Raw genomic sequence first — 123,685 nt, 5'->3', positions numbered from 1 at the left:
TGCCAATGGAAATTTTCACTTGCGTTGCGTTTTTTTTTTCTTCTATTTTTAAGCCAAACAGGAACTGAGATTTGCTTTGTTAAAGGGGCCGCGGCGTGTTAATAAAACTAGCTGAATTTTGTTTGTTTTATTAACGGCTTATGGTGTCCAATTATGACTTATTATAAGTCATCATGTCCATTCAGTTTATCTTAACCACTTCAGCCCCGGAAGATTTGGCTGCTCAATGACCAGAGCATTTTTTGCGATTCAGCACTGCATCGCTTTAACTGACAATTGTGCAGTCGTGCGACGTTGTGCCCAAACAAAATTGACGTCCTTTTTTCCCCCCACAAATAGAGCTTTCTTTTGGTGGTATTTGATCATCTCTGCATTTGTTTTTTTTTTTTTGCGCTATAAACAAAAAAAAATAGAGACAATTTAAAAAAAAAAAAAAAATACAATATTTTCGACCGCTGCTCTCTGTGTCCATTCAGACATGGAGCCGCAGTTTGTTTTGTTTCGTTAGTTATTTACATAAATTGGTTTAGTTAAATTCGTTTAATCCGTTTTCGGATTTCGTTTATTCATATCGATTCAAAGAGTTTTCCCATTTTCAAAGAGAATAAAATATAATAGAAAATAAAAAAGGCATAGAAAATAATCTAACAGAAAATAAAAGAATAGAATATCATAAAACAGAAGAAAAAAGGATAGAAATAAAAGAATGGAATAGAATAAAAAAATATAATTAAATAGAAAGATTATAACCATCTTCTGAAATTCGACTAGAATTGAAAAACAATAGAATAGAAATAATAATTTTCCAAAAATTCGAATAGAATCAAATTCAAATTTGAATAGAATAGAAAATAACACCAGTACTGAAAAAAAAAAAAAAAAAAAAAAAGAATACATAAGAATAGGAAGATGGTTATATTCATTCTATTCTACTTTCTATTCAAATTGATTCTATTAGAATTTTGGAAAATGGTTACATTCTTTCTATTCTATTGTTTTGCCATTTGATTATTCTATTCTATTAAAATGTATTCTATTTGAAATTCAAATTTTGGAAGATGGTTATAGTCCCGTTTTTTTTCTTCTTATACTATTCTGTTATTTTCTATTCGAATCTATTTTCTTTTCTATTATAGTCTATTCTATTCCATTCTTTTGTATTTAAAGTGTATTCTATTTGAAATTTGAATACCAGAAAATGCTTATATTCTATAATATTTGTTTCTATTATATTCTAGTGTATTCCGTTCTTTTTATTTTCTATTCTATTTTGTTCCGTTTTACTCTATATTATATTCTTTTAGTTTGTTATATTCTTTTCTATTCAATTTTTTTTTCTACTCTTTTCCTTTATTTTCCATTCTTTTTTATTCTCTTTGAAAACGATTTGAATTTGAATGTCGTCCGAAATGTTTTTATTATTCGTTTAACCACTTTACCCCCTTCCTGACCAAGCTGTTTTGCAGGATGGCACTGCGTCGCTTTAACTGACAATTGCGCCGTCGTGCGAAGCTGTACCCAAACAAAATTGACATCCTTTTTTTTCCCACAAATAGAGCTTTCTTTTGGTGGTATTTAATCACCCCTGCGGATTTTATCTTTTGCGCTATAAACAAAAAAAGACACACAATTTTGAAAAAAAATATTTTTTTTACTTTTTGCTATAATAAATATCTCCCAAAAACATAAAAAAAAAAAAACAACACCACAAAATTTCTTCCTCAGTTTAGGCCAATATGTATTCTTCTACATATTTTTGGTAAAATGGCAATAAGCGAATATTGATTGGTTTGCACAAAAGTTAATCGCGTGTACAAAATAGGTTTATGGCATTTTTCTTTATTTTTTGTGATTATTCTGTTCCCTCAGCATGTTCTAACTGTGGGGGGGGGGGGGGGGGAGTGGGCTCACTAGAACATGAAGAGATCACTGGGAGCAGTAGATCCCTGTCATATTGCTAGGCAGAACGGGGAAATGCCTTGTTTACATCTCCCCATTCTGCCTCTCTATGCCACAATCGCAGACCACCAGCAGACATCGAGTCTACGTGACCTGCTGCACGCGCCCGCTAGCCGCGGATGACAGCACGACGTACGGGTATGTGGTTTTGCGCACCCGTGCCATTCTGCCAACGTATATCGGCGTGAGCTCGTTGGCAAATGGTTAAATTCAGTACTATTGTAATTTGGATACATCCGAATTTCCGAAAAACTAATTTCAAGTCCGAACGAAACGAACCACACACGTCTATTGTTAAGCCCCTTTATAAACTACACACAATCCCCTCTGTTAGATAGTTGGACTGGTAAGAGCTGACAGGCAGGGAGGAGAGCAGAGCTGCGGATGATGGCGGCACATAAACTGACCACGGTGTCAGGGCTCAGCAGGCTTGATATACCGTGGTCAGTTTACAGAGGGGAGGGTATAGCCAGGCAGGATCAGCAAGAGTTTTTAGGTTATACAGGGGGGGGGGGGGGCAAAATGACACAGCACAAGCACTGTGCTATTATTCCTGCTTTAAAAGGAACAGGACCCAAATGTTTTTTTGGGGGTAAAAAACGCTTTAAATACATAGAATTAAAGCTTTAAAGTCAAATTTTTTTTGGAGGGGGCATGGCTATGTGTTTCCAGGCGGTAACGCCTCTTCCTCAAGCCTCTTGCTACTGACAGATTTGCTCTGCATTGCCTAGGCCAGTGATGGCGAACCTTGGCACCCCAGATGTTTTGGAACTACATTTCCCATGATGCTCAACAACACTGCAGAGTGTATGAGCATCATGGGAAATGTAGTTCCAAAACACCTGGGGTGCCAAGGTTCCCCATCACTGGCCCAGGCTTTCATGGATGACAGCTACAGAGCATATGACTTAGATTGTTAGCTCTAATGATCAGGACCCTCCAATTCCTCTTGTACCAAATTGTAATGTAACTAATGTCTGCCTTAATTTTGTTAAGGGCTGCGCAAACTGATGGCGCTCTATAAATCCTGTATTATAATAATAATAATAATAATAATAATAATATGCGCTTATAAATTCTACTGCAAGTGGCTAATTTTTATTAATGATCGATCTTATTTACTGCACTTTGATGCGCCCTCTTGTGTCTCTTTGCATTACTACAGAGACTCATGTATGTTGAGGAGCTGCACTAGTCTAAGCCAGCTGAGTCAACCCATGACCTACTGCACAGATGTTAAACTGGCGGCCCTACAGCTGTTGCAAAACTACAAGTCCCATGAGGCACTGCAAGGCTGCAAGTTACAATCATGACTCCCACAGGCAGGGGCATGATGGGGTTTGTAGTTCCGCAACAGCTGGAGGGCCATCAGTTTGACACCCCTGATCTACAACATGTGATTGGCTTATCTGCATGTTTATTAACAAATTACCTTATTTTCTGCACTTAGATGCGCCCTCAAGTCTCTTTGCAGTTCAGGAAAGGAGTCTATACACAAATATAGATTTTTAATTCAGATACATTTTATTTAGCAAAAAAAAAAAAAATTATCACATCACTTCCTTGTGGATGACTTAGACTCTCATCATCCCCTATGATTCTACAATACCTCTCAGTAGCTAGCGGAATTTATGCCAGCAGACATTGCACAGTATTGACGATTCTGTTTGTTGATCTATAGTAGGGATATGCAATTAGCGGACCTCCAGCTGTTGAAGAACTACAAGTCCCATGAGGCATAGCAAGACTGACAGCCACAAGCATGTCAGCCAGAGAGGCATGATGGGACTTGTAGTTTTGCAACAGCTGGAAGTCCGCTAATTGCATATCCCTGATCTACAGAAATCAGTGGGAGGAAGAATCAATCTGTACATGTTACAGTCATTAAAAATATGGAACATCAAAATTTCAAAATGTAAAAAAGGGTTGCATCAACTATACTTCCAGGCAAATATAACAAGATTGGGTTCAGACCTGTGCGCTGGGGTTTGGCCGCAGCACAGGCGCAGCACTATTGTCGCTGCGTTTTGCATGCGGCTCTCATTCTACTACACTGTGCGTTTTCTGAAATCGCATCAAAGATTTTGACACGCATTCATGAAAACACAGGGTCTAATAGAAGTGAAGGGGAGCCGCCTATAAAATGTGGATAAATAGCGCTGCACCAACGCTGCGACCAAACCTCAGCTCACTGCTATAAACCCTCACTAACGTGTTTATGTATACACAATGTAATAGAGATCCCAGTATATGCAGGAGCTCTCCGATACACACACTACAGTCCATATAAAGCCATCAGTCAGGATGACGACTCTTACAGTCCAAGTCCTCGGAGTGACAGGACAAAAAAGGCGAAGCAGAAGGTTTTATTTACAAAGCGGAGGTGATATATAAATCCCGACAGCAGCTTAGACCGCTGTTCCTCTCTCCAAGTTCTGTTTGATCTCGGCTGTGTATTTCCCATAAAACCTCTCCGCTTTCTTGTTGAATTTGGCGTTCCTTTCGTTGATGTAGTCGATGTCGGCGTCGTCGTTATAGGCGCGTCTCCGACTGTATTTCTCTCGCTTCGCAATCCTATGACACAAAACAAATATATGTAGACTATATGACCAGAAGCATGGACATGGGGAGTTAAAGCTGAGCTATAAACAAAAGGTCCTGCTGGTTCGTAAAAAAAAAAAAAAAAAAAAAAAAAAAAAAAAAAAAAAAAAAGAGAAAACGAATGCAGTCATCACATCTAAAGAATTGGCAAGCTGCAACATAATATGTTTGCTTTTGGGTTTAACCGCTTCAGCCCCAGAAGATTTTACCCCCTTTCTGACCAGAGCACTTTTTGCGATTCGGCACTGCGTTGCTTTAACATGACAATTGCGCAGTCGTGCGACGTTGCACCCAAACAAAATTGAAGCCTTTTTTTTTTACCACAAATAGAGCTCTCTTTTTGTTGGTATTTGATCACCTCTGCGCTTATTTTTTGAGCTATAAGCAAAAGAGCGCCAATTTTTTTTGCTATAATAATCACCCGAAATTTTTATAATATATTCCTCAGTTTAGGCCGATATGTATTCTACTTTTTTTTATAACCAAAAATATTGCAATAAGTGTATATTGATTGGTTTGCGCAAAAGTTATAGCGTCTACAAAATAGGGGATAGATTTATGGCATTTTTATTATAAATTTGTTTTGTTTTTTTACTAGTAATGGCGGCGATCTGCGATTTTTAATCGGGACTGCGACATTATGGCGGACAACAGTGATCAGTGCTATAAAAATGCATTGATTACTGTATAAATGTCACTGGCAAGGAAGGGGTTAACCACTAAGGGGCGATCAAGGGGTTGTGTTCCCTAGTGTGTGCTCTAACTAAAGGGGGGCGGGGGAGACTGTGTAGGGGAGATGACAGATCGCTGTTCATACTCTTCTCCCCTCAGAGAACCGGAAACTGTGTGTTTACACACACACAGATCCCGGTTCGCCATGTGTCAGCAGCGATCGCGGTAGCCCGGCAGTGATCGTGACCGCCGGGCTCTCTCATCGGCTCAGGGAAGGCGAACAGCAGGCACGCATGCGCCCCTAGTGGCCACAGGGAAAAATCGACATAACAACGGCATTTCACCCAGCCGTGCCATTCTGCTGCAGTACAATTGCGGTGGCTGGTCAGCAAGTGGTTAATACCGCTTTTCACATTTTTTGGGGGAGGGGAAGGAGCTTAGACGCAGTGTAGTGATCCATCTATCCATCCAGCTAGCCGGGATCACCAGCTGGGAGCTGACCGATTTTATTTCCTAGCATCCCCGTGACCAGGCTCTAGGTAAATTCTTCTCACACCTAGAGTACAGCGATAACAGATCCACAATAATAATCATCCTCACAACTGCTTCTCAGCTCACCTCAACCACACATAGCAAATATCAAAACAGAAGAAAACACAATGGGGTTTATTTACTAAAGCTGGAGCGTGCAAAATCAGGCTCACTTCTGCATAGAAACTAATCAGCTTCCAGGTTTTATTACCAAAGCTTAATTGAATAAGCTCAGGTAAGCAGCCGATTGGCCACCATGCACAGCTGCACCAGTTGGAGCGCACAAGTTTTAGTAAATCTACCCCATAGATCTTATGGATAGAAACTCATCAGAAGGGGGAAATCAGCTGGACTGCCAGTGTACCTGGGATTGCTTTAACTAACCACTTGTCTGTTAACGTCCACTGGTGAAAATAATTGTTTGATCCCCTGCAGATTTTGTAAGGTTACCCACTTACAAAGAAATGAAGGGTCTATAGTTTTTATCACAGGTGTATTTGAAATGAGAGACAGAATATCAACCAATCCAGAAAAAAAAAAAAAACAATATAAATGTTAAAAACTGAGCTGCAGTTCAGTGAGTAAAATAAGTATTTGATCCACTACCAACCAACAATAATTCGGACTCCCGCAGACTGGCTACAGTAGGTGCTCATGTGGTACGCCAGGGATATGCAATTAGTGGACCTCCAGCTGTTGCAAAACGACCATCATGCCTCTGCCTCTGGGTGTGATGCTTGTGGCTGTCAGAGTCTCGCTATGCCTCATGGGACTTGTAGTTCCGCAACAGCTGGAGGTCCGCTAATTGCATATGCCTGTGGTACGCAGATAAGTCCTTTCAATGTAAGAAGGTGCTTCTAAGAACCACTCTGTTATGTGTATAAAAGACACCTGTCCACAGAATCTCTTTCTTTCATTCAAACCTCACCATCATGGACCAGACCAAAGAGCTGTCAAAGGACGTCAGGGACAAGAATGTAGACCTGCACATGGTTGGAATGGGCTACAAGACCATCAGCAAGAAGCTTGGAGAGAAGGAGACAACTGCTTGATGGTTCTTTTGTATTTCTTCCATTTGCGAATAATCACTCACTCAATCGTCCTCTGACTGGAGCTCCATGCAAGATGGGGTGAGGATGATCATGAGAAAAGTGAGGGATCAGCCCAGAACTACACAGGAGGGGCTTGTGAATGATCTCAAGGCAGCTGGGACCACAGTCACCAGACAAACCATTGGTAACACAATACGCCGCCATGGACTGAAATCCTGCAGCACCCGCAAGGTCCCACTCCTCAAGAAGGAGGGGGACCTTGCGGGTGCTGCAGGATTTCAATCCAAGACGGCGTATTGTGCTACCAATGAAGATTGCAAATGAACAGCTAAATGATTCCGAGAAAGTTCTGTGGTCAAATGAGACAAAAGTTTAGCTCTTTGGCGTTATCTTGACTCGCAGTGTTTGGAGGAAGAAAAAAGCTGACCAAGACCCTAACAACACCATCCCTACAGTCAAGCATGGAAGTGGAAACATGATGCTTTGGGGCCGTTTCTCTGCTAAAGGGTACAGGGCAACTTTGCTGCATTGAGGGGCCAATGGATGGGGCCATGTATTGTAAAATCTTGGATGAGAACCTTCTTCCCTCAGCCAGAACACTGAAGATGGGTCATGGATGGGTCTTTCCAGCATGACGATGACCCAAAACGTACCGCCAATGCAACAAAGGAGTGACTCAGGAAGAAGTAAATTAAGGTCAAGGAGTGGCCTAACCAGCCTCTAGACCTTAATCTTATAGAAACTTTGTGGAGGGCTGAAGCTTGGAGTTGCCAAGCAACAGCCAAGAAACCTTAAGGATTTAGAGAAGACCTGTAAAGAAGAGAGGACCAAAATCCCTCCTGAGATGTGTGCAAACCTGGTAACCAACTACAAGAAACGTCTTACACCTCTGTGCTTGCCAACAAGGGTTTCTCCACCAAGTCATGCTTTGCTTTGGGGTTCAAATACTTATTTTACTCACTGAACTGCTACTCAATTTATAACATTTGTATCATGTGTTTTTTTTCTGGATTTTTGGTTGATATTCTGTCTCCATCATAAAAATGATAGACCCTTCATTTCTTTGCAAGTGGGCAAACTTATAAAATCTGCAGGGGATCAAATAATTATTTTCCCCACTGTATTTTTTATAAACGGGTACACAAGTGGATAAATCAACCTCACTGCTGCTACTAAAAGCTTGATAACAGCTTTAAGAGCTAGCACTGGGCTTTCTGATAAAAGTGATCCAGGGAGCTCTCACTTTTATTTATACAAAGTGCAGCCGAGGGTACAGCTATTCAGTTATTCCAGCATGACCTGTGCTGGAATAGCTGTATTGGAGAGCAGGGGAGGCATTGAGGGGGTCTAATAGGCTTGACATGTTTGATTTCTACTTACTTGATGCAATCCAATTATTATTATTTTTTATTATAAAAAATGGGTATTATATTTGTTTGCACCTAAATTAATATCAGTGATTTTTTTTCTGAAAATATGCATTTAATAAATAGCTGTGCAAATATCATGTGACATACAAAAACCTGCAAATGCCACCATTTTATTGTCCAGGGCCTCTGCTTTCAAAAACAATGCAGATTTTAAGAGGTGTACAAAAAAGTACAAAAAAAAATTAAATAAAAATCCCCTGGGAGATAATAAAAATACATGGGTATTGATCTGGCCTGTAGCTTTTTTCTCAGTTCTCATTAACAAGAATGCTCCGCCTTTGGCTGCATACTAAAGAGTCACAAGTAATAAGAGTATAGCTCAACAACAGGCAGATCCGCTATTAGTGGACATTAAAGGGGTTAAAAGTTCTTACTGTTTCTCCAGGTCCGTTACCATTCTGTCTACTCCATCCTTGGATGGGACGTGCGTTCCATGGTACAGGCTGTCCGACGTAGGGAAGAAGTTTTCACCTCTAGAATCCATCAAATGACAGAAAAGTTATAAGAAAAAAAGGCATGACTGGTGTTCCTACTAAGAGCAGAGTGGGATTCTAGTTAGCATTGCTTACCCTGTGTATGTCAGAGAAGGGCACCTTTACTAATAGGAAATCTATTAAACAGAAATAGGAAAGTCCCCAGTTATTTGAAGGAACCATCCCCTTTTCCACCAATCCTAGCTTCACTACCTGAAGGAGTCATCCCTGTCCTCCCTGTCCTCCCGATCCTAGCTTCACTACCTGAAGGAGTCATCCCTGTCCTCCCGATCCTAGCTTCACTACCTGAAGGAGTCATCCCTGTCCTCCCGATCCTAGCTTCACTACCTGAAGGAGTCATCCCTGTCCTCCCGATCTTTGCTTCACTACCTGAAGGAGTCATCCCTGTCCTCCCGATCTTTGCTTCACTACCTGAAGGAGTCATCCCTGTCCTCCCGATCTTTGCTTCACTACCTGAAGGAGTCATCCCTGTCCTCCCGATCTTTGCTTCACTACCTGAAGGAGTCATCCCTGTCCTCCCGATCTTTGCTTCACTACCTGAAGGAGTCATCCCTGTCCTCCCGATCTTTGCTTCACTACCTGAAGGAGTCATCCCTGTCCTCCCGATCTTTGCTTCACTACCTGAAGGAGTCATCCCTGTCCTCCCGATCTTTGCTTCACTACCTGAAGGAGTCATCCCTGTCCTCCGGATCCTTGCTTCACTACCTGAAGGAGTCATCCCCTGTCCTCCGGATCCTTGCTTCACTACCTGAAGGTGTCATCCTTGTCCTCCCGATCCTTGCTACACTACCTGAAGGAGTAGTGTAGTGTAGTCCTCCCGATCCTTGCTTCACTACCTGAAGGTTCCATCCCTATCTTTCCGATCCTTGCTATACTACCTGAAGGTGTCATCCCTGTTGCCCACCGCCCCCTCGTTGATCTCTGCTTCACTACCTGAAGCTCCATATTGTACAGTTCACAGAGCCTGCCGTTTCCCTGGATGGAATTGTTCAAATCTCTAGCTAGGTTATCCTGTTACTGATTTTAGTTCTAAAGTTTTTTGGTATGAATGTGTCTGAATAGTCCGACATAAAAGAAAACCACTAGAGGGAGAACATAAGAACATAAAAACCTAGAAAAGCATGTCTTGAAATTGTTAAATTCACCTTGAAAATCACTTTTAGGTTATCCTGACAGTGAAATGTGTTTTCATTTTAAAATGAAAAAAGTGACACTATAGGGCATGTTTAGAAAGAGGATGTCACTTACCGTTTCTCCCGTTCCTGTTCATACTCATCCATGTCAGGTTTGATCTGTCTGGTCAGTCTCTGGTATTGCCGGAGATGAGCGGCCGCAAAATCTGCAAGGTACAAGCAGTGCAGGTCATCTGGTGCCCAGGGCGAAAATGGCAAACTATGCACCCCTATCCCGCGTGACACTCACCCCCTACCCCGTATAGAAAGAGTCAATTTCTTTAAAACCAGAAAAACAGCTTCTGCAACAACCCCCCGGGATTGGTATCAGTTTCTGCAACAACCACCCCCCCCCCCGGGTGCCAGTTTGTGCAACAACCCCCCAGCACTGGTGCCAGTTTCTGCAACAACTCCCAGCACAGGTGCCGGTTTCTACAATAATAATCTCTAGTATTAACACCCAGCATTGGTGTCAGTGGCAGCAATAATAATGATGTCCGTGGCATTATTTTTTTACTCCCCTTTGTAGGTAGCCTCCTAAAATGGAATTCCAGCCTAAAACTTAACTAGCCTCCTCCCCCTCCTAACACCTATACTGACAAGCCTGTGGAGGAAAAAAAAAAAAAAAAAAAAAAAGGGAGGGGGGGGGGGGTTGAGCGAAGGAGGAAGTGTATATATTTACCTACTTTCAGACAGCTTCGGTCCAGTCACTTGATCTTCCCTGTCTCAGCCAGCGGTGGCTGCAGGGGAGAGGAAAGAGCGCTCTACAATGGCTGGTAAAGCCCAAGTGGTGACATCACCTATAGGCTTTCATGTCCCAGCCATTGACAGCGCTCTCACCCTCTCCCCTGCATATGCCGCTAGCTCACACAAGGGAGATCACGTGACCGGACCCACCTAAAAATAAGTTAGTCGGCATAGGTATTAGGAGGGGAAGGGGGCATTTTTAAGGCTAGTTAGGTTTATGCTGGAGTTCTTCTTTAATCTTTCTGCATTAACAGTTAGGGTGGCAGACCAAATTCAACATCCCTCCCCATTAGTGATCAGTGGCAGTGTTATCAGCCCCTTTGTGCTGCATTAGAGGACAGTGGCAGTGTTTTTTAACTCATGCTACAGTCCAACGACATTGCAGCAGCCCACTGGCACGCTCCTCCGCAATAGCACACTACGTCTGCAGTACATGCCCCTTCTCCATTTGTCTCACTCTCTTGTTCCCGTCAGGCGTCCAATCGGAGTGCCTGTGCTTTCAGTCAATCAGGTGATAGTTATTATACCCGCGTCTCCCGATTGGCTGAGAGTTGGTTTAGTGTTAGAAAAGCAAATGCTCTGCGCTCGCAGTTTACCTTTTTTGAAGCCTATTAGAGCCTCTAATCAAGTGCTAAAAAATAAAATAAAATTAAAAAAAAACACCCCTGCCACTGGAATTCAGGTGCCCTGCGTCCGAAAAAGGGGCCGGACGTCTGACTAGGGGGTGGCTACAGCGGCCATGGATAGATTCCTGCCCTCTATCCATTCTACACAGAGAGGGTGGTGTGGCGGGGCACCCCGCCACTGACCGGGGGAAGACACACACACACACACACACAGAGGGGGCCAGGGCCAAACACTGAAGGTTATATTGTGGATATGAAAACTTGCAGGGAACTCAGCTTCAACACATTAGTAGACTTGGTGTGTGTGTGTGTGTGTGTGTGTGTGTGTGTGTGTGTGTGTGTGTGTGTGTGTGTGTGTGTGTGTGTGTGTGTGTGTGTGTGTGTGTGTGTGTGTGTGTTGGAGTTCAGCTGTAATAAACTGTCTTTCTGAAATCTAAACCCGCTTTAACATCCAATTTCCTTTTACAGATATGTAAAACAAAAGCCACACGTGTACAAAGAAGATCAAGGTAAAGTGGAAGTGTCCCATCATATGGCAGACAAATGTTTCCTTCATAAATAAACATATTCCAAAATGAGCAGTAAGCTGGACAACCAGCTAATGTGACATTACAGAAAACACACATGTAAAGGATTGAATCCCAGAGCAGCCCTACAAATTCCTTACTGACCACAGGACAATCAAGATATTTGCTTTGTCACTGATGTGGAAAGCGATGACAGACCGCGCAGACCGGCTTTTATTCTTCTTCGGGACCCCGTCACTTGTCTGTGTTCTGCTTCAGATGATCAGCTCACCACATGAATAGATGGAGATGAGTTATGTGCCATATGGATGGGATTATACCGCACAGAGAAACCCAACAAATAGAAGAAGACTTGAGGAAACACAAGTCAGCCGAGGTTCCACTGCCCCTTCTCATCACCTGCAACTGGCTCCAACCACACCTACACTTGACATTCGTATTTAGAGTGAGCATGTCAGCTTTGTAAAGGTGTAGAAACAAAAAGTGATGTTTTTTCGCTATTCAGCACTGCGCTACTTTAACTGGCAAACGCAACACTGTACCCGAATTAAAATTATATATATATATATATAAATTTTATCTAAAATACACAGCCATATACAAAACATACCTTACGTTGTTAGGGCCCTTTCACACGGACATGCCCATGTACGGGCTCCGCTTTGCTCAGCAGAGGATCGCTCTGTCGATCTCTGCTGAGCAGGCAGATGACAGGTCCATCTCTGCACACTGTGCGGGGATGAACCTGTCAGAGCGCCACTCTCCTCTACAGGGGGAATCGGAAGAAGACGGACTGTAGTGTACATTTTCATCCAATCCGATCTGTCAGACGGATGGAATAGTAGAGTTTCCATCTGGCACACTTTAGCAGATCGGATGTCAGTGGACATGTCACCAGTGACATCCAACGCTCCATAGACCTGTATGGAGCGTCCGTAAAAAAAAAAAAAAAAACTGACAGGCAGACCTGAACAGTCCTTAGGGGCCTTAGTGAAGATGCCAGAGCCTGGACCTGAAGCAGACTGAAGAATTGGCTCGGATGAGGACAGCACTGGATCCCTGGAAAGGTAAGTGTCCTTATATTCAAAGCCAGCAGCAAAAAAAAGGAAGGATTCTGAAAATGATCAATGGTAAAAACGATGGTGCTGAAACACGATATGCCAAATAATCTATGCCAAAATTCAACAGGAAAGTGTCTACAATGAACACAGCAATAAAGCAATCCCCCTCAGAACTACACGAGCTGGTGGGAGGAGCCTGAACCCAATTGTGGTAATAAATTAATATACCTGAAAAGCCCAAATCTGGATGCTTTCTCTTCTTCTTCCTCTCCCATCTGTCTGCCTCCTCTGCACTAATATCCAGTAACTTCGCCCGATGATAATCAACACCTTTCTCAGCACATTCCTATGAAAGAGAAGAGCAGAAAGGTCAAGATCCTTAAATGTACTACTATGTGAGATTACAGCCCCTCACCATCAGGTTCTGTGCAACTTCCTCCTCTCTCTGCAAACTAGAGAATACTGTAGCTGCTGACTTTTTTTTTTTTTTTAAACAGAGGACACTCACCTGTCCAGGAATCCAGCGCTGTCCTCACCCGGGCCGGTTATTTGCTGGTCTTTGGGTCCCCGGCGCAGCCATCCCATGGCTCAGCTGTTTTAGCTACTCCCTCCTCCCCTCTGCAGCAGCTGCTCACTGACACGGGGGAGGTGGAGCTGCTGAATCCCATGACCAGACCAGATTAAAATTAGGAAAGTACACACATCTTTTTTTATACAGGTTAGGCAGGATAGGTACTGCAGGAGCAGCGGAGGGTGGAACATTAAACCGAGATTGAGTTAAGACTTCCACTTTAAAGCAAACCTGTTCTTTTGCCCTGAATGACCAAAGTTTTAAGTGTTACTAAAACCACAACAGTAAAATCAGTCTGTATATGCAGTAAAGCATGCTTGTTATACTCACTGTGGAGCCTAAGGGGTTACATTTCTATGCATTGTGTAAAAATGCTATTTGATCCTGTCTTCTCTGATCCTCCCCTCCCTGCACTGTCCCCCTGGACAAGTCTGGATAAAACAGAGACAGGAGTCAGGCTGCACATGCTCAGTTTGGTGTGTAGCACTAGAGGTTTTTATTTTTTTTAATCTTGGGAGAGTGCATGTGATCAGCACAGGGCCAATCAGCACTGTCCAGACAGAGGGTCAGGAGCCCTGCAGCCTCTTCGGACAGCTTATTGCAGTATGAAAACTCCCCCTACAAGCTTCACCAGGAACTGATAGAAAGAACTGCTATATACTGCTGATGAGAAAAGTTTATATTTACTAAAATAATTGCATTTCCATGTTTTGTGTACTGTGGGAGACCAGATATAGTGACTGCAGGGTTCTGGGTTTAGTAACACTTTTAATTCACTGTAAATGGCAAAAACAAACAAGGGAGCCGATACCAAGACACGAGCCAATACCTGGAATCCAAGAACATCCAAAGAACCATTTATAAAACTAACATTTGCTGTGTGGATGTCAACCACTTTGGGTCTCACACCCATTTATCCCTTAAAGACCAGAGCAATTTTCAAAATTTCTGCTATGAGGCGGTTTATTCGGCGATAACTTTTTCATTACTTAAGGGCCAGTTCACACCACATGTGTGTGCGTGCCAGTACATTTTTTTTTCTGCATCAAAAATGCATGGAAAGTAGGTTTTAGCATTTCCAATGGCATAGTTCACACCAGTGCTTTCAGTTCCAGTGTGTTCAAAGTTCCAAAAAAAAATAAAAAATGTAAAAAAGCAGAACATGCTGCATTTTTTTCTGCACTTGCCTGTACTGGAAAGCTGTAAAAAGCATAAAAAACGCACTGGAATGCACCGGAAAAGAACATGTGCACACAAAAAATAAAAAATAAAAACGCACTGGAACACACGTCCTTGGTTAAGAAGTAAAGAGGGGGGGAAAAAAAAATGCACTGAACTGCAGCAAAAACGCACTGGAACGTGCCAAAAACATGAATGCCGAAAAGCATCTGGAAGGCATCCGGACTGCGTTTCTATGGTGTGAACCTTAAAGAGGAAGTAAACCCTTACCAACGACTTTGACCTACAGGTAAGCCTAGATTAAGGCTTACCTGTAGGTCCAAGAAATATCTCCTAAACCTATATGGTTTAGGAGATATTTGCCCGAAAACGGGCACCGCTGTCTACGGCGCATGCGCCGTAGACAGCGGCGCGCAGGCGCACTAAACGCGGCAGTTCCAAGAATGGAGCTGCCGCATTTGTCGACTCCCGTGCGCATGCGCAGGAGTGACGTCATCGCGGCTTTGCCGAATGACAGCGGCGGAGCTGCGAGACGCCACTCCCGTGCGCATGCGTGGGAGTGACGTCATCGCGGCTTTGCCGAATGACAGCGGCGGAGCTGCGAGACGCCACTCCCGTGCGCATGCGCGGGAGTGACGTCATCGCGGCTTCGCCGCTGTCATTCGGCGGAGCTGCGAGACGCCACAAGCAAGATGGATGCGGCGGACTACAGGGGACAGCGGCGACTTCGCTGGCTCCTGTGTCAGGTAAGTGACACATAATGGGCTACTATGAGATGCATAGTAGTCCATTATGCTTTACCTTTGCAGGGAAAAAAAGGGGAAGTAAACTCATCAGGGTTTACTTCCTCTTTAAGGGATTGCAAAATCAAGTTGTTGTTTTTTTTAATCTTAATGCATTCTATTAAAAACCCTTCTGTGTGCAGCATCCCCCCCCCCCCCCCCCCCAACACTTACCTGAGGTCCCTCTCTGTCCATCGATGTGCACAAGTGTCTCAGCTGACCGAGATTCTCCCTCCTGATTGGCTGAGACACAGCAGCGGCGCCACTGGCTGCCACAGCTGTCAAAGTCCACAAGCCAATCAGGAGAGAAAAAAGGGGTGGGGTCAGGTCAGGGCTCCGTGTGTGATTGGACATAGGGAGCTATGACTTGGCTCGGGTGCCCCCATAGCAAGCTGCTTGCTGTGGGGGCACTCAACAGGAGGGAGAGGCCAGGATTACAGAAGAGGGACCCGAGTAGAGAAAGATCCAGGCCGCTTTGTGCAAATCCACTGCAACAGAGCAGCTAAGTATAACATGTTTTTTTTTTTTTTTTTTCCTATAAAAATAACAGAAGAAGAGACGTTACAATCACTTTAAGATAACAACGTAATACATTGTTTTTTTTAAAGGACAAACAATGCTCTTTTTTTGTGAATATTGACCCGCAACAATATATTTTTTTTTTTTCCTGCGATCTTTAGACAATTAACGTAATAAAACTAAAACAGAAAGCATTTTTTTTTTCTTTAACAGTGTTACTGCACATAAATAGCATGTATTTTATTCTGCAATTTGTCCTGTTTAAAACACTAAAATTATGATTTTGCTACAAAGCATTGCAAAGTTATTTACAAATGAAATCGTTTTTTTTTTTTTCCTTTCATTTTTGTGCTTTTTCAGTCTGACAAATTTAAATATGTAAAAGGGTCTAAAAAATAATGAACAAAGCAAACAAAAACAGAAAAAAAAAAAAAGTTTAACTACTAGTTAATAAAATAGAAAAAAATAAAAATAAAAAAATCACCAGGAAAATTATAATTCAATGGAGAAGGAAAATATGGAGTTAATTAGTGCTGACTAGAGTAAACTAAGGGGTTAATAAGGGGTTCAACAGAGGAACATTTAATAGGAAAAAAAAAAAAATTTGCTTGTCAAGGTTGCTTTAACAGTCTTCATCTGCAGATCGAAGTTCATCCCGATCTGTAGAAAGTTACAATTGATACAATGTTTCAATGTAACATTCTGTATTGTTCTGTGTGTTGTTGATAAACATTTCCAGACTGTTTTTTTTGTTTTACAGCGCCCGCTCTTCAATGCAGCTGCGATTAATTAGAGATGAATTGCCTTGTACTGGGATAGGGAGGGATCCCGGCAGCAGGGCAGGAGGACTGGACCTACTAGAGACGCCCCCTATATACAATGATGTCATGTTTTTGGGCAAGGAGAGGGGGAGAAACTGGCTTCCGGCTGCTGCAGAGAGCCGCACAGAGCATCGTTCTGCAAGTTCTCTCCTCGCCGCTCCCTTGTTCTGATCCCCCTACTGTCCGGGACCCCCTAAAGAACAACTGGTGGTGCCCCCAAATCGGCAGCCCTGACTAATGTCTTTAATACGAAGATGCTTTGTGTCTCATAATGTGTGATAAAGAAAATGGGATTGTTGGTTTACCTATAAAATCCTTTTTCTTGGGAGTACATAATGGGACACAGTGTCCCCGCCCCTCTTCCTTTATGGTTCAGGGCGTGCTACAAAATCAGAATCCCTGTTCAACAGAGAGGGGTTATCACCTGAAGGTGGCAGCATAACCCCCTATGTTATGGATATGAAGATGCTGTGTCCTGTGATAAACTCCAAGAAAAGGATTTTACAAGTTAAAACCAAAACATCCCATTTCTATACACAGACCCCAAAGTAGAAAAGATTTTTTGGCCTTACCTTTTTCTTCTCCTCCTCCTTCAGCTCCCACTCCAGACGCACTTTGCGGGCTTCCCAGTTACTTGGTAGCTTGTGACGTTTGTCTTCTTCCACCACTTCCTGATGATTTAACTTTCGAGCTTCATTCTGCAAAATAACAAAATTTGTTAGTCTTATGAATCTCAGGAGTGCGAATATAACATTTTAAAGGATAGCGGGAGAGACAAACGAGCTACCTTGCCTACGGCCTATTATGCCTTAAAGCGGAGTTCCACCCAAAAGTGGAACTTCTGCTTTAAGTGCTCCTCGCCCCTTACATGCCCCATTTGGGGGGTACCTACTTTTGAGAGGGACTTCCTGTCCCACTTCCTCATTCAGTCTTCAGGCCACCTAGGCGGTCCCTCCCTCTAGGCAATCTTCTGGGGACACATCACAGGTCCCAGAAGATGCCTGTTCACTCTGAAGATGCCTGTTCACTCTGAAGTCACAAGCTGTCACGGCCAGGTGCCCAGAGTTCCAATGACGGCGCCATGGAGAAGAGGGGGAGAGGAGCGGGGCTCCATGTGGCTGCATCGCTGGACCATGGGACAGGTGAGTGGCTGTTTATTATAAGTCAGCAGCTATACTTTTTGTATCTGCTGACTTTTAATAAACTAAAAATAGCCTGGAACTCTGCTTTAAGCTGGGCATAATAATGCTGAATCAGCCGAGATTTGAGTGGATGGCCCTGTAAGCACCACCAGGTGCCACGGCTGCTTGAATACAATAGAGATTCTTCCATCCAAGCTGTTAGAAAAGATGAGGGAATTACGTGTTTTTTTTTTCCCCTCTGTTTCTTGTGGTTGGGATTCAAGTTATCTGTGCCCAGCCTTAAAAGGATTGTAAAGATTCCCTTTTTCTTTCGTTAAAGTGATATTAAAGGTTCAATAAGAAAATAAAAAACGCACACAAACATGTCATACCTGCCTGCTCTCTCTGTGTAATAGTTTTGCACAGAGCAGCCCTGATCCTCTCTCTCTTGGGTCCCCCGGCGGAGGTCCTGCCTCCTCCCTATTTAAGGGGGGGGGGGGCTGTGAGAGAGCTGCACATAAAATATCTGGCTGGAGACATGGGGGGGGTGGGTTCAGGGTGGTGCTTCGATGTGCAGTGCCTTTGGGGGCCCAGAAATAAAGCCTGGGGGGGGGGGGGTTAAAAAGGAAGGTTAAACTACTGGGGAAGGTTAAAAAGGAGAAGTTTTTTCCTCTAGCTTCCCTGAGCGGAGAGATGCTGCCTGTCAGTCAGCAGCTCTCCTGTGACCCAGAGGAGAAGCCCAGCCTAAAAATCTCAGGCTGGACTTCTCCTTTAACACTTGCAGACTGGATCATAGCCGAAAGACAGCTACAGCGCAGTCGTGTTTTTCTGGGTGGACGTCCTCCCAGAATCTTGCGCGCCCCCGGGGCACACTCCTGCAAACATCCGTGACCGTCGTAGCGGCTGTTTACCACACGATCGCTCTTTCAAATGATGGAGCGATCACTTGTAAACAAATTGGCGTCACTTCATGACGCCGGTTCCTCTCTCCCCTCTCTGTACTGATCGGTACAGTGCAAGGGGAGAGGGGGAGAGATTGCAGCAGCGCTGTGGGCTGGATGTGTAGTGCCCACAATGCTGCTCAGTGACAATACTCTGCAGTACTCTGCCCATACTGTGCATTACTTTGCCAATACTCTGCAACACGGTGCAATACTCTGGCAATAAATTTTAACAGAAACAAAGACGTTTTTTTTTTTTGTTTTTTTTTTTTTTTTTACTGAATTTTCAGTCTTTGATTTATAGCGCAAAAAATTAAAAACCCAGCGGAGATTAAATACCACCAAAAGAAAGCTCTATTTGTTTGAAAAAAGGGACAAAAATGTCATATAGGTACAGTGTTGCATGACTGAGTAATTGTCATTCAAAGTGTGAGAGCACCGAAAGCTGAAAATTGGTCTGGTTAGGAAGGGGGTTTAAGTGCCCAGTGGTCAAGTGGTTAAGCAATGATATTACATTTCTGGTAAGAGGTCCACTTTCAGATTTGCCGTAAGGAACAAAAGTCACCACCGGGGTGTATGAGGTGGTTTCAGACTGAACAGCATAATAAATCAAACACCCAACAACCCCCAATATGACGGCCATTTCCATTCAAAACCATAGCTGGAATGTTGTGTTCGGAGGACAGCTTCAGGGCTCTGTGATTATGAGGTCTCCCCATAGGGTGGAAGTCTCTCTTACTCTTTTCAGGTGGAGCTCTCTGAACTTCCTCAGTCGGTCTTCTCTTTTAAGTGTGGCCAGACCTTCCGCCGAAGTGGAGGACGAGTCTTCCTCTGAGGATTCCTGGAGGACAAAGACAAAGGGGAGGTGAGTGACCGTACAACCTGTCCATGCCGTGACATCGAGACAGATCCAGACACAAGCCGCCCCCCCAACTCTTTGCGCCCGCCACCAATCCCCCTGACCCAACTCTGTACGTCCGCCGTTAACCCCCCCCCCCCATTCTGTGCGTCCACTGCCAACCCCCCACCCAACTCTATGCGTCCAACCCTGTGCGTCCGCCGTCAATCCTTCCCCACCCAACCCTGTGCGTCCGCCGTCAATCCTCCCCCACCCAACCCTGTGTGTCGCCATCAATCCTTCCCCACCCAACTCTGTGCGTCCACTGCCAAACCCCCCACCCAACCCTGTGCGTCCAACCCTGTGCGTCCGCCGTCAATCCTCCCCCACCCAACCCTGTGCGTCCGCCTTCAATTCTCCCCCACCCAACCCTGTTCATCCGCCGTCAATCCTCCCCCACCCAACCCTGTGCATCCGCCGTCAATCCTCCCCCACCCAACCCTGTGCGTCCGCCGTCAATCCTCCCCCACCCAACCCTGTGCGTCCGCCGTCAATCCTCCCCCACCCAACCCTGTGCGTCCGCCGTCAATCCTCCCCCACCCAACCCTGTGCGTCCGCCATCAATCCCCACACCCAACTCTGTGCTACTTTATGGTAGTACTTACAAGCCCCATCATCCCCTCCGCCCTCTACTGTAGTACTACAAGTCCCATCACCCCCTCTACGATAGTACTACAAGTCCCATCATCCCCCTCTACGATAGTACTACAAGTCCCATCATCCCCCTCTACGATAGTACTACGAGTCCCATCATCCCCCTCTACGATAGTACTACGAGTCCCATCATCCCCCTCTACGATAGTACTACGAGTCCCATCACCCCCCTCCGGTAGTACTACGAGTCCCATCACCCCCCTCCGGTAGTACTACGAGTCCCATCACCCCCCTCCGGTAGTACTACGAGTCCCATCACCCCCCTCCGGTAGTACTACGAGTCCCCATCACCCCCTCCGGTAGTACTACGAGTCCCATCACCCCCTCCGGTAGTACTACGAGTCCCATCACCCCCCTCCGGTAGTACTACGAGTCCCATCACCCCCCTCCGGTAGTACTACGAGTCCCATCACCCCCCTCCGGTAGTACTACGAGTCCCATCACCCCCCTCCGGTAGTACTACGAGTCCCATCACCCCCCTCCGGTAGTACTACGAGTCCCATCACCCCCTCCGGTAGTACTACGAGTCCCATCACCCCCCTCCGGTAGTACTACGAGTCCCATCACCCCCCTCCGGTAGTACTACGAGTCCCATCACCCCCCTCCGGTAGTACTACGAGTCCCATCACCCCCCTCCGGTAGTACTACGAGTCCCATCACCCCCTCCGGTAGTACTACGAGTCCCATCACCCCCCTCCGGTAGTACTACGAGTCCCATCACCCCCCCTCCGGTAGTACTACGAGTCCCATCACCCCCCTCCGGTAGTACTACGAGTCCCATCACCCCCTCCGGTAGTACTACGAGTCCCATCACCCCCCTCCGGTAGTACTACGAGTCCCATCACCCCCCTCCGGTAGTACTACGAGTCCCATCACCCCCCTCCGGTATGTACTACGAGTCCCATCACCCCTCTCCGGTAGTACTACAAGTCCCATCACCCCCCTCTGGTAGTACTACAAGTCCCATCATCCCCTCCGCCCTCTATTGAAGTACTACAAGTCCCATCATCCCCCTCCGCCCTCTATTGAAGTACTACAAGTCCCATCATCCCCTCCACACTCTATGGTAGTACTACAAGTTCCATCATCCCCCTCCACCCTCTATAGTACTACTAAAAGCCCCATCACCCCACTCCACCCTCTATTGTACTACTACAAGTCCCATCATCCCCTCCGCACTCTATTGTAGTACTACAAGTTCCATCACCCTCACAATGTGTTCCCCCAGCCCCCTATACATCGCCTACTCTCTTATTTCTCCTCTATGTGATGTATTTACCCTCCTGGACGTTCCGGCCTCCATATCACCCAGATCTACTTCCGCCCTCACACGGCTCCTTCCCGGACTCCACATGACGTGCTTCCTGCGGGTTGACCCGCCCCTCACCACCTGACCCTCCCGTATCCAGGCAACACATAAAGCCAAGATGGCGGACATGGTGAGTGCTGGAGGATTGGGACAGGCTTCGTGTAATGTAGAGTGCAGAAGGAGGAGGTGGTTGTTCTGGCGGTGTCTGTAATGGCATGTTCCTGGAGATCGTACAAGAGGATTTTTATTTTAGTTATGGATGGGGGGGGGGTGTGCATGTCTGTTTTGGATGTGTGGGGGGGGGGGGGGGGGGTGCATGTCTGTTTTGGATGTGTGGGGGGGGGGTGCATGTCTGTTTTGGATGTGTGTGTGTGGGGGGGGGGGGGGGTGCATGTCTGTTTTGGATGTGTGTGGGGGGGGGGGGGGTGCATGTCTGTTTTGGATGTGTGGGGGGGGGGGTGCATGTCTGTTTTGGATGTGTGTGTGTGTGTGGGGGGGGGGTGCATGTCTGTTTTGGATGTGTGTGGGGGGGGGGGTGCATGTCTGTTTTGGATGTGTGGGGGGGGGGGTGCATGTCTGTTTTGGATGTGTGTGTGGGGGGGGGTGCATGTCTGTTTTGGATGTGTGTGTGGGGGGGGGTGCATGTCTGTTTTGGATGTGTGTGTGGGGGGGGGGTGCATGTCTGTTTTGGATGTGTGTGGGGGGGGGGGTGCATGTCTGTTTTGGATGTGTGTGGGGGGGGGGGGTGCATGTCTGTTTTGGATGTGTGGGGGGGGGGGGTGCATGTCTGTTTTGGATGTGTGGGGGGGGGGTGCATGTCTGTTTTGGATGTGTGTGTGGGGGGGGGTGCATGTCTGTTTTGGATGTGTGGGGGGGGGGGTGCATGTCTGTTTTGGATGTGTGGGGGGGGGTGCATGTCTGTTTTGGATGTGTGTGGGGGGGGGGGGTGCATGTCTGTTTTGGATGTGTGTGTGGGGGGGGGGTGCATGTCTGTTTTGGATGTGTGTGTGTGGGGGGGGGGGGGTGCATGTCTGTTTTGGATGTGTGTGTGGGGGGGGGTGCATGTCTGTTTTGGATGTGTGTGGGGGGGGGGTGCATGTCTGTTTTGGATGTGTGGGGGGGGGGGGTGCATGTCTGTTTTGGATGTGTGTGGGGGGGGGGGGTGCATGTCTGTTTTGGATGTGTGTGGGGGGGGGGGGGTGCATGTCTGTTTTGGATGTGTGTGGGGGGGGGGGGTGCATGTCTGTGTGTGGGGGGAGGGGTTACAGGTCAGTACAAACCTACAAGTGTTGTCACTTCACACTCCTCAGTACGTTTGTTTTTTTCCTTTACCACTTTTGTATTACATATATCAGAAAATTCACACAATGAGTGATTAAATAAATGTGAGTATAAAAAAAGCAGCAATTTTCATGTGAGATACACGCAATACAAACAATAAATTGTGCTAAAATAAAAAAAATATGAAAAGGATTGACTAAGGATAAGTCTGTGTTCATAAGCACTTTAAAGGAGAGTAATATAACCCTCCGTGCTTCACTCTTCACTGGAATATTTGTGGAATTTTAAGAAAAGCCTCCACCTCGAAAAATGTCCGCTTACCAGATCCTTAGGACCTCCTGTGACGGAAGGTCTTGAACGCTTGTGGCTTTATACCCAGCCACTATATATAGGGTTGCCACCTTTTCTTCAAGTCAAACCCGAACTCTTTAGCGGCACACAGCATTTTTTTTTTTTTTTATAGTATAAACTATAAATATATTTCGCTATTAAAAAACAATTCTAATCATATAAAGTTAACAAGGGTCCCCCTTTACATCAGAGTTCACAGAATTCCCCTTTTAAATCTGAACTCGCAGAGTTCCCTTACACTGTAAGGGGGACTCTGCAGACTCTGATGTAAGGGAGAACTCTGGGGATTCTAACATAAGGGATCCTCTGGGAACCCTGATGTAAGGGGGAACACTGAGAACTCCGATGTACGGGAGGACACTGATGTAAGGGGGAACACTGAGAACTCTGATGTACAGGAGGACTTTTATGTAAGGGGGAACACTGGGGCCTCTGGTGTAAAGGGGAACTCTGATGTAAGGGGTGCTCTGAGAACCCTGATTTACCTTAGTGTACTCACTCAGAGGCAGGAGATAGAAGGGGGAGACTTCAGTTACAGACAGGGATGGATGGTGAGCTCACTCACCCCTTGGCAGTCAGCACCTCTCATCCAGATATATCTGAGGCTGCTGGACTTCAAATTACTGGCCACCGTGTTCCTTTTCTGAGGCCCAGCGCTGGGGATTGGAGTGTGGGCATACACAGAGGGGTAGGGGCAGGAGGAAGGGGTGCAGATCGAGCCCTCTCTCCTCTCCCATCCATGTGTGTTTGGGGTGGGGGGGGGGGGGATTGTTAGTACTGGCTTTGGGCAGTGTGAAAGAGTGTAACAGATACTCTCAGCTTAGACAACCACAGCCAGCAACTGACAACTGAAGCCATAGTCCAGTTTGAATCATGTGTCCGGGTCTCAGGCAGTCGGAAACCCAGACGCATGATTCCAAACCCGAACTGTCCGGGTGAATCCTGGACAGGTGGCAACCCTAACTATATATGTGTTAGCAGCGGCTTGGGTGACATAGTTGCCTCTGGTAACCTGGAGATGATGATGATGGTGGTGATGATGGTGGTGAAGGCTTGGGAGCTCGATTCCCCTGGACGATCGAAGCCCCAGGCTGGGTATAAATATAGCCACAAGCGTTCAAGACCTTCTGTAACAGGAGGTCCCAGGGATCTGGCGGACGTTTTTTCGAGGTGGAGGCTTTTCTTGAAATTACACAGCCCCCTATACATCACCGATATAACCCTCTGTGTGAAGCATGGAGGGTTATATTGGACATCACTTTATGGACTTTCCTCTCCTTCAAAGTGCTTATGAACACAGACTTATTTTTAATATGTTTTAATTTTAGCGCAATTTATATATGTGATTCTGCACTTTTTCCTAGGATTGCTCACAGCGGAAGCCAATTAGAGGGTGACAGGCAATGGATGTCCACCGGAACCTACCGATTATCTGGCAGAGATAAAGAACAGAGCTGTCTGCCTATGTAAACAAGGGGGGAAGGGATGGATTTTGTGTCCCTGCAAAGCAGGGAATAAAGTCCGGAACTTCCCTTAGTAAAAACAGTACACACAAAAACATAGGCTAGGCACACAGTTAACTCTTTGATCGCCCCTGATGTTTAACCTAGTCCCAGCCAGTGTGATTAGTACAGTGACAGTGCATAGTTTTAGCGCGGATCACTCTATTTGTGTCACTGGTTCCCACAAAGCGTCAGTTAGTGTTAAGCCCCATACACACTATCGGACTTTCTGCTGATTTTTGTCTTCAGATTTACCAAAACCATGTAGCGCAAGGGCCTGTCTGATTCCATACAAATTCAAACTATGAGGTTTGACCTCATATTATATAGTTTTGGTAAATCTGAAGGAAAAAAATCAGCAGAAACTCTAATAGTGTGTATGGGGCTTCAGATTGGCCGCCACAATATTGTAGCTCCTTTATAAGTCGCTGATCGCTGCCATTAGTAGAATAAATAAATATTCCAGTATATATCCCATAGTTTGTAGACACTATAGCTTGTGCGCAAACCAATCATTATACACTTATTGGGGGGTTGGATGTATTTTATAACAGAAAGAGATATAGATAAATATATATATATATATAATATATATTTTGTCAACATTTATGGTCTTTTTTGTTTCTAGCGCAAAAAAAAAAATCATGAAATGATCAAATACCACCAAAAGAAAGTTCTATTTGTGGCAAAAAAATGGCATAGATGTTATTTGGGTACAGTGTTGTACGACTGACATTGTCAAAGTAACGCAGTGCTATAACGCAAACAAGTCGGGGGGGGGGGGGGTAAAACTTCTGGAGGTCAAATGGATATACTCACTCCAAACGTTGTTTTCAAAATTTTCACTATACTCTTATTTACTTACGTAAAACCAAGGTCCGTCTTTTACAAGTAAGTATTAAAACAAAAAAAAAATAAAGATTTTGGCGCAGTAGATGGTGTGAAATCGAAAATAAATTGCGCTTATGATAAACAAAAACAAAAATACGGCAGGTTGGCTCCCCTGTGCGAGCCGCCGTAGCTATACGTCGGCTCTTTAAGACACTGTAGGAGGCGCACGCCCACAGCGTGTCCCCAGAGCCGATGCACCTCCCGGGCACCTGCGATTGCTCGTGACAGAGCGAGAACCAGGATCCGTGTGTGTGTGTGTAAGCACACAAATCCCAGTTCTGTCAGGGGAGAGGAGAGAGATCATGTGTTCCTACCAAGTAGGAACAGCGATCGGGTCTCCTCCTCTAGTCAACCACATTCACCCCACAGTTAGAACACACACACAGGGAACACATTTAACCCCTTGATCGCCCCCTAGTGTTAACCCCTTCTAAGCCAGTAACATTTATACAGTAATCGGTGGCTATTTATAGCTCTGATCGCTGTATAAATGTCACCAATCCCAAAAAAGTGTCAAAAGTGTCCGATTTTGTCTGCCGCAATGTCGCAGTCCCGATAAAAAAACGCAGATCACCGCCATTACTAGTAAAATAACTTTTGTGCAAACCAATCAGTATAGGCTTTTTGCAATTTTTTTTTTTTATTTTTTTTACCAAAAATGTGTAGAAGAATACATATCGGCCCAAACTGATGAAGAATTTTTTTGGGGATATTTATTGTAGCAAAAAGTACAAAATATTGTGTTTTTTTTTTTTTTTATTATTATTATTTATTTATTTTTTTTCAAAATTGTCACTCTTTTTTATTTATTATATTTTTTTTTTTTTGTTTATACCACCGAAAGAAATCTCTATTTGTGGGGAAAAAAGGGCATACATTTTTTGTTTGGAAACAACCTCGCATGAAAGCGCAATTGTCAGTTAAAGCGACGCAGTGCCGTATCGCAAAAAAATGGCCTGGTCTGGAAGGGGGGGGGAAATCTTCCAGGGGGTGAAGTGGTTAAAGAGGTCCACTCAACAGAAACTTCAAGCCACCACCAGGGGAAAACATCAGGTTTCTTTTACTCCAACCGTGACATCAGGTCATATACCCCAAATGAGAGACAAACGCCACAATAGCGTAGAACCCTTTTTACCAGGATTTAATGAAGGTAAAGCACTTACATGAAAAGACGATTAAAACCGCGTGTACCGGACACAGTGGTTTCAGAGGTAGATTCTCCAAACGCGATGACAAGAAATTACGCTTTGCTCAACCGGTTTCGTCGCTAATCAGGCTTCTTCCGAAGTATGGGGCAGGCCACCTCATAAATAGGCATGATCCATGCCAGGAAGGGCAGTTGGGTGGAAGATGGAGATGGGGTGCTGAGGAGGCAGTGGGTGGCCTTTGAGGAGGCCCCCTAGTCCGTGGTGGGGTGACTTCAGGCCTGGAGCTTGGGTGTTGGTAGATTCCCCATAAAACAAACAGAGGAAAGATAAAAAAAATTATAATAAAAAAAAAAAACCACATGGAGGAAACCGTTAATGCAGGTACGGGAGCAAGGAGAGGACAGCAGGAGCAGGTCAGCACATCCGGAAGATCTCCTGAGAGTCAGCTAGGTGGGCTGGTGAGTGTGAATCTGGAGGACAGTGGAAGTTAGCCTGGAGGGCTAATGAAAGGGGCAGCTGCAGTCAGGTGGGTTGGCAATGCCTGAAGAGGTGGTGGGAAAGTGCAAGCTGTGTTGACATGTGCACTGCCAAAAAAATGTGTTCGTTTTCGTTTCATTCAGGTTTTTTTTGGGTCATTCGTTATCGCAATTTGTAAATTTTGTAAATTTGTAAATTTGTAAATTCGTAAATTTCGTACATTCGTAAATTTCGTATATTTGTACATTTGTAAATTTCGTACATTCGTAAATTCGTACATTGTACAAATTTACGAAGGTGCGAATGTACGAATGTAAAAATGTACAAATTTACGATTCTTACATTCGTAAATTTGTACATTCGTAAATTTGGAAATGGGAAAACCTGAAAATTCAAAAATCTGAAATGGTAACTAACTATTAAATTCTAGGTATTGTAATTTCCTTTCAAATGTGGCTGTTAGTGAACGTAACGAATACGAATTTATCCGAAGTTACGACTGTTGAAATAACGAATGCCACATTTAATGGCACATTTAAACAAATGGAATGGAACAAATTAATAATAATGATAAACTTTTTTTATTGTTATTTATTATTATTAATTATTACGTTCCATTCATTTGGATACGGCATTTGTTATTTCAGATAATTTGTAACTTCGGATAAATTTGAATTTGTTACGTTCACTAACAGCTACATTTGAAAGGAAATTACAATACCTATAATTTAATAGTTAGTAATCGTTAAGCTGTTATTTTTTAGATTTCCAAAGTTATGAATTTGTGAATGTACGAATTTACAAATTTATGAATATTTGGAAAAAATCGTTAAACAGGTTTTCGTTAATTCGGATATTTTCAAATTAACGAATTTGTCAAAATTTGTTAAAAAAATAATTTGTAACGGAACGAATTGCACATGTCTAGAGCTGTGTCACCTTATCTGTTCTCCAAATATAGGGGCTGCAAGTCCCTGCCTGCAATGGGCCTTTGCTACAAAACCCCAACCGGGTGACATAGCTGAGTTCTGCAAGCACTAGTGTGCTGGAGGAAGAAGAGAGGCGTTGTATATAGGAGACGTTGTCCCCGAAGTTTGTTTTAAGTCACGTGGCCATCCCATAAACTCCTATCCCTATCCAAGTTTATTACCCTCAATAAAACAAAAAAAATGTCATCATAGACTGTTCTCTGACTCTGAAGTGACTGTTGAAATTCAGTACGCCTGGCTGTGCAGGGTGGGGAATCCCTGTTTATTTGCGGCTCCTAAGGGGATGCGCTACATTTGTATGTCAAGCCCAGACAACGCGTTTCAAAGAAATGTTTGTCAAGCCTAGACAATGTATTTCCAAAGAAATCTCCTTTGTCGCGCCCTGGACGATGTGTTTTTGGGAAAGCTTGGCTTGGCAAAAGAGATTTCTCTGAAACGCATTGCCTGGTGAACCTTAGACGCTTCTTCTCTAGCATCAACGTCTGAATGCGATATGGACATGGCAAGCTGTTGCCAATCTATTTACTTATCTGCATCCTGGTCCACACCGACTCTTAAAAGTGGTCCTTCCAGAGTGTTTTGCCATTACCACCAACCATAGATGCAGACAGAATCTGGGATATGGGTCCTCCAGATGGAATCCACTCCATATCTAATTGTAAGTGCTTATGACAGCCGGCCTCCTTGTACACCATCTACTGTGCCAGGTTCTTGTATCTTTTAGGAATTCATATCCCGGTCCTGCTTTTTACCATGGGCTGCTGGTTGGAGATGTATTTTCTCATGAAAAGCAACAGTACAGTAGAACCTTGGATTATGAGCATAATCCGTTCCAGGTGAATGCTTGTAATCCAAAGCACTCGCATATCAAAGTGAGTTTCCCCATAGAAGTCAATGGAAACAAAGATAATTAGTTCCGCATTGACTTTTATTGCATGCAATGCTGCATGTGACCAGAAGTGTGGGGGGGGGGGGCGCCGGAGAGCCTCGGAAATACTCTGGGACAGCTTGGCTGAACCCAGAAAGGCTCAAACACTCGGGAACGGAGTATTTCAGAGTTTTTCCGAGTGATTCTGAGTATTTCCAAACAGCTCCAAATGGCTCCGAACCATTCCTGAGTGTTAGTGGCGCCCCCACACCTCTGGCCAAATGTGGTACTGCAAACCCCATTAGCTTGAATTCTGCTCTTTTTTTTACGAGACAACACTCGCAAACCAAGTCCGAATAAAAAAAAAAAAAAAAGTTGCTCGTCTTTCAAAACGCGCGTTAACCGTGTTACTCGATAACCAAGGTTCCACTGTACAGCTAAGCTTGTTTCGTTATATATACTGATAGAAATACGATCTCACATTCTGAGCTTCCTCCTTCTTTACAGTTATAGGCTGGGCTACAGTTCTATAGTTGCAAAGATTGGAACGGGTGCCATTGAAATAAATGGGTTTCAAGTTGTCATGTGACTTTGTGTTGCAAGTCACACTAGTGTGAACGGCTCGGTTCACACTAGTGTGGCTCTTATAGCGGAGCTCCACCCAAAATGAGAAGCTCCACCTGTTTTCACCCTCCCCTCCTCCACTGCCACATTTGGCACTTTTTTTTTGGGGGGGGGGGGGAGCAGGTACCTGTTAACCACGTCAGCCCCGGAGGATTTTACCTCCTTCCTTACCAGAGCACTTTTTGCGATTTGGCACTGCGTTGCTTTAACTGACAATTGCGCGGTCGTGCGACGTTGCACCCAAACAAAATTGACGTCCTTTTTTCCCACAAATAGAGCTTTCTTTTGGTGGTATTTGATCACCTCTGCGGTTTTTATTTTTTGCGCTATAAACAAAAAAAGAGCGACAATTTTGAAAAAAAACACAATATTTTTGTCTTTTTGCTATAATTATTATCCCATTTAAAAAAAAAAAAAGAAAAAAATTTTTTCCTCAGTTTAGGCCGATACGTATTCTTCTACATATTTTTGGTAAAAAAAAAAATCGCAATAAGCGTATATTGATTGGTTTGTGCACAAGTTATAGCATCTACAAAATAGGGGATAGATTTGTGGCATTTTTTTTTTTACTAGTAATGGTGGCGATCTGCGATTTTTTTTTTTTTTTTTTTTTTTCATGACTGCGACATTATGGCGGACACATCGGACACTTTTAACACATTTTGGGACCATTCACATTTATACAGCGATCGGTGCTATAAAATTGCACTGATTACTGTGTAAATGTGACTGGCAGGGAAGGGGTTAACACTAGGGGGCTCTGCAGGGGTTAATATGTTCCCTATGGGAGTGATTCTAACTGTGGGGGGAGGGGACTCACAAGGGGAGGAGACCGATCGGTGTTCCTCTGTACTGGGAACACACCATCGGTCTCCTCTCCTCTGACAGGACGTGGATCTGTGTGTTTACATACACAGATCCACAGTCCTGCTGTGTTCCTGGGCAATCGCGGGTGCCAGGAGGACATCGCGGCCGCTGGGCACGCGCACCGGGTGCCAAGCAATGCCGCGGGTGCCCCCTAGACGACCGGGAATCAGAGGACGTCATATGACGCCCATCCAGGATGGGAGATGCCATCTGTGGGCGTCATATGTCTATAGGCCGGGGCTGAAGTTGTTAAAGACTGGCTTTGCTGACATACCTTCTGGCTCCAGATCCTGCTTGCTGTTCCACTACTTTGATCCCTGACTTCTGGCTTGGCTGACTATCCATTCCGGTTACTGAACAGGTACCCGCGCCTACTACCGGCTCAGATTGCCTTCATCAAGTCTAGGCTTGACAAAAAAAGATTTCTCTTAAATGCATTGCCTGGTTACCCTTAGATACCTCCTTCAGAACATATTCAAACATTACTGTGAGAAGAACTTTCCTGGGGGACAGGGAAGCATCTAAGGGCAACCAAACAATGCGTTTCAGAGATATGTCATGTCAAACCTTAACAAAGGAGATTTCTCTGGAACGCGTTGCCTAGTATTTACAAAGGATATCTACCCAAAACGAGTTGCCCTGGCATGGCAAAGGAGATTTCTCTGAAACGTGCTTCCTTTACCTTTAAACACCACCCCATTACACGGAAAGGATCTTTCTGTAGCAACTTTAGAATACAGTCCGGACGCCAAGTTGACTAAGCCCCCCCGTACACACGGTCGGAAATTCCGACCACAAAATCCATCGGATTTTTTCCACCGTATTTTGTCCGAAACTGGTGTTGCATACACATGGTCGGACAAAGTTGTTGGAAAATCTGATCGTTCGGAACATGATGGTGTTCGTTCGTTCCGATGGGACTACGTTCAGGCTAGTAGCCAATAGCTTTGCTCTCGTACTTTGATCTGAGCATGCGTGGCACTTTGTCCGATCGGAATTCTCTACAAACGATCTCATAAAGTCCGATCGGATTTTGTTGTCGGAAAATTTGAGATCCTGCTCTCAAATTTTTTTCCGTGGAATTACCAACGGAAAAAGTCTGATAGAGCCCACACACGTTCGGATTTTCCGACAATATAATCCGATCGGACCTTTTCCGTCGGAATCTCCGACCGTGTGTACAGGGCATAAGGGTAAACAGGCAATGAGTTTTGTCAAGCCTAGCCTTGACAAAGAAGATTTGTCTGAAATGCGTTGCCTGGTTATCCTCAGACACTTCTTTCAGGCCGTATTAGAACATTACTGTGAGAAGAACCTTTACGGATGACAATGGAGATTTCGCCAGAAGCTTTGCCTAGGCTTGACAAAGGAGATTTGTCTGAAACACGTTGCCTGGCTACCATTAGATGCTTCCATGTCACCTTGTCACTCAGGATCTTCCAACAGCAACATCCAAATACATTCTGGGCACACAAGGTGACAGAAAAGCATCCAGGTTAACCAGGCAACACCTTTTGAAGAAACGGCCTTTGTCATGTCCAGGCTTGAGAAAGTAGATCTCTCAGAAACACGTTGCCTAGACTTGACAAAGGAGATTTCTCAGAAAGGAATTGCCTGGCTACCCTTAGACACTTCCTAGTCTGAGCCAGGAGTTCAGCCCGCAGTCTTCTGGGACACAACACAGGTCCCAGAAAACGACGGGACCATTCACGGGACTGTTCACAACGCGCAGTGCAGCTTGCACATGCACAGTAGGAAACGGGCTGTGGAGCCACAAGGCTTCACTTCCTGTTTCTCTTACTACAGATGCCGGCGCCTGCACCCAAAGCCAATTGAAGAATCGGTTCAGGTGAGGACAGGGCTGGATCTCTGGACAGGTAAGTGTCCTTATGTTATAAGCCAGCAGCTACAGTATTTGTAGCTGCTGACTTTTAATGTTTTTTTTTTTTTTTTTTTTTAATGTTGTATTACTTGTTTTGAAAGTAATAAAAATATTGAAATATAATAAAAGTAGTGTGATCTTTTGCGGTGCAGATAATAAAGGAGCAGATAGAGAAGTGCGGCTACAGGATGGACTCCGATGTACATGAGCTCTACCTGGGCAGGAAGTAAGTACACATATCCATCTAGTATTGTCTGTTTCATGACCTGACTGCTGTATTTGAATGTACACTATATACAAAAAAAAAAACTTGAAATTATATTGACGTGTTACATTTTAGGCTGCTTTCACACTGCTCTGAGCAAAAACAAAACAAAACACGAGATAAATATATTTGTGTTGAATGCAAACATCAGTTTTATAGAGGAGATAAATACAGAGCCCGTATTGAAAAATTAATAAATTTTCTGCTTCTTTCTTTTTTCCATAGAGGACTCAGAGAAATCACAGATCTGTCAAGGTTTCGCATGTTAAAATATTTGTGGCTTAATCATAACAAGGTAAAATAAAATAAAATAAAATAAAAATGTAGAAATACAAAGTACATCCAAATTGTTTCCTTTTGTGTAGGAAAGAGTTACAGCCTCTGTCAGGTTTTTATTGACCACGTGTGAAAACTCTAATTACAATGCCAAACCAAAATCTTTTAAAGTGGTATTAAACCCAAAACCCCAATTTTTTATTTTTTTTTATATATATTGCAGTTTAACAATCATTAAATGTAGTGGCTACATTCATTTTCTTTTCTATCTATCTTCCTCCCCCCCCCCTCTGTTTTCACCTGGTGATCTGGCCAGTAACACACTTCCTGAATTAAAGCGCCCCCACTCTGGATGAAGGAGAACAGGGGGCACAGCAGACAGCAGCATTTTCAGTCTGGGGGGAGGAGAGCGTTAGATGTACTAGCAGATTTGAATACACTAACATATTAAAGCCACATTCCAGCTCACACTTTAACCACTTTCCGCTTCCAGTGCCGGGAGGGCATCAATAGACGTCGCCCCGTGATCGCTGCTTGCGTGCCCCGCTGTGGTCACAGGGTCCTTCGGACTTGGCTGATCACAGAACAGGGTAAAGGGCCAATCACAGCGGGCCCTTTACCATGTGATCAGCTGTCATCCAATGACAGCTGATCAGGAAGTAAACAGAAGCTTTTTTTTTCCCATCCTCATGATCAGCGCGAGGAGACAGAATAAAGCCGGTAACCGGCTTCTGTTACAGGGACATCGGTCCCGATCTGTGCTGGTAATCAGTGCCCATGAGTGCCATCTATCAGTGCCACCATTCAGTTCCCATCAGTGCCACATTTCAGTGCTGCCAATCAGTACAGCCTCATAAGCGCTTAGTGAAGGAGAAAAATTACCTGTTTGCAAAATTTTATAACAAACTATGAAATTTTTATTTTATTTTTTTTTTTAGCAAAAAAAACCCAGTGGTGATTAAATACCACCAAAAAAAGCTCTATTTGTGTAAAAAATAAAAATAAAAATAAAACATTTATATATATATATATATATATATATATATATATATATATATATATATATATATATATATATATATATATATATATGTATTATAAAAGTTTTGTTTGGTTACAGTGTTGCATCGCCACACAATTGTCATTCAAAGTGTGACAGCGCCGAAAGCTGAAAATTTGCCTGGGCAGGAAGGGGGTGAAAGTGCCCGGTAGGCAAGTGGTTAATCAGTTACAGTAACATTTTTTTTTTTTCCTTTTGGGATAAAGGTTTTACATAAATCAATCAAAGCTGATTGTTGTAAGCACCCATGTCAGTGTTTTCAATGCTTTGTCTCATCCATGTAAACTGATACATTCTGCTGGAAAGCTTGTGCTTCTGAAACAATAACAGACTGGATCGCCAGATGAAAATAGAGGAAAGAAAACCTAAAAAACAAAACTAACGCAGCCATCAGATCTACGAATTGGTAAGCTGCAATATAATAAATGTTCACGTTTGGGTTTAATACTGCTTTAATCTTGTTATTAGTTCATAACATTGAAACAAAAATGAGTCAGTGAATTCCAGTGGCTCAAAGATCTCCCCTTCTTTAGGACTCTATTATATGTAGTTACGAGGTAGACTTGCCACCTGTCCAGGATTCACCCAAACGTGTGGGTTTTGAATCATGTGTCCGGGTTTCAGTCCACCTGAAACCCGGACACATTATTCAGACCAGGCTGTGGCTCCCCAAGTAACCGAGATAGTCATACACAAATCTGTTGCCGTTATGGGCTGTTGTTCGGGGGCAGGTTCGGCATCACAGAGGGGTAGGGTGATGATGTCAGCAAGAGCAATTTGACCACACCCACCGGCGTGCTCTGTGCGCTACATTACTACTCTCCTTGGGGCACCCAAATGTATCCCAGTTCTTTTAAAATCCTATAGTGTTTACTGAAAAAATAAATAATAAATTGCCCTGTGCAGCAAAAGTGTTCGGGTTTGACTTGAAGAAAAGGTGGCAACCCTATTAGGAGGACTCTGAAATGGCACAGTCACATGGTTAATTGTTTACAGGGGGAACATGGAGTTTATCCATCATCAGTGTAAAATCAGAATGATCTGCTGTTGCACCAATCTTGGGTAGAAATAAATGCACCAATCTTGGGTACAGTCCACTGTTCACCCTGTAAATAATTAATAAAAGATAAAATAAGGAAAACCAGCTTTTGCTGCAATAATCGCCCTCAATCCAGTTTTCCCCGCAGTACACTGTTTCTGCCAATAGATGTCTTCAGTCATGCGACCCACTTCCTCTAAGGCCCCTTTCACACTAAGCAGACTGCTCTGATCAACCAGGGAATAATATGTGAGCTGATCCCTTGCTGAACAGAACGAGACGGATGTTTCATCCATGCCCGCTCAGTTTCTACAGGGTGGACATGGGCTTACACCTCGCAGCTCTAAGGGGGGCCGGGTCTGAACGGACTTTGCTGACCGTTTACATCAGGCTACCTCTGATTCAGTCCACCAAAATGCAAAAAGATGCAGTCCTTTGCCTTTCCATGGGGCTCTATGGATCTTCCGATTGGGTCCACCTGAAAAACTGACAGGCGGACCTGATCAGAATGACCGTGTGATAAGGGACTAAGCCAGATTTTGTCAATTTATGAAGAATAGGGGGGCATTAACTGCAGCCCCTGACATCACCAAAGGGCAGAGCTGCACATAATGTTCAATATATGTAATGCTTAAGAGGACTGTGAGAAACTGCAGACACATAGGGGTCTATTTATTTAAAATTTGTTGTGTGAATGCCTCACAGCTGTCACAAATAATTCCAGCAATATGTCTAATATGTGTATTTCCTGTGATCGTCAGCTCCATCTAGTGGCCATGATGTAGTGTTTTCCTGACTGCGGTATTTCAGGAAAATACTGCACAATGGCCACTAGATGGAGCTGACAGCCACAAGCAAGACACATTATGGGGATTACTTGCTGTGGCTGTGCAAATTCTCTGGCATTTATTATAAATAGACCCCATACTAAAAGAAAAAATGATCAGAGACTGGAGACATGCTGCGGAATTCAATGACAGACCAGGAAATGTTACCTAAGAGTTGTATAGTTGAGTCGATGCTCCCACTATAGGCTGCTAAGGTCCAAGGGCCACACATCAAATATCAAAGGGCTTCACTTGGCCCTCTGGCCGTAGGTTGGGCATCAATCCATTGAGGACCCACAATAAAAGATGGTATCCGGCACTCAGTACAACAGCTTACTTTACAGATCATGATACATCCATGAGTCAGCAAGGGAATTACATTTAAAGAGTAAAAAATAATCCCGCAGCTCCTCCAAGAGATTAGTGGGTGATCGAGCCAATAACATGGAAAGAAAACAGTAGCAGGGCACAGGGATTACAAACTTGTATTACATTCACCGTGCAGAAAGATGCTGTTTCAGCATGGCAAGATGGGGAAAAAAAGGATCAATGTGATTAGTATGCCCAGGACTAAGCACAAAGCCTTCCTGAAGATGGTGACATCAGCAGCATCTGTGGCTGCTCTTTATGCTCGTCCACACAGTACAACCAAGATACGAGAGGAGGTGGGGTGGCAATATGTTTTGAGGGCTCCGTTATCTTTGTCAAGCCTACAAGCCTAGGCTTGACAAAGGGGTCGTAACTCTCAATGCATGTTGGACAGTGAAAAGAGAGGCAGCACAGGAATGAGATCATCTTTCTGTCACTCTACTCTCTCCTCCTATCAGCATGCTTCTTGCCAGCATATGAACTGATTGGCTCCTTGTGTTGCTTCTTCCTCTCACACTCCAGCCCTGCTCTACAGAAACTGCAATAGCCTAATACCAGGTAAAATTCAGGTACTTAACCAGCTTCCCTTAAAATTTATCGATGTAGTAATAATTACAAAGCTGCATATTATGTATATTTTATATCTACCTAGAGCTATATTTTAGCACCCAAAACTCTAATGTGAGTGGGGACCAGTGGCAGCCCATCCATAGCGGGTGCAGGGACACCGCCCCCCTAAGCTAGTCACAACAACAAAAATGTGGCCCTTTAAGTGTGTACGGGGCGCCAGACATACAGCTGTCTATGGGAAGCGTGATTACAGCTGACATGCTTCATTGGCTTTCTTTGGGGAGTCCTCAGGGCACAAAGCAATGCAACCCGAACACTCCCCCACTTTTGAATAAATCTACCTGTGGGTTTTGATTGGAGCGGCCCGTAGGACGTGGGCGGTGCCTTCCGCGGAGCCACTGCGTCACTTCTGGTTTCCCCCTGGCATTGGATGGAATGCAAGGTCTGAATGGCGCCTCCTCTCCAAGTCTTGGCCGGACCAGTAAGCGCCGGCGGCAGCATGATTGAATAACTTGCGCCTGTGATATGGGGTGGGTACTCAAACTGGCAGTCACTACTGAAAGAACTGCTGGCTGCTGCTAGACACAGGAAGGGAAGAGTGGTTGGTTGGGCTTGGTTAATGGACATGCCTGACACTCTGACTGTGTTAGCTGGTGGTGGACTTCAGCCTGGGCACAAGGAGCGGCCAGTCATGCTGTCCCTGACTGACTCCCAGTCCCTGTGTGTTGCTGTGCTGCATCACTGGGAACCCCTCATAATGGTACAGCAGGTGTACAGACCCAGGAACTAAGCACAGGGATGGTGGAAACCCCTCATAATTGTACAGCAGGTGTACAGACCCGGGAGCTAAGCACAGGAATGGTGAAAACCCCTCATAATGGCACAGCAGGTGTCCAGACCCGGGAAATCAGCACAGGGATAGTGGAAACCCCTAAAAATGGCATAGCAGGTGTCCAGACCCAGGAACTAAGCACAGGGATGGTGGGAACCCCTCATAATGGCACAGCAGGTGTACAAACCCAGGAACTAAGAACAGGGATGGTGTAAACCCCTCATAATGGCATAGCAGCCAGCAGGTGTACAGACCTCAGTTTGTTTGAGCACCTCCCCAAATTGTGAGCACCAGCCGCCACTGGTGGGAACAGAGCTGAGATCTGTGGCTGGGTATTCTCAGCACTGGAGTGCATAAGAAATATGTGGAGCTGTCAATAAACTCAGCCTGCCTAGCTCCGTACAATGCCGGGTACATCGACTGTTTTGAGCACGCAGAATCTGGTGCAGCTGTGCATACTGTAGTAACCAGCTTCTAACTTCAGCTTGTTCAATTAAGCTTTGACAATAAGCCCCCGTTCACATCAGCACAATTTGACAGGCGGAATCGCATGTCAATTCGCAGCCTATTGCCGGCAATAGGAGTGTCCCAATGGATGCGACGCCGACTTTGCGGTGCCACACCGATTTCCAAAAGTAGTTCCTGCACTACTTTTGGCGACTTCAGGGGAGATTTCAATAGACATCTGTGCATGAACCCGCCTGGATGTCTCTCAAGGCGCCCCCCCCGAAGTCAGACTGAAATGCGGCTTTGAAATCATGTGAGTTCAGATGAACTTGCATGATTTCAAAGCCGTGTTCTGTGAACGAGGGCTAAAACCTAGAAGCCGATTGGTTACTATGCTCAGCTGCACCAGATTCTATGTGCACCAGTTTTATTAAATCAGCCCCAATATGTGGTTAAATGTTTACATATTTTCCATGATTTTTATAACCCTGATTACTTTATGTTTCAGATATCCAGGGTAAACTTTTTAAGCACTAATTTTCGTCTGTCGGAGCTCCACCTCGACCACAATGAACTCTGCGATATAACAGGTAAAAGCGGAAAAATCTGCACATTTCTCAGTACTGCAGTGCCAGCCCTCCTTATAGAATGAAACAAAGAAGAGGGTAACCTATGGTTGGCATCGGTACCCACAGATTGTTCCCATTTTGGAGGCCAACAAACATCCCATTAATGCCCCCAGTGATGTAGTTCTCTGCCCTATTTTTAAAAACAGGGGTCCGTTTAGGCCCCTAATATTTTACCAAAGCCCCTCAACAGGGCAGTTAGATAATGTAAAAAAGAAATGAATAAAAACTAAATAATAAAATGTAGATATAAAAAAAAATGAAGGGCTTACGTGTGCTTTGCAGAGAGCAGTTGGCATTTGGATCGCTCTTCAGAGAGCATCTGACAGGTAAGGCAGCATATTGCCTCTTTACTGCCTGCTGTAACCTGTGCCTGCCTAACATGCCTTTGCGGGGCACTTGCAGAGCAGTACTATCCACAAGAATGAGTCTTGTTTAATGGGGGTATCATTTCTGCCATGGATGTGTTCGGGGGAGGGGGAATTGGGGGTGTCCAGTTAGGCTGTATGGGGCCCCATAATTTGTAGCAGCAGCCCTGCACACATACAGTGCCTTCCAAAAGTATTCATACCCCTTGAGATTTTCCACATTTTGTCATGTTAAAACCAAGACGTAAATGTATTTTATTGGAATTTTATGTGATGGACCAACACAAAGTGACACATAATTGTAAAGTGGAAGGAAAATGATAAATGGTTTTCATTTTTTTTTTGTTCACAAATAAACATCTGAAAATTGTGTGGGGGCATTTGTATTCAGCCCCCTTTACTCTGATACCCCTAACTAAAATCTAGTGTAATACATTCCCTTCAGAAGTCACCTAATTAATAAATGGAGTCCACAATTTAATAATCTCAGTAGAAATACAGGTGTTCTGTGAAGCCCTCAGAGATCTGTTAGAAAACCTTAGTGAACAAACAGCATCATGAAGGCCAAGGAACACACCAGACAGGTCAGGGATAAAGTTGTGGAGAAGTTTAAAGCAGGGTTAGGTTATAAAAAAAAATATCCCAAGTTTTGAACAACTCACAGAGCTCTGTTCAATCTATCATCCGAAAATGGAAAGAGTATGGCACAACTGCAAACCTACCAAGACATGGCCGTCCACTTAAACTGACCGGCCGGGCAAGGAGACTATTCAGAGAAGCAGCCAAGAGGCCCATGGTAACTCTGGAGGAGCTGCAGAGATCCACAGCTCAGGTGGGAGAATCTGTTCACAGGACAACTATTAGTCGTGCTCTCCACAAATCTGACCTTTATGGAAGAGTGACAAGAAGAAAGACATTGGTGAAAGAAATCCATAAGAGGTTCCATTTGCAGTTTGGGAGAAGCCATGTGGAGGACACAGAAAACATGTGGAAGAAGGTGCTCTGGTCAGATGAGACTATAATTGAACTTTTTGGCCTAAAAGCAAAACGCTATGTGTGGCGGAAAACGAACACTGCACATCACCCTCAACACACCATCCCCACCGTGAAACATGGTGGTGGCAGCATCATGTTGTGGGGATACTTTTCTTCAGCAGGGACAGGGAAGCTGGTCAGAGTTGATGGGAAGATGGATGGAGCCAAATACAGGGCAATCTTAGAAGAAAACCTGTTAGAGTCTGCAAAAGACTTGAGACTGGGGCGGAGGGTCACCTTCCAGCAGGACAACGACCCGAAACATACAACCAGAGCTACAATGGAATGGTTTAGATCAAAGAATATTTATGTGTTAGAATGTTCCAGACCTAAATCCAATTGAGAATCTGTGGCAAGACTTGAAAAATTTCTGTTCACAGACGCTCTCCATCCAATCTGACAGAGTTTGAGATATTTTGCAAAGAAGAATGGGCAAAAATGTCCCTCTCTAGATGGGCAAAGCTGGTAGAGACATCCCCAAAAAGACTTGCAGCTGTAATTGCAGTGAAAGGCGGTTCTACAAAGTATTGACTCCGGGGGGGTGCTATACAAATGCATCCCACACTTTTCACATATTTATTTGTAAAAGATTTGGAAAACCATTTATCGTTTTCCTTCCACTTCACAATTATGTGCCACTTTGTGTTGGTTGATCACATAAAATTCCAATAAAATACATTCATGTTTTTGGTTGTAACATGACAAAATGTGGAAAATTTTAAGGATTATAAATACTTTTTCAAGGCACTGTGTGTAAAAAAAAAAAAAAATATATATATATATAGCCTTTGTTCCATCATGGCTGACACATGACCCTAATAAGTCGGGGAAATGGGGTGCTTTGTGCCTTCTAAGGCCGCGTACACACGGGCGGATTGTCTGCCCAACTAAGTCCGTCAGACAATCCGACAGACAGTCCGTTCAAAATTTGAATGAACGGACTTGACCACACACGATGAGCAGACAGTCCGCTGAAAACGTGCGCGATGACGTGTACAGCACGTACGACGGGACTAGAAAAACGACGTCCAATACACTGCAATGCAACCTTCGGCCGTGTAAACCCTTTCTGAGCATGCGCCATACTTAGTTCGTCCAACTTGCCTACACACGAGCGGACTGTCCGCTGAAACCAAGTTTGGACGGACAAAACCAAGTTTCAGCGGACAAAATTACGGAAATTCCGAAAGACAAAGTCCGTCAGACTGTCCGCTGAAAAAGTCAGCTGAAGCCCACACACGAGCGGATTGTCCACTGAAACACGGTTCAGCGGACTAAGTTGGACAGACAATCCGCCCGTGTGTACGCGGCCTAATAATTTGGCTACAGAAGTGAAATCTCTTCCTCTGTGATTTAATCCTCATCTCACTTCCACTTTTATTTCCTGTCTCTTGCCTTCCCTTTGATTCCTTCTTGTCATGGGGCTTAGATAGAGCTGTACAAGGCAGGGCATCGAACGTCTGTCCCAGATCTCTTCAGATGTGTGAAGGATATTTCTGAAGACAATGATTTAACTAGAGGACAGACATAACTTCACACAGGGAAGCATTTCCAAAGGAAAAAAAAAAATCTGGCTTCTTCTATAATGATCACGGACAAATTCTGGACTAAAATAGAACAAAGCGGATAGCGGGGTAAAGGGAGGTCATTGTGTTTTATGAAAGAAGTTCCAATCTGTGTGTGATCCATCCTTTCATGGAGATCATACTGCGCACGGCAATCAGTGTAGGTTGGCGAGGAAAGTGCTAGATGATGCTTTAAGCCCTACAGCCAGGAAATGAGGCGACTTGCTGCAGATTATGATGCACATTGTGAGACGCCCACAGTGTGCAATGTAATCAGAGTAAGTCATTTTAGTACAAAGATAGGAACCTGTACAACTGTGCAAGACTATAGGGATGGCTGGAGTTCAGCCTTAAATAACATTGCCCAGCTCCATCTGTTAATTGATTAACGGGTTATAGTTCCAGTTTAAGCCGGTGCTATGACCGCTGCCTCGAGTTTCCTGTGTCAGGGTGGCTCCTTTTTCTTTTGCAGCATTCAATGAAGCCACCCTTGCATTTGGGGACTGAAGTTGTGTCTCCCTATACTGTGTGCATCAGTAGAAACACACATCCCTAGGATGGCAAGACACTCACCTGCAAGTCTGGAAGTTCAGGGAAGCAGCACTAAGGTCTGGTTCACACGGATGCGTTTTCAGATGTGACTTGGGTCACATTGAATTGTATGACAATGGAAAAGGCATTGCATCCAATGGTGCCTGTTCAGATCAATGCAGCACAGCTGTGATGTGACTTTGGGGAAGAGTCCTGTGCTACTTTGGTGCAATGCAGTGTGATTTTGTGGTCCATAGACTTCAATGGAAACACATAAAAAGTGCATCTACATGTATTTTTTATATGAAATTGTGTGTGCAATTTGTGCTGGTTGTTTGGAGCCAGTACAGGCCGGCATCCTAACAACCAGTGACTCAGCTTTGTTGTGAGCAGCAGGGATGAGTCATCGGTTGTTAAGGAAGCCGTACCTGCCAGCATCCTAACAACGATGAGTCATCCCTGCTGCCAGTGGGAGATTCTCTGCTCACAGCAGAATGTAAACAAAACAGCTGATATGGGGATCTCATGGCAATCCATACTAGGCCCTTCGAGTCTGGTATGGATTTTAAGGGGGACTCCATGCCAAAACAAAATAATGCGAAGGGTCCCCCCAAAATCCATACCAGACCGAACCTTATCTGAGCATGCAGGCCAGGATAGGAAGGGGGGCAAGTGAGTGCCCTCCCTTCCCGAACCATACCAGGCTACCTGCCCTCAACATTGGGAGGTGATTTCCCCCACCCCCCCTCCCCCACCTTCACTGAGCAAAGCACCTTGTCACCATGTTGATGAAGAATAGGGGCTTTTCCCCACAACCCAGGCCCGGTGGTTCTTGGGCTGCGGGGAATAGCTAATCAGAATCTGTTGTAAACTGCAAGTGCTGGGGTAAGAATTTTAACAAAGCGTTTATTGGGGAATGTTTATTATATTGTGCTCTATGAGTTAATTGGATTAATACTACTTTAACCCCTTCACGCTGACAGTACACATATGCGGCCCCACTGGACTGGGCTTTTTTTCCTTGTGGCCGTATTTATGTGTATCAGTCTTTGATCTGGCAAAGTGCACTCCCAGCACAGAGACCTGGGTCTCAGTGGGAGCCTGGGGTCCCATACTAATGATTGGTACATGGAGCTGCCGGTTCAGAGTCACCTGATCGCGGTGTTAGCCTCTGATTGGTTGTCACTGTGAAGCCCGCCCCTGTGTTTCTCTCCCTGTGAATGGAGAGAAGAGATACATTGTATCTCTCTCGATCTCCTTGCAGAGAAAAAATTAAAAGTAAATAGATAAAAATTGCTAGATCAAGGTTTAAACTAGGTTAGTGTTTGGGTCAAAAAAAGGGTCATGGTCAGTATATTTTGGAAAGATTTACCCCCTTCCTGACCAGAGCATTTTTTTTGCAATACGACACTGCGTCGCTTTAACTGACAGTTGCACTCAAACAAAATTGATGTTCCTTTTTGTTCCCCACAAATAGAGCTTTCTTTTGATGGTATTTGATCACCTCTGCGATCCCTGTCATGTTGCTAGGCAGAATAGGGAAATGCCTTTTTTACATCTTCCCGTTCTGCCTCTCCGTGTCACAATCGCGGGCCACCAGCGGACATCGAATCCTCGGGATCTGTGGGCACGCTCGCACCCTCTAGCCTGCGATTTAAAGGGGATGTAAAGGTACGCCCATTTGTGCAATCGTGCCATTGTGCCGACGTATATCGTCGTGCGCTGGGCGGCAAGCGGTTAAATTAGCGTTGGTGTGTTTTAGTTAGGATAAAAAGCAAAATGCGCACTATTGTTTCTGGGCTACAGGTACATACAACAACTAACATGCACATACTGTATGTGGCATTGCTGCGATCATCCAGAGCAGGAGATTATATATATTAGTTATAGTCTGTGGCAGCTCCCTCACCCCGCGTGGGAAAACGGCCGGAAAAAGACGATCCCACCCCCCGGAAGACAGGCGGAAGGCGGCGACACCGCCAGGGAGATGGACAGAAGGCGGCGATACCCCCTCAACCCCAGGAGATGGATGGGAAGGCTGCGATCACCCCCCCCCCCCCACGCGGGAGACAGATGGGTAGATGGCGGCAATCCGGACCCTTCTTACCTTAGGAGGCAGATCCGGGACCAGCAGGCAGACAAGGATCCGGGGATATGGCTGCTGCTCCCAGCCGAACAGGAAATGAGTCCTGAGACCCGACTGGCCGGGAGGAGAATTGGGAAGACAATAGCGAATATGAATTCACTATTTTCACACAACTGGGTGGGCTCAAGGCACAATGGTCTGTGCCCTGAGTATAAAAAAGAAGAAAACCGCGCTAAACAACGGTGGGGGTTGGAAATCAAAAAGGATAGTGATAACAATGGCTACAGACAAATACTAATTGTATCACTGGGTTGCTGCCACCCACAAGGAGAGAAACTCCAATTGGGGTTTCCTCCAAAAAATAGAACAATATGGTAACCGGGGTAGTTGGCGCTACCTACAAATAAAACTCCTTACAAATAGAGTGAAGAGAAATCCTTCTGCCGGGATTCCTCAAATCCTATAAGATCCTGATTGTTTCCAATAGGATCAAGAAAAACGGCAACAGAAAACAGTTCCTACTAGAATCTATTACAATCATAAAGATAGTCTAATGTGTATCAGCCACACCCTACAGAGTAAGGTCGGTATATATAAAAATTATATATATAATCCCGAAGAGATCATGTATTCATCCTAAAAAATATATATATATAATAAAAAAGGGGTATATGCCAAAAAGTGCTGCTATTATGCGATTTTCCAAGTTACAAGCTACTCAAATGTCCCAAAAAAACAGCAATATTCCTACTGGAAATTCATTCCTGAGATTGACAGATAGATCCAATAAACGAAGGAGAAAGGAGAGAACTAAAAACCAAACAACAACAAACAAAAGACAAACAATTGTATATGTGTATCTGTTGCTAAGTGCAATATTGCCTAAAATCGCATTAACGCCAAGATATATTTAAATAAGCAAATTCCCAGTAAGAGGCGTATATAAATGTGCTTATGAAATTGTAGTCAAAACTTAAATATACAAGCTATAAGTGCAAAATGCTAGTATAAACATATATATAAAAAATATATTATATATATATAAAAAGTGCATCAAAAAGTGCAGGTGAAGAAACAAAAAATCAATTAGCCAACAAGTTAAATAAACAATCTATAATGAAAAAATATATAAATATAAAAAAATATATATAAAAAACAAACAAAAATAAAAATAAAAATAAAAATAAAAAAATTAAAAATGCAAATAAGAATAGAAATACAAAAATAGTGTCCAATTGTCCAAAAAAATCTTCAATAGTGCAAAAAAAAGTGACTTTAGTGCTTCTTGTGCAATCTTGAACGTGACTTCTGTGTTCCCCCACAAGGTACCCCACTCACCAGAAGAATGTACCCCTGCAGGGGTAATTCGCCTTCAGATCAAAGTCTGCCGATATCCAGCTCCTCAATCGCATCCGGAGAGAGATTTCTCAATCCCTGCCGATATCCAGCTCCTCAATCGCAACCAAGGGGAGATTTCATATGTCCTCATAAGAAAAAAATTGTAGCCTCCATAGTGTGATTTGTATAAAAAACCAATTTATTGCCACAAAAATATATAAAACAATAAAAACATAAAAATAAAAATAAAAAATGGAAAACACAAATCTCATATGTTGAGACAAGATATGGAAATACAGTCCACTAAAAAATCACTCAGCCCCCATATATAAATAAATGGTGACGTTCCAGGAAAACAGATAGTAAATCCTAGAACCAAGCTGGGAGAAAAATAATCAACCATACGCTAATGGCACTATATCCCAAAAAACAAAGGACTAAGAGTGCAAAAACCACTTAGAAACAATGTACCAGGATATACCCTGTTGCATATGGTCACTCCAGTTTATGTAAGTCCCACAGGGATAGAGCCCTTCTAGCGTAAAAATCAATCCGAACGTGGAAGCCGCTCGGTAGATACGCAGCTGCAGCTTGCACTCCAACTGCGTTCCAGCGAACGGAACTAACGTAATAGGCGTAACTCCGTCGAACGCGTTTCGTCATTGACGTCTTCAGCCGCTGAAGACGTCAATGACGAAACGCGTTCGACGGAGTTACGCCTATTACGTTAGTTCCGTTCGCTGGAACGCAGTTGGAGTGCAAGCCGCAGCTGCGTATCTACCGAGCGGCTTCCACGTTCGGATTGATTTTTACGCTAGAAGGGCTCTATCCCTGTGGGACTTACATAAACTGGAGTGACCATATGCAACAGGGTATATCCTGGTACATTGTTTCTAAGTGGTTTTTGCACTCTTAGTCCTTTGTTTTTAGGGATATAGTGCCATTAGCGTATGGTTGATTATTTTTCTCCCAGCTTGGTTCTAGGATTTACTATCTGTTTTCCTGGAACGTCACCATTTATTTATATATGGGGGCTGAGTGATTTTTTAGTGGACTGTATTTCCATATCTTGTCTCAACATATGAGATTTGTGTTTTCCATTTTTTATTTTTATTTTTATGTTTTTATTGTTTTATATATTTTTGTGGAAATAAATTGGTTTTTTATACAAATCACACTATGGAGGCTACAATTTTTTTCTTATGAGGACATATGAAATCTCCCCTTGGTTGCGATTGAGGAGCTGGATATCGGCAGGGATTGAGAAATCTCTCTCCGGATGCGATTGAGGAGCTGGATATCGGCAGACTTTGATCTCAAGGCGAATTACCCCTGCAGGGGTACATTCTTCTGGTGAGTGGGGTACCTTGTGGGGGAACACAGAAGTCACGTTCAAGATTGCACAAGAAGCACTAAAGTCACTTTTTTTTTTTGGACAATTGGACACTATTTTTGTATTTCTATTCTTATTTGCATTTTTAATTTTTTTTTTTTAATTTTTATTTTTTTTTTTGTTTGTTTTTTATATATATTTTTTTATATTTATATATTTTTTCATTATGGATTGTTTATTTAACTTGTTGGCTAATTGATTTTTTGTTTCTTCACCCGCACTTTTTGATGCACTTTTTATATATATATAATATATTTTTTATATATATGTTTATACTAGCATTTTGCACTTATAGCTTGTATATTTAAGTTTTGACTACAATTTCATAAGCACATTTATATACGCCTCTTACTGGGAATTTGCTTATTTAAATATATCTTGGCGTTAATGCGATTTTAGGCAATATTGCACTTAGCAACAGATACACATATACAATTGTTTGTCTTTTGTTTGTTGTTGTTTGGTTTTTAGTTCTCTCCTTTCTCCTTCGTTTATTGGATCTATCTGTCAATCTCAAGAATTAATTTCCAGTAGGAATATTGCTGTTTTTTTGGGACATTTGAGTAGCTTGTAACTTGGAAAATCGCATAATAGCAGCACTTTTTGGCATATACCCCTTTTTTATTATATATATATATTTTTTAGGATGAATACATGATCTCTTCGGGATTATATATATAATTTTTATATATACCGACCTTACTCTGTAGGGTGTGGCTGATACACATTAGACTATCTTTATGATTGTAATAGATTCTAGTAGGAACTGTTTTCTGTTGCCGTTTTTCTTGATCCTATTGGAAACAATCAGGATCTTATAGGATTTGAGGAATCCCGGCAGAAGGATTTCTCTTCACTCTATTTGTAAGGAGTTTTATTTGTAGGTAGCGCCAACTACCCCGGTTACCATATTGTTCTACAATGGTCTGTGCCCTGAGCCCATCTTTTTTTTTTAAGCCAATTGGGCTCTAATAACGTGCTTCAAAAAAAACAAACAAACATTGAAATCCATGCATCTGGGTCCCTGCATGTAGATTAGGGGCCGGACACATGGATGGGGGGGGGGGGGGGGGGGAAGGCACCCAATGCGCCCCTATGGATGGGCTGCTACTGGTTATAGTAGTAACAAGAAATATAAAGTTTTTTTATTTTTTTTTATTTTTTACTACTTTGGGCCAGTTTTGCTTTGATAAGAAATCAAAACCAGGAGATATCCTTTACCATTTACCACCAAATGAAAGCCCAATTTGTCTTGAAAAAAACGCAGTATAATCCACCTGGATGCATAAACTAGTTGTGAGGATATGTACGGTTTTACTAACACATGTCAAAGTTGCAAAATTGTGCTTAGGCATTAACATTTGTTTTACCCTTAGGTGTGAAGGAAGTTAATTTCCTTTATCATGTGGGATTTTCTTTATTTTGTACACTTGCTGTATACATGTCACAGCTCAGTGTTTCCAGCAAAAGAGCATTGTGGGGAGGAAAGTAAAAGCAGTAGCCGTGTCTATATAGTAGCTGCAGGTATGTCATTAGGGTGGTCATTCACAATTGATGTATGCAATTAACTTAGTGATCTAGCGCCCCCCACCACACTTGTTCCATGTCATTAGGGTTGCCACCTCATTCCTTTTAAACCCACATATTAAAGGGGCTGTAAACCTTCATGTTTTTTTCGCTTTAATGCATCCTATGCATCCTATGCAGTATTTGTAGCTGCTGGCTTTAAAAAAAAAAAAAAAAACGTCGGACTCCCGCTTTAAGGTGAAAAAACACCTGGCAGTCACCGGCCCCCCAGCCCCCACATTTTACTTACCTGAGCCCCTTCATCTCTTCGGCGGGGACATGCTGTCCTTCTCTCCATAGGGTCCCGTGTCTTGATTGGATAGATCGATAGCAGCACAGCCATTGGCTCAATCAAATACAATGACGCAGGGGGGCGGGGGCCAAGTCTGTCATTCGTGTCGATGGACGCAAATGCTGGACTCGGGAGCGCGCCTGCAAGGTAACCCCCCGGAGATCGCTTCTCTTAGGGGGTTATCTGATGCGTGGAGGAGACCCAGAAGATTTTTTTTTTTTACACAAAGTTGTCACTAAATGATATATTGCTCACACATGTCATGGTTATATGTAGAATTGTACCCCAAAATACATTCTGCTGCTTCTCCTGAGTACGGGGATACCACATGTGGTCTACTTTTTGGAAGCCTAGCCACGTACGGGGCCCCGAAAGCCAAGCACTGCCTTCAGGATTTCTAAGGGCATACATTTGTAATTTCACTCCTCACCACCTATCACAGTTTTGAAGGCCATAAAATGCCAAGATGGCACAAAACACCCACAAATGACCCCACTTTAGAAAGTAGACACCCCGAGCTATTTGCTGAGAGGCATGTTGAGTCCATGCAATATTTTATATTTTGCCACAAGTTGCGGGAAAATTACAAACTTTATTTATTTTTCACAAAGTTGTCACTAAATGATATATTGTTCACACATGCTATGGGCATATGTGAAATGACACCCCAAAATAAATTCTGCTGCTTCTCCTGAGTACGGAGATACCACATGTGTGGGACTTTTTGGGAGCCTAGCCGCGTACGGGGCCCCGAAAACCAAGCACCGCCTTCAGGATTTCTAAGGGTGTAAATTTTTGATTTCACTCCTCACTACCTATCGCAGTTTTGAAGGCCATAAAATGCCAAGATGGCACAAAACCCCCCCCAAATGACCCCATTTTGGAAAGTAGACACCCCTAAATTTAGGGGTACACTAGTGAGACTCACAGGTAAAAAAGCACCTAGGCTGTCAGAGACTGTATCAAAACGCTACAAAAAAAACTGTTAGCGATCGCAGGGATCAGGCCTGACTCTGCGAACGCTGCAGTTAGGTTTTTTTTTCGTTTTGTAAGTGCCAGTGATCGATCGATACTGCACTTGGGTGGGCTGGGCTGGGCTTGGCGGAGGGGCTAAACATAGGTGCTAGCAGGTATCTGGGCTGATCCCGCTAACAATGCGTTTTGGGAAACCTAAACTGCTGGCGACGCTAATATAGATCTGATCAGATACTATATTACTAAGGGAAGTGTATGCTTTGCGCGTGGGTGTTTGCGGTACTGGCACTAACCTGACGCTGCCTGGGGCGACGCAGACCTTATCTGACCCTCAAACTTATATCACCCACCGGGTGATCAGGGGGTTAAACCTTTATTAGGTAATAAATGGCGAGTGCCCTGAAACTATAAAAAAATAACTAACCAACCAGCGTCACCTGTAACAGTTATATGGTGATCACTGGTGAAAGGGTTAACTAGGGGGCAATCAGGGGGCTTTATGCGGTAGTATATGGGGGTCCCTGGCGCTATAAAAAGCTGCGGCGAACCTAAATACCTACCTGCCTAACTAGTGTCACCTGTGACACTAATACAGCGATCAGAAAAACGATTGCTTATTAGGCTGGGTTCACACTGGAGCGATGCGGGAACGCCGCGAATCTGCGGCGGGTTCCCGCATCGCATGCCTCCCGGCGGCAGTTCACACTGCCCTATGTGAACTGCTGGGAGTGTCAGTGAAATGTTAATGACACCCCCAAATCAGTTCGCATATCGCAGTGCGATCTGCAAACTCGGACAGGAATCGGATCGCATGGTGTGAACACCCATGCGATCCGATTCTGCTGCGGACCAAAAAAAGGGTCCCGTGCGAGTTTGGGGCGGGTGCGATGTGAATTCAGCCATACTATCTGTATGGCTGAACTCGCATCGCACAGAGATCGGATGTGATTTGCACTGCAGTGCGGTGCGAATCACATCCGTTCTCATAAACCGCTGCAATGTGAACCCAGCCTTAGTGACACTGGCGACGGGGGGTGATCACGGGGTTAAACCTTTATTGGAGGGGTTAGGGGGTACCCTAGAGCTAAAGGGGGCTAACCCTAACTGCCCTAACAGTTATTACAGTCACAAATGACACCAATGCAATAATAAAAAAAAATAAAAAATGCAATTGGTGTCACTGTGACTGGGGGTGCAGGGGTGATTGGGGGGTGATCGGGGGGGGTGAAAGTGTGCCTGGCGTGTTCTACTGTATTGTGTAGTGTTGGTGCAACTCACCGATCCTCTCTCCTCGGTGCCAGAACGAAAAAGACCGACACGGAGGAGAGATGACATCACTTCCTCTGCCTGTGTTTACATTACAGGAGAGGAAGTGATGTAGAGGAGGGATTTCATTTGTCAGGAGCGATCGCGAGGGGGTGGCCATGAATAAATGGCCGCCCCCTCATCCCGGATCGCTCCTGCACGGAATCCAACCGCCGCTGGCACCGGGTGGGGGGGGGGCCCGATCGGGCCCCCCACCCGCGGGAAGGCAGGGACGTACATGTACGCCCATATGCCTGCCCGTGCCATTCTGTCGACGTACATCGTCGTGCAGCAGTCGGCAAGTGGTTAAATTCACTTTGTGCCTTATCTGCATTAAATTAGCTACATAGTTACATAGTAAGGTTGAATAAAAGCACCAGTCCATCCAGTTCAACCTGAGTGAGTGTCTACAATTGTCCCTATTCCTGTACATTGGTCCTTACCCTCAAGGAGCCCACAATCCAAGGTCCCCATTCATATACTAGGGGCCAATTTTGGACAGAAGCCAATTAACCTACCTGCATGTCTTTGGAGTGCCTCAGAACCTATTATGCTTGGTTTTAAAGGGATAAGGTGGCAACCCTATAAGTGATGTCCATGGCTCCGGCCTATGTTGGCATCATTCTCCGGCCGCCCCCCCCCCAGTTGCTCCATATATTAATTTCCTGCAATCCTCTCCTTGGCAGCCAGCAGACTCTCTTCATTCGGAGATGTGACCTGTCTCTTTTTATTTATCTCCAGGTTCTCTGAAGCATTTAACCTCGTTACACACGCTGATGCTGAATGATAACCGCCTGACCCAGCTGCAGGCCACCGTACAAGAGCTGAAACGGATGACCAACCTCCGAGTCCTAAGTAATCACTAAACACATCAACCACACAGCTCCCTCTCACAATGAATCAAGCTTAATGATAGTTCTGACCTGCTGCAGGCTTCCTCCATGTCCAGGATCCCTGACAGCTGTCAGTCACTAGAGGATGGAAACGCCTGTGAGAGAAGCATCAGACGGAAGCTGCCATAGTTCTGGAGCCATGACATCATACTCGGTAGAGTGTCAGGATTTCTGTCCTGAACCTATCGTGCAGCTAGGGAATGAGAAAATGGCAGCTTCCAGAGGACACTTCTCACACAGGTGCATTAACCTCTTAATATAATAAATAGTGTTGGCGTTATCTTCAAATAAAGTGCCAAGTGCTTAATAGAAAAAAACTGTATAAACATAATCAAAAAATTGCATAAATTCAATTATCCCAAAAGATCCAGGGTATTAATAAACTTTCTATAATGTGACAAACACCAATAATGTGTCTCCTGCTACAACCAAAGTGCTAAAAAAGTGCCAAGTGCTAGAAAAAAGAAATGACATAATATAACCTTATAAATAAAAGGTATCAAGAGGAAAAAAAAGCACATATGTAACTAAGGATTACCCCAATCCCCTTGGGATCCAATAGTATTAAATATAAATACTAAGGTTTTATTTTTTTTATTTTTTCTGGCACCTTTATATTTAATACTATTGGATCCCAAGGGGATTGGGGTAATCCTTAGTTATATACAGTGCCTTGCGAAAGTATTCGGCCCCCTTGAACTTTTCAACCTTTTGCCACATTTCTGGCTTCAAACATAAAGATATAAAATTTTTATTTTTTGTGAAGAATCACCAACAAGTGGGACACAATTGTGAAGTGGAATGAAATCTATTGGATAATTTAAACTTTTTCGCGAATAAAAAACTGAAAAGCGGTGGGTGCAAAATTATTCGGCCCCTTTACTTTCAGTGCAGCAAACTCACTCCAGAAGTTCAGCGAGGATCTCTGAATGATCCAATGTTGTCCTAAATGACTGATGGTGATAAATAGAAACCACCTGTGTGTAATCAAGTCTCTGTATAAATGCACCTGCTCTGTGATAGTCTCAGGGTTCTGTTGAAAGCGCAGAGAGCATCATGAAGACCAAGGAACACACCAGGCAGGTCCGTAATACTGTTGTGGAGAAGTTTAAAGCCAGATTTGGATACAAAAAGATTTCCCAAGCTTTAAACATCCCAAGGAGCACTGTGCAGTATCAGACCACTGCAAATCTACCAAGACCTGGCCATCCCTCTAAACTTTCAGCTCAGACAAGGAGAAGACTGATCAGAGATGCAGCCAAGAGGCCCATGATCACTCTGGATGAACTGCAGAGAACTACAGCTGAGGTGGGAGAGTCTGTCCATAGGACAACAATCAGTCGTACACTGTACACATCTGGCCTTTATGGAAGAGTGGCAAGAAGAAAGCCATTTCTCAAAGATATCCATAAAAAGTCTTGTCTAAAGTTTGCCACAAGCCACCTGGGAGACACACCAAACATGTGGAAGAATGTGCTCTGGTCAGATGAAACCAAAATCGAACTTTTTGCCCACAATGCAAAACGATATGTTTGGCGTAAAAGCAACACAGCTCATCACCCTCAACACACCATCCCCACTGTCAAACATGGTGGTGGCAGCATCATGGTTTGGGCCTGCTTTTCTTCAGCAGGGACAGGGAAGATGGTTAAAATTGAGGGGAAGATGGATGCAGCCAAATACAGGACCATTCTGGATGAAAACCTGTTGGAGTCTGCAAAAGACCTGAAACTGGGACGGAGATTTATCTTCCAACAAGACAATGATCCCAAACATACAGCAAAATCTACAAAGGAATGGTTCACAAATAAACGTATCCAGGTGTTAGAATGGCCAAGTCAAAGTCCAGACCTGAATCCAATCGAGAATCTGTGGAAAGAGCTAAAAACTGCTGTTCACAAACGCTCTCCATCCAACCTCACTGAGCTTGAGCTGTTTTGCAAGGAAGAATGGGCAAGAATTTCAGTCTCTCGATGTGCAAAACTGATAGAGACATACCCCAAGCGACTTGCAGCTGTAATCACAGCAAAAGGTGGCTCTACAAAGTATTAACGCAAGGGGGCCGAATAATTTTGCACGCCCCACTTTTCATTTTTTTTATTCGTTAAAAAAGTTTCAAAAATCCAATAGATTTCGTTCCACTTCACAATTGTGTCCCACTTGTTGGTGATTCTTCACAAAAAATAAAAATTTTATATCTTTATGTTTGAAGCCTGAAATGTGGCAAAAGGTTGAAAAGTTCAAGGGGGACGAATACTTTCGCAAGACACTGTATGTGTTTTTTTTCTCTTGATACCTTTTATTTATAAGGTTATATTATGTAATTTCCTTTTTCTAGCACTTGGCACTTTTTTAGCACTTTGGTTGTAGCAGGAGACACCTTATTGGTGTTTGTCACATTATAGAAAGTTTATTAATACCCTGGATCTATTGGGATAATTGAATTTATGCAATTTTTTGATTATGTTTTTACACTTTTTTCTATTAAGCACTTGGCACTTTATTTGAAGATAGCGCAACACTATTTATTATTATTAATTTTGTGGTTGGCTGACCTATTGGGAGTGTTTGCAACTGTTTTCTTTGAGTTTCAGTTTGATATTTTTATCCATTTTTGCGCTTGAGTATTTTTCTTTGTATTCGCATTAACCTCTTGCTTACTGGGCACCTAAACCCCCCCCCCCCCCCTCCTGCCCAGACCAATTTTCAGGTTTTAGCGCCGTCACTCTTTGAATGACAATTGCGCAGTCATACAACACTGTACCCAAATTAAATTTTTATAGTTTTTTTCCCCACAAATAGAGCTTTCTTTTGGGGGTATTTGATCCCCTCTGGGGTTTTTATTTTTTGTTTAGGCCGATACGTATTCTTCTACATATTTTTGGTAAAAAAAAATCGCAATTAGCGATTATTGATTGGTTTTGCGCAAAAGTTATAGCGTTTACAAAACGGGATAGTTTTATAGCTTTTTTTATTAATATTTTTTTTTTACTAGTAATGGCGGCGATCAGCGATTTTTATTGTGACTGCGACATTATGGCGGACACATCGGACATTTTTGGAACCATTCACATTTATACAGCAATCAGTGCTATTTAAATGCACTGATTCCTGTGTAAATGACAGTGAAGGAGTTAACCACTAGGGGGCAGTGTAGGTGTTATGTATGACATGTGTTTTTTTTTATTGTAAGGGGGCGTGGCCTGGCATGTGACATCACTGATCGTCCTTCCCTATAAAAGGGGACAGACGATCGGTGACAGCCACAATAGGAAGCACGGGGAGAGGTTTGTTTACACAGACCTCTCCTCATTCTTCAGCTCTGTGACCCGATCATGGGACACCAGCCGCGATCGGGTCCGCTGGTCCCGCAGCCACGGTCACGGAACACAGGACTCGGTCGGGAGCGCGCCAGCGCGCTCCCGACCCACGGCTGGGCATTTAAACAGCAACGTACAGGTACGTCTTGTGCCCAGCCGTGCCATTCTGCCGACGTACATCAGCGTGAGGCGGTCCTTAAGTGGTTAAGCACCCTCATCACACCATATAAAAAGCACATTGTAGGGCAAGCCCATGTATGTAAACATCATTTATGGCACACGTGAGGTATTGTTGTGAATGTCGTGAGAGCAATAATTTTAACTCATAAATTGCAAAGGCTTTTAAAGTGGTTTTAAACCTCAAACATGAAATATGAACAAAGTATATCTCTCTATAGTGTGTACTTGTCTCAGTCCAGACCTCTGAGGCCGCGTACACACGCGGGGACTGTTCGCTCAACTTTGTCCGCTGAACAGTGTTTCGGCGGACAGTCCGCTCGTGTGTGGGCTTTCAGCGGACAGTTTCAGCGGACAGTCTGCTGAACAAAGTTTTTCGGAAATTCCGAAAAACTGTCCGCTGAAACTTTGTTTCAGCGAACAGTCCCCTCGTGTGTAGGCTTGTTCGTCAAACTAAGTTCCGCGCATGCTCAGAAAGGATTTACACGCCGAAGTTTGCATTGCAGTGTATAGGACGTCGTTTTCTAGTCCCGTCGTACGTGCCGTTCACGTCATCGCGCACGGTTTCAGCGGACTGTTCGTTCGTCGTGTGTGGGCAAGTCCGTCCATGCTAATTTTGAGCGGACTGTCCGCTGAAACTGTTTGACGGACAAAGTTGAGCGAACAGTCCCCGCGTGTGTACGCGGCCTAAGTGTCATTTCTGCCTGCTGCCTCCTTCCTCTGCTATCAGCATGAGTCACGTCTGATAAGTTTTCCTGACACCCAGAGGAAAAAAGGTGATGGGAGGGAGCTCCAGCACACAGCCTGTGACTAGCAGCTTCAGCTCTGTTCCTGTGTGCTGTGTAAAGGGGGGGTGGGGGTGTGCCCTTCCCTCCCCTCCCCTCCAATCAATCAGCTCTCAGAGCTCCCCTCACTGAGCTCTGCAAAGTGTAACTTCAGCTCCCCGCCCCCTGTTTTCTGAAAGCTCAGACAAGCTTTATAAATTCTAACTTTGAACAAATGTAAAGAAGAGAATGTGGCAGATAAACTGGTACAACTTAGAAGGATTTGTTTCATTTCTGTGTATCACCTGAGGCCAGTCACTTCTCTGGATATATGTAAGGGTTTACAACCACTTTAAAGCTTCCCCAATGGAAAATTTGAAGTATCCTAGTTTTTTTTGCAATTTCAAAGGCATGCGCAATTTTAAGGCTTGACGCATTTGGTATCTATTTACTTGATGCGACCCCATCTTTTATATTTATCAAAACTTGGGTATAAATATTGTGTATGTTTGCACTAAAATTCATTTTTCTGTATTTTTTCATGAAAATATGCAATTGATTGTGGGACATAAAAATTGCAACTACCACCATTTTATTCCTCAGGGCCTCTGCTTTCAGGAAATATATACTTTTTATGAGGTTTACATTAATTAAATCACCTTGTGTGCTATCTGCTAGTTACTTCGCTCCAGTCCTGACCCCCACTCACCTTTCTGCTGCCCCGCGCTGCACATCAGATGTGATGTCTGCACCAGACACTACCAGAATATACACACATGAACCATAGGTGACTGCTGATGATGTCTTTCTGATTCAATTGATGGTTTCCCAGTGCATACTGGGATATCTCATAGCTGCAATACCTCCAAAACAAAGCAAAGCTAAAGCTAAATAAAAGCCTCTCGGAAGCTTCAGGTGCTGTTAGCGAGTGTGGTCATAGACTTCAATGGAGTCTTTGGAGATGCTTTAAAGCACCAAGAAAGAGACATGGGGTATAATTTTTGAAGCAAAGCAAACCCACCATATGAACAGGACTGTTATATTTAGTGACAGGAGCTTTGGTGGCTCTCCTGACAGGGGTGATCTGCAGTGATAATCGGTGCAGTGATTATCAGTGCAGCCCCACCAGCGATGCCAATCAATGGTCATTAGTGATGACTGCCAGTGCCACCTATCAGTGCCCATAAAGGCTGCCCATCAGTGCCGGTGTTCCGTCAGATTAGACGACCCGTCAAATGTGACCTTCCGTCATGGCCATCTTGGTACACCCTGCACTCAGCCGCAGTAAGCCTACAGTCTGAAGTCGCCAAGCAGACATCTTTGTACACCCACCGAGATCTTGCATTTCACACTTATTTTTACCACTAAACTGAGCTTATATAATGAAATACAGTATTTAGAAGTCTGTGACACTGTTTTGATGTTGAATTTTAAAAGCAGCGGTGTACTGTCAGATCAGCAAACATGTGAGATCAGCAGGCTTGCCGCTGCTTTTAAAATTCAACATCAAAACAGTGCCACAGACTTCTAAATACTGTATTTCATTATATAAGCTCAGTTTAGTAAAAAATAAGTGTGAAATGCAAGATTTCGGTGGGTGTAAAAAAGATGTCTGCTTGGCGACTTCAGACTGTAGGCTTACTGCGGCTGAGTGCGGGGTGTACCAAGATGGCCATGACGGAACGTCACTTCCGTTACATTTGACGGGTCACCTAATCTGACGGAACACTGGCTATCAATGCCCATCAGTGCTGCATATTAGTGCCGCCTTATCAGTGCCTGTCATTGCAGCCTTATCAGTGCCACCTCAGTGCCCGTCAGGGCAGCCTCATCAGTGCCACCCCATCAGTGCAGCCTCCTCAGTGACTGTCAGTGCCACCTCATCAGTGCCCATCAGAGCAGCCTCAATAGTGCCTGTCAGTGCCGCCTCATTAGTGACAGTCAGTGCCACCTCATCAGTGCCGCCCCTTCAGTGCCACCCTTTCAGTGCAGCCTCAATAGTGCTTGTTAGTGCGACCTGATCAGCGCACGTCAGTGCAGCCTTATCAGTGACCATCAGTGCCACCTCATCAAGGCCGCCTCATCCGTGCCAGCCCATCATTGCCCATCAGTGCAGCCTCAATAGTGCCTGTCAGTGCTGCCTCATCAGTGCCATCAGTGCCATCTCATCAATGCAGCCTCATCAGTACTGCCTCATCAGTGCCCCCTCATCAGTGCTCGTCAGTGCCGCCCCATCAGTGCTCGTCAGTGACACCCCGTCAGTGCCCCCTTCATCAGTGCTGCCTCATCAGTGCTGCCTCAGTGCCCGTCAGTGCCCCCTCATCAGTGGCTGTCAGTGCTGCCTCATCAGTGTCACCCCATCAGTGCAGCCTCAATAGTGCCCGTCAGTGCAACCTTATCAACGCACATCAGTGAAGGAGAAAACGTATTTACAAAATTTTATAACAGAAACAAAGAAAAACATTTTTTTTCTAAATTTTCGGTCTTTTTTCATTTGTTTAGCTAAAAATAAAAACCCCAGTGGTAAATAAATGCCACCAAAAGAAAGCATGAACGCGCAGTTGTCATTGCAACAGCACTGAAAGCTGACGTGGGCAGGGAGGGGGTGGAAGTACCCGGTATTGAAATGGTTAAAGAAGCGTGTCCAATGCCACATTTTGAAGCCAGTGTAAACGAGGCCTACATGGATACAGGGCTGCATTATTTGGGACTTTTCTGCTTTTAGGTCACCGTTAATCACTTTTTTGCCTTTTTGCCCTGCAGACTTATTTCACAACCCTCTACAGCAAGACTCAGGCTATCGTGCATACGTCGTCCAGCACCTTCCGTCAGTCGAGCTCCTCGATCGGGAACGTAAGTGCGCCCGTGACTCCTGCATTTAATACCGCCGTTAAAACTAAAGCTTGTTTTTTTTTGCTGGATGGAAATTTGCCATACGGAAAAAAATCCCCCACATGCGTTCTAAACCGAAACAGATTTTCCCGTCCCGCAGTTGAAATGTTTTGGCCTTGCTGTAACTTTATGAAGTCGGTGACACAGACCAGTCCACAAATTAAGTTGGATTTGTAAAAACGAGACTGCTGAAAATCTGTTGAGTCCCCGGAGCTGCTTTGTGTTGTTTAGGCTCGTGTGTCAGGGAATTTACATCTGTCTGTTGGCGTTACGCGAGCGCAAGCTCTCCGCACGACACCTACGAATACTCCGGGCTCTGCGTTATAACAGAGCCGGGCAAATCTGTTATTTTTCTGCAGAGAGGCAGGAAATAAAGTAGCTGAAAATTTATTTTCTGAAAATTAAAATGAGGTAAAGTTGGCCACACACATCTTCATGCAGAGATCGTATAAAACAAAAATGACTGACTATGGCGCTGCTGGACCCCCAAATTAGGATAAAGCTAAATAGAAAACTGAAAGAAGCTCACAAAACAATCCAAAAAAAATCTTTTGGAAATGGATGCTTCTCTCCTGGACCAGGTTCTGAATATATCTAATAAACATACACTATATTACCAAAAGTATTGGGACACCTGCCTTTACACGCACATGAACTTTAATGGCATCCCAGTCTTAGTCCGTAGGGTTCAATATTGAGTTGGCCCACCCTTTGCATCTATAGCAGCTTCAACTGTTCTGGGAAGGCCGTCCACAAGGTTTAGGAATGTGTCTATGGGAATGTTTGACCATTCTTCCAGAAGAGCATTTGTGAGGTCAGGCACTGATGTTGGACTAGAAGGCCTGGCTCACAGTCTCCGCTCTAATTCTTCCCAAATGAAAAAACTTGCCACCACCCTCATCTATAGCTGGCTATAGCTGTAAGTGGCATTGGAAGGCTAAATCAGATAACAACAAGGCCTGGGGAATGCCCAGGAAAAGTCCAAGCCTACTTACCACCAGCTCGCAAACAACCAAATTGACTTTTCCTGGGCATTCCCCAGGCCTTGTTGTTATCTGATTTAGCCTTCCAATGCCACTTACTGCTATAGCCAGCTATAGATGAGGGCGGTGGTGAGTTTTTTCATATCGTATTTGTATGGTGCAGCAATGCACCGACACCTTTGCAGCCATTGTGCTACATGCTGGGTGATTGGTGTGCTCCTGTACCTTTAAGAAGGGGTGGGCTCCCCTTCAGTCCACCTGCCCTCATCTATCCATTAGAATGCATGTGCCTCCACTGTGGGGACACTCATAGTTTAGTGTTAGGACCACAGATATCAGGGTGCCGTGACGAGGCTCTGTGGCTTACGCATGCGTTTGCAAATGCGTGCGGACTAAACCCCTGTTTTTAACGTACTGTTAGACAATTTGGTTGTCTGCGAGCTGGTGGTAAGTAGGCTTGGACTTTTCCTGGGCATTCCCCAGGCCTTGTTGTTATCTAATTCTTCCCAAAGGTGTTCTATCGGGTTGAGGTCAGGACTCTGTGCAGGTCAGTCAAGTTCCTCCACCCCAAACTCACTCATTCATGTCTTTATGTACCTTGCTTTGTGCACTGGTGCGCAGTCATGTTGGAACAGGAAGGGGCCATCCCCCAAACTCTTCCCACAAAGTTGGGAGCATAAGATTATCCAAAATTAGGGTTTGCGGAAATTAACGATTAATTCCTTGATTAATCATTCATTTTTTTGGGTTGGTACTCACCTCTCTGCCAGCTTCTGGGTCTTCAGGGAGTTCCGTCGGAGATCCGGTGACATCACGGACATCAACGTCACCAGACTCCTCCCCCTTCCGCAACTGCCTCCATCTGCTAACGAAGGGAAGGGGGGAGGCGTCCATTGACGTTGAAGTTCTGATTGAACGCAACACGTACGGGAGAGGACCTACGCATGACATCACCCGCTGCTGCCCTACGGAACTAACACGATTGTCAGCTTTACATGCTGTGTTTTTATCATCTTTATGTGAGTAGTTTGTGAACACAAAAATTAAATCTTATACTTAAGCGGTGAGCACTTCAATCTTTTCTTTCTACCCATGACCTGGCGTCCTTGCTTAGATCTAAGGAGATATGAGAGGAGTTTATGGTCCGTGTTAACCCTTTTGATACCCGCTTGCATGCCATAAGGTGAGAGTGACTAGTTAGACCGGAGGTGGAGGGATTGTCATGCTACTGTGGGAAAAAAAATGACGTCAGTGCTACAGTTTGAATTTAAAACGTATTTGTGTGAACTGTGAAGTTAAGTCATGGATTGTGGAAACTAACTAGTGTCGGGTGATTGTATATAGTGTATACCACATTTACCACTGACTAATGCAGTGTTGCAATGCAAGGAGATCAGCTAAAAGTAGTTGGATCTGTATGTGCGTTATAATTAATCAAAATTAGTCGATGAATCGATTAAAAAAACAAGATGATTAATCGAACACGAAAAATTTAATCAGTAACAGCCCTATCCAAAATGTCTTGGTATGCTGACGCCTTAAGGCAGTGATGGTGAAACTTGGCACCCCAGATGTTTTAGAACTACATTTCCCATGATGCTCGACTACACTGCGTGAGCATCATGGGAAATGTAGTTCCAAAACATCTGGGGTGCCAAGTTTCGCCATCACTGCCTTAAGGCTTTCCTTTACTGGAATTAAGGAGCTAAGCCCAACCCCTGAAAAGCAGCCCCACACCATAGGTCCCCCCCTCCACCAAATGACTTGGACCAGTGCACAAAGCAAGGTCCATGAAGACATGGATGAGTGAGTTTGGGTTGGAGGAACTTGAATGGCCTGCACAGAGTCCTGACCTCAACCCGATAGAACACCTTTGGGATGAATTAGTGGTGTCAGAAACCATGAAATCAGATTGAGACAGATATACAGTTAAATCAGATTTGTTTAATAATAAAAGTAAATGGAACAAACGTAGTCAAAACATAGCCAAAGTTCGGTAACTGGGACGCATAGTCAGACAAGCCAAACATCAGGGAACTGGAGATGAGCGTAGTAAAACAGCAAGCAGGATCTGGAGCCAGAAGGCATGTCAGCCAAGCAAGTCTTTAACAGGAACGCAGGAGATAGTCTCTGTGATGTTGACCAAGGTGAAGGCAGAGATCCTCTGGGCTGGACGGCTTAAGTAGGCAGGACTGATAAGCAGGATATCATCAACAGTAACTGTGGAGAGATAGGAGCTGGCAATTAGCCGACAGCTGAGCGGCCAGCTCAGAGAAGGAAGAGCTGAGCCCAGCCCTGACAAGCAGAGACTGCGAGCCAGGCCTTCTTGTCCAACATCAGTGCCCGACCTCACAAATGCCCTTCTGGAAAAATGGTCAAACATTCCCATAGACACACTCCTAAACCTTGTGGACGGCCTTCCCAGAAGAGTTGAAGCTGGTATAGCTGCAAAGGGTGGGCCAACTCAATGTTGAACCCTACGGGCTAAGACTGGGATGCCATTAAGGTTCGTGTGCGGATAAAGGCAGGCGTCCCAATACTTTTGGTAATATAGCGTATCAGCATAAATGAGAGAGTACATCACCATTTAAGAGTAAGCTGTTTATTAAGATAAAAGCAGAGTAAAGCAATGCCCTCACTGTATAATAGATAAATTCAGCATTTCATCAATGTGTGATGTGGTATTCTATGGAGCGTCTCTTTGACGCAGAGATCGGCAGGCAAGCTGAAGAAGCCAAGAAGAATTTCTTCCGGCTTGATAAAGGTGCGGTACCCCAAAACCTGTTGCCACGCTCCTTGACATACTGGTGTCATCCTCCTATAGCTTCATGTTGGGCCGATCCCAGCAGAGCGGGCAGATACTAGCTGAAAGCCACCAGGCCATGTGTGACAGCTTGCATTCCAGCTCAGAACACTACAGCGCTCCTCCGTCTTCCTCCAACCAGCGACTTCCCAGCCTAACCCTTCATCCACCAGCCTGCCAATCTCGACATCGCAGAGCCACTCCACAGGTGACCTTCATCCCACATTGATGACATGCTGAATTTATTATACAGTGAGTATATTACTTCTGATTTTATCTTAATAAACAGCTTACAGAGATTGTAAGATTACCCCCCAGACAGGGAGATACTGATTGTATAACTTTTCTAACCACTCTTTGATGTTAAAACCAGAAAAGATATGAATAGGATTTTAATGGCACCAAGGGAAAACTGCAACAAGATAAAATGTAACAAATTGCATTAATACATAATATTTAAAAACAAATGCATATTAAAATGTAGATCCCTCATATATATGAGTCATCTATAAACCCTACAAATCACACTCAAGAAGACGTGAGGTTGCACCCCAACGTGTTTCAACATTGAAATGTCTTCCTCAGGGGGTATTGCAAAGAAAGTATATTCTACGAAAAAAAAAAAACAACAAAATATTAACACAATATAATAAAAGATAATATATTTTTCAAAAGCAAATATCAAAATGACGATAGTTGGCACGCATATAGTATGTCTATCTTACAAAGTTCATAACACAGGCCAATCTAAAAAATGTAACACCCCAGGAAATCGGGGGCACCGACCACACCAGAAAAAAAAGGGGGGGGGAGAGGAAATTCAAGGGACGAGTTGCCATTAAAAGAGTAATAAAGATAAAAAGCCAAAAAAAGAAAGTGTTTTTATGTTAAAGCTAAACAAAAAAAACTACAAAAAAAAAAAAACTACCCTTGCAGTGCCCCCTTGTTCAAGTGTAATCAGCTTATACTTTGCCCTCCCTGGTTCCTCTCTCCCCCTCATCAACATGCTATTTTAGACCCAGAAATGTGTACTTCTCTAGGCAACATAGGCAGATCATGCTTGGTGGGAGGGGCCAGCGGCAGTGGTGGCTGGTGGTTCTTCTTTGGGTGGGGTGACAAACAATGCACCCACAGCCGCCCCCCTCCGGTCAGTCGGGTCACCTGCACCCCCCTGTCCTGTCCCTGTGTGTAGGTCAGTCAGTTGGGTAAAACTACCCCTCCACCCGTTCGGTCGGGTTACCAGCCCGCACTTACCCCTTCTATGGCGCAGGCAGCGCTTCCCTCCGGGCGACAGCTTCCCCTGCATCACAGCGCCTGTGCATCTCCTTCTCAGCCAGTAGGATCGCTTCTCCTTTTGGCCAATCAGGAAACGGGTCTCAAGACCCTCTTCCTGATTAGCCAGGAGGAGAAGAATCAGTGTGACAATAGAAAATATTAATTCGCTATTGCCACACAACTGGGTGGCCTTGGGGAGCAGTGCTCTGCACCCCAAGCCCACCCTTTTTTTTTTAAGCCTATCAGAGCCTCGGGCTCTAATTACGTGTTTAAAAATAAAATAAAAAAATCCCCATTGGAATCCATGCGTCCGGTGCCCCTCATGTAGATTAGCGTGGGGGACGCATGAATGGGGGGCGGCGACCCTGCGCCCTGCATTGCGGGCCGCCACTGGCCAGCACTGTACAGAGCTTCATGAAAACATCAAGACCCCCTGCCTCAGTACTCCTCTTAAGAGCCCCCCAGTCCTGATACAAGCAGGGGGCAGGCTCTTGGGAGAAGTTATGTGAATCTCAAAATGCCTTAATGCCTCAGTCTGGCAGAGTGGGCTTTTGCATGCAGACCACTCTAGGTAAGGCCCACATGTTGTGTTGAGCCTCAATAAATGAAAGAACTGAAATCAAATGAGTGAAAAGGGTGGACCAGTGATAGTTCGGCTGGGGAGGAAAGAGCTAGATGATGCTATACATCCTCCAGCCAGGAAAACAAAGCGGGCTCTGACTTTCTGCACCTTCTAGTGCACACTGTGAGAAACTCAGTGTGCAGTGAAACCAGGGTAAGCCATTTCATTAGAGAGGAAGCCTGTACAACTGAGCAAAACTAAAAGGGAGGCTGGAGGTCAGGTTAGATTTTGTTTAGTCTAGAGATGTTGGATTAGGATGTAATACTTTATTCCTCACTCCCCTGGCTGCCGACGTTCTCTTCTTTCCCTATGACGCTCCAGCTTGGTGACGTCACATACAGGGCTGCTGGTCAGCTGCAAGGGTAACTAAAGTGTATCTAAGCTACTTCCACTGTTTGCTATATAAAAAATACACATTAATAATATAATTAATAATATAAAATAATGAATACCGAGCTGCTTTCATCCTGGAAGTCAGCTTTGATTTATTAAACTGGTAGTAATTTACAAAAACTGGAGCAGCCAGAATCTAAAGCAGCTGTGCATGGCAACCAATCAGCTTTTTGCTTTTATTTTCAAAGCTTAACTTACAAAGCTGATTGGTTGCTATGCACAGCTGCTCCAGATTTTGTCTGCTCCAGTTTTAGTAAAGTAAACAATACAAAAATAATATATACAAAAATAGATAATAATATAAATTGCCATCTTCCATCACCCTGTTTGCCTGCCCCATGTAACTTTGCTTGGATCTAGCTATTGGCCAGACTTGTGCGTTTTTTGTTTTCGTTTAATTCGTTTTTTTGTTTTTTTTCGGAAATTTGAAAATTCAAGGATTTTGGAAATTTGGAAATTTGAAAATCCGAAAATAAGAAAAGGAAAATCTGAAAATTCAAAAGAAAGTAAATCCCAAAATTCTAAATAATAACTAATATTAACTAACTATTAAATTATAGGTATTGGAATTTCCTTTCAAATTTTGCTATTAATGAATGTAACAAATACACATTTTTCCGAAGTTACGAATTATCCGAAATAAAGAATATTGCATCTAAACAAATGGAATTTTATGAAATAATAATAATAAAATGGGATTTTTATATACAGCTTACCTGTAAAATCCTTTTCTTGAGAGTACATCACGGGACACAGGAGCTTCATTACATAGTGGGTTATATAGGCACCTCTGGTGATTGGACACTGGTTAACCCCAATTAAGGAGAATTCCTCCCCTATATAAACCCCTCCCATATGGGAGGCACCTCAGTTTTGTAGCAAAGCAATAAGAAACCACGTAAAACCCAAGAGGGGCGGGTGCCCTGTGTCCCGTGATGTACTCTCAAGAAAAGGATTTTACAGGTAAGCTGTATATAAAAATCCAATTTTCTTGATCATACATCACGGGACACAGGAGCTCATTACATAGTAGGATGTCCCAAAGCAATGCTCAGATTGAGGGGAGGGAGACACAGATCATAATTATAGACCGCCAGGGACCTGAGGACCTAAACTGCAGCCTGCAGTACACTGCGCCCAAAGGCGATATCCTCTTGCCCTCTGACATCCACCTGATAGAATCTGGTGAATGTGTGGACTGATGACCACGTTGCAGCCTTACAGATCTGAGCCAGGGAGGCCTGGTGATGCACTGCCCAAGAAGCACTTACAGCCCTAGTAGAGTGCGCTTTCACTTGAAAAGGAGGAATCTTCCCCTTTACACTATAGGCCTGAGAAATAACCTGTCTAATCCACCTTGAGAGAGTGGATTTTGATGCCGCCTGGCCCTTCCTAGGGCCTTCCGGCAAAATAAATAAGCAATCAGTTTTCCTTATCTGAGCCGTTGCTTGAAGATAGATACTGATTGCCCTTACCACATCCAAAGTGTGCAAAGATTCTTCTTCTGCGGACTGTGGGTCCGGAAAAAAGGATGGTAGGATTACATCTTGATTCAGATGGAATCCCGAAACCACCTTAGGTAGAAAGGACCTGTTGGGGCGCATGACCACCCGGTCCTTATGAACAATTAGATACGGATTTTTGCTGGGGAGAGCTGCTAGTTCTGACACTCTTCTAGCCATGGAAATAGCTACCAAGAAAACCAATTTTTTGGTCAAAAGAACCAATGAAGCCAGATGCAAAGGTTCAAAAGGTTGCCCCTGCAAAGCTGAGAGAACCAAATTCAGATCCCATGGGCATACCGGAGGTTTGACTGGCGGCATTAACCGCATAGCCCCCTGGATGAAAGCCCGCACCAGGGAATGCGATGCAAGTGGCTTCTGAAAAAACACTGACAGGGCCGAAATCTGCACCTTGATAGTGCTTATGGCCAAATTCATTTCTAGGCCTGACTGGAGAAAGCCCAAGATCCTGCTAATGACATACTTTCTAGGATGCCATTCCTTGAGTTCACACCAGGAAACATATGCCCTCCAGATTTTGTAGTAAATAAGCCTGGAGGCCGGCTTTCTGGCATTGACCAGAATAGAAAGGACTGGCCCCGAAAAGCCCACGGTCTCTCAGAATGTGGGTCTCAGCAGCCAAACCGTCAAATTCAGACTGTGTAAAGCAGGATGGTAAATTGGACCCTGTGAGAGCAGATCTGGCTGGAGAGGGAGGATCCATGGCCTGCCTACTGCCAATTTCATGATCTCTGCGTACCAAGATCGCCTGGGCCAAGCCGGGGCTACCAAAAGAACCCATTTTATCTCCCTCTTGACTCTTCCCAGGAACCGCGACAAGAAGCGGGTAAGGGGGGTTAGGCATAAATCAGATTGTACTGATCACAGGGAACTGTCAGAGCATCTGATCCCTGAGCGAGTGCATCTCTTGTTCTTGACACGAATTTGTCCAGTTTTCTGTTGAACCTGGACACAAACAGATCTACGTCTGGACTACCCCATCTGCGACATATGTCTAAAAACACGTCGGGGTGCAGAGCCCATTCTCCTGGGCATAACTGTTGGTGGCTTAGAAAGTCCGCTTGCCAATTTTCCACTCCTGGAATGAAGACTGCAGAAAGGGATGGAACATGCTTTTCTGCCCAGACAAGTATGTGATTCACCTCCCTTTGCGCAACCAGACTCCTGGTACCGCCCTGGTGATTCATATAGGCCACTGCTGTGGCATTGTCGGACTGAACCCGAACAGGGAGACCCCATAGTCTGGAAGACCACTTTATGAGAGCTCAGCTGCCCAATTCTTTAGCCATAGGGCCCTTTGCATGTGTACCAACAGGAGAGACAAACGAGATGCTTGTTGGACAGAATCCAAAATCGCATCAATCATGAAACACAGAATTTGAGGTATTTCTGCATAATTCTCCACTTCCTCACTGGGAAGGAGCCCAAGCATCTGCTTAACCTGTTCCTTGAGGAACTGACACAACCCCACGGCTGCGACTGTAGGTTGCACTACAGCCCCAGTCATGGAAAAGGAGGCTTTTAATAATGTTTCCAACCTCTTATCAGTTGGATCTTTAAATACCTGAGCATTATCCAATGGACAGGTCAGGTTTTTATTCACACAAGAAACAGCCGCATCGACAGATGGGACCCCCCACTTCTTGGTGAAACTTTCCTCCAGAGGATAATGCATAAAAAACCTTTTAGGAGGAGCAAACAGTTTATCGGGATGTCCCCAATCCTCATACAACAATTTATCCATTAAAGGATGAATTGGAAAGGAAAAGACAGTCTGTGGGGCTTTCCTGACTCCCAGGGAAGAGACAGAGGACGTAGCGACTTCAGCAGCAGGCATTCTGAATGTGGTACGCACCAATTCAGTATAATACTGCACCTGTTTTCTGAGCGCCTGGGAGGAGGGGACTCTCTCCTCTTCCTCTGATTCATCCGACTGCTCAAGATCCCTGTCCCAAGATAGGGATCTCTCCTCCTTGTCACAAGAATCATCTGAAAGAGGAATCTCAGCAGAGGAAGGGGATCTACCCCTTTTCCTGCTATCTTTCAGGGAAGCAGAAATAAAATTCATGATTCTCCCTTCAAAACCCTCCAATGTAGCCCTAAGGGAGTCCTCAGTGACATATACCGGGGCTGAGACATTAGGAGAGGCTGCAAAACCTGACAGGGGCACTGACTCGTCCTGAGAGGCTGGCTCCAGTCTTGCAGGGGGGGATGGTAACTTACAGGCATTTTTAGAACCCCTGGACCTAGGCGGTGATTTACCAGTGCCCTTGCTACCTCCCCCTGAGACCCTCTTACGAGGAGACATAGTCCTAAGCTACAAGCAGAGGTACTAGTACAAAGTGCAATCACTGTTGTGCTTAAAGTCTCACAATAAATATATATGCTTAATACTGCACAACCTGATGCTGAGTAGGTGTCTAAGGTTTGCCTGGATCCAATCCCCACGGATGCTTACTGCCCACAGTTCCTGTGTCTCACACTCACAGCCCCCTGACGCTCTGGGCATTTTAAAACTGCCGCCTGGCGCTTGCGCAGTACAGCGACGTGCACACCAACGTGCACGGCTCACAACCACACTCCCCCCTCCTCCATTAGCCCGGGAGCGCGCTCGGCGCACGTGCACGTGGACCGCCGGAATCCAGGGGGGGGAAAGGAATCTCCATTTGAGCTGCATGGGACCCCCAGACTACGAGGGACCCCTGTATTACCTTGTTGTGGCAGGGACTGCAGTGGAGACGTGAGACCTCTGGAGAACCAGGCTTCACTGAGCGTCTGTACTGAAAGGCATGTAAGTATGCATCAGGCTGCTCTTACTCCCTCTAGTGGTGGAAACCAGGTAAGACATACTACTACTCAAAAATGAAGAAATCCATAATATAATTATATATAGGATTAACTTCCCTTACCTGTCCTCGCCGCAGGAATTGCTGAAACAGACAGATTCCAGCCTTCACCCATCACGGCGGGCAGAGTTTGCCAACCTTCAGGTTTATCTGGGGTTCTTTCTCAGAAGAACCTCCTACCTGGACCGTGTAAAAGACTCTGCCAGAAACTTTCGTGCCATCTGTGTAAACAGTACACCAAGTCTGGTTTTCCCAGAGCCCAGTCTTCCAATAGGAGAGGACTTACAGGCCAAACCTCGTTTCTTCGGATGACGAGGCCCGGGTACCATACCATCTTGGGAGTCAAATATCGGCCCGAGATATGGATCCGGTTTGTTGTAGCCCTTAGGCCCCCGCAGGGACCTGCACAGAGCTTTCTTCATAGCACATGTTTTATGTGACCAACCACCATAGACACTGGCGAAAAAACGGAGGTGCCTCCCATATGGGAGGGGTTATATAGGGGAGGAATTCTCCTTAATTGGGGTTAACCAGTGTCCAATCACCAGAGGTGCCTATATAACCCACTATGTAATGAAGCTCCTGTGTCCCGTGATGTATGATCAAGAAATAATAATAAGTATTTATTATAGTTATTTACTATTATTAATTAGTTACGTTCCATTCTTTTAGATACGGCATTCACTATTACGGATACTTCGTAACTTCGGATAAATTTGCATTAGTGAAGTTCACCAACAGCCAAATTTGAAAGGAAATCCCAATACCTATAATTCAATAGTAGTAGTTAAGTTATTAATTTAGATTTTTGGGGTTTTTTTTCATTATGTGTCACTTATCTAAACTGAAGCCTGTGATGTCACCGCTATCCCCTCTTCCATGAAGCATCCATCTTCTGGGTGTCGCGGCTCCGGCGCTGTGATTGGCGATGACGTCACGGCACGATCGGCGTTTCTAAAGAAGCCTAAAGTGCGCCTGCACCGTTGTCTACAGCGCGTGTGCCGTAGACATCATCAATTGCTTTTTTTCGAAATATCTCCTAAATCGTGGAGGTTTGGAGCACCTTAATCTAGGCTTACCTGTAGGTAAAAGTGGTTGTAACGAGTTTACAACCACTTTAAATCACACTTGTTTAATAATGAAAGTAAAAAGAACAAACATAGGCAAAACATAGCCAAGGTTCAGTAACCAAAATGGATAGTTGGCCAAACCAGACATCAGGGATCAATGTAGTGGAACAGCAAGCAGGATCTGGAGCCAGAAGGGATGGTCAGCAAAGGAAGTCTTTAAACAGGACCACCGGCAATAGGCTTTGTGACGTTGACCAAGACGAAGGCAGAGATCTTCTGGGCTGGACGGCTTAAGTAGGCAGGACTGACGAGCAGGATATCGTCAACAGCTGAGTAAGTGTGAAGAGAGATAGGAACTGGCAATTAGCCGGCAGCTGAGTGGACATCTCTGAGAAAGAAAAGCTGAGCCCAGCCCTGACACAACCATGCACATGCTCAGACAGCACACTCCAACACAGCCAATAGACCATGGATGGACAAAGCCTCTGTAGGTACTGTAGCAATGACCTTTGTTGGGGTGAACGAGTGATGGTGAGGCAGTCAGATTGTGCTTGTGTGGTCAGCATTACTGTGTTACAATTGTTATCTGCAAATGACCTATAACATAGAAAATAGCCACTACTTATTGTATGAAATGTGTCTCGTAGAAGTCAGACAGAAGGAGAGAGAAGAGGCCTTCAAGCTCTTTAACCCGGAGAGAACAGCGGTACTCCAGTCGTTAGGATTCGGGAGAAGGACCAACTCCGTTCTTGGTGGTAGACCCCCCATACAAGGTTCAGCGTCATCATGTAGATCGATGGAGCATTCAGGTCAGTCTGGTGAGCTATTTCTGCACTAACACCAGTGGGGGGCATATGTTTAACCACTTGAGCACCAGGCTTTTTCTGGCACTTTTTGTTTACATGTAACAGTAAGTATTGTTTGCTAGAAAATTACTTGGAACCCCCAGATATTTATATATTTTTTAAAGCAGAGGCCCTAGACTAGAGCATACATTGGTGGAGTTTTTTATGTCGCACGGTATTTGTGCAGTGGTTTTTCAAAATGCATTTTTTTGCGAAAAAATACACTTTTTTGAACGCACAAAAACACAATACATAACCCAATTGTTTTGAAAAATATAAAAGATGTTACGCCAAGTAAATAGATGCCAAACATGTCATGCTTTAAAATTGTGCACGCCTGTGCAACGGCGACAAACGATGTAAATTTTACTATCCATAGGCAATGGCCGGGGCCCTCCTGCACGAAAATCACGTACAGATACGTGATTTCATGCACGGCGTCTGGGGGGTGCGCATTCGCCACCAGCGACCCACTTCTGCTGTGATTTTGACAGAGTGGGAGCCAATCAGCGCTTCCGGCGGATGAGATGTCTGCTGGGACCCAACGATCGTTCTGAGGAGAGGCAGAACAGCGGTCAAGCTGCGGAAGCCGCTAGGACGACTGCTGGCTCTGAAAAGAACAGTAGCGGGGTGTTGCCTGCAGCTGCATATCATTCCGGTACAACCACTTGAAGTTTTGTGACATAAGGGTGTGTCGCTGGTCGGCAAGTAGTTTTAAAGCAATGAATGAAATTCACCAAACATTCATATTGGAAATCTGAATTTCCTTCAGAAATTAGAGATGTGCATGATGGGAAAAAGAGTTTTGTTTCTGATTCATTTGTTAAGTCAATCATTTCGTTTAGTCATATTGGTTATGATAGAATGATTTGTTTCATGTCGTATATTCGTTGTTCCGAATCGATTCGTATTTTCGGGAAGTTCTTTCAGAAGATTTGGATTCATTTGTTATTTTTCCAGTACGACTTTGCTGGTGTCTTGGATGCCTTGCGGCTTTGCTTGCTATTTCGATGCGACTTGCTTGCGGCTTTGGTGTTTTGCAACTTTGGCCAATCAAAACAATACAGAATGTGACACATATTATTGAACTTGCAAAACCCACTGAAGTCGCAAACAAATTAAACAAATGAATACGAATTAATTCAGGGGTTTTTCGTTATAATTTTTGGACTCATTGAAATTCGTTATTCTTGTGATTCGGAGATTTGGAAAATGTCATCCAAATGTCGATTTGGTAAAGAAACAAATCGCACATGTTTATCAGAAATACATCACAATCCAACAGCAGCAAGAAAACGCAAAATTCGTGCACACTAGCTCTAAGCTTTGGCTCAAATCCTTTGTTTTAGACCAGGCATGTCTAAAGTCCGGCCCGTGGGCCAATTGCGGTCCACGTTCCAGTTTAATTACGGCCTGTCTGGTGATTTGGATATATATATCTTTTGTGGCCCCCCAGGGAGATTCTCCTGTATGTAATCTGTCAGCGCTCGTCCCGCCCCCGTCCCTGTCCCCTCCGAGGCTGCAGATGGGCATTGATCATGCTGCACTAATGGCAATGGTAAGGCTGCATTCATGGCACGTGTGAGGCTGCATTCGTGGCACGTGTGAGGCTGCTTTCGTGACAAGTGTGAGGCTGCTTTCGTGACACGTGTGAGGCTGCTTTCGTGACACGTGTGAGGCTGCTTTCGTGACACGTGTGAGGCTGCTTTCGTGACACGTGTGAGGCTGCTTTCGTGACACGTGTGAGGCTGCTTTCGTGACACGTGTGAGGCTGCTTTCGTGACACGTGTGAGGCTGCATTCATAAAAAATATCAAATATTTGCCTGGATCAACCGAAATTAAAACTAATGGTTATAGAATTAATTGCAGGTTTGTAGATAACCTTCATCCAAACAAACACGTAGGATGCAGTTCTGGTGGCCCTATATGCATACAAACAAAACTAAGAGAATACAGTTCTCTTAAGAGGGCTACAACAGACCACTATGGTTAGTAAAAACTGACTTTATTAATTCAAAGATAAGTGGCTAACACAGACTAATTAAAAAGACAATGTTGTCTATTAAAAACATGGGGAGCCGTGGCTACACTGCAGGCTGCTTTCATGACACATGTGAGGCTGCATTCATGGCAATGGTGAGGCTGCAACACTGACCTTTATTTTGCTTCACAGTTCTTCATTTAAGTTTAGGTTTCCCTGAAACGTCCCTCTTAAAGTGACAGTGCGTGTTATACACCAATAAATATCCAAATAACACACCCAAGCCCATCCTTAGTCCTGAGTGGAGTTCAGGGATTCATTGAGGCCACAAAAGATAATGTATGTGTGTGTGTGTGTGTATATATATATATATATATATATATATATATATATATATATATATATATATACACACACACACACACACACACACACACACACACACACACACACACACACACACACACACACACACACACACACACACACACACACACACACACACACACATAGCTATCTATATATATATATATATATATATATATATACACACACACACACACACACACATATATATAGCTATCTATATATATATATATATATATATCTCCAAATAACACGCCCGAGCTCATCTCTTCACCAGACACAGCCACAAAGGCAAGAAGTCTTGTTGGCCAGTGTATTAGCGCTCAGACGAAACACATTTAGACTGAATTTTAATGGTTCAAAGAATGTCAGGCAAAATGGTCGGCCCTCACAAATATTCACTTCATCAAATCTGGCCCTCTTTGAAAAAAAGTTTGGACACCCCTGTTTTAGACCGTCTTTTTTTGTATATGTGCATTAATTGGAAGACTGAAAAAATAGTAACCCTTATGTTTTATTACAGGCGATTGTGATATCACAGGTGCCTCAGACAGGTAAATAATAAGTAAACTGATCTTTTTCTTCTGCGTCAGTTTTAGGGGAAGGCTTAGGCTCCATTGACACTTGCGTTACTCAAAAGTCGCACGATTTCCAGTGCAACTTTGATCCAACTTTACACTCGCATCAAAGTAGTGCAGGCATCTTTTCTAAGTTGCACTGATCTGAACAGGTGCCATTGAAAACAATGGGCTGCGACTTGTCATGAGACTCTGTGTCCAAAGTCACATGACAAGTCGCACAAGTGTGGATAGAACCTTACTAAAACGGGCGCACACAGAATCTGGTGCAATTTTGCATAGTAACTACTCCGCTTCTAACTTCAGCTCATTTGGTTAAGCTTTGCCAATAAAACCTAGAAGCTAATTGGCTAAAGCACTGCTAGTTTTAGAGGCTCTTTAGCGATGTTTAGGCTGCGCTTTTCGCCTGCTAGCGGGGCACTTTTAACCCCAGCTAGCAGCCAAAGAAGGGGTTAAAAGCGCCCATGTTGCGGTGCTTCTGAATCGCTTTTAAGGTGCTTCGTAAAGCGCTGCCCGTTTATTGCAATGGGCAGGGGCGTTTTGGAAGCGCTGTATACAGACAAACAGCCCCAAAGATGCTACTTACAGGACTTTTTCTAATGTCCCGAAAGCACACCACCCCGTCCCAGTGTGAAGGCACTCGGGCTTTCACATTTAGGTGGCATGGGAGGCAGTTTTCAGGCACTTTACAGGCGCTATTTCTAGCGCTAAAATACCTGAAAACTGCCTCAGTGTGAAGGGGGTCTGAATGCAGAGCTGCACCAGATTCTGTGTGCACTAGTTTTATTAAATCTCCCTCTATACATACCAGTATTGTAATATATATTGTTCAGGACTAAAAAAAAAAAAATATATAAAAAGAAAAAGAAAATGAGGCTAGGTAAGTATAAAATATTGCAAATGAATATGATGTATTTTATATGCAGCCAGCAGATGGCGCTCCTCAGCTTCTTTTCATGTTTTCCTCCAGGCTCTCTGTAGGTCTCACTTATCACAACCTAAAACCCTCCTCCTTACTCCTCTGAGCACTTTGCAGGTACCTTGGAATAAAGTAATATTAAACTCTCTCCTTTTTAACCCCATTTAATCAATTTCTTTGGAGAAGGAGCAGGGACAGGACTTTTAGTGCTAGACTTTAGGGCTTTGTATGTGTGTCTGCTCATACAGCGTATGAAGGTGCAGAGGAGGTGTAGTTCCATCCAGGGCTCCATGGGATCTGCAAGGCAAAGTAGCCACCCAAAAAGAGGAAACAAAGGAGAGAGAATTCTGACAAGCAGAATACAAAGCAATGAAAGGTTTGGAAAGAAACACACACAGTAGATTGGATAGTCAGAATCTGGTGCAGCTATGCATACTAGCCAATCAGCTTCTAACATCAGCTTGTTCAATTAGGCCCCTTCCACACCAGCAGACTGATCGTGTCCGCCTGTCTGTTTTTCAGGCAGACCCGATTGGACCACCCATTGTTCTCTATGGGACGCAGAATGTCAGCGGACATGTGCCTGCTGTCACCCGCCAGCATCCGATCTGCTAAAAACAAACGGATGGGGATATGTTCTCCAGCTGTCTGGTGGATTGGATGACAATCAGATGGAAATGGATAGTCTGTTTACAGCTGACAACTCCCCCCCCCCCCCCATAGAGAAGAGCGGGCTGTGCCCGTGTCCACTCTACATAACGGACACGGACCTGTCATCTGCCTACTCAGCGGGGATCAGTGGACAGATTCTGCCCATGTGAAAGGGTCCTAAAGCTTTGACAATAAAACCTGGAAGCTGATTGTTGGTTTCTATGCAGAGCTGCACCAGATTTTGCACTCTCCAGTTTTAGTAAATAAACCCCTATATGTTATTCACATAGGTTTTAATACCACCTTAATTCTCAATGTGACTGGGGATCCTAATTCAATTTCAGATCATTGATAGTTGTGGGATGCATTCTGTCTTTGCCCAGTGCGGTTGGTATAGCAGCATCATGGCTGATGCATGAAGAACCTTCTAATTTCTCAGCTATTGTATATGGTGAAGGAGTGGCTTGTACACAGATCCTAATTGAAATTGTATTTCAGGGCAAAAAAAAGAAGATACACACACACACACACGTTTCCCCATGTTCTGTCCCTTTTAAAAACACTGCACGTTCATAAAAATACCAGTGGATCTGCAAGAAATCCAGTGAGCTCCTGACTTCCTGTACTGAGCTGACCACACTGGACAAGGGCCTCTTCCACACAACCCTGGCTGGTGGTTGTGGGGGTCTGGGGATTATCGAAATCTGGAATCCGCCTTTAACAAGGGGGCTCACAGATCCAGGACCCCCTTATGTGAATGAGTATGGGGTACATTGCATCCCTACTCATTCACCAAGAAAAGTGTCAAAAAAAATAAAATCCATACCCGCCACAAAAGAGCCTGGTATGGATTGGGGAGGACCCCATTGTTTTTATCTCAATTTTTTTTTATTGCCGGCAATTGTTTTGTTTACCTTCAACTGTCAGCAGGGAATCCTGCTGACAGCTGATGAGTCTTCTGTTGTTAAGGACATGGCGGCCGGCTTCCTGGCCCGCTCCTTAACAACCAGCTATTCACTGGTTAAGGATGGTGATGGCCACCCGCTCTTTACTAGCGCTCCTGAACACTTGTAAATGCTCCTAAACACTGCAAAAAAGCTGACAACAAAAAAGCGAAATATTAGCCTAAAGCTAAAATTTAGGAGACTGTTTCTAAAAAATAAAAATAAAAATAAAACATTTTCAGTGGATCCCGTCCCTAAAAGGGCTTTTTTTTAAATTATTAAAGCTTATTCATTTCTACTGCCTGTAAACCTTCCCCCATCTCCATGCTCATTCATCCTCTCTGATAGTTTTTGTTATTTTTCCATTTATAGTTTGTAATGCTTTCCATTGTGTTTTCCTGTTTCCATTGCAGAGAAAATATCCTTCCTTTTGAAGATCAAGTTTTATTAAGAGGCTACCAAAGATCAATCATGCGGTTTTCTTTTGTGGACTGGAGCAGAGTGCCCCCATCTTTCCAGAAGCGCACCACAGACCAGCCCTGCGACCCGCCTCCCCTAATATCGGTGGAGTTTAGATAGAAGTGTGTACCGGTGGGCACTGAGAAGGAATTCCACTCAGTTTTAACAATTCTTTATTTAATGCATTGGTCCAAAAAAAATAAAAAATGAAAAAAGAAAGAAATAAACGGCATGTGCTCATATTACACAAGTCATTTTGCTGCTGGTGAGGAGCAATAAACGCTCATTCCTACAGGCAGCTCTGCCAACTGCAGAATCATTAGTGCAATATGGCCTTTAAAGTAACGCCTTAAAAAAGAACCACAGTTTAAAAAAAATAAAATAAGTAGCCCAGGAGTATTTAAAGAAACAAAAAAGCTTTCACTGCAATATCTTCAGTCCTGTGCTGTTTGCCCAGCAGATGGCGCCCCTCTTCCAAGTTGACAGAGTCATTTAACTCACTTCCTGTGAGCTCAGGCTGTCATGGACCCGCCCCTTGTGGTCCTATTATTATTGCTCTGAACATGTCATTATGTGAATGCCGCTCAGTATAAGAGTAAGGACCGATCACCATCACTGCAGGAGAAGATGAAGGGTCCATGATGTCCATGGCCTGGACTGGATCATTAATGTATTCATTACAATTAAACTCCACCTTCATTTGGGGAGCACAGCTTACCTGTACAGGGTTTCACTTTTTCATCCAGGGGATTCTGTCCACTCCAATCCTTGTGATCAGTCTAATGATCTGGGAATACCCACTTGCAATGCAGGAGGGAGTTCACAAACACACCCATTGCAGACTCCTTGCTCTCTACCTCTCTACCACATACAGTAAAATTGATGGATGGAACTGTTCGTATTAGGGCGAGGCATAAATGTAATTTTTTTTTTTCTGCAAGCAGATGGTGTCGTGGTCAGGATTTGAACCAGCGACCCTATTGCTGCGAGGTGACAGTGCTAACCTCTACACCACTGTGCTGCTCCCACTTGGTTGGTGCCAATAGGGCCCTCCCATGGCTTGAAATTCAGCCAATTGAGCAGGAATCAGGCAAAATTCAAGCCTTGAGTGACCATCAGTGGACATTTCTAATAGCCACCAATGTAATTTAAGCCCACCTTTGCAGAGAAAAAGGAAGTTGCACAGTATAGATTCAGGAAGCACACCCACCCTACATGTGAGGATCTGTCTGAAATCTAACCTCAGGGAATTAAAGAGGAAAAGTCAACCAAGTGGGTGTTCTGACTTTGGCGTAGTGCGGTGTCTGCATTACAGTATTTCACTCGGTTAAACTTGTTACCTTGAATGTTGTTGTTTTTTTCTAACCATTAAATACTGCTACTATAACTGCATGGAATCTGTCTTTATATTATCCACCCACAATGACCAAAACAGCAGAAATCAGACTAAGAATTTGGCCCCTTCCACGCGACTATTCCGTTCAGGTCCGCCTGTCAATTTTTCAGGCAGACCCGATTGGATGGTCCATTCACCCCTATGGACTGGTGGATGTAAACAGATGACTTGTGTCCATTTATGCTTGTGGGCGCTGCACCGCCCATGTTTCCTCAGATTTTGTAACAAAAGTGACGTTCCATCGCCGCCATCTTGCTTCACTGCATATTCGTTCACAGCAAGGATACATTGAGAAGGTGGGAAGCGGACATCTTGTTACACCCACCGGAGTCTTGCATTTCACACCTATTTTTACAAGTAAACTCAGCTTATATAGTGAAATTCAGTAATTTTATATCCGTAAGACTGTTTTGATGTTGATTTTTCAAAGGAGCGATCTTATGTGAAATCAGCAAACGTTTGGAATCAGCAGGCTTGCCGCTGCTTTTAAAATTCAACATCTAAACAGTCAGCCATATTTTTAAATACTGTATTTCACTATATAAGCTGGTATATTGGTAAAAATAACTGTGGAATGCAAGACTCTGGTGGGTGTAACAAGATGTCCGCTTGGCGACTTCCGACTGTATTCAAGACTTCTCCAGAGCCTCTCCCATCCTCTGGAACTCCCTGCCCCAGTCTGACCGATCAGCCTACCCTGCCCACCTTTAGGAGATCCCTGAAAACCCCTGTAAAAAATCCCTGTATAATAATAATAATATCCTTACTGTGGACAAGTGCGGGGTGTAGCAAGATGCTGGCAACGGAACGTCACTTCCGTTACAAAATCTGATGGGTCGCCTAATCTGACGAAACACCTGCAAACATTCGATAGTTAATCTTAAAAAGCGAAAAGAGTTTTTGGCTTCAGTGACTAATAAAAAGTATCAAATACAGCAATTAATAACATGAACTACAGTTTGTTGTTTACAAGCTTGAATGCGGTCTGCAATATATTGGCAGCACCTCCAGACCCTTGCATGTTCGTTTAGGGGACCGTGTAAACAACATCAAAAAAGGGATTGAAGACTCACAATGTCTCACTTTAGATTAGTTCATAATGGAGACGCTAGGGGTCTTAAATTTTGGGGTATTGAAAGAGTTACAAAACATTGGGGGGGGGGGGGGGGGTAATTTTATCAGTTAAGCTGCAGGGAATCTTATTTGATACATGAGACCAAGGTTTTAGTACCTGCGGGGTTTAAATGTAGATTTTGATCTAGTTTCATTTCTGATCGTTCGTATTATTTTAAATAATATGTAATTAGTTTAGGATTAAGAATGGCTATGGATTGACGTTTATTCATTTTTAATATAGTTTTATATTGATATATAAATGTGAATTTATGAAAAAGTTTTATAAAAATAGGAGTTAGTATTTTTTTGGCATTTATTTGTGGCTAGGAGATATATTTTCAAAGGCCATAACCTGATTTATGGATTTAGATGCCCAATAGACATGTGCAATTTTTGTTTTGTTCCGAATTTGTTTTTTAAATTAATTTTGACAAACTCGTTAATTCCGAAACTTCCAAATTTTCGGAAATTTGAATATTCAAAATTTCTTAAATCTGGAAATTTGAAAATCCAAAAATAAGAATGAAAATCAGAGAATTCAAAAGAATGAAAATCTGAAATAATAAGTCATAATAAATATTAAATTGTAATTTCTTTTCAAATTTGGCTGTTAGTGAACGTAACGAGTACGGAATTATCCGAAGTTACGAATTATCTGAAATAACGAATGCCGCATCTAAACGAATGGAACGTGTAATGATCTAATAATCATAAATAATAATAAAACCTTTTTATTATTATTATTTATTATTATTTGTTCCATTCCATTTGTTTAGATGGGGCATTTGTTATTTTGGATAATTTGTAACTTCAGATAAATTTGTATTTGTTACGTTCACAAACAGCCAAATTTGAAATGAGATTCCAAAACCTATAATTTAATAGTTAGTTATTATTTCAAATTTTACTGATTTTCTTTTTTTTTCAGATTTTCAAATTTCAGAAATTCCAAATTTTGGATTTCTGAAAAAGAGCAAAAAAAACTAAACAAACAAAACGCAGCATTTCATAAATTTGGAAATTTGAAAATCCAAAAATAAGAATGAAAATCTGAAACTTCAAAAGAATGAAAATCTGAAATAATAACTCATAATAAATATTAAATTGTAATTTCTTTTCAAATTTGGCTGTTAGTGAACTTAACGAGTACGAAATTATCCGAAGTTACGAATTATCTGAAATAAATGCCACATCTAAACGAATGTAACGTGTAACGATCTAATAATCATAAATAATAATAAAACCCTTTTATTATTATTATTATTTATTATTATTTGTTCCATTCCATTTGTTTAGATGGGGCATTCGTTATTTTGGATAATTTGTAACTTCAGATAAATTTGTATTTGTTACGTTCACAAACAGCCAAATTTGAAATGAGATTCCAAAACCTATAATTTAATAGTTAGTTATTATTTCAAATTTTACTGATTTTCTTTTTTTTTCAGATTTTCAAATTTCAGAAATTCCAAATTTTGGATTTCTGAAAAAGAGCAAAAAAAAAAAAAACAAACAAAACGCAGCATTTCATAAATTTGGAAATTTGAAAATCCAAAAATAAGAATGAAAATCTGAAACTTCAAAAGAATGAAAATCTGAAATAACTAACTAATAATAAATATTAAATTGGAATTTTTCAGTGCACATGTCTAATGTCCATACACAAGTCTGTGTTTGTATTGCATTGTCCTGTGAGACTGCGGACATTTACTATATGATGTCGACTTCTGGACACATCCTGGCAGGTTCCGGGAGAGTGTAGAGTTGTCTTGGTGATATACCATGTGATGAGGCCTCCTCTATCCATAGTTACCGGCCAACGCTTTATCAAGCAGGTGCCTTACATCCTTCCATGTCGGCTGACGAAGTCCCGCCCCCCAGGGATGCAATGTGTACAGAAGGGAATCACGGCCCACCCATAGAGCAGAACAGGCTCTGTCTGTGTCCGCTCTGCTCAGCAGAAGCTCAGCTGACGGATTCCCCCCTGCTGATCAAAAAGAAGTTCACCCCCCTGTGAAAGGGACCTTAGAGTGCCAGTATTGTCAACTAATTGAGCCTCACTGCACTGTCCAGGACCAAGCCCAACATATTTTATGTACTGGGAAAAGAGATGTTTAGGCAGCTTGAATCACAAGTGCAGAGGGGGAAATGCGGCAGCATGGTAATGCTCTTTTATAGTATGCTGAGCAGGTAGGTGACACAGGAAGCTGCTGCTGGGACCGGTGGTGTCTCCACTGAGATCAAATTGGTATTTGCACATGGAGGACACCTTGGGTTCAGGAGGGTGTTCAGCCACCATATATAAAGACTATATGGCCAAAAGTATGTGGACATCTCTCCCAATGGTTGATGTCAGGTGTTTCCAGTGAAGGGTACTGTTAATATATCTAATATATCTAGCTATGAATAAGCGCTAATTTCAGCGTGAAACGCGTCAACATTTTTTGCTTTATTTTCTTTATCCCTTTGCTGTTGTGACCTGTATGATGTGAAGATTTTTTGAGTGGAAATAATAAAGGCACGACTTATTTTACTTGATCCGGAGTGCGGCTATCCAGAGTTTTTCTGTTCCTTTCCATTTTACTATTAATATATTTTAGAGAATTGTGCTCTTCCAGCCTTGTGGTAACAGTTTGGTAAAGGTGCGTTTCTGTTCCAGCATGACTGTACCCCTGTGTTCAAAACCAGCTCCATAAAGACATGGTTTGTTTAGTTTGGTGTTGAGAAACTCGTGTCTTCCACAAAGCCCTGACCTCAACCCTACAAAACACTTTGGAGATGAACTGGAATGTGTGTTGTGATCCAGGTCTTCTCCTCCAACATCAGTACTTGACCACATAAATGGTGGCCAGCTCCATAAAGAAATGGTTTGGCCAGTTTGGTGTGGAGGGACTCGAGTGGCCCACACACTGCCCTGACCTCAATCCTACTGAACTCCTTGGAGATGAATTGGAATGTCTATTGTGATCCTGGTCTTCTCTTCCAACATCAGTACCTGGCCACATAAAATACTGGCCAGCTCCATAAAGACATGATTTGACCAGTTTGGTGTGGAGGAACTGGAGTGACCTGCACAGAACCCTGACCTTAACTCTACTGAACACCTTGGAGATAATTTGGAATGTCTATTGTGAGCCAGGTCTTAGCATCCATCATCAGTAGTTGACCTTAAAAAAATAAAATGTTGGCTGAATGGGCACAAATGTCCCCATACACACTCCTAAATCTCTTGGAAAGTCTTCCCAGAGGAATGGAGGCTGTTATAGCCCCAAAGGGGGAAGGGAGATGCAATGCCAGTTCAATGTCTATGGTTTTTTAATTGAATGTCCAACAAGTTCATACAAGTGTGAGGGTCAAGTATCCACAAATTTTCTGCCCGTGTAGTGTATTTATCGGACCTGCTAATTACTTTATAGGTCATTGCCTGGTCCTGCATTCACTCTTCGCTCCCTACATATGATTCAAACCGGCAATATGGCCACCCCATCGCATGCACTGTACAGAGGCCAGTCACTACTGAATTCAGAAAATAATTTATTTTATAGACAATCAAAACACAATATACACATAAAATAAATTCAAAAATGTCTGGAAGGGCGCTGTGCTCAATGTATCTTATGTGTAAAAAGGAAAATGCGCAACCAAATATAGAAACTGTGAGCAGTGATATGACAATATATTGTCAACAATGTAACAAATTGTGTTTGAACAATTAGTGGCATATGGAAAAAGGGGACAATGAAGCAATCCTATGTTTTATAGTCCAAAAGCTGCTGTAAGTGTAGTGTCCAAAACAGTAAACAGATATTTATATTACCAACAATGTAGCAATAAAACTCAATACTTAGGGCCGGTTCACACAGCGAGGCGAGGCGAGGCGACACGGCTCGCCTCGCTCCCGCAAGTCGCCCCCATTCAGTACTATGGAACCGTTCTGAGAGGAGCGACTCGAGTCGCTCCGACTCAGAAAAAAGGTTCCTGTACTACTTCGGGGCGACTTGCATTGACTTCTATACAGAAGTCCTCTGCAAGTCGCCGCTGAGCTCCCCGCAGGTCGCGGCGAGGCAAGTCGGAGACGCCTCGCCGCGCATCGCTGTGTGAACCGGCCCTTAGTGACGGTTTCTGAAGGAAGACATTCCTGTATGGTAGATCAGGGATCTGCAATTAGCGGACCTCCAGCTGTTGCAAAACTACAAGTCCCATCATGCCTCTGTCTCTGGGTGTCATGCTTGTGGCTGACAGAGTCTTGCAATGCCTCATGGGACTTTTAGTTCTGCAACAGCTTGAGGTCCGCTAATTGCATATCCTTGGTATAGTCCATAAATGTTATATCCAAAACTTCAAGAGGCATCAGAAAACATTAATACGATTATGTTCTGTTCATCAATAATTAAAGCAAACAGCGCCGCTCAGGTGGATCTCAAATTATAGAGATCATACGGGGACACACACGGGAGGGGTGGAATCGCCAACAGATGAAACGATCAGCTATGGAAGAGATCTTCCTCCTACTCCACACTGCTGCGGTGTTTGATTTCCTGGATCCTCCAAAGGAGACACTCCATGCAAGGGTATATATCATAAGATAGTAGAGAGGGGCTTCATGGTGCAGTACTTTAGGTTTTTATTTAAAAAGGGTTTTTATTTAAAACGTTTTTCATCTTTACTGACATCCAACACGAGCCTCCTTTCCCAGTTGATGCCTTCTACGGGGAAACGCGTCGGGTTGAGCTTTAGACAGTGACATCATCACGCATTACCTGGCTGGCTGGCGCCGCGGCTGTGTTTGAATTGTTTGCATACCGCTCGTGTTGGATGGCAGTGCTGATGAAAAACTTTTTGAATAAAAACCTGTTTGTTTTTTTTTAATATCACTAATCACAGTTTATATATTTGCTTGCGCATTTTCTTTTTTACACATTTCTATAAACTGGATATTCTGGTTTTGTTTGACACTGCCCCTTTTCTTGTTAACATTTTTTTTTTATATGCACAAATGTAAGTTTTAGAGCAGATTATCCCATTTTATCAATGTATCATATACTGCAAATATCAGGTAACTGGGAGATAAACAGATCCTAGATTTCCTACAGTCTGTCATCAAAGCAGAGGCCGTGTCCTGACATTTGCTTTTGTTTATGATCACTAATTGGAGCAATTTAAACCAGATTCTGCTCGGGATATGTCTACCTAGAGGTAATGGGATCAAAATATTTGTCAAGTTCCAATCTGGATTTAATATGATGAAAAATGTTCATTCTGAATGTTCATATGCAGTTATTGGCTTATTACTGCTCATATTCAAGAGGTTTCTAGATCCATTTGGCACTGTATATGTAATATCAAATAAGTGTAAATGGAATGCGCAGAATAACACTTGCATGAAACTTTTTCCATGAACTATAATAGAGACACCCCTTCCACTGCAATGAATTGGTTCTCTGAGTAAAAGGTACACCACCTGCTGGTCAATTATGGTATTGCAGTACAACTATAAAAGTACATTAGTTCTAAATGGGAACCATTATGTTGTGCTGATTATCCATCTCAGCAGCTGTGTGCAGTGCAGAGCTGAACTCTAGGCACAACATCATATATTTTGAGTATCAGAGGGTATAGAGAGTAAAAATTATATTATATTTAACCCCTTTGGGTTTGAAATTAAATTTGATTGGGGATTATTTGTTGCCCCATGTCTAATTGTTTTCATCACTCCACCTTTTAGTTTCTGGACCATTATCAGTGGCTGTACTCTAGATACATCCCCCTCTCTGGCTATACCCGATGATCCGATTCTTCATATCCCCAGGACTTTGGAGCCTCAATTTATATGCAATTAGCTTTTGAATATACAGATAATTATCAAGACCAATTATGGCTTTGGCATTGTGCATTTTTCCAATGGATTAATGTTTTCTAATCATCTTGTGAATTTGTGTTATGTATTTCTGATGTTTTTGTGACTGTTTGTTCTAAAAATTCTGTCATTTCTAGTTCTCATTGTACCCCATATCAATTAATTCTCCTGAAGAAGCCAATTACCAAGGTGAAACATGTAGAGATGAAATCAGTCAGCACATGTATTAGTACTGTAATATCAATATCTACCTGCCTAAATTTCTACTTTTTATAAATGATTTTGTTCTAATTTCACGCTTCAAAAACCCCAAATATATCTCAAAATTTTTGATAGTAATTGGTTTATCTACAAACATGTGTACAATCACAAAAAGGTGTCTGGTAAAAGGAACTAACTACTATTCCCAGAGGTGGAATTTCCACTTATACCGTTTGTGATAAAACCGGCCATGCTGCACCTTGCATTAGAACGGCATGTCCAGGCTTTGTACTGCTGTTGTGGGGGGTCCCCGTTATGCACAGGCTCCAGCATTACACCTCTCCCAGTGGCGCTGAGTCTATACAATGACAGGCAGTAGTGGGGAAAGGTCCTTTAGCACTCAAGGTAAAAAGGCCAAAGTGCACTACCCCCTCTCCATGAAATACTTCAGGAGCATTGGGTGCAAGTTCTGTCCTTCATGCACTGCCCTCCTGCCACAGCACCCAAGGTGACTACCTTCTCTGCCTACCCCCTGGCTGGGACACCGATGACAGGGGCATTCTTAGAAACCCTGTTATTGCTCAGAGTCCCACCTCTATGACCAATTTGATCCCAAGAGCCAGTCCAGGTACAGTTTAAAAGTTTACTTACCTAACAAAGGTGTTATAACAGGCAGATGAACTGGTCCCTCTCATGCACCAGGGCCAGGAAAATTGGTGGGCAGGAGGGGCGGCTGCCCTGGGCACAGTGGGGATTTGGGAAGTTGTGCTAAAAGAAGTGATTTGGGGGGGGGGGGGCTGAATTTGTGCTAGTAGGGACGATTGGGGGAATGTGGGCTGGAGGAAGGGGGTGATTAGTTCTAGATGACAGGATTTGGGAGAGATTTGGGCTGGCAGAGGGGGGGGGGGGGGGGTGAGGATTTATGCTCAGAGGGGAAATTTGAGGGGTAGAGGATTTGAGCTGTGAGGAGGGATTTGTACTGGAAGAGGGGGAATTTTGGCTTGCAAAGGGAATTTATTCTTAGGGGGTAAGTTTGAAGATTAGCACTCTATTGTTTTTTTTGTTTTTTTTTGGGGGGGGGGTTTGCTGACACATAATGCTCATACATTTGGCTTCTTCACCCTGGCTGCTGGATGACCTTGTCCTGGCACATTAATGTGACGGCTTCAGTATTTTAATAAAAGTTTTTTTTTTTTTTAGCATATATTGTACAAATTAAAGTGTTACTAAACCCAGTAATATGAAAATAGTTCCTAAACTGCCACTATATACATCTTTTTTTTTTTGTTATTCTGTATAACACGGTCACATGATAAACTGCACAGTTTGTCCAGAGCTGTGCGTTCAGGTAGGAGATTTCCTCTACAGCCTGTATACACACCCACTTTACATTGTAAAGTGACCCAGGGGTTGTCCGTAGGAATCACAGTGGCCTGTTGGGGGGGCCACAATATCCACCACATCTAAAAATGCGGGGGAGCAGCTGCATTCTTAGCTTAGGAAGAGAGTGAATGTTAGTCTGATGACCACCATAAAGGAGAGTATTAAACTTTGTTTATTTTTATTTTTAATATGCAGTTCTATTCAATTTTAAAATGCACTACAAAAGCAATGTATTTATGATTTTTTTTTTTTTTTAGCATAGTGGTTTGTCCACCAAAATTGCACATAAATTTGTTCGGCACCGACAGGCCAAAATCAAATGTTCTCAGACTATATGCTCAGCAGATTAATAATAAGAATCAATAATTATTTTATTATTGTATCCTAGGAAAAAAAAAAGGCGTGCTTCTCAACTCCATCTAATGTGGTATTTTCCCCATTTGCAAGTTAAGCGCTAATCATTCAAAAACATAGAGAATATAGCCTGAGAACAATATATTTTGACCCATTTGCACAGAATCAATTTGCATGCAGTTGTCATGGACAAACAGCTTGGCTCATATATATATATATATATATATATATATATATATATTAAATACCTCCCCAAGTATTAATTTTATTTCGAAGGTTGTTGGCTCCAACTTGTCTTGCATACACACGGTCACAAATGTTGGCCAACGATTACAAACGTAGTGATGTACAACGGATAACGTAATATCTCCATTACCAATGCTAGTTTTGCAAGATCAACCACTTCCAGCTCACACTTTTGTGTGATGGACTTGTGTACACACGATCGGAAAGTCCGACAACAAAACATTGTTGGCAGAGAATTTGAGAACATTCTAGCCAACATTTGTTGGCGGAAAGACGAACAGCAAATGTTCAATGGAGCATACACACGGTTGGACTTTCAGCCAACAAGCTCACATCCAACATTTCTGGTCGGAGAATCCGATCGTGTGTACACGGCCTTACAATCACTTTAAACTATGCAAAGAAGTAGATCTCCTTCAAGCTGTTTATATTCAAATATGGCCTCCTCCAGAATACAATCTTCACAGGAAAAACACTCCAATCCTCTTGTGTACCTTTATCCTCCCCACTGTACAATCTACAAGGGAAAGGCTCATTTACAGTGCAATGAAGAACTTATTAAAATTGAAAATATAAAAAAATTCCAAATACAGTGTGTGATGAGCAACAAGAATACTAAGAGGACGGATAAAAAAAAGGAGCAATAAATCAAATTTATTTATCTGTGATTCAGATGGTGAACAATAATTATCATTTCATTTGCACATTTTGCCTGAGAATATAGCAGCAGGAATCCGTCTTTGTCGAGAGGAACATTGTTCTTCAGAACCTTTCTAGACACTTCATGACATCCCATAGAACACTCAAAAACACACAGAAAAGCCCCAGGAGATTCTCATAACGGATTTACTTGAATATACCCAAGGGCCCATTCACACTTGTGCGACTTGTCATGCAACTTTGGACATCAAAGTCACATAACAATTTGTTCCCCATGGTTTCCAATGATAACCAGGCCCGGACTGGCCATAGGGCAGACCGGGCATTTGCCCGGTGGGCCGGGGCCGCCCGTGACCTGTTGGTGATCAGGCCGCACAGCGGGAGGTAAGCGGCAGCCGCGGCCTGATCATGGGTAACACAGGCCACGGCCGCCGCTCGCCTACCGCCATACGGCCGTGCCTGTGTCATGCGGAACTGGCGGCTGCATGGGCTGTGTTGTGTGTCTTTCTCACACACAGCTCAGCCTCAGCGCCGCACTGACAGTTCCGCTCTCCTCCTCAAGCCATGGGCGTCCGCGCGGTGGGGAAAGCTGCTGCTGTCACTATTCCCCCCTCGCTCCCCCTCCCCTTCTCACGTCGGCAGCAGGGGAAGAGAAGGCGTTCCTGTTTGGTAATTTTCCCTCCCCATTGGCCAACACAGAGGGCCAATCAGAAGAAACTAGAGGGGCATCATGGGAAATGTAGTCCCAGAGATACATGGCACCATTGGTCTCAGCAGGGAGCAGACTACAGTCCCCAGCATGCACTCTGCTGGGGTGAAAGAGAAAACCCAGAAACAAGCTGAGGAGTGCTTGTAGCAGCTACTACAGGAGACATGGCAAATGAAACAGAGGACTGTGCTGGGGGAACTAATAGCCCCAGCACAACCAGCCACGCTGCACCACACCACCAGAGAGAGTGACGCTACACCGCAGCACCAGAGAGAGCGACGCTGCACCGCACCACCAGAGAGAGCGATGCTGCACCGCACCACCAGAGAGAGAGAGAGAGAGAGAGAGAGAGAGAGAGAGAGAGAGAGAGTGAGAGTGACGCTGCACCACACCACCAGAGAGAGTGACGCTACACCGCAGCACCAGAGAGAGCGACGCTGCACCGCACCACCAGAGAGAGCGATGCTGCACCGCACCACCAGAGTGAGAGAGAGTGACGCTGCACCGCACCACCAGAGAGAGAGAGAGAGAGTGACGCTGCACCGCACCACCAGAGAGAGAGAGAGAGAGAGACGCTGCACCGCACCACCAGAGAGAGAGTGACGCTGCACCGCACCACCAGAGAGAGAGAGAGTGACGCTGCACCGCACCACCAGAGAGAGAGAGAGAGTGACGCTGCACCGCACCACCAGAGAGAGAGAGAGAGAGAGAGTGACGCTGCACCGCACCACCAGAGAGAGAGTGACGCTGCACCGCACCACCAGAGAGAGAGTGACGCTGCACCGCACCACCAGAGAGAGCCACGCTGCACCGCACCACCAGAGAGAGCGCGACGCTGCACCGCACCACCAGCGAGTGTAACGCTTCACCGCACCACCAGAGAGAGAGGGACGCTTCACCGCACCGCCAGAGAGAGGGACGCTTCACCGCACCGCCAGAGAGAGGGACGCTTCACCGCACCGCCAGAGAGAGGGACGCTTCACCGCACCGCCAGAGAGAGGGACGCTTCACCGCACCGCCAGAGAGAGGGACGCTTCACCGCACCGCCAGAGAGAGGGACGCTTCACCGCACCGCCAGAGAGAGGGACGCTTCACCGCACCGCCAGAGAGAGGGACGCTTCACCGCATCGCCAGAGAGCGCGACGCTTCACCGCACCGCCAGAGAGAGGGACGCTTCACCGCACCGCCAGAGAGAGGGACGCTTCACCGCACCGCCAGAGAGAGGGACGCTTCACCGCACCGCCAGAGAGAGGGACGCTTCACCGCACCGCCAGAGAGAGGGACGCTTCACCGCACCGCCAGAGAGAGGGACGCTTCACCGCACCGCCAGAGAGAGGGACGCTTCACCGCACCGCCAGAGAGAGGGACGCTTCACCGCACCGCCAGAGAGAGGGACGCTGCACCGCACCACCAGAGAGAGGGACGCTGCACCGCACCACCAGAGAGAGGGATGCTGCACCGCACCACCAGAGAGGGACGCTTCACCGCACCACCAGAGAGAGGGACGCTTCACCTCACCGCACCACCAGAGAGAGCCACGCTGCACCGCACCACCAGAGAGAGCCACGCTGCACCGCACCGCCAGAGAGAGCCACCCTGTACCCGCAGCGCCAGAGGGAGCCACCCTGTACCCGCAGCACCAGAGAGCAGGTCAGTGTCACTGCGCCATGGACACAATAGGAGACAGACAGTACTGGCATGGCCACAATAGGACTGGGACACTATAATATAAAAGGGAACAGCCCCGTAAAAGGGCACTGTAATCATTGCAGTGCCCCTTTTTAGTGCAGTTCCCTTTATAGCACAGTGTCCCTGCACATTACAGTGTGGGGGACCAACACCAGCCACCCCCGCTAATGTCTACCGAACCAACCCCCCCCCCCCCCCCCCCGGTCCCTGGAAAGGTTGGCTGCTCAATCTAAAATGCCCGGGCCTATTTTTTGTCCCAGTCCGGGCCTGATGATAACCTTTCATATAGGTGCAACGTAAAGTTGCAGCAGCTTTGAAAGTAGCTCATGCACTACTTTGGAATGACTTCCATGCAACTTTAGGGCCACAGACTTCAATACTACATAGTTGGTAAGGCCGGAAAAAAAAGACAATAGCCCAGTGATGGCAAACCTTGGCACTCCAGATGTTTTGGAACTACATTTCCCATGATGCTCTGGTACCTTGCATTGTAGTGGAGCATCATGGGAAATATAGTTCCAAAACATCTGGGGTGCCAAGGTTCGCCATCACTGCAATAGCCCATCCAGTTTAGCCTGTGTATGTGGTAGGTGTACATGTATCAGTTTCTATAATTATTTTCCATATCCTTGTATCTTGTGTCCTTTAAGATGTACATCCAAGAGTCTCTTAAAAATATCCAAACTCCCTGTAGCCACCACCAATTGTGGAAGAGAGTTCCACATACTTGTTGCCCTGACAGTGAAGAACCTCCTGCGCAGTTTAAGGTTAAACCGCTTCTCCTCCAATCTCATTGTGTGGCCCTGTGTCCTCTTAACCACGTGCCGACCAGCGCACGATGATATACGTCAGCACAATGGCAGGGCTGGGAAAATGGGCATACAGATAGGTTCCCTTTGGGAAGCGGCATTGTAGGCGCGAGCGCGCGTAGCGTGCTCCCTGACCTCGGGTCCCGCAGACTCGACGTCCGTGATCGTGTCACAGAGCGGAAGAACCGGGAGATGCCTTTGTAAACAAGGCATTTTTCCATTCTACCTTGTGACATGACAGAGATCACTGCTCCCTGTCATCGGGAGCAGTGATCGCTGTCCTGTGGGTAGTAGCCCACTCCCCCTCCCCCACAGTTACTATCACTCCCTAGGACACCCTGCCAATGTCATGTACACAGTAATCAGAGCGTTTTTATAGCACTGATCGCTGTATAAATGACAATGGTCCCAAAATAGTGTCAAAAGTGTCCAATCTGTCTGCCGCAATCACGATAAAAATCGCAGATCGCCGCCATTACTAATAAAAAAAAAATAAAGATAATAAAAATGCCATAAAGCTATCCCGTATTTTGTAGACACTATAACTTTTGTGCAACCCAATCAATTTACGCTTATTGCGATTTTTTTTTTTTTTACCAAAAATATGTAGAATACATATCGGCATAAACTGAGGGAAAAAAATTTAGATTTTTTTATATATTTTTGGGGGATATTTATTATAGCAAAAAGTAAAAAATTTTGTTTTTTCCAAAATTGTCACATTTTGTTTATTGCGCAAAAAAAAAAAACCACAGAGGTGATCAAATACCACCAAAAGAAAGCTCTATTTGTGGGGAAAAAAAAGGACATCAATTTTGTTTGGGTGCAACTTTGCACAACCGCGCAATTGTCAGTTAAAGCGACGCAGTGCCGAATCGCAAAAAGTGCTCTGGCCAGGAAGGGGGTAAATCCTTTTGGGTCTGAAGTAGTTAATCCTCAAACGTTGCATGGAAGTCATACAATGCAACAGATGTCCATTATTATTGGTCAAAGCCAAAGTCATATCCAAGTTGCATCAAAATTGCACTCCAATGTTGGTGCAACTTTGGAGTCGTGCAAGTGTGAATGGAACCTAAAGCCTCGTACACACGGTATGATTGTGGGGGGGGGGTTGTCTGTTGACAGACTGTTGTCCTAAAATCTTACCGTTAGTACGCTCCTTTTGACAATTGTCCAAATCTTCCACTAACAAATGTTGGATGGCAGGAGCCTAGTAAATTTTCGGTGGGCAACGGCTTGACATCAGATTTTTGTATGGTCAGTACACAAATCCATCACACAAAAGTCGAAAGTACAAACACGCATGTTCGGAATCAATGCTCACCAAACACGAAATTATCAGAAGGGGCCCAAAGGGTGGTGCTCAAGAGCTGAAATTCCTTGTAGTACATCACTATGTTCGTGTTTGTGGCACGACAATTGTGCTCGGTTGGCCAACAATCGTACTGTGTGTATGAGGCTTAAAGGGGAGATAGTTCCTCATCCAAATGCACTTTTCACTATAAGTGCACTTGGAAGTGCAGTCGTATATCTGAGGGGAAGATCTGAAATGAGGGGAAGCTCTGAAATGAGGGGAAGCTCTGAAATGAGGGGAAGCTCTGAAATGAGGGGAAGCTCTGAAATGAGGGGAAGCTCTGAAATGAGGGGAAGCTCTGAAATGAGGGGAAGCTCTGAAATGAGGGGAAGCTCTGAAATGAGGGGAAGCTCTGCTGATTTTATCATCCATTCATGTGCAAGCTAAAATGCTGTTTTTTTTATTTTCCTTGCATGTCCCCCTTGGATCTACAGTGACTTTACTTCCAAGTGCACTTATGGTGCAAAGTGGATTTGACTTTAGTAAATAAACCCCAAAGTGTTACTAAACCCACAACAGTAAAATCAGTGTTTATATGCAGTAAAGCATGCTTGTTATACTAACTGTGGAACCGAAATATTTAATCCACTCCATTGTGTAACAAGGCTGTTTGATCCTGTCTTCTCCAATCCTCCCCTCCTTCCACTGTCCCCTGACAAGTTCCTGATAACAGTCTATGGAGTCAGACTGCACAGGCTCAGTTTGGTGTGTATTGCTAGAGAGTTTTTTTTTTTCCTTGGGAGAGTGCATGTGATCAGCACAGGGCCAATCAGCACTGTCCAGACAGAGGAACAGGGGTCTTGTAGTCTCATAGGACAGTCAGAAAACTCCTCCTACAAGCTTTAGCCAGTGCTCAGCTGAACACTGACAGACGTCACAAAAATGCTATATACTGCTGATGAGAAAAGGCAATTAGTTTACAGTATATTTAGTAAAATAAGTGCATTTCCATGTCCTGTGTACTGTAGGAGACCACATATAGTGAATGCAGTGTCCTGGGTTTAGTAACACTTTAATATACAGGTCACACAGACTGGTTGGAGATCTGATGTACAAGATGGGGAGCTGATCTAGTTGGAACATTCAAAAGTATAAGGACGCTCTCCGTGCCCTATATAAAACGTTGGGTGCCTAAGCATCCAAATGTTGAGCGATATTGGGAGGGGGGGAGCACGTGCTCCCACATGTCAGGAAGTACTGGGTTCTGCTTTCAGCTGCCACCAATGGGGAAGTAAAAGGGGTTTATGAGACATTCTGGTAGCCAACATTACAGTGAACCTGTTTTGCCCTCAATGGGCATACCAGGTTAGCATTTTTTTTTTTTGCGTTCAAAAAGGACTTGCGAACAAGAACCTTTACACATGTTGGAAATGATCACCGCTACTCCCTACTATGCCACTCAAAGCAGATATTTGTAACTTTCCTACACTCTACTTAAAACTAGAAGTGTTGCCCAAGAGAAGTCAAGCACCTTCTGATACCTCCAGTGTCCAGAGCAGCCTTCGTGTAGATCAATTTTACTTTGCTACAAAGGAGTCAGCTTCCCAATTTAAGGCATGAACCTTGCCTACGTCAAGTCCCTATTCTATAGGAGCGCCTTGCTGGCCAACACATATTCTCAGCAGATGGTGGTTCTATGGGTGGGAGAAGTTGTGGCCACTGTGGGCAAGTAAACGTAATCTCAGAAGATACGTTTATAGCCAGCACCTTGCAATGACCACTCTTGGGCAACAGTTTCAGATAGGATCACTTTAAAGTTTGGCTTAAAACGGTAGTTAAACCCGCAAAAATATGTTTTTCTTTATAGGTGCCTCCCAGGTGGGTTATGCCATAATGTACTAGAATCCACAGCATATTCATACATTATGGCAGACTTAACTGTCAAATGGTACCCTCCAGCTCTGCAGTGGGATTGATCCGGCAAGCTCCCAACGCTTCCATCTTCACCCGATCTTCCTTTCGGGCCCCATGCCATCGGCCGTTTGATAGGCCAAGCCATGATGACATCACTCCCGCTCAAGCACGCGAGTGTCACATCGCCATAGCATGGTCCGGGGCTGTGAATGTTTGCTCAGCTGTGCATGCGCAGTGTACATGACGGCTCACAGGTAGGAGGATGCATTTTATGGCAAAAGAGCCCAACAGGGTTCTCTTTTGTCATAAATACCCTGCCTGTCAGCAAATGTCCCTCGGACATCACCGATCACGGTAAAAAGCCTATGATGTAGGCCCTTTGCCATGGGATCAGCTGTGTCCAATCACAGAAGAAACAGGAAATTCTGGTTATTGGCATTCCTCTCCTCACACTGACAGCGTGTGAGGAGAGGAGAGTGAGTAAGCGGCATTCCTCAGCGGGGACATCAGCACTGACAATCAGTGCCCTAACTATCAGTGCCACCTGTCCGTGCCACCCATCAGTACCCCCTCATCAGTGAAGAAAAATTACTTATTTACAAAATGTTAATACCAGAAGGCTTTACTGTGCTACACTTTGGCTTGGTTGGAGAGCTTTGAGATTCCTTTAGCCCCACCAGATCATAAAATGTCCGATTGTATTATTTTGTTGGGTCCCAAGCCTTACTCCATAGAAGCTAGTATTTCCATACATTGCCCTGGTGACAGCCTAAAAGCCAGAAACAGCTGTATGCAGTTTTGGAATACAATACTCTAGAACATTAGGCCTGCATTTGATTGTTTGAAGTGTTAAATGAATGATTTGCATTGCTTTACCCACTGTACAGAAATGAGGAATAATTAGCTTCTTTCTGGGATATAAGAGGGAATAGGACAAGGAAATACCCTTTGTTCTAAGAAGACTATACTGCGCCAGACACCGAGTTGAAGGGCTTTTTGGTTCCTTCAGTCCCTTTTCACCATAACCTGTAAAGGTTTTTCTGTCTCAAACAAACAAAATCTTTTTCATGTAGGTTTTCTATGAAGGGCTGATTTTTTTTTTGAAAGCCAAACCTCACATCTATTTTTATTTTATACATTTTCAGGACTGTTGACAATGTGCAAGAAGCCTGTGAATGGAATGTCTGAGCATAAGTAGGAATCTGGACCTCTTGGATGTTGATACAGGTGTCCTCAGAACAAATCCTGAGCCCCTCCTTGGCCACTATCTGTTGTGGAAACTCAAATCCCATGGTCAGACTGTGGTTTGGAGTTCTGCAGCAGCTGGTGCACCTTGGCGTCTCGCTTTGAGCAGCCACTTTGGAGGTCTTACGAGGGTTATCACTTTTCTGACCCGTCAGATGTTTGTGACACATTGGTACCAGTGGAGGGCTCTTCTGTAGTGGTGGAAATGTCAGCTTTTTCTGATGCAACAGAATTCTCCGAGGTCGCTGGGTCTTCACTTTCTTTGGGTTTTTCACTTTCTCCTTCCAGTGTTCCTTCATCTGCTGAGCTTGCCTCTGTGGCTTTCACTTCTGGAAGACAATATGGCAATTTACCATCAGATGATGAACTACTTCCCTACCAGACCAATTCTGACAATTCTCACTTCTAAAAATCTGTTTTTTTGCTAGAAATGACTAAGAACCCCCAAACATTATATACAGTTGTGCCCATAAGTTTACATACCCTGGCAGAATTTATGATTTCTTGGCCATTTTTCAGAGAATATGAATGATAACACAAAAAAACTTTTCTTTCACTCATGGTTAGTGTTTGGCTGAAGCCATTTATTAAATCGAACAACTGTGTTTACTCTTTTTAAATCATAATCACAACAGAAACTACCCAAATGACCAAAAAGTTTACATACCCCAGTTCTTAATACCGTGTATTGCCCCGTTTAACATCAATGACAGCTTAAAGTCTTTTGTGGTATTTGTGGATGAGGCCCTTTATCTTCTCAGATGGTAAAGCTGCCCATTCCTCTTGGCAAAAACCCTCCAGTTCCTGTAAATTCTTGGGCTGTCTTGGATGAACTCCACGTTTGAGATCTCCCCAGAGTGGCTCAATGATATTGAGGTCAGGAGACTGAGATGACCACTCCAGAACCTTCACTTTATTCTGCTGTAGCCAATGACAGGTGGACTTGGCCTGGTGTTTTGGATCATTGTCATGTTGAAATGTCCAAGTACGTCCCATGAGCAGCTTCCTGGCTGAGGAATGTTAGTGTTCCTCCGGTAATTTTTGATAACATACTGCATTCATCTTGTCATAAATTTTGACCAAATGGCCAGTGTCTTTTGTAGCTCACACATCCCCAAAACATCAGCGATCCACCTCCATGTTTCACAGTAGGAATGGTGGACTTGTTGACTCCTCTCCAAATGTAGCGTTTATGGTTGCGCCCAAAAAGCTAAATTTTGGTCTCATCACTCCAAATGACTTTGCGCCAGAAGGTTTGAGGCTTGTCTCTGTGTTGTTTGGTGTATTGTAGGCGGGATACTTTGTGGCATTTGCATAGTAATGGCTTTCTTCTGGTGACTCACCATGCAGCCCATCTTTCTTCAAGTGCCTCCTTATTGTGCATCTTGATACAGCCACACCCCATGTTTTCAGAGACCTGTATTTTACCTGAAGTTATTTGTGGGGTTTTCTTTGCATCTCAAACTATTTTCCTGGCAGTTGTGGCTGAAATTTTAGTTGGCCTACCTGACAGTGGTTTGGTTTCAACAGAACCCATCGTTTTCCACTTCTTGATTAGAGTTTGAACACTGCTGATTGGCATTCTCAATCGCTTGGATATCTTTTTATATCCCTTTCCTGTTTTATTCAGTTCAACTGCCTTTTCCCGCAGATCCTTTGCCCATTCTTTTGCTTTCCCCATGACTCAGAATCCAGAAACATCAGTGCAGCACTGGATGAAAGATGCAAGGGTCTGTCAGGAGTCCAGAAACTCATTGACTTTGCTTGTAATTAGTGTGTGTGTGTACAAACAGATCAGAGGGGAGGATGGTTACCTTTAATAGCTATTTAAACCCCTTTGTGTCAAATTGTGTGCATGTTATCAGGCCAAAATCACCAGGGTATGTAAACTTTTGATCAGGGTAATTTGGGTAGTTTCAGTTGTCATTATGATTTAAAAAGAGTAAACACAGTTGATAATAAATGGCTTCAGCCAAACACGAACCATGAGTGAAAAACGTTTTTGTGTTATCATTCATTATATATATATATATATATATATATACACACATATATATATATATATACACACATATATATACACACATATACACACACACACACACACACACACACACACACACACACACACACACACACACACTTTTTTAAGCAGAGGCTCTAGAAAAAAAAAAATGGTGGGTGTTGCAATTTTTTATGTCAGTATTTTTGCAGCGATTTTTCAAATGCAAATTATGTGGAAAAAACACATTTTAATTAATTTTAGTAAACACAATATAATAAAACATTTTGGTAAAATATAAAAGAAAGATATTACAGCAAGTAAATAGATACCCTGACTTGTCGAGCTTTAAAATGGTGTATGTCTGTGTAACGGTACCTTGTGTGGTGTGATCACCAGTTTCATGTGCGTGTGGGACTAGTGTATGTGTTCGCATTTGTGTGCGAGTATGGGGGGGGACCCTTTCATTTCTTACATTTGTTTTATTTAAGAATGTTTATAAGTCCCTTTACTTTTTAATCAACTCTTTTGATGAACAACATCCCTAGTGATAGTGTGGGCCGTGACAGGTCCCCTTTTTTTTATTTATACACACACACACACACACACGCCACTTTATTAGGTACACCTATTCAATTGCTTGGTAACACAAAAAGATATGGTGAAGACGACTTGCTGACGTTCAAACCGAGCATCAGAATGGGGAAGAAAGGGGATTTAAGTGACTTTGAATGCGGCATGTTTATTGGTGCCAGACGGGCTGGTCTGAGCATTTCAAAAACTGCTGACCTACTGGGATTTTCACACACAACCATCTCCCAGGTTTACAAAGAATGGTCCGAAAGAGAAAATATCCAGTGAGTGACAGTCGTGTAGAGGAAAATGCCTTGTAGATGACATGTCAGAGGAGAATGGGCAGACTGATTCCAGATGATATAAAGGCAACAGTAACTCAAATAACCGCTCGTTACATCCAAGGTATGCAGAATACCATCTCTGAATGCACAACACATCCAGCCTTGAAGCGGATGGACTACAGCAGCAGAAAACCACACCGGGTGCCACTCCAGTCAGCTAAGAACAGGAAACCGAGTTTACAATTCGTACAGGATCACCAAAATTGGACAACAGAAGATTGGAAAAACGTTTCCTGGTCCGACGAGTCTCGGTTTCAGCTGCGACATTCAGAAGGTGGGGTCAGAATTTGGTGTAAACAACATGAAAGCATGGATCCATCCTGCCTTATATCACCGGTTCAGGCTTGTGGTGGTGTAATGGTTAGTACCAATTGAGCTCCACATGTAAATAAAGAAGTGCTTCCGATAGTGTAGTAATGTAAACCAGTTTAATTAAAACTCAGAAAACTTCATCCATTAAACTCCCATCAAATAAAATCTTTAAAGGCAAAGCAATGTAATCACAGCAACTCTCCAAACGATTTGTAGCAGCGGTGTGTAATGGTCACGGCGGACCCAAGGTAAGCAAGCAGGTTCAATCTCACCAGCCCCTCAGGTTCGAAACAGCTCTCCACTTCCTCGTTCAATGTGCAGCGTCAAACGCTACATGTCATCGCCGTACAGCCACGCCAGACATGTTTCGTCATTAACGACTTATTCATGGGATCCCACTGATGGACTTGTCACTTTAGTGGATTTTTTTGAGAAATCGCTTTTTCCATTATATAGTTTTTTTCACTTCTGTCACAGGGTGGTTTACATTTAATCATTTGATGCAAATGGATTAATCCACATTTGTTTTATTATTGTGTTAAGCACTACTATAAATTTTTCACCATTAGACGTTTAAGGAATATTTTTTCACATTTTTGTATTATTTAAAGTAGCAGCTAGACTAGAGTGTATAGGTTCAATTTATCCATTGGCGCAGTGGTGGTACTTCAAGTTTAGGCATAGGGAACTTGCTGACCATTATTTTTTTTATACCAATTGAGCATGGTTTATACACCACGACCTACCCTAGTATTGTTGCTGACCATGTCCATCCCTTTATGACTACAGTGTCCCCATCTTCTGATGGCTCCTTCCAGCAGGATAATGCACCATGTCACAAAGCGCCAATCATCTCATCACTGGACAATGAGGTCCCTGTCCTCCAATGGCCTCCACACTCACCACATCTCATCCAATAGAGCACCTTTGGGATGTAGTGGAATGGGAGATTGGCATCATAGATGTGCAGACGACAAATCTGCAGCAACTGCGTGATGCTGTCATGTCACTATGAAGCAAAATCTTTGAGGAATGTTTCCAAAACCTTGTAGAATCTATGCAAAGAAGAATGGGAGGAAAAAACGGGGTCCAAACCAGGACTAGCAAGGTGTACCTAATAAAAGTGGCAGCTGAGTGTATATAGAGACATATAAAAATCAAATATATTATATATAATATATTATATTATATATAAAATATAATAAATATAATATATTATATAATATAATATATAAATATATATATATATATTTTTTTCTCACTAAAACAAAAAACACTGCCGTTTCCCATTTAATTAAATTCGATTTGAGCAGACTCCCCCTCCCCCGGCAGAGGAAAACTTCACAGAATGAAAGATTTTGGATAGAACAGAGAAGCAATTGTAGCGGAATCCCGTAGGATGATCACCCCGCAGGTAACGCAATTATAGAGCACGCTTTGCTGTTTAATGGAGAGTACAATAATGTGTAGATGGCTTCTAGTCTCTATTCCCAGCTCTGCAAAGGATGACACAATGCATTACAAAGGCTTCAGCGCTTATCCCGCAATCATGTTCTCCCTCCTCTACCTGGAGCTGGAAAATAATATTGTGCATCAGAGAACAGGGAATTTATCAAAGAAATTGGTGTTCCATCCAGTGTACCGCCATGCTGATAATGCGAGGAGGGGGAGGGAGGGCTAGAAGCACCACTGCTGTTTTAAGGAACAGGATTTAAAGGGGAAATTTAACTTTGGTTAAAGCACTTCTAAAGAAAAGTGATATTAAAGCTTTGGATTTTTTTTACATTAAAATAATAAACATGTAATGGTTTTGCACAGAGCAGACCCTATCCCCTCCTCTTCTTGGGTCCCCCACCGGTGCTCTTGGCCCCTCCTTCCTGCCAAGTGCCCCCGCCAGAGCAAGCAGCTTACTATGGGGGGCACCCAGGCTGGCTGGCTCCTGAGCCGTTGCTCTGCATGTGCCTTCACACACAGAGCTGCATCTTGGCCCCGCCTCTCTCTCTCTCTCTCTCTCTCTCTCTCTCTCTCTCTCCCCCTCCCCCTCTTTGTCTTACTGGATGTGATCAGCCAATAAGAAGAGAGAGTCCCCAGAGAGCCGAGACTCTCATGCAAATTGCTGGAGGAAGATCGGGCCCAGGTAAGTATTAGGGGGACTTCTGGATAGAGAAGGTTTTTTACCTTTATTCATGGGGGGGGGGGGGGGGCCCACCCACGCCCACACCCCACCCACACGGACACAACGCCCGTAGGGTTTATAGTGCAGTGCTCTGCGCCCTGAGCCTACCCTTTTAAAGAAGCCAATTAGAGCCTCTGGCTCCAATCATGTGCTTCAAAAAATGGACAGGTCGCCAGTGCTTTAAAGGACATTCAGGTATGGGGGTCATGGAAGAAATCTCCCTTCTACACCATGATCTCCATAAAGTACATGGGCGCAGCTCAAAGCTAGAAGGCCATGTCAGCTGATGTTAAAATTTCACTACACAAGGCAGATGTTAATTCTTCTAAATCTGAAGATCAAGAGAGTAGAATGAAACACAATAACCTTAGACTGCTATAAGATGCCGAAGGTGGCGCACCTAACTAAGTCCTGCTGTTCCCCAACTTTTCCCGAAGTGCTAAAAATGAAGTGCTAGTATTTCTGAAACTCCTCCAATATGCAATTATTTATCCTTCCAGTAGTGGTGGTCCCAATTTGACCCCCAACCCCCCGCCCCCCCCGCAATGGCTCCTGACCCACTAGATATTTCAAGAATTTGTATATTTAAAAAGCCCAAAAAGTAGTAAATAAGTGAAGATGGTTGTTCAGGTTTAGAGACACGTTAACCCCTTGGAGCAGACAACGCCTGGGCCTTTAAGGGATTTAGAATGCCGGGAGGTGGGGGCGGGATTTAGGATGCCGGGAGGTGGGGGCGGGATTTAGGATGCCGGGAGGTGGGGGCGGGATTTATGATCATGTGACCGCCATGATTGGCTTTCATGAAGTCACATGATCAGAAAGCTCCAGATCGCAAGTAACGATCGGGAGCTTTCCGTTAGCCACCGGTAACTGTGCCGAGAGCGCCTCTTGGCACAGCTGTATTGACACTAATAGGCCGTACACACGATCCGAATATCGTACGCCAGATCGTATGATTTTTTTTTCACTTAATAGTCACAAGTAGAAATTAAATAGCTTACTAAAGTCATGAAAATTCTCGTACGACATAAAAAAAAAAAAAAAAAAAAAAAATCGGAAGTGATGTCATGTGTTATTTGCATTGTATTTTCGGACGACTACTGTACTGACTAAACGAAAATCGTACAATCTGGTATCGCACGAGGAAAATTTTCGTGCTTGTCCGATCTAATAATAATATCGGATGAATTGTCGTGATCGGCTCTCAAAAGCTCTGTACTAACGATCCGTTTATCATACGATCGCGTCGAGAGCGGTATTTTTTGTCCGAATTTCAGATTGTGTGTACGGGCCATTATGAACGTAAATATGTGGCTGCTTGGCGCCAAGGCCCATCTGCCGAGAGGCTGCATATTTGTGTGTGGCCGGCGCCTAGGGGTTAAAATCCATCACTTGATGGCAACACAGACTCGCCTCCCCGGCACACTGACCTTCCAACAACTTTTCCTGCATTCTCTTTTCTTTAAGAGCTTCCAGCTCTTGCTTCTCTCTCTTCTCCTTCAGTGTCTTGCAGACCTTCTTGTGTGTGAACCAATGCAGCTTCTGACAGTTCTGGTCACAATACATCACCTGAAACACACATATTGTATTACAGAACAATTCAGACCCAATCATCAGCTTACCTGATCAGAAGAGGGGACAAAAATGCTCAAACAATGTAGATACCCTGAAGCAGAATTAAAAGCAATTTTATTTACATTTTGGGTAGAGGGAGGGTTATAACTAGGGGTTGCAAATACTGATACTTTTTTTCCCCCCCAAGTACTCACAGTGGTACTGATAAGGCGTGGACTGGGTCAGTAGTTCCCCCCCCACCCCCCAATTTTTATATATATATATATATATATATATATATATATATATATATATATATATATATATATATATATATATATACACACACACACACACACACACATATACACACTATATTAATATATATATTATTTTTTACATTATACACACAGTTTTTTTTTGGTGGGGGAAGGTGTCAGTGTTTTTTTATTTTATTTTTTACAATTTAACTTTAATACGATTCTCTCTTTTTTTTTTATTATTTTATCAGTCTAAACAGACCCCTAACATCTCCCCTTTGAGACAGAGAGGGACTGAGGACACAGATTTCCCACTTCCTTTCTCGGCAGCCTCAGCTGCACTGAACATGAATGGACAGGAGACAGCAGCTCCTTCCCATTCATAAACTGAACCCAATTTACATTGCTCAGTTAAGAATGGACAGTCTCCTTCCTCTGCTCTCCATCCTTACAGATCTGCGAGGGGGAGAACCAGAGCAGGACACGGGGGACCCAGAGGAGGACCCAGGGAGCCGGAGTAGGATACAGCGGACAGTCTTGGGTGATTTGTGCAGCGGTGGGGGAAGATTTCCCCTCTATTACTTTTCTAGGATAAACCCAAAATTTGTTTTTGTTTTGTTTTTTACCTTCACCTTCAATGATAACGGTAAATAGGACAAATAGACAGGGTGAATCTCCCTAAAGTTAGCAGACAGTAATAATAATAAAAATAAAAAAACTGATAAGGGTTGTAATCCTTCTCTACTCTAGCCAAAAAAAAAAAGGGAGGAGAAGGGAGAAGGAGGGAGGAAAAAGGGAGAAGGAGGAGAAAAGGGAGAAGGAGGGTGGAAAAAGGGAGAAGGAGGAAAAAAGGGAGAAGGAGGGTGGAAAAAGGGAGAAGGAGGAAAAAAGGGAGAAGGAGGGAGGAGGGAGGAGGAGGAAAAAAGGGAGAAGGAGGGAGGAGGGAGGAGGAGGAAAAAAGGGAGAAGGAGGGAGGAGGGAGGAGGGAGGAGGGAGGAGGAAAAGAAAGAAAGAAAGAAAGAAAGAAAGAAAGAAAGAAAAAGGGAGAAAGAAAAAGGGAGAAAGAAAAAGGGAGAAAGAAAAAGGGAGAAAGAAAAAGGGAGAAAGAAAAAGGGAGAAAGAAAAAGGGAGAAAGAAAAAGGGAGAAAGAAAAAGGGAGAAAGAAAAAGGGAGAAAGAAAAAGGGAGAAAGAAAAAGGGAGAAAGAAAAAGGGAGAAGGAAAAAGGGAGAAGGAAAAAGGGAGAAGGAAAAAGGGAGAAAGAAAAAGGGAGAAGGAAAAAGGGAGAAGGAAAAAGGGAGAAGGAAAAAGGGAGAAGGAAAAAGGGAGAAGAAAAAAGGGAGAAGGAAGGGAGAAGAAAGAAGGGAGAAGAAAGAAGGGAGAAGAAAGAAGGGAGAAGAAAGAAGGGAGAAGAAAGAAGGGAGAAGAAAGAAGGGAGAAGAAAGAAGGGAGAAGAAAGGAGGGAGAAGAAAGGAGGGAGAAGAAAGGAGGGAGGGAAGAAAGGAGGGAGGGAAGAAAGGAGGGAGGGAAGAAAGGAGGGAGGGAAGAAAGGAGGGAGGGAAGAAAGGAGAGGGAAGAAAGGAGAGGGAAGAAAGGAGAGGGAAGAAAGGAGAGGGAAGAAAGGAGAGGGAAGAAAGGAGAGGGAAGAAAGGAGTTGCCTTTAGTTATGCTTTAAAAGTAGTAAAAATCCTACATGCATGTGGGCGGTTTGGCCTATCAGCGTCAAATCCCAGCACTGCTGGACACTCAGGCGGCAGAGGTGCAGCCCAACTTTATCAAGCAGTACTTTAAAGTTTGCTCTATAATATTTTACTGCTGTGTTGGATGCAATGCTGATGCCGCCATACATTAATGTAGGAGCACATGACCCAGAGGGAGCCCGGTAGTTCATGTTTGCAGAATGGAATTAACAAGCACTCACCAGTTTGCACACAGAGCACCTCTTATCGGCCCCCTTCTCTCCGCACGCTGTACAGAACTCTGCATTCACAAAGCCCACCTGTCCGGTGATGGCCTGAGTCAGAACCGAGAAGGCTGTCGGGTCGGAGCCCTGAAAGAAAACCACATAATGAAAACACCAACCACATTACAAATACTGACACATCCATATGCTTTAGACATGATTTAAAGCATTTGTTACCCCCAACACTTCATATTCCTGTCACGTAGCTGCTCTACCATGTACTTGTATGAGGAAGTATCCTGTTCTTTTTATATTGCTTCCTTTGTGTGAAATCCCTGGTGATCCTGCCAGTCCCTCTCCTTTCCTATTAAAAACTGAACACACTAAGCAGGAGGGCACAAGGTGGTCAGTTCTCTAGCTGTGCTGGGAACTCAGCCTGCTCTCCTCCAATTATGAGACTTGTGCTGAAATGCCCCCACTGCACAGCCATTCACTGGGAAGCTCAGTGTGCTGCTGCTTCTCTCTCTCCTCCCCCCCCCCCCCCCCAGTTCTTAGGCAGCTGAGAACAGAGGAAATGTGATTGCTTATAAAAAAAAGGCTTAAATGTTTTTTTTTATATCTATAGAAAAAGGTTTTGCCTTTCATTTCTATTTTCAACTTAATGGGTTGTTTTACAAAGTGATTGTTTACAATCACTTTAAGGTAGAACTAAAAGCAATTATTTTTCTTCATTTTGGATAGAGTAAGGGAGGGTTATAAACTCTGTCAGGATTTTTTGCACCACCAGCGTCCCATTGGAGAGACTTCCCTTCACTTCATGTCCCATAGATACAACAGGAAGAGTGAGGAAATCCCTCCAAAGTAATGGAACTAGTGTCCCCATTGGAAGATTTCTTCTCTATTCCTGTTCTGGTGACAACCCAACATGTGGAATTTTTTTTCACTTTTGACATTAATGGTAAACAGGGAAAAATGGAGAAGGTGAATCTCCCTAATGGGGGCACAGACAGCTATAAAATCATGGGTGCCCAACCGCTGCCCTCCGATGTGGCCCGCCATGTCTTGCTCTGAGATGGCGGGTTGGCAAGCCCAGATTGAGGGTGCCCGACCCACCATCTCCGAGCATCAGTGCGAAGAACAGAGCCACCGCTAGAGGAAGCAGAGCCGATGCTTCCTGTATAGTGCCGACTCCTTCACAGGCGGAATGATACCAAATGTACTCCGCCTGTGACAGGAAGCATCGGCTCTGCTCTCTACTGCAGCCGCATGCTTATTTCACACTAATGCATGGGAACCCGCGATCTTGGACAGCAGCCAACAGTGCCAGTACCAGCCACCAGTACCAGTACCAGTACTTGCCAGCAGTACCAGTACCTGCCAGCAGTACCCAACAGCAGTACCAGCCCAGGAGGACAGCCAGCAGCAGCCACCAGTTATAACCACCTGGGGACAGCAGCAACCAGCTGCAGGAATCCTGAGGAAGAAGATCAAGGTCAGTTGAGGAGCAGGTAAACCGTTGTGCATTAGTGTGAAAGCAGCCTTAGGCCCCTTTCACACGATCAGCCCGATGGGGTCTGCCTGTCTGTTTTTCAGGCGGACCCAATCGGACCCTCCATTCCCCTCTATAGAGCTGCAGATGTAAACAGACTAGTGTCCGTTTACCCCCACCTATCTGCAATCCGATCTGCTTAAAAAAAAAATAATAATTCATAAAAAAAACAGAAGGGGATCTGTCCCCTTCTGTCTGGGTGGATCGGAGGGCCCTTAGGGTAGAGCGGGCTGCGTCTGTTGCTGCTCTACATATGCAGAGTGGACACAGACCTTCAATCCGCCCGCTACGCTCATTGTGGCCCGCGACCGGTTACCAAGTCGCTAAAGTGGCCCTCGCTCCTCAAAAGTTTGGGCACCCCTGTATAAAATCTATCCAAAACAAAAGAAGTTACACAAATAAACATAAAATATATACATTTTTTATTGAATGTTTTATAGCAGAAGTAAAAAAAAAAAAATTATATATATATATATATATATAATAATTTTTTTCATTTTTTTCCTTCTGCTATAAAACATTCAATGAAAAAAATAAAAAAGTATACATTTTAATTTTTTTTTTTTCCCTTTCTGCTATAAAACATTCATATAAAAAAATAATCATCAATTTAGGCCAATATGTATTCTGCTACATATTTTTGGTAAAAAATCCCAATAAGCGCATATTATAAGCTTCTGGGATAGCTGCAGTATAAGCCCTACCCTCAAATAAGCCCCTAGCTTAGATTCCTTGTAAAATCATATAATCTGTTCTGTAAAAAGATATAATGTGCAGTGTGTCTCCTTGTGTAACTTTATTGTGAAAAATCCCTTATTTACAATACCCCTGAACGCTCACGTGACCTGCCAGAGCTCTTCTCCTCCTCTCGGCTGACGTCAGCAGCCCCTCCCTATGCAGCGCTTGGAGCAGGCTGACGTCATCGGGGATCTCTGCAGAGGGAGAGGCTGCTGATGTTAGCCGAGACAAGAAGAGCTCAGGCGGGTCACGTGAGCGATCAACTGCGCTGTAAATAAGGGATTTTTCACAATAAAGTTATAAAAAAAAAAAAGAAGAAGAAGACGACACACTGCACATTATATAGTCTTTTTACCGAACAGATTACATGATTTTACAAGGACTTTAACCACTTACCGCCCACCATATAGCAATATGACATCAGCAAAGTGGTTGCGATATCCTGACCAGACGTCATATGACATCGCCAGGATATCGAGCCGCTTTGCATTGCGGCGATCGTTGTTGCGGTGTTTCAGTCTCCGACAGAGATTCTTTACCATGTGATCAGCCGTGGCTGATCACGATGTAAACAGGAAGAGCCGTTGATCGGCTTTTCCTCATTCGTGTCTGTTAGACGAGAGCAGAGGAAAGTCGATCGGCTGCTCCTCTGACAGGAGGGGTCTGTGCTGATCGATTATCATAAAAATGTAGTTTGGGTACAGTGTAGCATGACCACGCAATTGTCATTCAAAATGTGACAGCGCTGAATATTGGTCTGGGCAGGAAGGTGTATAAGTGCCCGGTAGGCAAGTGGTTAACTAAGGTTTATTTTTGGGATTGCATAATTTCACAATGCAGACTCCTGAGCTGACACAGGAGAAACTCTTTTGTACATACTGTAAATGAATAAGACCTCCCATGAAAATAAGCCCTAGTGTGTTTTTTTGTAGCCAGAATTAATATAAGACCCTTATTTTTGGGGAGACCAGGTATTCTTCCCACTGATGCCAAAGATGGGTCAACATTTTTTCCCACCAATACCAACGATGAAGCACTATTCATCCCACTGATACCATGATGGAGGACCATTCCTTCCACAGACACCAATTTCTCCCCCTGACACCAATGATGGGGCACTATTCCTCCCCGACACCAATGATGGGGCACTATTCCTCCCCCTGACACCAATGATGGGGCACTATTCCTCCCCCTGACAGCAATGATGGGGCACTATTCCTCCCACTGACAGCAATGATGGGGCACTATTCCTCCCACTGACAGCAATGATGGGGCACCAATCCTCCCACTGACACCAATGATGGGTCACTATTCCTTCCACCGACACCAATGATGGGGCACAATTTCTCCCACTGACACCAATGATGGGGCGCAATTCCTCCCACTGACACCAATGATGGGGCGCAATTCCTCCCACTGACACCAATGATGGGGCGCAATTCCTCCCACTGACACCAATGATGGGGCGCAATTCCTCCCACTGACACCAATGGTAGGGCACTAATATTTCCCCTATTACCAAAGATAGGACATGGTTTACTCCCACTGATGCCAGGACATTTTCTACTCAAAATGGCCACAGTCCAGCCCCCCCTACAGTCTAAAGCACAATAAACTGGCCCCTTGCTTAGAAAGATTGGAGACCCTTGCCCTAGGCCAGCGACCAGGAAAGTGCTGAAGCTGAGAGTCAGCTTGATAACCAGGCAAGTTGTAATTTTAGAAAGGGGTCAGTAATGGCGGCCACCACCGCTACTTATCATGGGCTCAACTTCAATTGTATTTGAGTGCAAGTCTAGAAGTTTTCATATAAGGGTCAGACATGGGTAATACATTTTGGGTAAACAATCTGGTGCATCTGCTGCGATAACAAGGTCTTACCATTTCCACAGGTGCGATACTTCGGACCAGCTGCTGCAGGAGAGTGGCCTCACAGAACGGAAACTTCCGGATACTTTCTCTTATAAACTTTTCTTGGTAAACAGGGAAGCAGTCACTGTCCCTTCCTTTCAATAAGCTGAAAAGAAAGGATTTATGTGCGTTAAAACTGAATACAAAAGTGTAATATCATCGCAATTTGTAGAAAAATGGAACCGCAATGACTCTGCTTCCACAGTGCGGTGACATGAAATTTAAACTGCCGGATTCAAATACATACACCCTCCATGACCAAAAACTTTACTTTTATTAAAGGAGAAGTAGACGCTGGCTTTTCTTTTTTTTTTTGCTGACCTGCCAAGTAAAAAGGCATAATGTGCTAGTATGCATCACATACTAGCAAATTACGTGACACTTACCTGCAAATGAAGCCCTTTTTGCCACTGCTGGAGGACGCATCCATCGTCGCCCATCTGCGGCCTCTGGCTCTGACTGGCCGGAGCCGCTGGGCACAGCACAGGTGCCCGTTCCTTTAGAGCACATGCGCCGATGACATCATCGGCACAATATACCATAAAGATCTCCTAAACGGTGCAAGTTTACAAGTTTTTAACCACCTCAACACCGGGCACCTTCACCCCCCTCCCTGCCCAAGCCATTTTTGCAGCTTTCAGCGCTGTCGCACTTTGAATGACAATTGCACAGTCATGCAACACTGTACCCAAATGAAATTTTTATAAATTTTTTTCCCCATAAATAGAGCTTTCTTTTGGTGTTATTTGATCACCTAGGGCAGTGATGGTGAACCTTGGCACCCCAGATGTTTTGGAACTACATTTCCCATGATGTTCTTGCACTCTGAAGTGTAGTTGAGCATCATGAGAAATGTAGTTTCAAAACATCTGGAGTGCCAAGGTTCACCATCACTGACCTAGGCGGATATGTATTCTTCTGCATATTTTTGGTAAAAAAAAAAAACAAAAAAAAAAAAAATAGGGGATAGTTTTATAGCATTTTTATTAATTTCTTTTTTTTTTTTACTAGCAATGGCGGCGATCTGCGATTTTTATCGTGACTGCAATAATGCGGCGGACATTTTTGACACATTTGTGGGACCAGTCACATTTATACAGCGATCAGTGCTATAAAAATGCATTGATTATTGTATAAATGTGACTGGCAGGGAAGGGGTTAACACTAGGGGGTTAAATTTGTGCCCTAAGGAGAGATTCTAACTGTGCGGGGAGGGGACCGATCTGTGTCCCTATGTACAAAGGGACACACCATTGGTCTCCTCTAACAGGATGTGGATCTGTGCGTTTACACACACAGATGCACGGTCCTGCTCAGTTACTCGCCAATCGCGGGTGGCTGGTGGACATCGCAGCCGCCGGGCACGCTCATCGGGACCCCAGTGACACGGCAGACGCGCCGCCTAGTGGCCTGGGAAGCAATCATGTCATATGACGGCGGCCCAGAACAAGAGCTGCCTCGTCCCGCCGTCATATGACAGCGGGCGGGCAGCTAGTGGTTAATAACGGTCTAAAAATCCATAATGTAAAAAATAGAAGGAAGTCATTAACTACTTGCTGACCGCCTTATAGCACATTTACTGCTACAGGGCGGCCTTGCTGCACAGGATCACATACAATATACACACCCACACATATATTTATATATAAAATATATACAGTGGAACCTTGGATTATGAGCATAATCCGTTCCAGGAGAATGCTTGTAATCCAAAGCGAGTTTCCCCATAGAAGTCAACGAAAACGAAGATAATTCGTTCCACATTGACCTCTATTGCATGCAATGCCGCACGTGACCAGAGGTGGGGGGGGGGGGGGGGGGGGCGCCGGATAGCCTTTGAAAAACTTGGGGACAGCTCTGCTGAACTCAGAAACCCTTGGAAAGGCTCGGAAACTGAGTATTTCCGAGTGTTTCCAAACCGTTCCGATTGTCACCGGCGTCCCCGCACCTCTGGCCAAAATGTGGTACCGCACACCCAATTGGCTTGAATCCTGCTTCTTTTGCGAGACAACACTCGCAGAGTCAGGATTAAAAAAAAAAAAAAAAAAGAAAAAGAAAAGTTGCTTGTCCTTCAAAACGCTTGTTAACCTCGTTACTCGTGAACCAAGGTTCCACTGTAGTTTCTTTATAGGAAGGTTCTTACCTTTTAATGAGTGTGTCCAGCTTATCTTCCCCCTCCTGCAGGAAAGTGGTGCATTTCTGGAGGATGCAGCTGATGTAATGCATCTTCATGGCCAGGACCTCATTCATGTCCCTCTGCTTCATACACTTCTCACAGATCAGATCCAATACTTTGCTGCATTTCTTCAGAGCTTCCTGGTCCAACAGCAGCGGGTTCTCCTGAATCAGGAAAACGATCTGCAAAGGGAAGAAAACGTTTTTGTGGATTAATGTATTGTTTTGGAGAATGGCAAAAATAAAAAATAAAAAAATAAAAGCAGTGGCATCAAATTCAGCTTCGGCTCTAGATTTTACTGTGATGAATATACAACGGCTAAAATAAGTATCGCGTCACAATTTTTCTAGGTAAATATATTGCAACCCACAAATACAAAGACACCAAAACAAATATGTTCAGAAATGAAGTTCTGTGTAATAAAATGGAATTACACAGGAAAAAGTATTGAACACGCTACTGAAATGTATTTAATACTTGGTACAGAATCCTTTGTTGGTAATGACGGCTCTAAGACGTCTTCTGGATGGAGAAACCAGTCGCATGCGTTGCTCAGGTGTGGTTTTGGCCCATTCTTCCACACAAACAGTCCTCAAATCTTGAAGGTTCCTCTATGACAGGCATGTCCAAAGTCCGGCCCGCGGGCCAATTGCGGCCCGCGGCCCGGTTTTGAACGGCCCGCCTGGTTATTTGGACATACATATCTTTTGTGGCCCCCGACGATCTCCCAGCGCCGGGGCCACACAAGATATATATCAGCCGTCACTAAAATGCCCGGACCGCCATGCCGCCAGTGTAGCAAGCGACAGCAATCACTGGTTTGCTGGGACCGCGGGTTTCCCCAGCAACCAGTGACGCTGCGCGCATGCGCCCGCCCCCTGCTCCTGGCCGCGTCTCTCGGAGCTGAAGAGACACGGGCAGTAGGGGTGTGACGTCACGTGCGCGCCCCGCCCCCCTGCTGCCCGCGGTTCCCGGGTCCTGGATCTCATCGCGAGGCAGCTTCAGTTGTGCCCACACTCCTGCTGCAGTTAAGGTATGTGTGTGCACACTGTTGGGCATATTTTAAGGGGCTTTTTTTTGTAAAGGGCACGCTGATGGGAAACTTTTATGTTAAAGGACACTCTGATGGGCACATTTTATTTTAAGGGGCACGCTGATGGATATATTTTTTATGTGCACACTGATGGGCATGTTTTGTTAAGGTGCCCCTTAACAAAATATGCCCATTGATGTGCACATTAAAAATATACCCATCAGCGTGTCCCTTAAAATAAAATGTGCCCATCAGAGTGTCCTTTAACATAAAATTTTCCCATCAACGTGCCCCTTAACACAAAATAAGGGTCACGCTGATGGGCACCTTTTATGTTAAGGGGTAATCCGATGGACAAATTTTATTTTACGGGGCACGCTGATGGGTATATTTTTAATGTGCACATCGATGGGCATATTTTGTTAAGGGGCACGCTGATGGGTACAACAAAATGTGCCCTACAAAATATGCCCATCGATGTGCACATTAAAAATATACTCATCAGCATGCCCCTTAAAATAAAAATTGTCCATCAGAATGCCTCCTAACATAATAGGTGCCCATCAGTGTGACCCTTATTTCATGTTAAGGGGCACGCTGATGGGCAGATTTTATTTTAAGAGCAACACTGATAGGTACATTTTATATTAAAAGGGGCACTTTGATGGGCAAATTTTAAGTTAAGGGGCATGTTTTGTTGTGTCCATCAGAGTGCCCCTTAATATAAAATATGCCCATCAGCATGACACTTATTTTATGTTAAGGGAAATCCTGATGTGCACATTTTATGTTAAGGGGCACTGTGATGGGGACACCTGATGTAAAGGGGCACTGTGATGGGGACACCTGATGTAAAGGGGCACTGTGATGGGGACACCTGATGTAAAGGGGCACTGTGATGGGGACACCTGATGTAAAGGGGCACTGTGATGGGGACACCTGATGTAAAGGGGCACTGTGATGGGGACACCTGATGTAAAGGGGCACTGTGATGGGGACACCTGATGTAAAGGGGCACTGTGATGGGGACACCTGATGTAAAGGGGCACTGTGATGGGGACACCAGATTTAACTTGACAATAAATATTGTTGAAATGCTAAGGAAATTGTACATTTCTCAAGTTTTTGATAGATATACAGTTACTACAATATTTCTGAGTCGTAGCACAGACTTGAGATTTGGACCTCGGCCCAAAGAAAATTTTGGCGACCGGACCTCCTTTAATTTTAATTCATTACCCCTGATATATATGCTTCGGAAAGTACAGGGAGGACAGGACCGAGCGCCGTACACAGGAGAATTTCCTGTTTACGGGCGGCCTCTGTAATAGGAAGTCCTTCTCCTGCACTGCCATTGGACGACTTTTCTGTCCATCAAAGGAGGCGGGACTTTCTATTAAAGAAGCCGCCGTGTAAACAGGAGATTCTCCTTTGGCGCTTGTCAGTGCATTCCTGGCAATGGTGCTGCATTCCTGGCAATGGTGCTGCGTTCCTGGCAATGGTGAGGCATTTGGGGAGGCATTCCTGGCAATGGTGAGGCATTTGGGGAGGCATTCCTGGCAATGGTGAGGCATTTGGGGAGGCATTCCTGGCAATGGTGCTGCGTCCCAGGCAATGGTGCTGCGTCCCAGGCAATGGTGCTGCGTCCCTGGCAATGGTGCTGCGTCCCTGGCAATGGTGCTGCGTCCCTGGCAATGGTGCTGCGTCCCTGGCAATGGTGCTGCGTCCCTGGCAATGGTGCTGCGTCCCTGGCAATGGTGCTGCGTCCCTGGCAATGGTGCTGCGTCCCTGGCAATGGTGCTGCGTCCCTGGCAATGGTGCTGCATCCCTGGCAATGGTGAGTCATTCCTGGCAATGGTGAGGCATTTGGGGAGGCATTCCTGGCAATGGTGCTGCGTCCCTGCCAATGGTGCTGCGTCCCTGGCAATGGTGGGGGAATTCCTGGCTATGTTGGGGGCATTCCTGGCTATGGTGGGGGGCATTCCTGGCTATGGGGGGGGCATTCCTGGCTATGGTGGGGGCATTCCTGGCTGTGGTGGGTCTGCAGATGTGCACTGATTAGACTGCATTGGTGGGCACTGACCATTATTTTGCTTCACAGTTCTTTATTTAAACATTTTTTTTTCCTGAAACTTCCCTCTTAAAGTGAAGGTGTGTGTTAAACGCCAATTAATACAGTATGTACAAATACACCCGAGCTCATTTCTTCCCACACACAGCCACAAAGGCAAGAGAATTCTTGTTGGGCAATGTATTAGAGCTCGAACGAACACACTTAGACCGAATTTTAACGATTCAAAGAATGTCAGGCAAAATGGTCGGCCCTCGCGCATGTTCACTTCATCAAATCCGGCCCTCTTTGAAAAAAGTTTGGACACCCCTGCTCTATGATCTCAGATCTTTAGTTCTTTCTATAGGTTTTCTATTGGATTCAAGTCAGATGATTGGCTGGGCCATTCTAGTAGCTTTATTTCCCTTTCTTCGAAGCCAATGGAGAGTTTCCTTGGCTTTGTGTGTTGTGATGATTGTCTCACTGAAATGTCCTCCCTCGTTTCATCTTCATCATCCTGTTAGATGGCAGCAGATTTTTATTAAGAATGTCTTGGTACATTTTTCCTTTCATCCTTCCTTCAATGACATGAAGTTTGCCAGTACCGTATTCTACAAAACAGCCCCACCATGATGTTCTCACCTCCAAACCTCACTGTTGGTATGGGGGGTGTTTTTGGGGTGATGTGCCATTTGACCTCCTAACATGGTGTGGATTATGGCATCCAAAGAGTTCAATGTTGGTCTCCTCTGACCAGACTATATTCTCCCCGTATTTCACAGACTTGTCTAAATGTTGTGCAACAAACTTTAAACGAGCTTCAACATGCTTTTTCTTCAGCAATGGAGTGTTGCGTGGTCTTGCGTGGTGAGCGCTCATACAGGCCATGCCGGGTAAGTGGATTATTTATTGTTTTCTTTAAAACAATTGTACCTGCTAATTCCAGGTCTTCCTGAAGCCCTCAATAAGTGGTCTTTGGCTCTTGGACATCTCTTCTGGTAATTATTTTCACTCCTCTGTCAGGAATCTTGCGAGGAGCACCTGGTCGTGGTCGGTTTATGGTAAAATTATGTCCTTTTCCCTTCCAGATTATGGCCCCGACAGTGCTCACTGGAACATTCAGAAGTTTAGAAATCCTTCTGTAACCAATGCCATCAGTAGGTTTTGCAACAATAAGGTTGCAAAGGTCTTGAGAGAGCTCTTTGCTTTTACCCATCATGAGATGTTTGTGTGACACCTTGGCAATGAGACACCTTTTTAAAGGCCATCAGTTGAGATGGAACCAGCTGATATTAAATTTGAACTGACAAGGGGCAGGATTTATTATTACTGATAGATTTCAGCTGGGGTCTTGGCTTTCCATTCCTTCACATGTTCAATACCTTTTCCCTGTGTCATTCCATTTTATTACACATAACTTCATTTCTGAACTTGTTTTGGTAACTTTGTATGTATGCAATGCATGGGTTGTTACGGACATGCGGCGAAAATTTCATGTCAATTACACCTTTAGAAATATATTTAGCTAGAAATATGGCGTACATATATACACTATACTACCAAAAGTATTGGGACACCTGCCTTTACACACAGATTACCATAAATGGCATCCCAGTCTTAATCTGTAGAGTTCAGTATTGAGTTGGGCCACCCTTTGAAGCTTCAACTCTTCTGGGAAGGCCGTCCAGAAGGTTTAGGAGTGTGTCTATGGGAATGTTTGACCATTCTGCCAGAAGCGCATTTGTGAGGTCAGGCACTGATGGACTAGAAGGTCTGGCTTGAAGTTGCCACTCTAATTCATCCCAAAGGTGTTCTATCGGGTTGAGGTCAGGACTCTAGGCCAGTCAAGTTCCTCCACCCTAAACTCGCTCATCCATGTCTTTATGGACCTTCCCCTTTCCATGGACATTTCCCTTGAGAATGTCACGTGACCTGGGACGCAACGCGTCAGGAGATGGGGCCAGTGATGTCAAGCCCTCAGTGTTCGGAGGCATGGAGAGGCTGTGAGCAGGAGTACAATCTGACGCTCTGCTAAATACCCCATGCTTTAACTGGTTTTGTGAGGGAATCTGTGTATACATCTTAAGCTCATCCTTTATCACAGTAATACACTATCCCTTGTTTTCTTTCTCTCTCTTTTTTTCTCCTATGGCTAAATGAAAGATATAAAGCAAGGAGAAAAATTTTATATGTGCTGCAGTGGGATAAAAGTGTGGACATAATATAAAGGACTGAGTGTGATAAGTCATTCTTAAGACTGTATGTAAAGCTTTGTGAAGATCAGCGCACGGGAATTAGAGTGCAGACGCAGGAGCTGTATGCGATCAGACTTTGATTTATTTATTCCATCAGGAATAGCGTTATATGCGTGGAAGGCATTAAGTAACATTAAATACTTACTTATATTTATATGCACAGAAGGTATTAAAGAATTCTAATTCATATTTTTAATTTATGCACAAGGTAGATATATTCATGGGGAATTGATTTATGTAAATCACATTTAATTTATTTATTCACCTACACGGTTATTTATATATTTATTTATTCACTAATTATTGATTTTTATGGTATAAGTATTTATTGAGTATTGAGCATTGATTTTAGCACACTAATAATTTATATCGTTTGTTCATATAACCATGCAATTCGATTCAGGCACTGTGTTTGCGACTGGCTTTTTTTGGGTGTAGTTAACTTTTAAATTGACACCAGCAGCAGATCGCAGAACATTTGGGATTCGGGAAATGCACAGGATTCGCGGCGTTTCCTTCACTGCACCAATGTGAACCATGGCTTGAGTCCCATTCACATCATCGCATTCGAAAAACGCATATGCCTTAAAGCGGTTGCTATCCCAACACTTCAAACTCCTGATGAGTCTGCTGTACCATGTACTTGTATGAGAGTTTCCTGTTCGCTCTGTATTGCTTCCTTTGTGTGAAATCCCTGGTCTTTCTGCCGGTCACTCTGCTTTCCTAATAAAAACTGAACACACTAGGCAGAAGGAGCACAGCATGGCCATTTCCCTAGCTGTGCTGGGAACTTAGCCGTCTCTCCACCAATGATCAAATTTTTCCCGACACGCCCCTCCTCGCACAGCCATTCACTGGGGAGCCCAGTGTGCTGCTGCTTCTCCTCCCCCCAGCACTTCTACAGCTGAGAACAGAGGGAATGAGATCACTTAGAAAAAAAAGGAATTATGTTTTTTTTTTTTTCGGTTATACAAAAATTTTTGCATTTAATTTCAATTTAAACTGAAAGGGTTGTTTTACAGTTTTACAAGGGGATTGTTTACAGTTACTTTAATTCTCAATTTTAAAAGCGCTCAATCATTTAAAGCTCCTCTTTGTAAGGTTCTGTAGGGACAGGGAACGGCGTAGATTTGATGCAGAAGTCCCAGGATGATATAAAAGTAGATTAAACTATATAAATGAAGAGAAACCGGACGAGGACAAACCGGACAAGGACTACCTTCACAGGATGGAGGTTTGTCGTCGTAATAATCTTGTGTAAAGGCCCCGCTAGTTTCACCGGTAACTTTGGTTCTTTGCTGAGTCCTTGAGGCTTGGTGTAATAATCCAGCTTCTCACGTGGGAAGAAATTATTAATGACCGTGACGCAGTCGTGCTGACCTGGATGATGATAAAGCATAGTCACAACTGTACAATGGAAAAGATGCAGGACAAAAAGGAGCAAACAAATTACTGGGGTAAAGCTCATACCACTCAAGGGGTAGTCCGCTTAGTGCCGTTTAGATGTTCCTCCTGAGGGTGAACCCTCTAGTCATAAATATCTATATAGAAAAATCAGGACCTCCTTCCTCTTGATGGTGACCCCATCTAGCGATATAAAGATCTATATAGAAAATTCAGGACCTCTTCCTCCTACTTGGTGACCCCTCTAGTGATATTATGATCTCCTTCCTCCTGCTAATGCTAACTAAAAGTCTATATAGAGTACTGTGACCTACTGAAGTAGAGTATGATCCCCTCCCTTCGGAGACTGTGCCGCAAGGCAGTATACCAACATAACGACCCCAAATGAAAGGCGGAGGAGTGCAAGGTCTCCAACATCCACCAGCTCTGTGATGTCATCATGGAGGAGGGGAAGAGGACTCCAGTGGCAACCTGTGAAGCTCTGGTGACCTTTATGTCCAAGAGGGTTAAGGCAGTGCTGGAAAATAATGGTGACCACACAAAATATTGACATTTTGGGCCCGATTTGGACATTTTCACTTAGGGGTGTACTCACTTTTGTTGCCAGAGGTTTAGACATTAATGGCTGTGTGTTGAGTTATTTTGAGGGGACAGCAAATTTACACTGTTATACAAGCTGTACACTCACTACTTTACATTGTAGACAAGTGTCATTTCTTCAGTGTTGTCACATGAAAAGATAGAATAAAATGTTCACAAAAATGTGAGGGGTGTACTCACTTTTGTGAGATACTGACTATATATATCTTCCTTCCTCCAGCAGGAGGAAGAAGGTTGTTGGCCTGTTGAGGACATTTCTCTTCTTTCTTGGAGACACAACAGGAAGGGAGAGAAAAGTGAGGTGGATTCACCTCCTCGATGGTTGTCATTAGGACAGATGTCCTGGTTGGAAATTTTACCTTTACTGCTTGCGACAATTCAGAATTTTGCATCACTTTCTATGCCAATGGTCACCAGGACAAAATAGGGTGAATCTCCACAATGGGGACACATAGCAATACAATCCTGACAGGGGATCTACCCCTTCCACACTCCATCCAATCCTAAAATAGAAAAGCCAGTTGTGGACACCGGAGTGCTAAACACGCCCTTTGTATTTCCACAAAGTTTTTTGCGCATATGTAGTACATTCGACGCTTCAGCCCCATTGTGGATTCCTCCTCCCATTTGCCGGCCATTCCCAACTGTCGAAATGACGACGGGTAGTTGCTGTGTGAATGCAACAGCTCCATTCACATCCAGGTGACTTGAATCTCGGTGGAATACCCACGATCCTGCCCACCACTTCAAATCGCAGGACGCATTTGTGGTGCCATTACTTTTTAATGGTACCCCAATCGAGGTGCGATTTTGCCGTGATTGCTGCACGATAAAAATCGCACTGCAATCACAGCAAAATGGCAACGCATGAAGCTTGACGCTCAAAAAGGAGGGTACCATCACCGCAATTCAAACCACCTAGATGCGAATGAAGCCTAAAAAAATAAAAATAAAAAAAAAAAACTGACCGTCTGCCACAGTGTTTTTAAACAATATAGATATAAATAATATACACAGTAACATTAAGGGTTGGTTCACATTGGGACGACTTGTCAGGCGACTTAGCCGCCTGACAAATCGCGTCCCGTTCTGTACAATGGAACCATTCTAATCAGAGCGACACAAGTCGCTCAGACTTAGAAAAAGTTTCCTGTACGACTTTGGGGGCGAATTACACTGACTTCTATAGAGAAGTAGTTTTGCAAGTCGCCGCAGAGGTCGCCTGAGGCAGTCGCGCTGCAAGTCATGCTGCCTCAGTGTGAACCGACACCAAGTCTGGGTTCACACTGGTGTGATTCAAGAAATCGCCTGCGATTCACACTGCTGTGCAGATCACATGCGATCCGAATTCAGCCATACATGTGTGACGGTTCACATATATTCCAATGAGGGTTCCCTCATCGCATGTCACCTGCCGGCGGGTCAGATTCCAGTGCGGACCAAAAGAAGGGTCCTGCACCATTTTGGTGCGAATGCGATGCAATATCAGCTATACAATCTGTATGGCTGAATTCGGATCGCACAGACATGACTTGCGATCTGCACAGCAATGTGCTGCGGTGTGAATCACATGCAATATCTTACACCGCACCAGTGTGAACCCAGCCTGTATTCGCATGGTATTTTCACCAAAATGGTGCAGGACCCTTTTTTTTGTTCCGCAATTGAATCTGATCGCATGGGTGTATCCACCCGTGCAATCCGATTCCTGCACCATTTGGCAGTTCGCATTGCGATCCGATCTGGGGATGTCATTAAATGAGTTGTAAAGGTAGAAGGTTTTTTTTTATCTTAATGCATTCTATGCATTAAGATAAAAAAAAACCTTTGTGTGTGTAGCAGCCCCCCAACCCCCTTAATACTTAACTGAGCTCCATCTCTTACCATGACACAGCAGCAGCACCATTGGCTCCGGCAGCTGTCAAAGTCAGTTAGCCAATCAGGAGAGAGACTGGACACATGGAGCTGCAGCTTGGCTCAGGTGCCCCCATAGTAAGCATGGCAGCAGAAATGTAAAAATGGCAAAGGTCCAGGGGGAGGTGTATGGGGGTGACAGCTGAACATGTTCAAGTTAAATTCCAACTTGATAAGACAAAATGAAAAAGCAAAATGTTCACATCAAAAATGTGCCCCATCAGTCGCCCACATAGTCACTACCCCTGTGATCCAGCACAGATTCTCTGCCAGGTTGAATGGTGCCCAGCGTCATTCAACCCACTTCCTGTGAGCCCAGGGTGGGTCATCAGGCTGGTCTGGGCTCACAGGAGAACGCTGCAAAGAGCAGAACGGTGGCATTTCATGGTGCTTCTCTCTGCAGCATTCAGGACTGACCGGCCCACTGCTGGAGAAGAGGACCGGCGACTGGACTGAAGACAAGGAGAAAACACATCTAAAAATTACACAAAAGGGTGGCAGAGGGCGCTCATCTGCAGTTAGGCTTTCCAAAAATGAAAGCAATAAAAAAAAAAAAAAAAAAAAATCCAGAAAAATACTTTTATTTTTATTTATTTAACTCCTCCAACCTTTCCACGTTCCCAGAAACAAATGATTGGCGGTTTTACCTACAAAAGCTGCCATTTGTGCCGCTGTCCTCCCCACCGAGTTGGTGGCGTCTGTGTCGGCTCCGGCCTCAAGCATCACCCACACAAGGTCTTTCTTTCCTGCAAGACAAACCAGCCGGAGAGAAGTGCGTTATTACTCTGAGAGGTGATAATTGGTGTCCTTTTCGTAGGGCGACTGAGATGTCGGTAATTTGAAAAGTCCATTGTGCTCAGCAACCGGTCACCATCTCACACTCTTCTCCATTTATGGAAAAACGCATTACTCTAAAAGGTGAGGCCGACCCCCGACATGGGTTTACAATGTTCTAAAGGAAAGCAACACTCACAATATGTCGTGGCTCTGAAACCCTGCGATGTTAGGGATTAAATTGCATCCATTATGCTGGAAAGGAACGCTCAAAAGCAGATGAACAAAAACATAAGAAAATACAATTCAAAAGAAGTTCTAAGGGCAAACCTTACCTTTCATAAAGAATATAATTAGAATCATGATGGACAACTTACTAGATATTGGGGTCCTCAAAAGCAGTCCCCGATTTTAAAAGGGGCCGTAAATATTACTGCAGACTGGAGGCCGCCAGAGACTGGCGACGCCCCCTACCGGAGGCCGCCAGAGACTGGCGACGCCCCCTACCGGAGGCCGCCAGAGACTGGCGACGCCCCCTACCGGAGGCCGCCAGAGACTGGCGACGCCCCCTACCGGAGGCCGCCAGAGACTGGCGACGCCCCCTACCGGAGGCCGCCAGAGACTGGCGACGCCCCCTACCGGAGGCCGCCAGAGACTGGCGACGCCCTCTACCGGAGGCCGCCAGAGACTGGCGACATGCTACAGGAAATGGACAGGGACTGCGGGCATACTACAGAAGGATGGTCAGAGTTGGCAGGTGGAGTACCTACACCTATTCTCGGGGGGGGAAGGGAGGTTCAATTCACTGGCCTGTAGGTGCCAGCTTCGATGCCTACATTCTTTCACCGAACGATAACAAGAACTAATGAGGAAAGAATAAAAACACATCCCCACTCTATTCAAAGATAAAAAAAATTGAACTGTATGACTTTCTACAATTTGAGTTTTATCCTCAATGGATTTTGTTTGTAAAAACAAAACGTTCAATTGGGCTTTTCAAAATATATAGAATAACTAGGGTTGCACCGATACTAGTATTGGTATCGATACCGAGTATTTACACAAGTATCAGTACTCGTGCAAATGCAGATACCCAAAACCGATACTTTCAGGCTTGGTTCTTTGAGCTGTCTGTCACTGGGGTCTCCCCTGTTGACAGCTGAAGTGTTAAAAGAAGTCTGGTAATTGGAGCGGTAAAAAAAAAAAAAAAATAAATAAAAAAAAACAGCCGGCAATGTTTATTAACAACATTGCTCAGCTACTGAAACACTAAAATTAAAAGAAACATTGTTTCTTTTTGTATCTTTCCATTTCTTCATCTGCAGATCAAAGGGATGAACAAATGTTCCTCTGTTTAACCTCTTATTAACCCTTAATTTACTCTAATCAGCCTTAATTAACTCCCTATTCTCCTCCATTTAAATTCTTATTTTCCTGCTTTTTTTTTTATTTTTTATTATTTGTTCACATCTATTTTATAACACAATAAACCATGAAAACTTTTTTTTTGTGTTTGCTTTGTTAGTGAATATTTGAACACATATTTACACATTTCACATTGAAAAAAAAAAATAATCCATTTCATTTGTATATAACTTTTCAATGCTTTGTACCATTGCCGACAGCTAAAGTGAAAACAAAACAGTTGCGGTAGGTATCGGTAATTAGTATC

At 44.1% G+C, this 123,685-nt stretch overlaps 3 protein-coding genes across 6 annotated transcripts in view; 1 reads left to right on the top strand and 2 right to left on the bottom strand.

The window, feature by feature from the left end:
* Positions 1 to 3,460: 3,460 nt before the first annotated feature.
* Positions 3,461 to 21,777, bottom strand: SYF2 (SYF2 pre-mRNA splicing factor). Its single transcript, XM_077490693.1, has 7 exons — positions 21,638 to 21,777; positions 19,546 to 19,647; positions 17,317 to 17,442; positions 13,101 to 13,218; positions 9,988 to 10,078; positions 8,620 to 8,718; positions 3,461 to 4,533 (listed from the first exon to the last, which is right to left on the bottom strand). The coding sequence occupies exons 1-7, from the start codon at positions 21,710 to 21,712 to the stop codon at positions 4,368 to 4,370; spliced, it is 777 nt and encodes a 258-aa protein (XP_077346819.1). The 5' UTR covers positions 21,713 to 21,777; the 3' UTR covers positions 3,461 to 4,367.
* On the top strand, positions 21,725 to 79,004 carry LRRC72 (leucine rich repeat containing 72). Of its 4 annotated transcripts, XM_077490696.1 has the most exons (10): positions 21,725 to 21,797; positions 32,700 to 32,773; positions 33,038 to 33,107; positions 38,741 to 38,822; positions 52,054 to 52,167; positions 59,230 to 59,319; positions 71,521 to 71,682; positions 74,590 to 74,620; positions 75,615 to 75,680; positions 77,572 to 77,702. In XM_077490696.1, the coding sequence occupies exons 1-9, from the start codon at positions 21,786 to 21,788 to the stop codon at positions 75,667 to 75,669; spliced, it is 690 nt and encodes a 229-aa protein (XP_077346822.1). In that variant the 5' UTR covers positions 21,725 to 21,785; the 3' UTR covers positions 75,670 to 75,680; positions 77,572 to 77,702. The 4 variants fall into 4 exon arrangements, with proteins under 4 accessions (XP_077346822.1, XP_077346820.1, XP_077346821.1 ...); XM_077490694.1 differs by lacking the exon at positions 75,615 to 75,680 and having other exon boundaries at positions 77,572 to 79,004; XM_077490695.1 differs by lacking the exons at positions 59,230 to 59,319; positions 75,615 to 75,680 and having other exon boundaries at positions 77,572 to 79,004.
* A 17,355-nt stretch (positions 79,005 to 96,359) lies between these two features.
* Positions 96,360 to 123,685, bottom strand: part of ANKMY2 (ankyrin repeat and MYND domain containing 2) — a 53,623-nt gene continuing 26,297 nt past the window's right edge. The window contains exons 4-10 of the mRNA XM_077490691.1: positions 121,887 to 121,985; positions 118,541 to 118,701; positions 111,951 to 112,165; positions 109,778 to 109,913; positions 105,631 to 105,759; positions 103,328 to 103,466; positions 96,360 to 96,819 (exon numbers count right to left, since the gene is read on the bottom strand). Of these exons, the coding sequence (XP_077346817.1) occupies positions 96,626 to 96,819; positions 103,328 to 103,466; positions 105,631 to 105,759; positions 109,778 to 109,913; positions 111,951 to 112,165; positions 118,541 to 118,701; positions 121,887 to 121,985 (1,073 nt within the window). The 3' untranslated portion in view covers positions 96,360 to 96,625. The remainder of the gene's footprint in view (positions 96,820 to 103,327; positions 103,467 to 105,630; positions 105,760 to 109,777; positions 109,914 to 111,950; positions 112,166 to 118,540; positions 118,702 to 121,886; positions 121,986 to 123,685) is intronic.

The sequence above is a fragment of the Lithobates pipiens genome, unplaced genomic scaffold (genome assembly GCF_037356315.1).
Source record: "Lithobates pipiens isolate NorthernLeopardFrog02 unplaced genomic scaffold, aLitPip1_a1.2 Scaffold_19, whole genome shotgun sequence".
NCBI classification, from domain to species: Eukaryota; Metazoa; Chordata; class Amphibia; order Anura; family Ranidae; genus Lithobates; species Lithobates pipiens.
This window is presented reverse-complemented; position numbering and strand designations above follow the sequence as displayed.

Excerpts from the sequence above, each read along its gene's own strand:
- SYF2 (XM_077490693.1), bottom strand. The coding sequence starts at position 21,712 with ATGTGGAGTCCGGGAAGGAGCCGTGTGAGGGCGGAAGTAGATCTGGGT. Across the intron at positions 19,648-21,637 it reads AGGCCGGAACGTCCAGGAGG|GAATCCTCAGAGGAAGACTC; the intron begins GTAAATACATCA and ends TTTGTCCTCCAG. Across the intron at positions 13,219-17,316 it reads AGGAGGAGGAGAAGAAAAAG|GAATGTGCTGAGAAAGGTGT; the intron begins GTAAGGCCAAAA and ends TCTCTTTCATAG.
- LRRC72 (XM_077490694.1), top strand. Across the intron at positions 38,823-52,053 it reads TGAACTCTGCGATATAACAG|GTTCTCTGAAGCATTTAACC; the intron begins GTAAAAGCGGAA and ends ATTTATCTCCAG. Across the intron at positions 71,683-74,589 it reads TAGATCGATGGAGCATTCAG|GCGATTGTGATATCACAGGT; the intron begins GTCAGTCTGGTG and ends GTTTTATTACAG.